The sequence below is a fragment of the Myodes glareolus genome, chromosome 2 (assembly GCF_982192425.1).
Source record: "Myodes glareolus chromosome 2, mMyoGla1.1, whole genome shotgun sequence".
Taxonomy (NCBI): Eukaryota; Metazoa; Chordata; class Mammalia; order Rodentia; family Cricetidae; genus Myodes; species Myodes glareolus.
In genome coordinates, this window is record NC_142027.1 from 65,661,590 (window position 1) to 65,793,676 (window position 132,087).

The 132,087-nt window shown below is 47.1% G+C and overlaps 1 protein-coding gene and 1 pseudogene across 3 annotated transcripts; both read left to right on the forward strand.

The window, feature by feature from the left end:
- Positions 1 to 8,521: 8,521 nt before the first annotated feature.
- Pdia5 (protein disulfide isomerase family A member 5) lies at positions 8,522 to 97,328 on the forward strand. Of its 3 annotated transcripts, none has more exons than XM_087901101.1 (17): positions 8,522 to 8,665; positions 31,348 to 31,474; positions 33,749 to 33,836; positions 42,361 to 42,444; positions 42,743 to 42,788; positions 46,449 to 46,541; positions 48,332 to 48,392; positions 52,907 to 52,974; positions 61,556 to 61,647; positions 61,733 to 61,804; positions 69,494 to 69,630; positions 81,944 to 82,014; positions 82,489 to 82,649; positions 86,756 to 86,886; positions 90,960 to 91,030; positions 96,708 to 96,842; positions 97,103 to 97,328. In XM_087901101.1, the coding sequence occupies exons 1-17, from the start codon at positions 8,630 to 8,632 to the stop codon at positions 97,181 to 97,183; spliced, it is 1,554 nt and encodes a 517-aa protein (XP_087757227.1). In that variant the 5' UTR covers positions 8,522 to 8,629; the 3' UTR covers positions 97,184 to 97,328. The 3 variants fall into 3 exon arrangements, with proteins under 3 accessions (XP_087757227.1, XP_087757225.1, XP_087757226.1); XM_087901099.1 differs by lacking the exon at positions 8,522 to 8,665 and adding an exon at positions 19,939 to 19,995; XM_087901100.1 differs by lacking the exon at positions 8,522 to 8,665 and adding an exon at positions 25,132 to 25,199.
- A 9,969-nt stretch (positions 97,329 to 107,297) lies between these two features.
- LOC125413263 (U1 spliceosomal RNA) lies at positions 107,298 to 107,451 on the forward strand (annotated as a pseudogene).
- Positions 107,452 to 132,087: the final 24,636 nt, after the last annotated feature.

Below are 132,087 nucleotides of genomic sequence, written 5' to 3' on the forward strand. Positions count from 1 at the left end.
GTCTGATGGCCGAGTCCTTTAATGAACAAACTTTCAATTCTGCCATAGCCTAATGCCTCTTAAATTGTCTGAACTTTTAACTTCATATCTAAGAAATCATTGCTGGGCTGGAGAAAGGGTGCAGAGGTTAGGCACACCGGCTGCTGTTCTTGAGGTCCTGAGTTCAATTCCCATCAACCTTACGGTGGCTTACAACCACCCTAATGAGATCTAGTGCCCTCTTCTGTCATGCAGGCTGTGTAATAATAAATAAATCTTCTTAAAAAATCATTGCTAAATTCAATGCTATGAAGCTTTCCCTTATGTTTTCTTAAAATTACATCATTAATAATCATTAATATCTAGTGTGTGTGGTGTGTGTGTGCGCACACGCACACGTGTGCTTGCTTTTCTTGGGTACATGGACATGCACATGTGCCACAGTGATGTGGGAAGAAGGTTCTCTCCTTCAACTATATGAGTCTCAGGAACTGAACGCAGGTGGTCTAGCTTGGTGGCAAGCTCCCTCACTTGCCTTGCTGGCCTTTATTTAGGCTTTGATCCATTTTGATTTAGTCTTCATTGGTGCTATAAAATATGGCTTCAATCCCATTCATTTGCACAGATACTCAATTTTCACAATTCTAACTGTTGAAAAGGTTCCTCTCCATTTTCAGCAGCCATTTCTAAGTGCACAGTTCAGCTGGCATTAGCAATATCCACGTGGTTGGGCAATCATCAGCACTAGTCATCTCTAGAGGGTTTCGTCATCCAGTCATGGTGATTAGCATGATTGTTGGCACAATGCAGAGTCACCCGGGAAGGGCGTTTCAGTGAGGAGTTGTCTAGCTTTGGCTGGCCTGAGGGCATGCCTCTGAAGGATTTTCTTTATTGAGGTGGGAACCTCCGCCCAGAATATTGGTGGCGCTGTTTCGTGAACTGCCTGGAAAAGAGTGAACTGAGTGCTGTCAGACACTCCGATCCATCGCCCTCTGCGCTTGACTGTGGCTGTAATATGACCGGTACTTTCCAGCTCTGAATTGTAATGTAACCTGAACTGTAAACCCAATGTACATTTTCTCTCTTAAATTTCTTTCGTCAAGAGCATTCCATCACAGCATTTGGGAAAGAAACAGAGACAGACTTGCTGTGAAGTTGTGTTATCTAGAGGTATGACATAGCCTTTGTGACTTGAAATCACAGCACCTATGGTTACCAGCAGGAGACACTCACAATATGGGTCCAATAAACATTCCATGGTAGAAGTGTGTGTGTGTGTGTGTGTGTGTGTGTGTGTGTGTGTGTGTGTGTGTGTGTGGCAGGAGGGAGGGACTGGTCAGCAGATCCACACCTCAGATTGCAGCCACCTGCAGCCCTGGCTGCATACAATTCTGCTCCAGCTGCATTTGATTTTGGAGAATATACCCTAGAATATATAGAAGGTGGAGGGCTGACTGGGTACGGGATTAAAGTGATGCAGCCCTTTTGAATCATTATGCCTGCTGGATAAGGCTTTTGCTGATGTAGCTGAGTAACACCCTTCCCATAAGTAATCCCCTCACCAAAAACAAAAAACTAAGCCCAAAGCCTCATTGTTCCTTAATCTGTGGCTGAAATTGTTTCTCTGGTCTGTCCTTGGTGCCATATCTGGAGTGAATAAGTGATTGTTCACATTGTCCTGGGAAAAGTAACACAATGCTCATTTGGAAACTCCATATGAATTAAACAAATCCCCATTGGTCCTTCTCTCCAGCCCCTGGAACACACCGATGTACTTTCTGTCTCTGTGACTCTATCGCTGTCTTTGTTCTTAAGGACCATGGTCTATATGAAAGTTGTGGGATTATAGAGAGGGAAACTGAGTCCTGGGCTGGTAAGATATAAGGCAATGGGGAGAGAGGGTCTGCTATCAGTCAGCCGAGGCAGATGTGAGGGATGAGGTCAAAGCCTGGCAAGGCAGCCCCTGGAAATGTGGGCCCTATGCAGTGTCAAACAGCCTAATTTCTTTTATTGGCTCTCTCACCCAAGCCTAGATGTTACCAAAAGATTTCTTAGCTGTTTCTCTTTTGAGACTTGGAGTCTTTTTATATTTCTGTATTCAGAGCTAAGTTTTCCTACCTCTCCATTTCATTCCTCCTTTTTTCTTTCAAATTGTGAACTTTATTGAAATACAGTGTTTGTTCAGTATACTCCGTAAATGTGTGTGGTGCATTTTCACAGTATGAGCACGCCCATGCATCTAAATTCAGAGAGCGAAGAGAATTTTCCAGTATCCCAAGGGATCCCTTTCAGTGATTCCTCATGTTCTTCCACTAAAAGTCTGTTCCTTTTGGCTTCTGGATCTTTTATATATGGAAGCAAGCAGAACACATTCCTTTGTGCCTGGAAAATATTTCTCCCTGAATCTCCCCCCAGCCACTTTTTTTTTTTTTTGAGTCAATTCCCATCATGCTGATCATCACAAAATGGTCACTATGTTGGTCCACATGCCAGCTGACTGGATGGAGGGAGTTGGCTACATGAACGTAAGGAGAGGTCAAATTCACAACCCAGAACAGGATAGGAGTTTCTCTAACTGGGCCCCAAGGGGCTGGTGCTAAAAAACGGATGGCTCCCATTGCAGGCCCTAATGGAGGAGGGATGCACTTGCCCCATGCTCCCCTCCGAACATTTCAAGGAGAAGGAAGCTTAGAATTTCTAAACATTCCCGGAAGAGTCATAAATCACATTTTAGCTTGTTTCAATTGCAGAATGAAATGGTCTGTTTTCTTGGAGATTTTTATTCTTTCTTTTCAGTCTCTTGCCCTCTGGTTACCTGGCTCTCAGCTCCCAGACACAGGGCTGGCTGGTTGCCTTCCTTCCTTTCTCCCTCTTATCCTCCTTCCCTTTGTGTGACTTTATTCCTGGGGAGACATATATTAATGTGTACTCATTCCAGATAGATAATTGACAACAAACCAAAGTCATGATACTGTCAGAGGTTAACTTGGTGAACTAATGAGTTTATTGGGCTTACTTATAGGAATGTGGGATCACTTACAGACAGTTGCATCTCATTGGAAGCCCACCCCAGCGTGGGTGAGGATTCATGAAAGTTGGAACTTTCTGTACAACTTACAGGTAACTTCACAGACTGTAGCTCAGCTGTCTTCACTGTTTATGTGACTTTAGTGAAAGAGGGACCTTGTAAAACTGCTAAGTTTTAGGGACTTATTAATATTTCTGAGTTTACTTCCTGAGTCTCTCTCTCTCTCTCTCTCTCTCTCTCTCTCTCTCCCTCTCTCTCTCTCCCCCTCTCTCTCTCTCGAGACAGGGGTTCTCTGTAGTTTTGGAGCCTGTCCTGGAACTCACTCTGTAGACCAGGCTGAGTTTGAACTCACAGAGATCTGTCTGTCTCTGTCTCCTGAGTGCTGGGATTAAAGGCGTGCACCATCCAGCCTACTTCCTGAGTCTTAAAAGGTCACCCTTTAGAACTTTCTGAGTCTTGGTGAGCTCTCCCCAGAGGGTGATAAGTTCCAGTTTATATAACAGTTTATATAATGCTCCTGTCCTCCCCCTTTCACTTTATTCCTCCTCTTTCTTAGCTCTGACAATTGAGTTTCAAGGCTTCATAGACCAGGAACTTGATGTAGTCTTAGAAGACATTTAAGTTACAAGGAGTCCTGATGATTAGAAGACTCACCAAGCCTTTCCTTGCTTAGACTTTTCAAATGTCACTGTACAATTGCTACTATAACAGCCCAGGTAATTAATTCAGCTCAATTAATAAATGACTTTCTATGTAATAAGTCAGCAGGCAACCATCATTTAATCACCGTATCTCCCACTCCCACAACGCTTCCTCCTACTTCCCCCTCTGCTCCTCCCACTTGCTCTTTCCCCATCTTCATAGAGCTCCCTTGCCTGTTGAATTTCAGGTTAACACTAAGTATTACCTTGGGTCTTCTTGCTTCCCCTCAGCATCAAAGTTAGTCTGGCTGTTGTGTTGGTTCCCTAGAGCTCCCATAACGGAGCCCCCAGACTAGGACGGCTTAGAAGTCGACACATTCAAGGTCAAGGTGCTGACAGGGTTGGGCTCTTCTGAGCGTCTCTATCCCTAGCAATGCTATCTTCTCTCAGTATCGTCACACGGACTTTTCTCTGAGTGTATTTGTGTCCTAACTGCTTCTTTTTCATGGGCAGAGACTACCTCAATAACCTCATTTAGCCTTTATTAATTATTTCTTTAAATTCTCCAAAGGCAGTTACATTTTGGGGTATTGAGATAGGACTCAACATATGATTTGGAGAGGGGACACATTTCAGCCCATGATAGTACTAAGAATAAAGTTGCAGCAAACACTTTAAAGTATAGTTGGTATATACACATGAGATTGATGATTAATTTTTTTTTGACAGAGTTTTATTCATCGTCTCAAACTCACTATATAGCCATGGATGACCTTGAACTTCTGATCCTCCTGCCTCCACCTGAGGGCTGTGATTATAGGTGTCTGCTGCCACGGTCAGTTTCCTGTGATGCTGGGGATCAAAACCCAAAGCTTGTTACATACTAGGGAATCACTATAATAACTGAGCTATGGTCCCAGACCTGATGGTCAATCTTGAATAGCAATTTGATTGACTTGAGAAACACCCAGAAGTTTAGTGGTCTAGTTTCATTTCCGTTGCTGCAATAAATTGCCAGAAAGCAACACAGGTGAGGAAAGGGATTATCTGGTTTATGGTAGTTTGAATGTAATCGGCTCCCATAAACTCATGGGGAGTGGCACTCTTAGGAGGCGTGACTTTGGTGGAGTGGGTACAGCCTTGCTGGAGAAAGCGTGTCACTGTGGGAGTGGGCTTTAAGGGTTCCTAGGCTCAGGATACAACCCAGTGTCTGAGTTGACTTCCTAATGTGTTCAAGATGTAGGACTCTCAGCTACTACTCCAGCATCATGTCTGCCTGCATGCCGCCATGCTCCCTGTCAAGATGACAATGGACTGAACCTCTGAAACTGTAAGTGAGCCACCCTCAATTAAATGTTTTCTTTATAAGAGTTGCCATGGTCACGGTGTCTCTTCACAGCATCTTCACAGCAATAGAAAGCCTAATAGCTTAAATTCCAGGTTACAGTCCATCATTGAGGGAAGTCAAGACAGAAACCTGAAGTTAATCCTGGTTGCTATTCCACATCGCGTTACCTCTGATGCAGGAAATAAACTCCTTCCCCTCCAAGTTGCTTTAGATCACAGTGTTTACCACAGTGCTAAGAACCCTAAGACAAGAACCATCTGCCTAAGGAATGGTGTCTTCAGTGGGCTGGGTCTTCCTATGCTAATTAACAATGAAGACAGTCTCCCACAGACATGCCCAGTGGCTGATGTAATCTAGGGAACTCAATAAAGCTACTTAATTGTAGCTTGTGATAAGTTGATAGCGAGAGCTAACTGGGTAGTGAGTAAAGCCCTCTTGGAGGTACATCTGTGAGGATGCTTCTAGAGATGGTTAAGTAAGGGGGTCTGGGAGAGACCCACTTTGAATGCAGGCCTCACAGTTCCATAGACCGAGCACCCAGATTGAGTAGGGGGAAAAGAAGCAAGCCAGGTGACTTGGGCATCTCTGGTTCTGCTTCCTGCTTCTCCGTCCCCGTCCCTGTGTCCCCCCCCCCCCCGCCTCCTCTCCCCACCAGAAACACCACACCAACACAAGTAATCCCTTCCTCAAGACACTCCTCCTGTGGGGCTTTTTGTCACAAGGACACAACATTAACACCGGGAGGGGTTGGTTTTTCTCACAAGCTTCATTTTGCTGATGGGAAATAGACTCACTGAGAAGAGCTGCATGGCTCACCTTCCCAGATGTGGGTCGTGAGCTCAAAGTTGCCTTGCCAAGTGTGTTGAGGAAGCCGTGTTCCCCACCTGTTGTAGAAATTTCTGAAGTTCCTCCAGGTGACTTCATAGGACTATTCACCCAGGAAACACAGGAAACACCCATGGTTCAGCCTGTCTCAGGTTCTGGAAGTGGGATGGTAAACAGGAAGGGAAATTTATATTCCTGGTGGATCAACACACAACAAATACAACTAAATACAGCTGCCCCTCGGTATCCTCAGGGATTGGTTCCTAGAGCATCGCCAGGGTCCTCACAGACAATGAGCTACAGGATTGTTTAAGTGTCTTATGTAAAACAGCTTCGTATTTGCACATAACCTGTGTGTACCTCTCGTCCATTCACATCGTCTCCACATTACTTATGATATCTAATGCAATGTAAATGCTATGTAAATAGATGCTTCACTATGAGGGAACAATAACAAGAAATAACTGATCCTATGAGGGGTCAGTATCGTTGGAGGTCTTTGTACAGACTGTTCTAAAACCACACTCGGTTGAATTTATGGATGTAAAACCTGTGGCTAGAGACAGAATGAAAAGGCAGACTGTGGTCAGTGAAGGCCAAGCAGGGACAGAGAGCTAGGGAATTAGGGGCTCAGGGATGGGAGGATGAAATTGCCTTTTACGGTTTCCTGTAAATGGGGACACAGGAGAGCTCCTGGAGGATTAGACTGTGCCAGTCAAACAAAGGCCTGGAAAGAACGGGAAGTAGGAGCTGCTCAGGGGATGGGTCCCAGGAATGAGTGACAGAAGAGGAACCAGCCAGAGAGAGATGAGGATCTGGATGAGGTCCAGAGGGCAGACACAGGACTGCAGGTCCTAGAGAGGTTTGTTACTCTAAGGCAGTGGTTCTCAACCGGAGGGTCGAGACCCTTTGTGGGGAGGTCAAATGACCCTTCCACGGGGGTGGCTTATTAGGTATCCTGAATTTCAGATATTTATGTTACAATTCAAAACACTAGCAAAATTACCACTATGAAGTAGCAACTAAAATAATTTTATGGTTGAGGGTCACCACAGTGTGAGGAACTGTATTAATGGGGCACAGCATTAAGAAGGTTGGGAACCACTGTTCTAAGGGCACCAGGAAACCACTGAATAGGTTTAGGGAAATAACTCGCAAGACCCAAGTGACATTACCACATGGGTCATTAGGAATAGCAAGCACACACCAGAGACTGCTGCTACCCTTGCCTGGGTGGAACACACCAGTGACAGCAGGGGGTGGCAAAATGCCTATAGTTTGGAGGTAGAATAGACAGGACACAGCAAGGAATTAGATGGGTCTCTTGGGAAGGGGGGAAGCAAGGGTGACTTCTAGATGTGGCCTTGAACCTCTAGAGAGCAGGCAAAATTTATGCAGAGGTCGTCTCCCAAGTCCTGACTGTGGACTTCCACCGTCCATCTGCATCCTCAGACAGAGTGGGTGTCCAGCAAACATTCCTAAATGAACAGCAAGCTGATGACATGCAGGGCAAAGTGGATTTAAAAGAGGACTGGTTTTTTACATTAAAAATTTATTTTATGTGTATGGGTGCTTTGCCTACATCTGTCTATGGGTACTACATGCATGCCTAGTGTCCTTGGAGGTCAGAAGAGGGCATCAGAGCAGCTGGAACTCAGGATACAGATGCTTGTGAGTTGCTGTGCAGATGCTGGGAACCAAACCCTAGTATATAAGAGCAGAAAGAGGTCTTAACCACAGAGCCATCTCTCCAGCTCCCATTTTACATTTTTTTCAGGTAACTAACATTCACTGGCCATTTTAAAGCACACAGTTTGGTGACATTTATCGCGTTCACAATGGTGAACAGCTTCCCCCTCTAAATTCCCTGAATCCATGAAATAGTCACTTTCTATTTCTTCCTTTCCTGAGCTCAACCAATAATCTGCCCACACTCTGTATCTTTTACAAACTTTGGGTATTTCATATGAATGTAACCATACAGTATGTATCTTTTTTAAAAATCAGCATCATAGTTTGGTATTCGTTCAAATGGTGACACTTCTTTTTATTGGCTGAATAGTATTCTTTTGTGCCGGCAGATATCACACTTTCTCCATTGAGGTTATTTGGGTTGTTCCTACCTTTTGACTAATGTAAACAGCATTGTTGGGAGCAGTGGTGTGTGCAAGTACTGGTTGAGTACCCGTTTCAATTCTTTTGAGTTTATGCCTAAGGAGTAAGTGAATCATATGGTAATCTATGCTTAACTTTTTAGGGATCTCTAAATTGTTTCCAGACCTCTCAATACAATTTTGCCAAGGGAAATAAAAAAGAGGAAAGTCGGAGTCTGGGAAGCATAGGGCTTACCTTATCCTCCACAGGCCACGCTAGACTTTACAATTAGTTATCTACAGTCAAACGACTGAAATTCTCTGAGTTGTCTCCTAATCCTTAGAGTGGGTAAACTAATTTCTGTGGGTAGAGTGACTTGTTGGTTCTGAAGCTCCGGGCACAGAGCAAGGTCCCCAAGTGAACCACTGCCCCTACTCCTCACCCTCCCCAGCCCTGATTCCCCGCTGCTGCTGCTGCTCCGTGTTGGCAGAGCAAAGTCCAATGCAAAGGAGTCCGTCTCAGTGGTTCGTGAACTACAACTCCCAGCAGGCACCTCTCCGGGCCGCCTCTCCCAGCCTAGTGCGCAGGCTTTGGCAGACGTGGCACCGGGAACTCGGAGGCGGGGAGCGGCTGCGAAGTGGCGATTGCTGTTGGCCGCCGTGGAGCTGGCGGGCGTGCGCGGGAGCCGGGCGCAGACGGCAGGAGGCGGCGGGGATGGCGCGGGCGTGGGGGCTGCTACTGGCGATCGGGGTGAGGCTACGGGTCGGCGACATGTGCGCTCAGCGTGGCCGTGGGCGCGCGCGGTCCGGGGCGGTTGGGGGCGTGCGCACCGGGTGGCAGCGGGGTCCTGGTCCTCTGCGCCCCGCCCGGGCCGGGCTGGGTGATCCCTTGCTCGGGGTTCGCGGTCCAGCACAACTTTGCGGGGGCGCAGGTCCGGGACGCCCTCGGCCAAGGCAGAATCCCCCGGGCGGCGCCTGCACCTGTGTGAGTGCAGAGTGGAGGATGCCTTCCACCTGTGCAGCAGGAAACCTTGCTCATGGGTTGAACCCAGGGAGAAAGGGCGCGTAGCGGGCTGGGTGGGGTCGCCACCTCCAGGAGTTCTGCTCCCACACTCAAGTGTCGCCGGCTCCAGCTCTGGCCACTTTCGAGCAGTGTGACGCCGCGGATCTTTAAACGTGTCTGCGTTTCTTCCACGAGCTGGGAACAGTAAAGATACCCGCTAACGAGGTTGTCAGATGGGTTGGCTGAGGAGTCGGAGGAACAAGCTCCGTAGACTGCAAAATGATACCGGAGTGATACAGGAGTGGAGGAGGGGGTGGACCGGGGTGCAGACTGTGGGGATGGGAGACTTTCCAGGGCATCCCCCGGAGAAGTGGGGATGGGTGTGCCTCTGGGGCTGAGGTGTGGTTGTGACTGTGATAGGATGTTGTGGCCTTCTTCCACATCTCTCCCATAACTTCTTGTCTCCCGGTGTTGGGTCCATTCTCGTCACTCCCACTACCATTGCCACCAGTTCCGGAAGACTTCCTGCTCCTGTCACTCCACTGTTTTCCCTTTGGGTGTGGCAAGGATACTGAGCAGATTGGGGGGTGGGGGGAGAGGGGTGAGTGGCCTGAAACACTTTCTCTTCCCGGGGTCCTGGCCTTTTGGGGTTCACCAGTAAGGCGTAGCCTCGAGTTTTCTCTTGTGTGGAAGTAGGTGGCGAAGGAAGCTCCTTGTGCCCTGCTCCGTGTCCTCCCTCCAGGAGAGACCCTGTAAGGGTGGTGCTGCTGGTGGTGTTGCTTGATGTTTGCCATCAGTTTCCTGGAGCCAGTAGGTCTGACTCCCATCAGGATGTCAGTCCTTGAACTCTGAGGGAGGAGCGGTCTGCTTTCTTCCCTTTTCCATCCCTCCAGTAAAACCAAGGGCTTAGGAGTCTGAACTTTTACTCTGTAAACATTTATCAACCACGGTGTTTGCCACCGACCTGAGTTTTGGGTGGAGAGCAAACTACACTTTGTGCCCTCTGTCAGATGTTGCCTGTGGCTGAACAGCAGTCAATCCGGGAGCAAATAAAGATAGAAGGACGAGAGCAGTTAAGAGCTAATGCCCTTACTGCTGCTGGTTGCCTGTCACGGGAGAGCCATACATTATCTTTGAGGGAGCGTCCCTGTGGCCTTCCTGAGGTGGGCGGGAGCAGAGTGCAGGAATAATGTGTTGTAGATACTCCTAGGTAGAGGTCTGCAGGTACTTCCCCACAGGCCATGTTGAAGAGAGCTGAAGTTTCCTCAAAGCACTGGCAGCTGGGAGTCCTAAACAAAGCATTTTATGTCTTTTCCCTTAAGCAAGTGTGAGGTAGAGGGATGAGAGCCTGGAATCGGCAGGCAGCAGTCAGCGATAAGGGACTACTAGTTGGGCCTCTGTAAGTTTAAAAGCTATGTGGATCTGATAAGGGACTCCCAGGTCCCTAGGAGCTCTTTGGGTTCTTTGTTCACTCTGTAGTGACTGAAGGCCCCTGGGTGTGGCCCAAGGGATATGAAAAAGTACTTACTGGATCTGATGACACAGGCTTGGAATCCCAGCTACTTAGGAGGTTGAGGCAGGGGGATCAAAAGCCCTGTTTGGACTACAGAGTAAGTTTAAGGGCAGCCTGGGCAGACTTTGTCTCAAATGGGGAGAATTGGGGGGGGTATAACTCAGTGACAGAATGCCTGCCTAGCATGTGCTAGATTCAGTTCTTAATACCGTATAAAATAAAAAAAAAATTCAGTATCCTTGGCATATATGGCCTTACTGTTCCAGTTTTTGACTGTCTGTGGTGAGTAAGACGGACGGTGGGTCTGAAGACACAGCTCAGAGGGTAGAGTGCTTGCTTTGCAAACGCGAAGCCCTGGGTTTGATCCCAGCATCACATAAATTGGGTGTGGTGTAAAGCCAGGCAGCTGGGCCAGGACGTCAAGGTCATCTTCAGAATTTCAGGCCAGCCACCATGTACTAAAAAAGGTGAGCATTGTATAAAATGTATTTTGAGAGACCACATTCACTTTTTATCACAGTATAAGAATAACTACTGTATTTCATTAGTTATTTTAAATCTCTGCCTAATTTATAAATTAAACTTGATCCCAGGTAAGGGTGTATGAGAAAAGTCTATATGTTCTACACAATCTGCAATTTCCAGCGTCCACTGGAGGTTTTGGAGCCACCCCTCTCAAATAAGGGAAACCATGATGGGAAGGGTTAACAGAGATTTGTGTTCAGAGCTGTGCACAGACCACATCTTTTTATAAATGCAAAATACGGAAGTAAATTAATTACTCAGTAATTGTGGCATGGTGTAAAACCTTCAGGCCTCTTTCAGACTTTGGAAAGTAGTGTTTCTTTGTTAGTTTGGCATCTGTAACAAATACTGCATAGACTGGGTCCTTATAATGACAAATCTGTCGCTGTTTCAGATGCCCGGGTGACTGATGCCAGGACTCAGGCAGGTTCTAGGGCAGATTCTCTTCCAGGCTGCTGACCGCGGATTTCTTGTATCCTGTGTGACAGGGGGGGAGGATCCAAGAGCTTTCTGGGTCCCCTTTAAAAGCACTGATCCTATTCATGGATATTTAATCTTTCAGCCTTGATAACCTTCCCAAGGCTGCAACTCTTCCTACCTGACACAGTGTGTGTGTGTGTGTGGTGGGGGTTAGGATTTTGACATATGACCTTTAGGCTACACCAAACATTCAGTCCATTGCGACAGTTGTAAAGAATATGCTTACTACAAGTAGTGCTTGTTGATCAGATATGCTAAGATGTGGATGAAGACCATCTAAAGAGGAAAAATGCTCGTGTGTAAAAACCAAGATACAGAACTAGACTTCAGAGTGGATGAAGTTACAGATGAAAAAACTACCAGAATATTGTAAGACTGGTTGTTCTAGAAAGTGATATAGTAGGTGACTTTTGCTTACATCTTTGATTGTTATTTTTTATGTTTTCTAATATGTATATATATATATATATATATATATATATATATATATATATATATGATCAGAAAAGTGTTTAAAAATTCACAGGTTTTCTTGGCAGCCATTTTTAGTCTTCTAGAACAGTTCCCGGTGGCACCTGGACAAGTGAGCCCCAGAAGCTCCCGGACTACAGAGAGCAGGACCCCTTGACCTGTCAGCCTGCTTTCCTGCTGTCCAAATGGTGCTTCCTGCCCAGCCCAGCCTTCCCTGAGGGCCGCATGCTTTGTTATAAAGTGTCTGGGCAGTCACAGGATGAGAACTGTCCTGTCAGGGCTTAGTAGCTGCCTCCAAGTCTGATGGTTCTCAAATGTCAGGCCAAGGACTCTGCTGGACTGTGGTGGAATTTTCAATAGTGTACAAACAAATTCCAAAGATAATGGCAGTGAAAGGATTTTAAAAAAAAAATGAATCCAAATATTTCCAGTTAAAAACTTGCCTATGAGCTAAGTGGTGGGTAGCACATGCCTTTGATTTAAGTGTTCTGGAGGCAGAGGCAGGTGGATCTCTGAGTTCAAAGGCTAGCCTGGTCTATAGAGTGAGTTCTAGGACAGCCAGGGCTACACAGAGAAATCCTGTCTCAAAAAACTAAACTAAGTAAGTAAGTAAATGAATAAATAAATCTTGCCTGAGGCTTTGGCTGTGGCTCAGTGGCAAAGTAGTTCTTAGAATTTGGGAGGCCCAGGGTTCACGCCCCAGCAACACACACATGTACTTTTTTCATGTCTGTTATTTATTTATTTATTTATTGAGACAAGATTTTTCTGTAGCTTTGGAGCCTGTCCTGGAACTAGCTCTTGTAGACCAGACTGGCCTCAAACCCATAGAGATCCACCTGTCTCTGCTCCCGAGTGCTGGGATTAAAGGCATGTGCCATCACTGCCCAACTCATGTCTGTATTTTAGATGTGATGTTTTGTGTCTTTGAAACTGAACCCAGTGATAGTATATTGATTTTTCACATCAAAAAGCCCAATCTTGATAAAATTTATATAAAAATAGATAATACATATATTTACAAATATTTTTTTAAAAGTCCATGAGCTCGTGACGTTTGCTCTTTACTTTGTAGTGCTGGGAATTGAACCTTGAGCCCCATGCATGTTAGACAAAGCACTCTACCTGTGAACTACACCCCCGCCCCCCCAGCCTTCAGCAGAAACAAGAGAAGAGCCAGGTCTGCTGAATTATGAATTGCGTTCCTCCCATTTCCCCTTCTCCAGCTTGCTTGTGGTGCCTTTGCCCCTGCAGTGACTGGAGAGCTCAGAGCCCAGGAGACAGAAGGTGCAGATTCAGAAGGCACATGCACCCCGTGGCCTCTCCTGCAGAGCTTTTGAGGTACACTCAGGCGGGTTGTCTTTTTCTCTGGCACCGTTGTATATTTAATAGGCCTTTGTGGGCTGGCCTGGGGACCTAATTGCCATTGATAATGCTCCTTGGAGCTTAGAGTGCACTGTTCCTACAGAAATAAACACATTACCGAGGAAGTCTTAAAACAGATGTGTGGGGTACTTAGGTGGAGTTATGGTTGAGTTCCACATGGATGCCAAGTGCTGACAGCTGGGGACTCAGCCAGTGGGCACTGAGTGACCAGAAAAGGCCCCAGGAAGCATTTCACAGGGAGGGTGGCTTCCAGGCTCTGTGGCTGTTGGGATCCTTGCCTGACTGATGTGTGGTGGGCGCTTATCCCGGGCCCTGGCATATGGGTGATGGAGGAGCATTTGGTGGAAAGAGTGAATGCTGCAGACAGGGAAAGAAACCTCCCAAGACTGAGATGTGAGCAAGACAGGAGAGGGGTCCAGCTGGTGGAAAGTGGAACCAAGAGTCTGGTGGTGGGGAATAAGAATGGAAAAGTGGAAATGTCTGCCAAGCCCGGGACTGGATTCTGTAGGCCACAGAAAGACAGACGAAAGTGGTCTCTTTAACAACACGTAGACAGTGGATAGAGGGGAAACGCTGAGTTGCTTCGCCCAGAACACTTCCTTCTTGCTTTCCTCCTTGTTATCTTTTCAGGTCAAGTGTGATGTGTTGGAAAGAAAGCGGCTTTCAGCCAGCTGATGCTCTGTAACTGCATGGCCTTGGGCCCCATCTTCACTTGTTTATAAAATGGTAATAGTATCCATTATGCTGGGCAGAAGCAATGTGAGAAGCCTGCTGCACAGTGCTCAGCATCAGCGGGAGCCTCAGCATCAGCGGGAGCCTCAGCATCAGTGGGAACCTCAACATCAGCGGGAGCCTCGGTATCGCAGCAAACTGTTGAATACTAGGTGTAGGACATTCGTAGAGCATAGGTCATATGCATTGGTGAGCAGGGGATCATGTGATACGGGTGCCACGTGGTGTGGGACCTGTGCTGCTGGGGTTCTCCCTCAGGGCTTCTTGGTACTTACCCTAGCCTTCTCCCTCTTTTGCTTTACACCTGGGGATTGGTTGGTGCCTACAAAGAGGCTGAGGGGTTAAATCTTCCCCTTCTTTCTGAAAGTCGATCCTCTCTTGGGGCAGAGACACACCAACCAGACCACATTAATCCCTAGAGGGTTTCACCCCAGCTTTGCGGTTTTGTTCTGCAGGGCTGTTCTGTGTGGTTGATTTCGCAACTAAGTACCCAGGTTAGAAACAGCTGCAAGGAGAGGGTAAGTTCCTTTAGGCTGTGTAAACTGCCCAGACCTCTTGCTGCTATATTTTGGGCCCCTCATAGCCTCGCTTGCTGTTCCTCTGTGGTGTCCTGGTCTGTCCCTTCTTTTGGTCCTGTCTTGCAGCATGCTTCCACTAAGTCTGACTGTTTTAGTGAGTGGATTTGTGACAGATCTTACATGCCTGTAGAGGTACATAGGGTTGACCCGCTTGATCCGTGTGCCCTTCCTTCAGGGTGGCGTTAGGTTCTGTGCTAATGTGGTGAGCTAAGCTGGTTCAATACTGTGACCCCAGAGAGGGAGGAGGACCCCAGAGAGGGATGGATCTATGGTCTAAGGTGGGGAGGAGCGCTGTTTTGTAAGAATGGAGGGTGCCTGGATCAGGCGGTGGAGGCGCAGCGGCTGCCCTGAATGTCTAAGCAGCCGAGCTGGCCTTGTTTTCTGCAGTGGCTGTACCACTTGTCCTGTAGCTTACTGCTGCTGCAGCCCGGGAGGAGCCACTGGCTAGGTACCAGCTGGCTTCCTCCTCTCCAAGTAGCTCGGTTTGCATCCCCTTTGGCCACCCTCTGCCACATGCCAGCCTTCCAGCACTTTTTGCTAGCCATTAGCTGTGCAGTTGTGCACTGGGGGGGCTAATGACACTCAGATGGTGTGAGGTTAGAATAGCCTTTTTATATCTTTTTTATTCTCAGAGTCACACTGAGGCCCCAGTTGTATGTGCCGTTTTCAGCTCATTAGAGCTTTCTGGAACAGGGATGGAGCTACCTCTCCTCCAAAGAGTGCCGCCATTCTGCTAGCCCGTCAGCGTCCTGTTTGTCAGCAGATCCTTTAGTCCTTGTTTGTAGTGCTCACAAGGTCCAGGGTGAGAGCAATGAGCTAGGGTTCAAATGTACAAGGTGACTCAGAATCCTTACCCAGAGGGAACGAACCTCCATTGTTAGACCAAGTAGGCAAGGGTCCCTAGGGATGTCCTTTTTTCAAAGGGTCCCATCTTGCTGTTTCCTGGGCAGAATATTGTATGTGTCCATTGAGGAAATGGACCAGCGCCTGCATCCTAAGGGTGTGACAGGAGTTTGGCCATTCAACAGTCACTTCTCTTTTAGAATGGTTATTTCCTTGAAAACTTTTATGAGCTGGGTCCTGTGCTCAGACATTTGAGCTGTACTGATAAATCAGACCAGTGCCACCCTTCCTCCAGTGGCCAAGTCAAATATTAGTGATGTCATTCAGATAGGAGCTGCTGGAAAAGGAAGCAAGAGAACACTTACGATCCCTCCCTCGATGCAGGGCATTGAGGAAAGACTTCCCCGAGACTCCAGGGGTCCTGTTTGTAATCCAGAGTGCCTGGGACTAGAAGGGAAAGCAGAAGTGCCACACATGCTGAGTAAGATGGCCATAACTTATTGGTCATAGATTTGCTGGGCTGCTGAGTTGTGGGAGATCTGGATGGCAGGTTTGAGAGTTTCCATTGTTTAGAGTGGTGGTCCTGTCCTAAACAGCACACGAGGCTATCTGCTTCAGGAGCAAGAAAAGGTGATTTTTGTGGAGTTGGTGACTGTAGTCACTACGGTCATGTGCCACCTCCATTCATAAGTTGAAGAAAGCATTAGTGCATTTACAAGTACGCCGATGTTAACAAAAAATAAGCATGAACCTCTTCTCCACCCAGATTCACAGACTCTCGTACACTGTATCCAATAACGTGTGGGAGGCAGGAGGTTCAAACATTGCTCCAGGATACCAGGGGCTAGAGGTATGATGTAGTCCCTGTATATATAGAGGCACAATGCATAAACAAAGCCCTGGGTTCCATCCTCTTTGCCATGAACAGGCTCCGATTCATAGGTACAGATACATAAAAAAGATTATCCAACGTTTGAACATAAAAAAATGGTTTGTGAACCTTAATTTTTTTCTCTTTTATACTTTTTTAAAAATTCTCATTGTATTTTGTGTGGGTGTTTTGCCTGCATATATCTGAGCACCATGTGCAAAGCCGGAAGAAAGCATTGGCTCCTCTGGACCAGGAATTACAGACAGGTGTGAGCTACCACATGGCTGCTGGGAATTGAACCTTGGTCCTCTGAAAGAGCAGCCAGTGCTCTTAGCCACCAATCTGTGAACTTTTTTTTTTTTTTAACTGTGTAAGAAGTCCCTCTGGAAGCCATCTGCGGGAGAGAGCTCTGTTTATTCTTCAGGACCCATGTTCTGGATTGGAGAGGCTGCAAACGATCTGGCTGTGAATGGGAAGAGAAACCCAGTTGTTCCTGGTTTCTAATTTGGTCTTAAGTATATTACTTTCTAATAACCTCTTTTAAAAATATTTGTTTTTGAGCTTCCCTCCTTATATTCTCTTTTGACCTGGCTTTGTTATTTTAGTGGATCCAATATGGGTTTGTATGGGAATTAGGTTTTCTAACAATTGCCTGGTCCTTGAACCCACAGTAAGAGCTATTGCTGAGTATGCAAATGTGACTCACATCTCAGTTGTCAACTTGACACATCTGGGAAGAAGGAACCACAGTCAAAGAATCTCCTTCATCAGGCTGGCCTGTGGGCATGTAGGGGTGGGGGCACCTTCTTGGTTGCTAATCGATTGAGGAAGGCCCCCACTCACTGTGGGCATGTTGGGGTGGGCAGGCACCTTCTTGGTTGCTAATCGATTGAGGAAGGCCCCACTCACTGTGGGCAGCCCCGTCCCTAGGCAGATGGGTCTGGGCTGTATAAAAGAAGGAGCTGAATGTGAGCTTGGGAGCCAGCCAGTAAAGCAGCATTCTTCTGGTTTCTACATTTTAAGCTCCTGCCCTGCTTGAGTTCCTGCTCAGACTTCTCTCCATGAGGAACCGTGAACTGAAAGTGTAAGATGAAGCGTAAACCCTTTCCTCCCCACATTGTGTTTGGTCAGAGTGTTTTCATCACAGGACCAGAAGGCACACCAGGACAGCGGGGAATGAGTGTGTCGCCCAGAACAGAGTAGCCAAGGCTGGAGACATTAGCAGTGTCCTTCTACAGAGAGAGGTGGACAAAGGGACTGAGTGAGCTCAGAGAGGCCTCGGTGTATATACAGCGGGGGAGAGGATGGCGGGAGAGTTAGGAGACCGGAGGACCACAGAGGCCTAAGGGGCTGTGAGAACCTGATACCCACAGGGTTTGTTGGGTAGGGGACATTGTTGAGCCATCTCAGTGACAGGGACCACATTTCAGAGGGATGAGGACTGGACAGGGAAGTGATGGAAAGTTCTGACTGAATGGGGAGGGGAGTGACATGGGCGTCCTGAGAGAGTGGTTTTGAAAGATGCGTCAGTGGCAGCCTCTCCAGTCAGGCTGTGGCTCTGTGGCTAAAATCTGCTTTAAGAGAAGGTGCTGATTTCTCCAGCAAAGGTTTGGCCAATAAACTTGAACAGTATATCATATATATATATATATATATATATATATATATATATATGTTCATATATATATATGAATATATGCATAAAAAACCAGATTTCTGGGCTGTCAAGACCCGTAAAACAACTGTCTTTAAGAGTAAGGCCCAAAAGTTTGGGTTTATAGGAAGCTAACTGTTGTGGTACTGCTGTGTGTAGCACGTGCCTTTATTCCTAGCTCTCAGGAGGCCCTGGCAAGAGGCAGACAGATCTTTGTGTGTGTTTGTAGTCAGCTTGGTCTACAAAGGGAGTTCCAGGCCAGCCAGAGCTGTGCCACCGGTGAGACCTTGTCTCAAAAAGGGCGGACAAGTGGGATTCAGCTACAAAAATGCTTGAGTCCGTTTCTTGTGGCTGTGACAAAATCCCTGAGGTAATTCGCTTAAGAGAAAGAACGGCTTATTTCCCCTCAGGGTTTCCTGGGTTTGAGTCCATGCTCTCTGGCTCCCATTGCTTGCGGCAGCACCATCTGTACAGGGACAGCCTGTGGAAAAGGCCTGTATACCTTGTGGCAAATGTGGAGCAGAGACAGGAAGGAGCCCGAGTCCCGGTATTCTCTGACTTTGCAATAATATACCGCAGTTGGGAAGGAAGCTTTGTACACTTGGACCTTTGGGGAACATTCCAAATCCAAACTATAGCAGGGAGTGTTAATTTGTGTGGCAGATAGTCGTTTGGCAGGCAAGGTTACTGCTCTCCGCTGACTGGTGTAGCCTGCCATTCTGCCACTGTCTTGAGTTGTACTGCCAGTGTCCTGCCGTGCAACTTGGCCCGAGCACATGAAGTTTTCAATATTCTGTGAAGGACTTCTAGGGAATTGCAGGCATGCAGGTTAGCGGAAGAAGATGGATCAGGCTGTCATGGCTCCTTTCGGTCCGTCACACTCAGTGGCTAGAAGGGAAAGTGAACTTGCTGACCTCCTGGCTCTTTTCCTTAGAGCTTTAGGGAACGGGAGAGAGCGCCAGAGAAGTCTGTGGCCGTGCTCCCATGGCCAGGTGTAGAGAATACGGGAGCTTTGTTCACACCCTGGGCAGACTCTGCACACGCCCTCTCAGGCTTGGCCTGAGGTGAGTCTTTTAACTGAGGCTTTGAGCCTCAGTTTTCATGCCCAGGGCAGTGGCTTACAGCCAGAACACGTGCTCGCCTTTTGGGGGGCATGGTGGAGGTACTGAGGGTTGAACCCAGGGCCTCACACAGGCTAGACGTAGAGTGCTCTGTCACCCAACACAGACTGCAGATATGTTTCTCCGAATGCTTAGTCTCGCCACCTCTCAGACGCTCTGATCTTCCTGTTTCATGTCATTTGAAAAAGATGCTTGATTGATTTCATGACTGCTGCTGAGTGGAGACTGGAAGGCTGGAAAGGTGGCTTTAGACTTGGTGTCAGAGGACAGAATATGTGGTAATGCATGTGAAAACATGGCTGTGGGCTGTGGGCCGGGGGCACCTGAGTTGCTTTTTTTCTTATCAATTAGTGAAGCTTTGAGGCATGATTGGGTTTCCAGAGTGGGACTTCACCTCCTCCTCCCCTGCTTCTCCTCTCCATGCACCCCCCCCCTCCCAATTCAGTGTATTCTACCAGTTCATCCTCGTTAGCAGGCCTGGCACGCTGGGCTGGCAGTCACCCAAAGCCCTCTTGGCCCTAGAAGAGGTTTTCCGAACCATTAAAAGCCTCAGGGACGTACGTCTTGGTTAAATGCACCGCAGTTGCAATTTCAGGCTAAGCAAACCTGTTTTTCTAGGCTCCTGGATCAATTGTCCTGCCCCTGACTTGTCCCTTGTTGACAGGCACACTTGTGCTGTGTGGAAAACAGGGAGAAACTGTGCTGTGCTGTCCTTCGTAAGGAGTGATTTCTCCAAGGAGGCAAAACAGGCTGAGAATTCTTAGCAGAGATGATGGGATCAGGTGTGTTTTGGATTTCAGGGTTTTTTTTTAATGTTTTCATATACATAATGAGATCTTGGAGATGGATTCCATGTCTGAAGATGATTTCCCTTTCAAATGCATCCTGTATGTGTCACCTGAAGGTAATTTTATGGATTTTTTTCTTTTGTTTTCCCTTTTTTTTTTTTTTTTTTTTAGCATACCTACATTTGCACTGGGGCACATCAGGTGTCATCGGGTGAGGGACTGTTCACTTATCACGTTGATACTCGGAAAGTTTTGTGTTTGGATCCAGGCACGGTGGCACGGATCTGTAACCCCAGTGCTTGGGAGGCTGATTAAGGAGGATCAAGACAAGCCTGTGCTATGTAGACCTTGTTTCAGATTGTCAGCTTCCAGATGGCCAACCTGTTTGAGAACATAGCTAGCTTTTTGTGTGCACAGGACAAGGAGTAACTGACTACCTTTGTTCCACTCCGTGTGCTAGGGTCCTTCGAACTTGTGTCTGAACCAGAGATCACTTACTTGCTGTGTAACCCTGAGCAAACCTTAGTGCTGGGAACCCCCTAAAGGCCCACATAGAGGTCAGAAGAGACCTTGGGCTCCCTGGAACTGGAGTTGAAGATGGTTATGAGCCCCACTCTGTGAGTGCTGGGAATCGAACCTGGGTCTTCTGCAAGAGCAGCAAGGGCTCTTAACTAGCCATCTCTTTAGCTCTTATCTCACCGTTGTCTCTGCTTCCCTCCACACCCCCCACCCCCGCCCTGCCTGTGCTTGTGTTGTTGCCCCCTCCCCCATTCGGGGACTCTTGACACTTAACCCTGCTGGATAAACAATGACATCAGAAATTGGTGGTGTGATCCCCAAACTTACTCTATGGTTCGACCTTCCTTCCTGGTTTAAGAGCAGTGCTCTGCCGTGCGGTTGAAGACAGATGCTTATGATTCGTCCTTTGAAGGAGCATAAGTTATTTATTTAAAAATTCGGGTTATTTTGTATACCTGCCTCATCAAACCCATGTTATAAGAATTTGTTAGATATTGCCGGGCGATGGTGGTACACGCTTTTAATCCCAGCACTCGGGAAGCAGAGGCAGGTAGGTCTCTGTGACTTCAAGGCCGGCTTGTTCTACAGAGAGAGTTTCAGGACAAGCACCAAAGCCACACAGAGAAACCCTGTCCCAAAAAACCAAAATAAATAAATAAATAAATAAATAGATTAAATAAAATAAAAAGAAAGAGAAAAGAAAGAAAAAGACTTTTCTAGGTATGTGTTACATGCAGGATATTTTTCAATTTTTCTTTTTCTTCATGGTGACTGTGAATTGAACCCAGGGCCTTGTGCATGCTGGGCAAGTGTTCCACCACAGAGCCACACATCCCCAGTCCAGTGTTTTTCAAATTCTATATACGAGTTCCTGTAAAGGAAACAAACAAACCCCAAAACTGAAAACAAAAACCAACCAACCTCCCCACAAATGTAACAAAATAGAACACCTGTGGTTCCTGAAGTGGTGGAACAGCCAGCCAGTAGTGCAGGGGCAGGAAGGAAGGGCAGGTGAGCGCTGGCTGTGTGTGGAAACGCTGGTATTGCCATAGCAGAGCAGGCTGGGCCAGAAGGCCTTTGAGCCATCTCTTAGAGCCGTCTGTTTTTCCTTTCTTTTACTGGGCAGGTTGATTCCATTTATTTATTTATTTTGCTGGTGGCTAGGGCTTCTTTCTGCAGTGCTGGGGATTGAATTCAGGGCTCACATATTAAGTAGATTCTTTACCACTGAACTACATTCACAGCCTCAGCCAGTGTTTGTTGCTTTTGTTTGGTATGTGCACGAGTGTGTGTGTGTGTGTGTGTGTCTGTGTGTGTGTGTCTGTATGTGTTAGAATGTGTATACTCATGTGTGTGTGGGTGTGAATGCATGTGTATGGCAGCCAGAGGTTGGTGTTGAGTGTCTTTCTCAGTATATCTTGTATATTGAGGTAGGGTCTTGCCTGAACCCAGAGCTCACTGATTGGCTAGTCTGTCTAGCCATCTTACTCCTGGGATCAAATCTCTCCTCCAGAATGCTGGGGTTATAGACAGCTGCACATCTGCCTGGCGTTTCCACGGGAGCTGGGGACCTGAACTCCTGTCTCCACCCTTGCTCAAGTGTTTTGCCATTGAGTGATTTCCCTCACCCCCAGCATGAACCTTCCTGTTTTTCTGTCTCTCAAGTGGAAGTAGTGCCAGCCGTACAGGAGAGCTGCATGAAAAATGAATATAGTGGGTTTTTTCTCCTAGGCCCTCTATTCGATCCCATTTAGACTCTTCCCCTACATGGACAGAGTATATATTATGATGTTCCTTGCTCCCTAAATGCTTCAGAGCAGTCATGTGACCCAGCGGTGTTTCAGTCCTGTTGAGCTACGTTTCCCAGAATTAACTAGTTCCTGTCATTAAGCAATGCATGACTGTATTTCCTAAAACACAGGAATATTATCTCACCTAACACAATGCAATGATCAAAGTCAGGAAATGAGAGCGGATGGCCCTTAGTGGCCACTGGGGAACAGGTCCAAGAACCTTGCTGTTATGTAACTCCACGAGTGTTCAGAGTCCTTAGAATAGCGCAGGGTTTCACACGTATGTAATCCTTCTGTGTTTGTAATCCCTCTGAGTCATCTCTGGCTTACGATGCCTGCTCGGTGTATGCTGCATTATGATACGTGAACATCAAGCTGCTGCTGGGGCTGTGGCGAGAACAATCGCCATGAGTCGGTACAGGTCAGTTCTCGGGAATGCTTTCAATTTGAAGTTGATGGAATCTGCAGGTGTGTCAGCTGCAGGTTTGTAGGGCCAACTCCAGGGCCCAGGCTCGACCCAGCGTGCCCAATTGTCCTTTAGCTCTCTTTGTCCTAGGGTGACTTCTCACTTGTTTTTTTATGACCTTGGCATTTTTTTTTGAAGCATTTTGTACAGCTTGAGATTTTTATTTGTTCATTTGTTTTTAAGTTTTAAAATAACTTTTAAAATTACATTTATTTATTTGGTGTGTGTGTGTGCATATATGTGCATGTGTGCATGAATGCTTGTGTATGTGCCATGCGTGCTTGTTGGGGTGAGAGGAAAACTCATGACAGTTTATTCTCTTCTTCCTCCATGTGCTGAATATTGGACTTGGATCATCAGGCTTGGCAGCAAACTCCTTTACCCACTGAACCATCTTGCTGACCCTGTTTTTTTCTTCTGTTTCGACAGGATCTTGCTGTGCTGTCTAACTCCCGTTAAACCTCCTGCTTTAGCCTCCTGAGTGGTGGGATTACAGAAGTGAGCCAGCATCCCCAAGCTACAGTTTGAGTGCTGGTGTTTCCATTCAGCATGTGATAGCAGGGGGGGCCATGGTCTCACTTTGCCCCATCCCTGGTGCTGTTAATGCTGCTCCTTTGCTTAACTCAGGAACTTCCACGTCTCGCCACTGTAAAGTTGAACTTCTTCACTGGGAGACTCTTTGAGAGGTCTTTCCATAATGTAGCCAAACGGTGGTCATTTTTTTTTTCTTTAAAAATTGAAATCAAACTTTCTTGCTATGTTGAACTATAAAATAGAGAAAGAGGCATGCAGTTGTGCAGGGGCAGTCGTAGGTGCCTTTTGTTCCCTGCCGGTCTTTTCTGAGCATCATTTTGTTTGCTTATAGCTGTGGTCATGCCATGAGTGTTTCGTTTATTTTATTTATTTTAACTTAACCTCTAGGCCAATGTTTTTGCTTTGTCCCTTCATTCCTCTGTGCCATTGTGTGCAGCCATTCCCCTACTGTGGGGTGTTTGGGTTGTTTGCCTGGACTTGACTCTGGTTGTTGGGGCTGTGTGAGTCATGTCTGTGCCAGAAAGCTCGCTCATCCCCTCAGGACAGCTCCTCAGAAGTGGATCCACCGAGTCAAAGGGCACAAACACTCTCAAGAGACCCGCTACCTCATGCCAAGCAGCTTGCCAGAAAAATTGGATGTGTTAGGCTCCTGCCAGCCCCGAAACAGTCAGGTTCTATATTTTAAGGCTGGGCTAATGGCGTCCCAGTCTTTTTCTCTCTCTTTCAACTGTGGCCCACCAGCAAAGGGTTGTGTGATTAATATCCTGTGTTGTGAGTTATGAAAGCAGGGTACTTATTTCCAAAAATAAATCACAGTGCCAGGGAGTGCATTACTTTTCTCAGGCGGCACAGCGTTCAGCATCAGACTGAGCTCTGATGTCACGTGTCTCGGGAAGATGCTTCAGAACGAGGGGCGACCTGAGATCACGGGTGAAGACTTGGGGTGTTTAACCTGGGGTCTCTAGAGGGGATGATGGGCTTCAGCATGTGATGGTTGTAGCTAACCCGGGAGGGGAGGAGCTCAAACCTCCCATGATTGGCATTGTTCAGGGTGACACAGGCAGGCCAGGGGACGTGGACTTCCCAGAGGGTGTTCGTGTGGTGAGATCCCACAGTCGTCTTCTGTCTCACCCATCTTGTCTGGACCCTTATAAGGGATGAGCTGGCCTCCTGAAGAGTAAAGGGCCAGAGGGGGGAACTGGAGAGGTCCCAGCTGGTAGTTACCTTTGAAGGGTGCTGACCTGATCAGAAACGCCCAGTGAAGGTGCCAGTGGTCAGGAAAGGCACAATATGTGAATCCCTCTACAGTCCCTCTCCTGCCTTCCTCAGAAGCTGTCCGTCTGAAGTGGGGTGCAAGGTCTGGTATTTCAGGTGCCTTCTTGTTGAAGCTGCTGTTTGATTGGGTACTCAGACCTATGTGTGTGCTTATCAGAAGGTCTAGATTGGTAGGACCTCAAGAAGACCATTTATTCCGCTCGTGTTGAAGTCTGGAGAGGGATAGCCCTCTGTTGTATGAGGGAACCTTCTCGGCAAGGCTGTTAGAGTTCCAGCCACCTTATATAACTGCGGCTGGCTGATTTAAGATGACTCCTTCCAAGGCAGGCATAGTGGTGTGTGAGTTCGAGGCTGGCCAGAGCCTGATCGACGTAGAGAGACGCTGTCTCAAAGCAAACGCCTCCTGTCAGATACCTGCTAAGGGTTGTTTTTAATAGTTACCACATAACTTAATCTTACATTCCACAGTCTGGGGTTTAACCAGGTGGTCCTGTTTGGTGCCAGGGAGTCTTTGAGACGAGGCTTTCATTGCAGTGACCACAGCACAAGGAAGCCAGCCACTTCTTCAGAAGGCAGTTTTGCCTCTAGGTAGTCACAGTATTAGGTGTATCTAATGCTACCATTGGAAAGAACTTTGGAAAAAGCTTTAACCCCTTCCGTTTGCAGAGATAGAAGCAGACTTTGAAGAGCGGTGACCTCTGTGCCCATGGTCACTCAGCCAGTAACTGACAAGGTCGGTACCAGCTTGACTTTGTGACTCCTGCTGCTCCCAGATCTGGGCCCTGAGTGCTCCCAGATCTGGGCCCTGAGTGCTCCCAGATCTGGGCCCTGAGTGCTCCCAGATCTGGGCCCTGAGTGCTCAGCCAGCCCGTTCGTCCGACATCCAGTTAAAACCCTTGTCTGTTTTTACCCCTCAGTCCCTTTACCACCAGGTTCTTCAGTGTCTAGACTTCCAGAGTCTGACATTTCAAAGCTATTTTGAGCAAAATGTGGGTTAAACTAAATTAAGCTGCTTTCTTCACGGCTCCCAACACAAGAAGGGACTCTTCACTCAGGTGACAGAGGAAAAAGGCTTGGGTCCCACCTCCATCCTTCCTCCTAAATGTTAAACTTCGGTCCCCAGATCTTCCTTCCTTCTTCTGCAAGCCACTTTTACATAATAGACTGTCTCTGGCTCTGGGACTTGCGGAGCATAGTGAGCCTGCAGTGACAGCCGCTACCAGCTGCAGGGAATGGGGAGAATGCTGGCACGTGCCCTGGAGACAGCATTGTTTTTTTAAGGTGGCGGAGGGGGTGTGATGGCACGAGGACTCTTGTCCCTGGTTATTTTCCAGGTGTGTAGGACGGTGGCACTGCCGGATGGCTCAGTGGAGTGAAAGGGGTTTTGTGTGTGCTGTAGGAGTTGACACTAGGCAGGGCAAAGTGGAAAGGGAGTTTTGGCATCTCACACACAGGCCCTGCTGGGAACAAGTCAAGGGTGACCACATCATGTAGAATGTCTCTACCCTTGGTCCCAAGAACCCTGGTCAGTCCTGTGATCCCCTGGACTTGAAGGAAGCAGAGTGTCAGACCAAACTTCTGCTCAGCCATCCTGGCCCTTAGTTCTGTTGCTGGGAAGTGGCCTCTTTTCTCTGTGACTGGTTAGGCCAGGATCCTGAGGGGTGAAAGGGGCTCCCACTCAGGGCAGGTGTAATGAGCAAGATGAAGCCCTGGCCCTGCAGCTCGTCTATTTCCTGTCCTTGGTCACTTAACTGTTGGTCCTCCTCCCTCATCTGCAGAAGGACACAAGTACCCACCGGCTGGGTTTACCCTGTCGGTAAACTAGTCACCACGCACACCAACCTGGCAGGGTTCTAAACGTGCTGTGTGACCTTTGCAGTAGGTCACTGTGCAGATGGCAAAAGACGCCAGGTTTTCTGGTGCTGAATGTGCGTACGTGTGCATGCCTTCCTGCCTGGACCTGTGACTCTGCCTGATTGCAGACGAGGCCTCCGGGAGGAAGAGGTGGTCCCCGGTGTCTGTTGCCCTTGCTCATTAATAGTACTCAGCGGCAATTAGCAGTTGTTATGCGCTTCTGTCTGCCAAGTATCGCATTAGGTTCATGTCCCCCTCCTCCCTCATTTAATCTCGAGCCAAGCCACCAGGTGAGCATGGATATTATCCTCTCAACTTCTAGGTCAAGAGATGACACTCAGAGGTCTAGCAACAAGCCTGGGGTCTTGTAAATGGTGGCAACTGGATTCGTGCCATGTCTGTCTGACCCCAGAGTCACCGCTCTTTCCAGGGTGTCTGAAAGTGGCAGAGGGAGCGGGGGTGGGGTGGAGGACAAGCCTAGGAACGGATGGACTGTGTGGCGGGAGATAAGCAGCCGCGTAGATGGGAGAGCCACTCGGAGATGTAGCAGATGGAGAAGGGATTCGGTCCCTTGCAGTTGTCCCAGCTATGCTAGGATGAGGTATTAGAGGGGCCTGAAGAAAGCCTTGCATTCTGGTGAAGGGGATTGGTGGTGGTAGAAGGGGACCGGTCACTGGGATAGGGTGCTTCTCTGGTGGGATGGGGTGATACTTTTCTGGTACAAGAAGAATCTGGCAGTGGAGGGGAGGCTCCTCTGTAGTAGAAAAGGGAAACACTGATCTCTACCAGGAAATCCTTTGGGGTCTCAGCCCAGTAGGAGATGGGCAGAGTGAGTGGTGAGTGCTATTCGAGAATGCTTGGCTGCCAGTGTGAAGGCCCACCAAGCATAGGAACTATGTCAGGACTGGCTGGGAAGCAACTGGCTTTGGGGGCACTCCAATGCCACCTTTTCCTCCCTGGGGCACAGCAGAGGAGCTGATAATCTGTGGGCCATTAAAGCTGTGATTGTGGCTGTAGATACTGTTGTCAGGCGTGCTTGTGGGTTGTGATTGGTCTGCTGTTGGCTCTGGGCAAGGCAGTGCAGACTCACTCCAGCTTCTGGTCAAGGAAAGGAAGGAGCCTGCTGGAAATGTTAATGGAGGGAGCAGAGGAGAAAATGGAATGTTCAGGCAGGGCTCACGGGGTGGGGAGGGGTCTTTCCTCCTGGCTGCTTCTGTAGGTGCCTATGAGGGTGAAGTCTTGGGACTCACACAGGCCTTTTATCCCTTTCTCCTTAGTAGTCTTGGCTTTGGCCTCACTATTGTCTGGCCATTCTGATTGGGTTTCCTATCTCTTTTAGGCTCTCAAATCCCGCCTCTTGGCAAAGTCCACATCTTCTGTGCTCACAGACCCCTGAAGGCTCCCTGTCTGCTGTGGGGACCCTCTAACCTGTTTGCTGACTCTTGCTACCCAGCTCCTGCACTGGGTGTAATTGCTCAGTACCCTGGTTTGTAGTCTCACCCCCCCCCCCCCAATGCTCCCAGATGTCGCCAGCAGCCTTTCCCCACACAGCCCTGCCTGCCTATCTGCCTCACCCGGGGGCTGCTCTTTTAACTCTGCCCTTCTTCCTGGGCTGGGCTCCTCCTTGTCCCTTCTCTGGCTCCAGACCATGGAGACTTCAGTTGCTTCACGGCTCATCCTCTAGTTTGGAGGACATGTGTTGCTCATGGGTGCTTTTTCACATGTCTGTTGGCTACAACCCCAGAAATCCTAGCCCACTGCCATCTTCTTCAGTCCAAGAAAGAAGCTGCCTTCTACTGCTGGTCCATCTCCCGTGTTGGGCTGCGTTCCATCCTTGGAGGTGGAGCATCCCGTTTAGACTTTTATTCCCTCCCCACTTGCTATGAGTAGTCGTTGGAGGTGGCTGCATGGACTTTTTTCTCTTACCTGGTCAGTCACCCAGCTGGTCACCCTGTCCTGCCAATCCTAAGGTTCCAAGTAGATGAGTCTATCGTCTCTCCTCACACTCTTTCTGACCACTGTCAAGTTCTAGGCCTGCAGGGAACCAACTGCCTTCATCAGTCTCATCCTGGACACCCATTGTGCTGGGGTCTCCCTGGATTTCATGGCCCTTTCTGGGCCTCTTACCTCTTAAAGCCACCAAGGACTCACTTTGTGACATGTTCTCTGAGGGTTGGTGTCAGTAGGATGTCATGTTTATTAAGCTTTATAAAGAGCAGTTAGGGCATCTTGCTCTCCAGAGCTCTTAATCTTAAGTAGGGGTGAGGACCCAGTAAGACTGACTAGGCAAGACAGACCCTTCACAGGGACTTCTGTGTAGCCTTGTGTAAGGGAGGCCCCGTGCCAGCCCTAGTTTCTCCTTGTGTGATGGATTTTGGGCAAAGTCAATTTGTTCAGGATATTTCCAGAGAAGCTTAGTGCTACTGTGTCAGTAAACATTGGGCCATAGGCTTTAGTGGGTAGCTGGAAAGTGGTGTGTTTATTATCAGGTGGTTCTTGGTTGCATGACCTAAGGGACTGTTTGGATTTATATAAAGGAAGCCAGGGTTTGTGGGAGATTCGGATTCCTACGGTTTCAACGATGGGCACTGTGTTCCTGAGGCTAGTAGCACTTTGGCTGCCTGGCAGGTGCAAGCCAGCCTAGAGTAGTTGATCTAGGGGTGAGGGTACCAAGTCACTGTCTAGTTGTTGCCTCATTTGTTGTTGCGTGCACTGAACCGTGCACTTGCAGTGTTCAGGGCATAAGCCCCCGTGGAGCAGTGGGGTGACGCGCGGCGGTCAGCCGTGAAGGACGGTTCCTGTGAGCTTTGAAGATGGTCTGTACAAATCACTGGGTCCTCAGGCTGTCAAGAAACCTGACTCCTGGGAAGTTTTACTCTGGGGAGAAGGAACCCCGATTCTGGTGGCAGATTCCATTAGAAATCGCTAGGGTATTGGGCACGTTTCTCTCTTCCCTCTGTTGAGCTGGCCATGAGTGTTATGTTAGCAAATGCTCTTTAGGGTGTCTTAGGATTTGTAAAGCGTATTCGAGAAGTTATCCCATCTGTCAGAGCCATGCCACCAGGGAGGCATTCATTATTACCCCTGTGACACAAGCGAGTCACAGAGCCTCTGAAAGGGTGAATGCTGTTGCTGGGCACCTCAGCTTTTGCGGGGCAAAGCATAGACACAGCTCAAGACATTGGGCTATGAGGAGGAGATGGTGTGACTGGCGTGGGACACATCAGAAATTTAGATGACTTGTTTGTATGTTCCTGGAAGATATTCAAACTCCTCTCCGTGTGGAAGAGGATAGCTTGTGGTCTCCAGTTGCCTCTGCATCCATGGTTTTGCTCCATGACCTCCATCCTTGTTGCTGGTTGCTTTGAAGCTTGTCGTAGTCAGTGTTCAGGAAAAATTAAATGTTTTCCTTTATAAAAGTTGCTGTAAAGAGACACCATGACCACTGATCAGCAAACAACAGGAAGAGAATGAGACACTGAGTCTGACTTGAACTTCTGACACCTTAAGGTTTGCCCCCAGTGACACAATTCCTCCAGCAAGACCACCCCTACTCCAACAAGACCATATCTCCTATTCCCTGTTAAGTAGTGTCATTCCCTAATGACCAAGCATTTAAACATATAAATCTATGGGGGCTATCCCTTTGCAAACCACCACACCTGCTGATGGGGGCCTGGGCCCACTACTCACTATCAGCATGGAAACTCCTTTTGCCTCTCTCTGGTGCTGGGACCTTAGTTTCCTAGTTTTTGTGACACTCATCCTTCCTTCCTTCCTTTTTTTTCCTTTTTTTTTCTTTTTGTCTTGGAAGAGCATGTATTCCCACGACTTTCTGAGAAAGAGTGTGCTGATGGTACACTTCGCACATCTGAGATATCTTCAGCTGGTGTGAATAACTCTATGATTGGCAGGTCGTGTGGCTGGGTGCACAGTGATGCTCTTCTGAGAACTCTGGAGGCAGTGCTTTCCCATCTATGCAGTGAGCAGTCACTTGCCTCTGGTCTGTCATGAATGAGCTGCTGACTATGTAGTTGGACTTCCTTGTTGAACTTTCTTTGGACTGCCAGCCCCCAAATAATGACATGGAGATTTATTATTAGTTATGACAACTTGGCCTTTAGCTTAGGCTTGTTTCCAACTGGCTCTTATAGCTCAAATTAACCTGTTTCTAGTAATCTATGTTCTACCAGGTGGCTCTTTACCTCCATTCTGTATGTCCAACTCCCTCCATATGTCTCTGGTATCTCCCTCTTCTCTTCCCAGAGTTCCTGTCTCTGCCTGGAAGTCCCACCTATTCCCTCCTGACTAGTGATTGGACGTTCAGCTTTTTATTAAACCAATCACAGCAATTCATCTTCACACAGTGTACAAATATCCCACAACAAGCAGGCTTTAGCCTCTGGTCTTTCATGGGTGGGGCTGCTGTTTGTAGGTTCTCCTTTTGTCAGTGTTATTCAGGAAGTATTCAGTTCCTGTAAACAGGCCTGGGGAATCTGTTTGGCAATTCCTCCTTTCTCCTATTTTCCCACCACCCGACTCTACTTTCAGTCCTGTCTTCATCATGCCCACAGGGGCACCTGGCTCCTCAGGTTCCCAGGAGCTTGGGGATACTTGGCTTGTTCTATTGGCAAGGTTTCTGTTTGGCTGAGTGAGAAAGTCTTCACCTTGTGCCCATTCTTTTCATCCTGGATGTGAGAGAGCATGCTTCCCTGGGTTTTCTAGGAGGGATGGAGTGTGCCCTTGCATGCAATCGTTGTCTCTCTAAGAGTTCTTGTTAATGGGTGACACTATATTGTGTATGTATACATTCCAGATAGCCTCACCAGTGTACATAGAGGGCATGGGTGAGGTGGGGGCTGCAGTGGGCCAAGTGGGATCTCTGGAGGTAAAGAGGCAGGTGTGGTGCTCTGGGAGGGGCTGCTTGGCTCCATCCTCCAGCAAGAACATGTGTTTGGGATGGATCATCCGTGGCCACCGTGAACGGGCCAGAAGCTGGACTCATGGTCTTGGGTGTTTGTTTCTAGGTTGTCCTGCCAGCCTGGCTGTCCTCCACAAAGGTCTCTTCGCTCATTGAGAGGATCTCCGACCCTAAGGACTTGAAGAAACTTCTCAGGACCCGCAATAATGTGCTGGTGCTTTACTCAAAATCTGGTGAGTGACCCTTCCAGACGGTGGGGGGCTCACCTACCAGGGTGACGTGGGACGGGGAGGGAGAGGACCAGAGGGACATTAGTATTCTTAACTTCCTTTGGAGGCTACTAGGGCACTGGGTTACTTTTGCACTCTGGGGGTCATTTCAGTTCCTTTTTCTGAGCTTCCTGGGAGAAGGCGGCTCTGGGGCCCCTACCTCGCCCAGCAGAGGACCGCATGAGTCCTGGATGAACACCTTGACTCCCCACCGGCCACAGGTCCAGCCCTGCTAGGGCAGGCTTCATGGAAGCTGTTGATTAACTACCAGGCTGTCCTGTTGCCAGCTGAACTGGTCCCAGGCCTGCGGACATTTACCTGTGCCAGTAGTCCTGGTCTTGCCTGACTCCCGGTGTTCGGTTGTGGGGTGAGATACAAAACTGACTTTGGAGTGGATGCCTAAGTTCAGGTCCAGAAACCTGTGGGCGGGAGCAGCCACCTGCCTCTCCTCTGACCTTGGGCTGGTAAGGGTACAATGGACAGTTTGCTTGGCTCTTGGCAGTGACTTTGGGGAAGGACAAGTGACTGGCTGTCGTTGTGGTTCCAGCAGAGTTAAGTGTTTTTGCTGCTCCTGAGGATGCCAAGTTTTCTGTGTCCAGGAGAACAGCAGCCAGGGACTAGGCCAGTTCTGGGCACAGATCCCCTTGGCAGCTCATCTTCTACATTCATTGGCACTCTGGGCTGATGGATGATTTGGCCGTGTGTCCCTCTTGAAGGCTGTGCCCTCTGAGCATTCACGACATATGGCTGCTCTTGCCACTTGCTGCTTCTGAAGGTCTGGATGTACTTTCACCAAGTTTCCTGTTGGGAACCCAATGTGTGAGCCTGTTTTTTCTGTGAGTAGGGAAACTGAGGCCAAGGGAAACTTGCTTCTCGTGAAGTTTGGGCTTGGGGTAACTCCCTTGTAAACTCCTAAGTCTTCTCTGGGGCAGGTGCTGTTATTGGGACCATTTATGAGACTGTTCGTTTGCTCCTTTGACACAAAGGAGGCAGTGCAGATTGTCAGATAGAATCCTATTTGCTTTTATTTTTATTTTTGGTTTTCCAAGGCAGGATTTCTCTGTGTAACAGCTCTGGCTGTCCTGGAACTCATTTTGTGGACCAGGCTGGCCTCGAACTCACAGAGATCCAACTGCTCTGCCTCCCAAGTGCTCAGGTCAAAGGTGTGCGCCACCACTGCCCCACTTGTTTCCCATTTATAAATGAGGTCATCAGAGATAAGAGGACATGACATTTGAGTCCAGCCATTCCTGGTGGTGGAACTGGTCCCCTGTGTCATCTCTGCGCCTCACCTCTTCAGATGGAGGATGGGACCAAGTGAGTTATCTCTGCAATGTTGGGGCTTTGGAGTCAGCACAGATCTGAGACAGAAGTTCTCCAGAGTGGGAAGTGGGGATCAGTGAGGTCTGCCATGGAGTCAGGATCTAGCCATTGCTTTGTCCCTTACCTGACTCTGCCTTTGTTCAGTTCATCGAAAGTACAAGCCCCAGTGTGCTGGGGGTAGGGCCTGGGCAATGACTTCACCTCCTGCATCTTGCCCATGCTTACCGCTCCAGACTCTGTCCTCCAGTGGGTTTTCTGAGCACTTAGGAACTGGATTTCTTCCCTTCCTCCTCCCATCCTTCCAAGCAGCTCTCCCCTCCAGGTGGCAGGGTACTTCTTATTGTTCTTCCACTTCATCCATACCCTCTCTTCGCCCCAGTGGTGAGCACAGAGGAACAATGGCTTCCCTGCTTCAGTGATTTGCTGCCTCCTGCTGCCCTGGCTGGGGTTTCCTGGGAATGACTCCTCTCAACGACTCCGAGCATGTTTCTTAAGCGATGCTTATTGTCCGCCTCCGTGAAAGGCTTCGGCATGCTTTGTGTTCACAAACAGCTCCCATTTCCACCCTGGAAGAGCAGCTCCTCAGAGGCACATAATTCAGATATCATTTCTGCTTGGCTTTGGGTTTATCATGGGGTTCTGGGCAGGAGAAGGCAGAAGATTGCTCTTTGTCAGGCTCTGCCTGATGGGCTCTTTGAGACACTTACATTCATGGGATCATAAGGAGGAGGTAACTAAGAGTCTGCCAGGTTAGACACCGACAGAGTTGAAATCCAGAAACTTGTCCACAGGACCCTGCTGTCCAACGGTATTACCTGGAAGCTCCCACATACTCGGAAATTGTCACCCAGACCCCACCCTGCCTGTGGTCCAGAGCCCTTGGACTCATATGTTTCATCTTTCATTTTTTTTCAGAGGCAGCAGCCGAAAGTCATCTCAAGCTACTGTCCACTGTGGCCCAGGCAGTGAAAGGACAAGGCACCATCTGCTGGGTGGACTGTGGGTATGTACTGGGGACCCAGGGCCCACTGGCCGGGGGCTCTGGTGGCCGGGGTGCAAGGGAGAGCATGAGGGAGAGATCCTTGAGGTGACACGGGGGGTCACTTGTTCCTTACGGAGGGAAGGTTTGGCTCCCCGCCCCTGTCTTCCCATTCCCTGCCCCCTTCTCTCATTTTCCTGGCGCCTTCTCTTATGTCCTGTGTCTTACTTATTTATCATCTCAGAGGGCGGTAGGCAGAGGGCATCTTCCCTACTGGAAGAGAGGAGCCTTGATTCCAGGCAGGGCCACTCTCTTGACTGGTGATAGGTCTGCAGCAGCAGACATGAGCTTTGCCCCCAATCCAGTCCCTTCTCACTCCTACAGCACAAACAGTGTCGTCAGCTGGCCACTGGACTAGACTGCCTGGGCCTGAGGCTGGCTCCGGGCTGTGCAGGTTAAGTGAGTTTGTGGGCCTGACACCTGAGTCCTAAATGACAGATGGAAGTGGAGTGTTGGTACACACTGATTTGTAAGCTGCAGAGGAAATAGCACAGGAGAGTCATGTATTGAGGCATGTGCGTGGATGCATGTGTCTAGCTTCATGCCTCTAGATCCATGCTGACCCTGGCTGAGCAGAAACGACTGCTCACTGGGTGGCCACTGAGGTCTTAGCCACTGGCTAACTGTAGTTTACAGTTGGGTTGACAGTACTCCCATCTTTCAGGTGTTTCTGTCACCTCCATTTTACCAGCAGTGCTCTGTGTAACCGGGCAAATGACAAAATCTATCAGAGGAGACAGGACATTTTGGAATTTCCGTATCTGAAGATGACAGCAGTTCTGCCAAGCTGCTGGAGCATCCTTCAGAGGATCACGGGTGCCAGGAGTGAGCAGAAGGGCTTCGACGTAGCGGCTCTTCCCTCCAGGTTTACCCATCGGCTATTACCAAGCACTTACTCTGTGCTCTGAGGGCTCCCAGATAAATAGTCGTGCCTTCCAGGAGCTCAGTGTGTGAGGAAGGAGCAGGCACACACGCCAGGGCAGATGCTGCCGTGTGAGGCGTGCTCTAAACAGGCTCCAGATCCAAGAAAGGCAGTGTACACGGCCTGGAGAGGTCAAGAAAACTTTGCAGAGGCAGTGAAGTTCCAGGAGGGGGACGAAGACCTGAGATGGCCCTGCACTGCTCGTGCCCTGGCTTTTCCTGCCTGAGCTCCCTGCGGCTTAGTTCCTAAGCACTGCCCGTGAGGATGAGCAAACTGCTTTCAGAGGAGCTATAGAACCTCCAGAGCAGGATACCTGAGCTAGTGGGGCCTGGGGTCAACGGGTAAAGGGAGATTAGATTAGGGATTAGGACTAAATTACAGTCTTAATGTCTGGGGCTAGCGCCAGTGGGAGAATCCTGTGACGATAATATGCTAGAATTAAACTCTAGGTGGAGGTAGGTTAGAGCTTTGAAGAGGCACCTTGTTCAAGAGGCAGGACTGGTCCAATAGTGCCTCTCGGTTTATCAGATTTATCCTTGTAAGAGGAAGTACAATCTCAAACGTTAAAGAGCTTTAGTGTAGTTTAGCCAAGTAGGTGGATTTGGCTCTGGGTTTAGGATTAGAGGCAAAATACCGCTGACTGGCTTCTGGTCCCTGTAAGCCACGCTGAGTGATAGGTCTCAGGGACCACAAAGAGATCCCAAGAGATGAGCTGGCGTCTGCCCTCTCATTCCTCTTCCTAGTCTTCAGAACTTATCCTGTGAACCCTAAAGGCACTTAACCATGGGGACTCCATGGCATTCTAGAAATCAGCTTAGTCTCACATGCAGCCTGTCTGTGTCCCTGAACCTGGGGATAGGAGTGTGTGGAGTGGCTTTCTGGTATTGTCTGCGGAGGAAGGAGGAAGTGGCCTGGAACCAGTGTTGCTCTTTTCACCTCCTGCCAGGAAGCAGCAGATGGTCAGCTAGCCACCACGCAGTAAGCTCTGCTCAGGTTCCATCTCAGTCTCCCCAACTAGACTACTTCCTGCCATGCCGTCAGTAAATGGCAGCCAGAATGGGGGTGCTGTGGCTTTGCTGGGGTAACCAGGAGGGTCAGCAATGACCAGACCACTGAGCTTTTCCTCTTTAAAGGGAACGGGGAAAGAGAAGATGCTGCTATGGTGTTGGGACATCTTTGTAGGTGTGTGGAGTGACAGACACAGTCTGGGACATAGGAGGACTCCAGGCTGGAGGACCGGGCACTCCAGTTCCTAACCCTGTGACCGAGGGGAGCCATTTTAACCTAAGTCTGTTTCCTTATCTGCAAAACGTGAAAAAGCTTCATGTTCTGCCTTTTCCCAGTTTCTGTGGTGAGGAAGAGATAAGTGAAAGTTCTAGAATTGAAACATGGTTTAAATGTGAGGTGCTGTTCTGTTACCATCATTTCTCACCTAGCTGGATGTGGGCACTTTGAGTTTGAACTGTGGAACGTTTGGCTAAGCACCCCGCTTTCTGGACTGCAGTCTGACATGTGTGACCTGAGCAGCAGGACCTTCCAGATTGCGCCCGTCCCTAAATGATCTGCTTCAGAGAATTCCCAAAGCTGCCAGCCTGCTGTTCTTAACTGTCTGGTGGGCATGTGCCTTCCAGTGCTAGAGCCTGGTTTGTGGGACCTCCTCACAGTCTGGGGTCTCCTCTCCTCCCTGCCATGCTCCTTTCTCTTCCTTTGCAGTTTCCTCTCAGAGAGGAGCCAAGTCTCTGCTACTGCAATTCGTTGGTCTTCTTTTCTCCTTCCCAAAGATGTCTCTTTAAGTTTTCTTTGGTTTTCTGGCTCTTTCCCTGTCTTTTCCATATGTACACCTGCTGAACCTCATGTGTCTGTCTATTGACCTCTTCCCCGAGTCCCTGGCTATCACTTGAGCACATGGATTCTGTCTTCGGATGTTCTAATTCTCCTTTCTCCCACTCTCCTCCAGCTCCGACCTCTACAGTTGCTTGGTAGACTCGGGGTGGCTATTCACTGGGCCACGTGTGATGGCGTTGGTAGCTCCCTGGTGTGGCACTGAGATGGGTCTGGTGTGGTACTGCCATCTAGAAGGTTGAACTGGAGCCAGCAACAGACACCAGGCCTGGTACACTAGTTCTGTGCGCAGACCCTCCCCTCAGCTGCTGTGTGCTTGCTTTCCCTGGAGTGCAAGGCCACTGCCTAGCCATATTCCCTTCCTTCCCTTTTCCCATCTGCTTGATTTCCCTGAAGCAGTAATGGCTCCCCAGATGCAAGATTAGGGGCCTGCCAGGGCAGGTGTAATGTATTTTGAAGTCTTATGTTTTCTTCGAAGAATTAATTTGAATTTTGCATTTCCTCCTAAGCAAGGCAAATGTTACTTCCCATGGGAGAAAATAGATTCCCATAAGAAGCATCATGCTTGTTCTGTGGCTTTAGATATCTTCTGGCATATGGCATGCATTTGAGGAATAAGTTCCAACTGAGAAGCAAAGCCTTAGCCCAGTGGTTCTCAACCTTCCTAACGCAGTGGCCCTTTAATACAGCTCCTTATGCTGGGGTGACCCCAACTGTAAAATTATTTCCACTGCTACTTCATGACTATATTTTGCAACCGTTCTGGATTATAATGTAAATATCTGATATGAGACCCCTGTGAAAGGGTCATTCAGCCCCCAAAGGGGTTGCGACCTGCAGGTTGAGAACTGCTGCCGTAGATAGTCCCTGGTCTGGACAGGTAGGTGGAGAAGGGGCCTTTTCCACCAGAGAGGAGAGGCCACAGGCCTCTTTCCAGGTCCTTACTGCAATATCCAACACATACCTCATGTCCTACTTCAGAGGTAGGCCCCAAGAGACTAGCCAACCGGGCCTCGTTCTGCTAGCATCCCTTCAGGGGTTTAAGGTTTAACTTCTCCAGGGCTGCTCTCCAGCTGTCTCCTCTTCGTACCCTCCAGCCACACTCTGTCTTTGTTTGGCACCGAGCAGTCACTCTCATCCTGTCCTGTGTTTTACAGCTCAGGTTTCCCTGAAGGTCCTACCCGCTGGTGGTGGAGCCAGGTCTGGAACCATTATGCCAGCTGGCCGAGAAGCCGTCTCCTAGGACAGGCTCAGGCCGCAGGTTTGAAAAGACCCTGTAGCTCCTCCTCTTAGCCTCCGGCATCTTCTCCGGTAGTGGATCTGACTCCTCAGAGTTTAAGCACCCTGTACCCTGCAGCAGCCTAGACTGGCAACCTCGCCCCCACTTGTACCTGTCTCTTGGGGTACGGGGTATGGGGTGTGCAGAGGCCTCCGAGATCTTTCCCTCCTCGTTCTTTCTAGCGAAGGTGGAGGGGCGGATAAAGTAGAGAGAGGGTGGTGTATGGCCTTGCCGCCTCCCTGCAGACTGGTGTGTGGTTCCTGCCAGCCGAGGAGAGCCTGGCTCTCTGGGACTTCTGGCAAAGCTCATTTCTCTGCCTTTGTCTCCCTTTCCCCTAGAGCCTCAGTCACAAGCTGCAGGAGGGAGGGAGGCAGTGGATCAATTAATTGTTCTTAATCTCTCAACTCAGATCCTTTTAAGTGCTAAGGAGCATGGGTAATTTTCTTCCCTTCCTGAACTCTAAGGACTTTGACTGTCTGAGCTGCACAATCAGTACCCGTGCACGTGCATACTTAGACACTCTAAGAGACAGGATTGTTGAGAGAGAGGGCAGAGAGCTAAGGGAGCCCCCTCGGGATTTGTCACCTGGCAGGATTCCTGGTGCCCAGGAAGCCAGAAATTCAGGACCTTGTCCTAGCAGCTCCAAGACGGCATCTTACATTCATCTCTCATTCCGCTAATTCACCCGTCCAGTCAAGTTACTGTTTGAATGCCACTGTGTGCCAGCTGCTCTGTGACCCTAAGGAGCAGCTGTGAATGAAGGCATGGCCTTGATTTCAGGGGGCAAGCTTTTCTGATGGGACGGAGCAGGCAGAGACAAGTGGAGAGAGACGGGGGAGAAGGGAGGTTGGGAGAGATTTGATAGGAAGGGAGCCGCGTCTTGTTCCATCTTTGTGACAGAGTGTGTCGGAGGCAGGGGACAGTTGAGGACCTTAGGCAGTGTCATATAACTTGAGGAAGAGGGTTATATAGTCTGCAACAAGGAAGCCTGGGATAGAGATGGGCGAATTCCATCCCTGCAAGCTGGGCTAGGCCGCAGGACCACCCCAAGAAAGAGACTGGGTGTTCCTGTGTTTCCGGTTCCAGGTACCACCACCCACATTGCTTAGCGTGGGACCTGAGGCTTCATCTCTGGGACTCTCCCATGGCCTATGTTTTGGCTGCCAGACTGGACGGGGCCTGGGGAGGTCACATGGCAGCCAAAGCTAAGTTCCTGCACCGATTGTTGTTGCTCTTGATGATGGGAAGGTGATCAGAGGATTTGCTGAACAGAGCAGAACACAGCAGGGTGGGTGAAGAAAATGTCAGGGTTGGTCGTAAATACCCTGAGCATAGCCCTCTCTCCAGGTCCTTAACTTAGGACCGGGAAGGGGGCCTGCCTCGTTGGCTGCTGTTTGGCACACAGGCCTCTGCAGTTCAGCTTCACAATAGACGCCCCAAAGGTGGGGTTAAACCCAGACCAAGACAGCTGCTGTCAGAAGAGCCTTGTATGTGGCCTGCTCCAGGCTTTAGGGTGAGAGGGTTTGGGCTAGATGCTGTACATTGCCTTCTGATGCCTTCTTTCAGCCTGTCCAGCTCACCTCTTTGTCCCAAACCCAGCTCATTTCTCTTAACACCCTGTTTCCTATCCTTTGCCATCTTCTGTCCCCCTGTGATGTCGCTGCTCCCTGCCCTTCCTCTCTGTGTTCCTCATATCGTCTAGAGTCTCCACTGTTGGCTGCAGTTGGTTGTTTTTTACTCTTTGGCTCTTTACTCTTTTGGGGGCCTGCCACCCAGCTCCCAAATAAATCACACACAGAGGCTTATTACTTATAATGCCCGACCTTAGCTTGGCTTGTTTATAGCCAGCTCTTCTTATCCCGGCTTCCTTTTGCCGCTGGGCTTTTCCCTTTTCTTGCTCCTGTAATCTGACTTTCACTCTTACTCTGACTGGCTGGGTGGCTGGCCCCTGCTTTTCTCGCTCCTTGCTCTTTTGCCCCTAGGTCTTCCTTTTCCCAGATTCTTCCTTCTGTTTATTCTCTCTGCCGGCCAGGTCCACTTTTCCTTTCTCCTGCCTCGCTATTGGTCGTTCAGCTCTTTATTAGATCATCAGGTATTTTAGGCAGGCAAAGTAACACAGCTTCAGAGAGGTAAACAAATGCAACATAAAAGTGCAACACATCTTTGCATCGTTAAATAAACGCTCCACAGCTTAAACAAATGTAACATATCTCAAAATAATATCCCACAGCAGTTCATAGTTCAGTGACTAGAAGAGGTAATGGCCACAAAGGTTGCCAAACATCTGGGACTATAGAGAGAGGGATGCTGGAGGCCTGGGTGAGGAGGGGCATGGTGCCATCTCCATCCACCTGCACCCTCATCCAGATGACCTTCCTTCCGTCATTTTTTTTCTTTTTTTCCTCTCTTTCTTCTTTCCTTCCTTTCTTCCTTCCTTCCTTTCTTTCTTTCTTTTTTTTTTTTTTTTGGTTTTTCAAGACAGGGTTCCTCTGTGTAGCCCTGGCTGTCCTGGAACTCACTCTTTAGACCACGCTGGCCTCAAACTCAGAAGTCCTGCCTCTGCTTTCTGAGTGCTGGGATTAATGTCGTGTGCCGCCACCACCCAGCCAGACATGTTTTCTCCCCCCACCCCCTGTCGCCCCCCCCCCTTTTTTTGTTGTTGTTGTTGTTTTCCGAGACAGGGTTTCTCTATGTAACAGCCCTAACTGTCCTGGAACTAGCTTCTGTAGACCAGGCTGGCCTTGAACTCACAGAGATAGAGATCCATCTGCGTCTGCCTCCCCCAAGTGCTATGATTAAAGGCATGTACCACCGCCGCCTGACTCCAGACATGTTTTCTTAACCTGAAAATCTCTCTCTTACATTGGTGCCTGCAGTTTTGTTTGTCTGCTGATGGTATTGCTTGGAGAATTGAGCTGGGGGGCTGAATGAGCCCATCTGCTCTGGAGCCCCAGCCCAGCTGTGTGACGCTGGCATCTGTATGTGGAGTGAGGTGTGCAGACAGGTGTGGGGGGAGGTAACTTCCCACAGGCGGCTGCCATACCCGGCAGCACAGTTTCCCTGGAGACTGCTGCTGTGTGGCCAGGTATCCATGGAGTGGCTGTCTGATGGCCAGAATGTTCTCACCGATTCCATTCAGACCTGGAGACCTGATCCTTACAGGACAGCCAGGATGCTGGGTCGGTGGAACAGCTGGTTCCTGGGTTCAGAGTGCAGAGGTAACAGTGAGAGTGGGGAGTCTCTAGGAGACTGAGACAGGGAGACGAGGAAGAAGGACCTGTGCAGACCAGTACTCTCACTAGGTTCCATAGCACAGTGGTTCTCAACCTGTGGGTCACGACCCCTTTGGTGTCAAATGATCCTTTCACAGGGGTTGCGTATCAAATATTTACAAATGATTCAAAATGGTAGCAAAATTACGATTATGAAGTATCACTGGAAACAATCATATGGTTGGGGGTAGAGGGGGTCACCACAGCATGAAGAAGTGTATTAAAGGGCTGTAGCATTGGGAAGGTTGAGAACCACTGTCAACAGCACATAGCAGGTGCCCAGAAGTGGTGAGGGTACATTTGCTCAAGTTCCCAAGAGTAGTTGTATAGGGGGTATGGACTAGGGCCTTTGTGTTTCTTATGAGTTCCTGGGTAATGCTGGTGTAAGCATCACACTTGGTTTTATTGGCCCCTCTGGAAGGATACCACAGTTAGATCAGGTCCTACACGGGTGCTTCCTGAACAGTGATGGGGTGCCCGACGGACAGGCTGTGCGTACCAGGAGGATTCCTAGTATATTCGCCAACAAGGGAGAGAGAGCTTTCTCTAACCAAAGCGCTGCTCTTCTTCCTGGCTCTTTAACAAATCCCAGCTCTTCTCCAACATGGCAGGGCATTTTCTTTTCCCAGACAGATGGCCTGTAGCAGGTGGCACACGTTCAGAGCCTCAGAAGCAGAATCTCGCTGTGGCACCACTTCCCCAGATTCTGAAGCAGAAGGCCAGGCTGTTTTAAACTTCCCCAGGTGGCAGGCCATGTTGTAAGGCGTTCACTTCCCCACCCCCTATAGTCTTGAACTCCTGGACTCAAGCGATTCTCCTGCTTCAGCTTCCTGAGCAACTGGGCCTATGGTCCCTGGCTTCAGGTTTGTATGTATTACTATAGTGAGCTCCCCGCCCCCTCACTTTCCCAGTGCTTCACTTCTCCCGACTGGACTCACCCCTGAGGTCTCTTCAGGCAGCACATGCTCTCTGTTCCTGCCCGTCCCTCCCCTGACCACTGCGGAGTACACACCCTGTCACCTACTCTCCAGGTCCCTCAGAGCCACCGTCTTCATCTGCACCTGAGAATTCTAGGTCACCTGCCTTGTTTCTTAGATCTCCAGCAGATTCTGCTGTCAACACCTATGTGACGACTCCAGGTAACAAATGGTGCCCGACATTTCTGTCTTTCAGTGACGCAGAAAGTAGAAAATTGTGCAAGAAGATGAAAGTTGACCTCAGCCCAAAGGACAAGAAGATTGAATTATTCCATTACCAGTAAGTAACCCTGTGCATTCCCAATTTCAGAGTAAGTGCTGCTGAGAGTTTTATTGGTAGTCTCAATGAATACCAGATTTCAGTTAGATTTAGTTTATCTCAGAATGGTTTTTCCTCTGTATTTACCATTATTTATAAGAAAGAAAGACAGGAGGAAAGAGACAGACAGATAGACAGACACATGCACGTGCGTGCACGAGCACACACACACACACACACACACGCGCACACACACAGTTCTGAGCAGTGTCTGTTAGCTGAAGCATATTAAAGATAACGCCTTTTCCTTATTCGACAGGGATGGTGCATTTCACATGGAATATGACCGAGCTGTGACGCTGAAGGTGAATTTGCCTCCCTCCCTCTCAGTGGGGTGGAGCCTGAATGGACACCAGAAGCTTGGCAGGTCTCCCTGAAAGGAGAAAGGGCAGGTTGCACAAGGGCCCCTCCTAACTACCTGAGGGTCCTTATCATTAATTTTGATGTCAGCAGAGGATCGAGCCAGGTTTATAGCTCTTGACACAGGGGACACCTGGGCCTTGTCAGTGAATGCCTACTACTCATCTATTGAGGCAGGTGATATCGTGACTCCCTCTCCAGAGATCACAGTCTCCTTTTGCTCTGGCTTCAAAACCACCTCCTCATCAGTGAGGGTACACACAGGGGCTATCTGTAGACTAGGGGCATGAACTGCCTGGTGTTTGGGTAAGCATGGTAAGCGTTGGGGCAGATCGGCAGCTTCAAGCTGATGTAACTTGTCCAGGTGAGATGTAGATATCACCAGGTGTCCCTGCTACTGTCCAATCTATAAGTAGGTGGAAAGCCTACTTATAGAGATAAGTGCAGTCCTGAGCCTGCAGGTGCCGCCTGGCTTTCACAGAGGAGCTGCCTTTCCGCCGCCCTCAGCTCTCCAGCTTAAGTGTCTTCTGCCTCATGCCAGCATCACACTTCTGGTCCAGGGTCGTCACCTGCCTTGGCCATGTATTTCATCCAGTTCTAACCTGAGCTGAACTCAGGCAAGGTTCATCTCTGAGCACCTGTATTTCCCCCTGTTCCATTTATTTGCTTTTACCACACAGGAGAATACGCCTAGGGCCTCATGTCGGCTCGGCAGGTGCTCTAACACTGTGTTACACCCTCCGCCCTGTCTCTCTTTCTCCATCCCTTTCCAGTTTCTGTCTGTTCAGCTGTGTGTCTAGCTGTCAGTGCTCAGCTCCCTTTGCTCTTCTCACAGGTCATTCCTTATTTACCCAAACCTCTGTGTTGAAGTTGCTACAGATGTACCCTCCATGGCCCTGGTTCTTGGCATTCCTAATGTTAAACCCTTAATACAATTCCTCATGGTGTGATGACCCCCAACCATAAAATTATTTTTGTTGCTACTTTGTAGCTGTAACTTTGCTACTCTAATGAATGGTGATGTAAATGTCTGGTACACAGGATATCTGATATGTGACCCCCAAAGGGATCACGACCCACAGGTTCTGCTCTATGGGCTCTCTGCCCATTTCTAGGCTCTCTTAGATTTATTTCCAACTAGAGTTGCTTGGCCTTCCCTGTTCTGTGTTGTGACATCGACTAATGTCCTTGGAGAGAGAACACATGTTCCCCGGGAGCAAAATGTGATTGGGAAGCAGGATGGGTGAATTGTTTACACATCGATGAAAAAATGGCTGGTTTGTGATTGGACCTCTGGAAGGTCTGCCCTGGAGTCATTGAGCAGCAATGGTGCTGCCCAGAAAGAACTCTGTGTCAGGGAGGCAGCCAGAAGCCCAGGGACAGGCTGGTGAAGGGGGCGGTGTGGTCTCTTGTCACACTCCTGTATGTATCCCTTTCTGCATCAGACAATTGGTCAGGATGAGCAGGGTCAAAGGCTGTGGTTCCAGAAGGGGTAGCCACAGTAATAGGATCTCCAGACTCAGAGGGTCAAGAGAGAGTAGGGCAGAGGAAGGCATAACATTTCTCCTGGCTATCTGGATTTTGAGCATCCAGCTAATGATGCTCCAGGAACTGAGTGGGCTCCCAGGTGCGGATTCCCATGATGTCTCGTTAAAAGTTGGAAAGAACCCGTGGGTGGTGTTGAGCTTTAGTTAAATGAAAATGACGCCCACACAAACAGCAGGATTCTAACATGACTGTTTTAATTGTTTCCTTTTTATTTTGTTTGTTTTTGTTTTCTCTTTATTCTGGGTAGAGGTGAGATGAGCAGGTTGTGGGAACGCTGAAGCTCAACTCATGCTGAGTCTGGAAACAGGACTCCCCCCAAGCCCCCTGAAGCAGTAACTGCAGACCAATCCTATGTTCCTGATCCCCCTGACTACTGAATTAGGGACCAAATAGTGTGTGTGCACATAGCAAGGTGGTCCAGACTTTCCAAATTAGAGTCTTAATTTTGTGGGCTCTAGATTGAGAACACCCATACTAGGTATTTGTGGAATAGCAGGCAGGTGGGCACCCACTAGCATCTGTTTCCTGTGTTAGATGGGATGCTGCCTCTGTGGCTGTGGTAAGTATAGGCTTCGGAAAGGCACCGCCTGTGCCCTTTGACTTATGTTGTCCTGATGAAGTGTTGACAAGCGATCAAGGAAGGGTAGATCTAACTCTTGCAAAATGTCTGTCCTTCCCTTGCTAGGAGGGACTTCACTATTCCATTTGGGCAGACAGGCAGTGCTATCGGAAAGAGACCTTCTAAAAGCATGGCTCGTTGTCCCGTAGGAGCCCCTCCCACATAGGAGGATCCAGAAACAATAGATACCACCAAGGTCCTCTGCTCAGTGCATAACCTCATTAAGTGCTGTTTCCCCTTCTCCCCTCAGCCTTCTTTCTTTCTTTCCTTTCTCTCACCCTCCTCCCCAGCCCTCAGCTTGACATTTGCTTGCTGACACTTGATAAAATTGACTGAAATAAGAAATATTTTTTTTAAATGTGTATGAGTATTTTGCTTGCGTGTCCTATGTGTGCACCACGTGCAGGTCGTGCCTGTGGAGGTCAGAGAAAGGTGCTGGATTCCCTGGAACTGGAGTTATAGAGGGTTAGCATCATGTGGTTGCTGGAAATCAAACCTGAGTCCTCTGGAAGAGCAGCCAGTGTTTTAATTAATGAGCCAGCTCTCCAGCTCCCCAAAATAAGCAATCTTGCTTTCTCAAATAGGGACTCTGAAGATCCTTGTGTGTTGACCCAGGATGGTTGTCCCCCTCAGCTGCGAGTGGGCTAGGAGAAGGCTGAGACACCTTTCCTGGTTCTCACCCACCTTGAACTTCTTCCTAGACTGAGATGTCATTTCTGTCTACAGCAGTGAAGTGTTATAGGTGGTGTAGGATGGAGAGCAACTGGACATTGTCTTTCTCTGATTGGAGCCAACTCTTTACCCAAAATGCCCAGCCTCGTTGCCCTGGTCCAGAGGATCCAGGGAAAGAAGTGCCCCCAGCCTGTAGCAGGCCATTGGGGTGGGCAGTCTGGCTTGGTGCTTCCCAGCCCTGGCCCCACTGACTCACACGCCAGGCTCGAAGGCTCTATCAGCGGTGTAGAACGCGAACTCCCCAGCAGGCGATAAGTGCTGCGGTTACATGCCTAGAAGTTGACAGGAGAGGGGCTTAGGGATGTGGAAGGATGTGTTTCGCAGCAGCCTGGAGGCCTTTGTTCAGCTGAGCAGAAAGGCTTCCTGGGGGAAGATTTGTAGTTGAAGCCCTGGAGTGTCTCTAGCTGAAGAAGCCTGCTTGTTGTCTCAAGGTGCAAGGTAGAGATGCATGTCCACGTCAGCTGACCAGTGGTGCCATGTGATTGAAAAGACCTGGGGGACGTGCTGGGAATAAATCCTGGTCACTTAGTGGTGATACCCATGGACAAGAAATATTTCCCCCTCCCAGCCAGTGCCACCTGCAGCCCCAAGACTGGCACTTGGTGTGCCTGGATATTTAGACAGGTAGCAGAGTAGGTTTCTGGGTCTGCCACCTCCCCCATTTCCTGACTAAAGTCCTTGTTTCTTTTCCTTTTTCTCCCCTCAGTCCATAGTGGCCTTTCTGAAGGACCCCAAGGGTCCCCCGCTGTGGGAAGAAGATCCTGAAGCCAAAGATGTTGTCCACATTGACAGTGAAAAGGTAATCTATTCTCTCTGCTTCTGTCATCTCCAGTTAGGGCCAAATATCTGTGGGAAGGTTGTTAGCATCAAGATGTAATCATGTTTTAAGCTCTAACCCCCCCCCCCCCAGAAAAAATTTCAAAACTTAGATGAAACTGTGAAGGAGAGCTCGCTCATGTACTTGCCTGATAGATAACAAGAGCCAGTGACCAGAACTCCCCAGAGCCGCCGCAGCCTTCCTCAGGTATTTCTACAGAGACGGCCGTCTACCTGATACTGACTGCATCTCATTACTGAGCTCGAATACCTGACTGACTTCATCTTCATTCACCTTTGAAAGCTGCTCTTTATGGCTTTGGTTCCCCAGCTTGCAGACTCAGCATCTAACCGCTCTCAAACGCCATGATTTTTACTCCCAGCGTTGAGACTCAAGCCCAGGGCCTGGGTGCTGAACAGACTTCCTCCCTCTGAGCTATATCTCTCTGATACCACAGTTATAATAACCCTCTTTGGTTGTTTTTGAGGTAAACGTCCGATTACAATTGAGAACGTAAATAAGGGTTAGCTTTTTTCAGGGTTTTTTACGGAGCGTTTTAGATTCCCACAAAAATTACAATCTTGTTTTATCTAGCTGAAAAAAGTCTAAGTAATACACATTCCCTGTTAAATATTTAGAAAGTACAGCTTATGCATAAAAGAAAACCACAAATCACCCTGTCTCTTCATTGAGAGATGGCCCGCTACTGATATTTGTGGAGGCTTCCAGGCTTTTAAGGTAATGCATATATAAATATTTTTACTCAGAGGCACATCATTGCATTTGTATGCTGTTCTATAACTGCCCCCCCCAGTTTAACATGCACATCTTACTGTGACATTAACTGTTCCACCCGCTCTTCAATGCTGCGGTTGTGTCCCATCGTGCGGGGCCTGCCATCATTTATTTACTCCGTGCCATGTTGCTGTCAGAAAGCTGCGTTTGGAAATTTTCTCTTATTTTCCTTATTATTCAAAAAGAAAAGGCCTCTAATTTTCTTCTGAGAAAGCTGGTTAGAGGAACTTACTGTAATCAAAATATACTCTGCGGTGGTGCTTCTCCGCAGCCCTCAGCGGGCTGGCTTCCCTCCTCCTCCATTGGCTCTCACTCTGACCAGTCGTCAGAGCATTGTTTCCCTTTTTCTAGTGGCCACGTTTATTTAACAGGTCATTTTATATCAGCTAATAATGTGCCAGGCAGTGATCTAACTGTCCAGATGATCTGTTTATGCCGCCCTGGATTGTCCCGCGGGGCACTGCGGGTCTGTGGACCCATGGTGGTAGACCTGAAGCCAGAGAAGAGATTAGCCAGTGTGGACTCATCGTCCAGTACTTCAGTCAGCAGATCCCTGGGGTCACAAAGAACAGTCAGGAAAACTGCTACCTTCACTGAGAGACAGTCGCTTGTAAAATCACGTGGAGGGCTGGCCTTTTTAGTAGTCTCGTAGGAAAATGGCTCCTTGATGTCTTTGGGTTTTATAGGTAGAACTGAAAGTTAGTAGCTGATTCCGGCTTTGTCACCTCGCCCAGTGACTTGGGAGAACCATTTGTCCCCTCAGACCCCGTGTTTCCTTCTCTCTGATGGCAGAGTTGTCTGGAATAGGGCAGCCCAAGGTTCTTCCAGTTCCTGTTGGGCTGTGACTGAGTCCCATGTGAATTCTGAAGCATTCACCCCCATGCCTCCTATCACTGCGTTCTGGGGCAAAGGTGGCCAAAAGCTCCCATGTTGTTTCCTTGTGTGTGACCTCCTGGGGTTTTCTCTTTATGCCTTAGGACTTCAGACGGCTCCTGAAGAAAGAAGAGAAGCCTCTCCTCATGATGTTTTACGCTCCCTGTAAGTGAATGCTCCTCGGGCCACAGTCCTTTCACACTGCAGGTGATGGGCAGCCAGGGCTGCCTGGGGCCCCGTCTCTCTACATTCATGCCTTCCCCTTGGCTGTTCTGCCTGGCTCCCATCTTCCTGCTGTCCTCTCCCTCTCTCCAGTCGAATTGGCAGCCTCCTGCCCTGTCCACCCTGGACTCCGGGGTGTCTCCTCTAGTTAGTTGTGCGTCCTCCTGCCTCTGGCCCTGGCGTTTGCAGGGCGTGCCCCCCACTTGTGTGCTTGCTGTAGCACTGCTGCTGCCTACCAGCCCCTGGACTTGCCGCTCCTCCCCACCCCGAGCCCGGGGTGTGCACCTCCGCGACACCAGCTCCCTCAACACTGCTGGTGTCAGCTGGCAGGACCAGGGGACCAGGGTGGGGCGAAGTGGGACCTGGGGATTTGGGTTCCATAGCTGTATGAAGCCTGAGGCTATGGGAAATGGCAGAAGGACAGTTGAGGTGGCAGCGGGAATACCCAGATCTGATGCCAGCTGGCTCCCAGTGAGCTAGATGAGCTTGGCCAAGTACTCCACCTCTCTGGGCTCAGTTTCCACACTTTTCAGAGAACAGACTTCGCCACCTTTTAACTGCATTTCACAGACTTGAAAAGATTTCACTTCACCGCCCTGCAGTGTAACTCTATGTAAATTACATGTAAATAAGCTGCTCTGTGTCACAAAACCATACGTACCCTCACCACGTGCTATGTCCTGTACTAGATGATTACTGTATTCTATCTTATTGGAAAACTGTTTGCTGTGCCTGCTGCTTCATAAGCCTCTGATATGGATCAGCAGACTGTGGCCCCGTGGCTCACTGTTTTTGTAATAAAGTTTTATTGGAACTCTGCTATGTACATTGATATAGTATCTTTGGCTGCTGGGCAGCCAATTAAGTACTAGTAGCAGAGATAGAATCCATTCTAACCACTGCTGCAGTCTCATAGTCCCAACTCAGCACAGTTGGAACCTGTTAAGGCTCTGAACTCTGACCCTGGGACTACACATACCCTTCGAGAAACCAGAGGGGTTTGTCAGTTGTGGGAGGAGGTTGTGCCCAGGAGTATGCATGGTGGGGTGACTGGCACAGTCTGTGTCACCAGGCTTCTGTTGACTCTTAAAAGCCTGTCTTACTTCACCTTTCTGGAAGCTTCTTGCCTAGAGGCCCTTCCCCTGTTCCCTGTGCTTTGGTGTACACCTTGGGCCACATGCCCCTTTGGGATTCTGGTAGCTTTGCCTGATTGAGCCTGTAGTTTGTTCATGACAACAGTTCTTGCCCAGCCTCCTTGCTTCAGAGGTGTTGGTGACTGCAGGAGGAGCCCAGTTGCCCCATGGCTGAAGTTTCACCACGGTTCACTCTAGTAACGCTCACAAGCTGGTCGCAGCGGTTTTTTCCCTTTGTGGAGGACCTTATTAGACATTCGGTTGTCCAGAAATCACCCTCCTTGGCACCGGGAGGAGCGGGTCTCTTTTGATTTGTCTCAACCTCAGGACTCAGCACACTGATGAAACGAAGCTGTGGAACTCTGTGTGTGTGTGTGTGTGTGTGTGTGTGTGTGTGTGTGTGAGGCAGTACATTCGGGAGGCAGGGCCAGGTTACTAGCCTAGCCACTCAAGGTTCCCTGGAACGCCATCAGTCATGTTAAAAGCGCGTCCGCTAGCACTTGCAGCCTGATGTTCGTGCCGCCTGCCCCACCCACTCCCAGGCTTCCTGGCCGCGGGCCTGTGCTGCTCATGGCTGCAGAGATTGTCTTTTGTTAATAGAAAGCTGAGACTGGAGGAGTGGGGGCCTCAAAGGTGTCACAGATCATATTAGTGGTGGGAAGGGAGGAAGAAAACTGACTCGCTAAGTTCATCTTCCCGTGGAGAGTCGGATTGGACAGTGGCCAAGGTCCCAGAGACTCCGGGTCTTTTTGTGATGTGTGCATGTGTGTGTTTAGTGAAAGAAACTCTGGTTTTTAGTATGCCTCAACCAACCCAGCTGCTGTGGCCCCACTCCTGGGATTCACAGCCATCCCCTAACCCGACAATCTGTCAGGACTCTGATCTTATGATTGCTTATAGATGAATAAACCCAGAGACAGTGGGAGCCTTAGCTGTGACGAGGCATCTGGGTCCCCAGGCCCTGCTGCTCTCTTAGTAAATGTTTGTTCACTGAATTAATGAGAAAATAAAAAGACTGTCTGCTCGGGCTTTGGGGCTGCGAGAGTGATAATTAATCTTACCTCTTTTCCTACCTCGCAGTTGAATCCCCCAAAGAGGAGCTTACATGGGAAGCGTGGCACCAGCTCTATTTTGTAGTTAGGTTGGAAATGGGGTTAGTCTGCGGTTTACTGTCCTTTCTCACTCCCCCAGGACCTTCTCTATGGAGAGCGGTTGGCCCTTGCTCCTGGGACAGCTGGGGAATGCATTTGCCGCAGGCTACAGAGAGGCCGCACCTGAGGGGACAGGGGGCCGGTTGCTCCTGAGGGATGGCTGGGCTGGTGGGCAAGCACACTTCCTGGCTGAGAAAGGCAGTGAAGTGCAAGAGAAGCACCATGTGTCCTCCTTCCTTTCCTCCTGGAATGGTGTGGCATTCCCTTCCTCCTGTGAAAGTACTTCTCCCGCTGCGGATGAGGAGCTGACTCATACCCTGTGAGCTGAAATGCGTCCCGGCCATCCAGTGACTCCCCCTGTCTTGGTAGCTCTGCACAGAACCCATGGGGGCAGGCACTGTCTTCACAGATGGGGACACTGAGATTCACATAGCCTATAGAGTCCCATAACCCTCAAGGACACTGAACTTCACCTGCCCACCATCCCCTATCCCTCAAGGGTCAAGGGTAGACAGATGCAGATGGGGAGCTTAGTCCCTGAGTGTAGCATCTCTGCTCTGCAGTCTGCTGTTTTCCCTGCCATGGTCTTGGCTTGTGTATTTCCCCTAGAGCACTGCCCTGTTTCCGTTCTCCTCGGGGAGTTCCCATAGTGAGGGCAGTGTCATCTTCCCAGCTTTTCTGCCACTGCTAGTGCCCAGGCCAGGGTGACTGCCAGCAAAAGAGAGCCACTTGACTTTCCAGGACAGGTGCTGCACCCTTTCACCAGCTCAGGGTTGGTAGCGTGTGGTAGAGGTGTGTGTCTGGTAGAGGTGTGCGTCTGGATACCCATCTGTCAGGCAGGAATGTTGGGGAGAAGGCTGTAGGGCATTGGTGATGGTCTGTGTCACAGTTTCCTGTATCTGTCTCTCCTAGTAGACTTGTTACCAGGAAGGGTTGGGTAGTTCCAGGAAGAGGACAAATGAACACACGGACACACACACACAAACACACACACACACACACACACACATTCATTCACACTCACACACTCCATGCCTCTTTCTGCCCTTGGAAGGTGAGAAGCCCCTCCCACCTGGATTCTTTGCTCAGAGCCTTTCAGGGCGTGAGTATGTCAGCTTGCCACTGATTGAAGCATGGCTTGCTCCTTGAGATGAGAACCCAGCTGACATGTAGTTCTAGGCAGCCCTGGATACTTTGACCCTCAGATACGCCTCTCAAGGCTTTCTTTGCAGCAGAGACGCTGTCAGAAACGGTAACAGCTTGGCATGTTACAATTCCTCATGACTGAGCGAGCTGGACCTCGTGCCCAGGGGGGTCAGCGCAGAAATATGGCCTCTTCTGATTAGGTGTAGATGAAGGGGCAGGTTTATGTCAGGTTTGCTCCGAAGTAATAATGGATGTTTGTCACAAGTATACCAATGCCGATGGCACCCCAAGAGAGGAACATGACTGTTCAGACCACAGAAACCTGATTGGGCAGAGCCACTGGCTCCTGTGCAGGGCTGGGAAGGCTGGGGGTCTGTTTTCCTCCTTTTGCCAGAAGGAGAGACAGCCCAGAAAGGAGTTAATCTGGCCAAGGCCACCAGCGGGCAAAGAGTAGCGCCGAACTCCTCAGTCCTGGCCCAGTGCGCTTCCCACCTGCGAGAGCCAGCACCTTGCATGCCGAATGCCTCCAGTTTATTGCTTAATTATGCTTGTAAATGGAAGAGAGAAGAGGCCTGAAAATCCCCAAAGTCATTGTACTCATAGTCACACATTTCCCTTTCTAGTGGCATTTGACTCTTTCATTTGCCATCCCTGACTGGGTAAGGAGGGCAGCTTTTAACTGTGCGTGTAGGAGGCTGCTCTCGACATCTGTCCTGCCTCCCCATGTTGCTATGGAGCAGGCCAGCCACGCTGGAACACTGTGGGCTTTGCTGTCTCTTTGGCACCTTCGCTTATCCCATCCGAGATCCATGGAGGAACTAATGTGCCTGGAAATTCTTTGGCAGCCAGGCCTTTGCCTCCTGTATTTTGGGTTTCACAGGGCCTAAGTCAGCCCTGCGCTTTCTCATGTGTGAGGGGATGGTGTAGATGTTTGTGGGTGGCTGCTGGCCTGCTGTGGGGGTTGGGAGGGGAGCACCGGACCAGTCATCACTCTAACTAGGTTTGGTTTCTCTTCTGCCTCTAACAGGGTGCAGCATGTGTAAGAGGATCATGCCACATTTTCAGAAGGCTGCCACCCAAGTGCGAGGCCACTTTGTAAGTACGGCCTGGGGGCCAGCAGGACTAGTGGTTCTGACTTGGCTGGGATGGGCTAGAGAGTGTAGGTTCTGAACTCTGAGGCTGCCAGTCCCCACTGCCCAGGTTGCTTCCAAGATGAGACCTGTTCTCTGAAGGGGGAGAACTAACTGCAGTGTTTGCAGGGCAGGGGTGATTGGTACCTGTCAATGGCCAGTGATAACACATTGAGGAGACAGCAAACCAGGGCCAGGGAGCCAGGGCAGCGCATCTGAAGTCTAGTGTTTTGGATATTGGGGTCTGCCTTAACAAGGGTTTCTATTTCTGTGAAGAGACACTGTGACCATGGCAACTATTATAAAGGAAAACATTTAATTGGTGCTGGCTTACAGTTTAGAAGTTTAGTCCATCATCATCATAGCGAGAAGCGTGGAGGCATGCAGGTAGTCATGATGCTGGAGAAGAAGCTGAGAGCTCTATGTCTTGAACTGCAGGCAGCAGAAGGCTGTGTGCTATGTATGTGCTTGAGCATGTATGACCTCAAAGCCCACCCCCACAGTGATACTCTTCCTCCCTCAAGGCTACACCTACCCCAACAAGGCCACACCTACTCCAAAAGGCCACACTTACTAATAATGCCACCCCTCCTATTTAGACCACCACAGGTTCCAAAGTGGATTAGCAGTTGCTGGGAGGGAAAGGGGTTGGTGGTACTAGGGGTACACTGGAAACTCAGAGCAGGTTCCCCCAAATCACGCTTGCCCTGCATCTTTGGGCTCTGTGTTAGGGGGTGGGGAGGGGAGCAGAGCAGACCCAGACAGGAGAGCTGCAGAACCAAGACTGTAGATAATCCCCAAAAGAAGAAAGGAAAACATGTAGGGAGGTAGAGAGGAGTCTAGTGGGATCTAGAAACCTACTTTTAGGGGACACGATGAAGAGAAACCATCAGGGAAGCATTTTTATTTTATTATTTTATGTGTTGATCCCAGTTCTTCCCTCACCAGCTCCCACCACCCCATCCCCCATCTGCTCCTCAGAGAGGGTGTGACCTCCTATGCTGAGGCCTGACCAAGGCCCTTCCCCCTGTGTCTAGGCTGAACAAGGTATCTCTCCATAGGAAATGGACTCCAAAAAGCTAGTTCATGTACTAGGGATAGATCTTGGATGCACTGCCCATGGCCCCATAAACTACCCAATCCACCCACTGCCTCCTACATTCAGGGGGTCTAGTTTGGTTTTATGCAGGTTCTGCAGCTGTCAGTCCGGAATTGGTGAACTAGTGAGAAACCAGTCGTTCCTGTGGGTTTCCCCATCATGGTCTTGACCCCCTTGCTCATATTATCGCTCCTCCCTCTCTTTGACTAGACTCTGGGAGCTCAGCCTAGTGGTTACTTGTTGTATGGAGGCCATTTGTTTGTTCCTGGCTGCCCAGAACTGAAATAATCACACAGAAACTGTATTAATTACAACACTGCTTGGCCTATTAGCTTATGCATATTTCTAGCTCATTCTTATCTCTTAAATTAACCCATTTCTATTATTTTATATTTTACCACAAAGTTTGTGGCCTACCGGCAAGGTTCCAGCTGGCAGCTTGCATCTTTCTCCTCTGGCAGCTCCATGCCGTTTCTTGACTCTGCCTTTTTTCTCACAGCATTCAGTTTAGTCCCCCCCACCCAGCCTTGCTCTATTCTGCCATATCACAGGCCAATGCAGATTCTTTATTCATTAACCAATAAAGGCAACATATATACAGAAGGATTTGCTACATCAGTTACTTGTGGGTCTCTGCATCTGGGGAAGCAGTTCTTTAGAGAAGCCAGAACAAGCAGCGTGGTACAGCAATATACTGAGGCAGACGCTCGAGAGGAGGAGCTGGGCTGAAGTCCACCTCAGAGGGCTACCTGTCTCCTGCCTGCCCTGTGCTGGGCTGAGGTCCACCGTGGAGGGCTGCCTGCAGTCTGCCTGCCTGCCCTCTGCCCTGATAAGAGCTGTCTTCTGTGCCATAGATCTGTCAGTTCCTTAGGCTGAGTTAGAAGCACACTTGTTATGCCTACCACCTCAGCTACATATTAACGTACAGATGTGAGTGTGTTTACATTGTTGCGAAACAGATCTCCAGGTCAGCTAGCTCACTGTGAGTTTCCCCTTTGCTCCCTGCCCCTAGCCTTGGTCTATGCCTTTCTGTTTCCTGTTTCTGTGATTTTGAGGTTAGATCCCTCATTATAGTGGAATCATGTAACTGGCTTATTTTGCTTCGCATGTTGTCCTCTATGTCCACTCATGCTGTAGCATGTGAGACAATGTTCTTTTTTTCTTTTAAAGCTGTATAATATGCACACATGTGCACACACACCCCTGCCACTTCTCTATTTATCTTTCCGGACATTTGAGTTGCTCCTAGCCCTTGGCTGTTACGAAAGAGGCTGTGAATGTGGGTGAGCAGATGTCTCGTTGAGTTCCTGCTTTGACTGCTTTTCTGGTATGTTTGTCCATTTCTGCGCTTACCCATAAGTAGCAGAAGCGTTTTTGGTGGCAACAGAAAAGCATCTGCTGCTTTCAGGAGCGTGGAAAAATCCATACACCACTCACAGAAGGCTTTATCACAGGAGCCATCTCACTGAGTCTGGCCCACGTCCCATCATGGGAGATCTGAAGCCTTGAAGCAGCATCACCATCTTTATGGATCAAATTAAGTAGGGATTAGTTCAAAGTCAACATAAGCGGCATCACGTAGACGGGGAATAGCCCGCTGCAAGGTTGGCTTACAGGAACCAGTGTGTTCTCTGCTGACCTCATTCCCGGGCAACATCAGGGTCCTGCCTGCTTCTCACCAGTGAATTTTTAGTAGTTTGCCTGAAGACGTTTGGCCTCGAGGTGCATATACATCACTCTGGGGAAATTTCACTGCTCATTTTTGGGGCCTCAAAAGATACCATATTTTAAGATTATTTAGCCTGAAGAAAAGACTTAATTACCCACCATGTCCTCCTTGCCTGTGCCCGTGTACACTTCGAAACTACTCAGCTCGACTTCCAAACTCTATAGAACTGTCAAGTAACTCAAGCCTCAAATCAGAATACAAATGACCCCAGCCAGCCCCAGCCATATGCGCTTTCTGGACCATTCTCTGCCATTGTCACACTGTCCACCTCACTGTTCCCCCAGAGTCCTGCCACCCTGCCACAGACACAGGACCAGGCACAGGGCCACCCACCTTTGCTTTTGTGTCTTATCACTTTACAATTTCATGCACTCATGATCTGTATCCTTCCTGGGAGCAGCTGCTGCATTCAAGTCAAGTGTGTTTCTTCAGCATGGGCATAGAAGGTACCCAGTCCGTGTTGACAGATGGGGAGCTTGGAGTGTATCACTCCTGGGTTAGAATGACAATCCCCCCTCATATAGGAATCCAGAGTGTTAGTTATTGAGCTCAGATACACAGTGAGAAGGAGGTTTGTAGGGCAGGACTATGCCCTTGGCCAAGGACTTATCCCGGGATGTTTCATGAAGTAGCTCTGAAGCATACTTGTGTTCAGAGAACCTGCTCTTCCTTTCTGGGCCTAATCTAGAGATCTAAAAGTTGCCCTTTCTGGTTCCACCAGTGACATTCTAGAAAAGCCAGGAAGCTTGCCCTTGAATTAAACAGCACAGTGAAAGCCAAGTGTGAGTTACCTCCACCCAGGGCATCTGTGTCTGTAAACTCACATTTTTCCTGGCTTGAGGTTTGCTTCGTTCCATTTCCACTTCAGTTTCTTAGGAAAGCGGCTTTTGTAATGGTCTGTACTTTCACTGGATCCCTGGTTTCTGGTCTGGGACTCAGTGTGCACTGGTACCTTCCCAGAAACCAGGAACAGGACGGAAGGATTGGACAACCCAGAGGTGTTGATTGCTTTCTGTTTTTGCACACAGAGCACAGCAGGGTTGACACGGACTCTTTTCCTCAGGCATCAGAAGCTTGCCCTCCCCTCTGCTAAAACCCAGCTTGCCTAGAGCAGCCAGCCTCCTCTTCATCATTGTCATCTTTGAGGCTTCTTTTTTGCAAGGGTCAGAAGTTGTCTTCTGCTCCGGAACGTGGGAGGTGTTCAACCTAATGATGTCATACAGGAAGTCAGGTCAAGCCAGGGATATGTGGCCTTTGCCATTTTCCAAACTCAAATCTGCCCCATTGGCACTGACACTGGCCAGTGGTGAGTCATGGGCATCTGTCCTCCCTGCTGCTAGCTAATTGGCATCCTCATCCACAGCCAAGCTGCTCCCGGGGTCAGCAGCATTAGAAAGAGCTGTGCCTCCATGTGCCTTCCTGGCCTTGGCCTCATCCACACTGGGCCTTTGAACATCGCCAGTCTCTTGTTAGCCTCAGCCACGATTGGACAGAGTGGATGTAAAACGAAGTGCGATGGTCCTGGTAAAAGGTCCTGATGACCTTTACAGACTTGTAAAGGTCAGGCTTGGTGCTGGTGCTCACTTACTGCCCAGCCAGGAGTTCTTGAGCAAGGTGCTGAGCCTTGGATCCTCCATTGCTCTAGCTATGAAATGGGGATGATGATGATGGCCCTCTGGGTTGTGAGGCGCAAATGTGTAAGCTATGGCGCACTGCCCTCCACCTCCTGACTACCTCTGAGTCCCTTCATCAGGTTCACTAGAGGGAGGTGCCTCCGAAGCCTGCATTCTCTCTGTAGTACAGAACATGCCTGGCACTGTGCTTTCTTTGTCCTGCCATAGTCCACCCCTTCATGACCTCGGTGCCCCTGCTTCTGCCCAAGCTCATTTCCTAAGCTCCAGTACCACATATCTGATAGCTTACACACTGCAGTCAGGATTTCCCCCTCTTATTATTAACACAGTGTTTAAAAACAGCTTCCTGCCATGTGGCGGACTGTTCCCTCCACCTGCAGACTTCTTCAAGCCCCTTACTGAGCTGCCTGGATCCTCAGCAGTGTGTCCTGCATCTTGACAAACACCTCTTTTCATATTCACTCTCTTGTGTACATCCGCCATCTTGTCTACATCCCCATCTTGTCTACATCCCCCAGCTTGTCTACATCCCCCATCTTGCCTACATCCCCCAGCTTGCCTACATCCCCCAGCTTGCCTACATCCCCCAGCTTGTCTACATCCCCCATCTTGTCTACATCCCCCAGCTTGTCTACATCCCCCATCTTGTCTACATCCCCTATCTTGCCTACATCCCCCAGCTTGTCTACATCCCCCATCTTACTATATCCCCCATCTTGTCTACATCCCCCATCTTGTCTACATCCCCCAGCTTGTCTACATCCCCCATCTTGCCTACGTCCACCATCTTGTCTACATCCACCAGCTTGTCTATATCCACAATTCTGGACCATGTTCTGCTTGGCCACATGGGTATTTGTTGGAGACTTCTCACTTGTTCCCTGACCTACAACTCTCCTTGACAACCTGCCCTATCCTGTGCATACACCTTGTGTGTTCCAGAACTCTGCATCTGTGAATTCAGCCAACAGTGAATCTAAGATATTTAGGGGAAGCTGCTTCTATATTGAACATGTGCAGACTGAGTTTATCCCTTCAGCCATAACTATCATAGCTATTTAGTGTCTACATTGTCTTCTGTTTGGGGATAATGTGAGGTGATTTGGAGCATATGAGAAAGTTTCTGTAGAGTATATGCAAATACTACCTCATTTCATAGAAGAGATGAGAATCCCAGGATTTCAGTGTCCTGGTGTTTTCCCCAATTCCAGTGGATACTAGAGAATGACTGTACTTCAAAGAAACGCTGTTGGATAGTAATATTTTCTTTGACCTCAGTAGTTTTCTACCGTGCCTGAATGGAGTCCCAAATGCATTGACAACTAGACTCTTTTCCAAAGTGACTTGGCTAACTTGCTTATAGCCTTCTGTCTTCCAATTCTATGTATTTCATACTCCAGCTAGAGTAGACACACACCCATTTTGGAGGGAGTGGGAGGACACATGCTCTTCCTGCTGTAGTCCTTGTTTCATTTCTCTTCCTGAATGTCTTGTCAGTCTGACCCTGCTTGGAGCATCAGCTTATGAACTCTCCCCACTGTGCAGCATCCATGACCCTTCCTGACAAGGGTTAAATGTGAAGAAGTGCCTGTTGGGCATCTATTTCTAAAAGTTGCTCAAAAAAATACATATCTCGCTGGATGTAGGAGCACACACCTTTAATCCAAGGCCTGGGGAGTCAGAGGCAGGAGAATCTTTGCGTGCAAGGCCAGTCTGATTGCAGGACATAGTTGCAGGACAGCCAGAGCTACATAGCAAAACCCTGTCTTAAAATGTACACACACATACGCACACTCACACACACACATCATACTTTTCACTAACCAGTCATTGTCCCCCAAGTGGCCCAGAAGTGCTACAGAATAAGCACACCCAAGTATAGGTGTTTTGAAAAGGTTATTCTGGAGATAAGAGATTTTGGTTTTTGCCTAAATAGATGAATGAGTCTTTAGTGGTTGCCACATGGTAGGGAATAGGCTAGGCATCTTCAGCAGGGGGACCAGAATGCCCAAAGTGAGGGACCAGAAGCAAAGACAACGTATGCTTTAGAAATGTGAGCAGATTATCAACCTTGTAGTATTAACAAGAATACCCAATTTATCTTGAGTTTAAACAGATTTTACTTGTGTTATCACTTAAACATCAAAGCACATGAGTTGCTGCAGATGAGGAACTGAGGGACAAGAGGGGTGGTTGAGTCTTGTCAAAGGAAATGCATTTGCTAGGTGGGGAGCTGGACAGCAGGCCAGGTGCCTGTTTGGAGCTCAGAGTGCATACTTTACAGGTGGTAGTAGTGGGGGAGGAAGATGAGGAAGATGATACACACCAAGGTGTCTGAGAAGCAGACCTGCCAATTTCCTTCCTGTGCAGAAGTCTTAGACTGTCTCCTTCCTTGCTTAAAAAAAATGAAAAGAAAAGAAAGCAGGGGAAAAAAATCTAGGCCCTAGCAGGTGTACAATTAAGAGATTTGTAAGAAAGAAGGATTCAGAATTGAGACAGAGACCATATGGGCTAAGTACAGAGTTGGATTTCCGCCTGTATTCAGCAGGATTGTAAAATTTAGTGCAGAGAAGGGATGTGATGAGAGAAGAGGGTGTGTGCAATTCATCTTGCGGCCAATGTGCACTGACGTGAGGGAGATCAATTAGACAGGAGAAAAGAACCTCCAGGTAGACAGATATTACTGGAATAGACAGAATCATCCTGGGGACTGAGCAGCGTGGCTTCTAGTCAGTTCTGTTTCAGGCTTATTCCCCCATATTCTTCACAACATCCTAAAATGGGATGGGGAAACCCTGTTGATTTAGCAAGCCTGTGGTATGTGTCTCTTGTTTGCCAGGTACTGCTCCAGGTATTTAAAACAATTGGAAAGGTGCTTCTGGGCTGAAGGGGCTGACGGCACAGGCAACACATCAGGACCATTGGGGCTTATCGGAAAGCAGGACCCTGAGTTTACAGAGCACCCGTTTTGGGTTTAAAGTCTTTGACCTAGGTTGTCTCATTCTGTTCTCGTAAGAGGCCTGCAGTAGTCACATCACCTACACCTTCCAAATAAGAAGCCTCGGGGAGGGTGACTTTGCAAAGACCACACAGCTCATAGGTGGATACAGATGCCCATCAGAGTCACTGTGTTCCATATTCTCTTTCTTCGTGTCCATCTCTGTTAGAATCTAGTGTTGAGCTTCCTGTGTTGTCTCTTACGTTCTCCCCTTCACTTCTGTGTTCACTTCTGTGAGCATGAACAGCCGTCCTGTGCTGACATTCAACCACATTCTCCCATGAGAACAGACTCCAAGTTGTAGCACCTAATCCAGCCCCGTGGGAGAAGGGCCCACGGAAGGAAGGCCCATCTCAGGAGACAGTGCATTCCGGGTGGTTCTTAGGGTTTAGCCACACAGCAGTGACATATAGCTGCTCATGTTCCAGTTCCTGGGTGTGGATCATGGAGGCCTCAGAACTAGAACACTGTCAGACTTTTATAATTACAGTCAAACCAGATTGAGTGTGAGGGTCACTAGCAGGAAGAAATAGAGAGGTCCCATGGTAAGGTCAGGCATGGAGAGAAGTTAAGCAAGCCTGTGGATACCTCATCTCTCATGCACTGTAAGAACCATGGTCTCCTTAGCCACGCATGAGACATGGAGTGCGAAACGACTGTATCAAGCCCGGTGGGCAACCTGAGGACAGGACATGAGATGTCCAAGGCCCTTACACAGATGCTCAGTGTGTCCCACCACTGTTCCCGCCACTTAGAAAGATGAGCCCTGCTTGACCACATTGTGTGCTTTGGTGGCTGTGGCCTTGATCCAGGCCCTCTTAAGCCCAGCCCTCAGAGCCCTGTTTTTGTTCCAAATGCTCCGTCTTGTGGAACAGCTGTCTGGAGGGCGGCCCTGGAACTCAGATGTCTGGCTTTCCCAAAGCTCTCTATTGTTGTCTGGGCTGGTTCAGACAGCCTTGTTCCCCTGGTTACACACCAGCTCGCAAGACTTTGTCCCGAGCGAGCGTCTCCTTCCAGTAGGACACCTGGCCAGGCCAGGCATGGGTAGGTGCAGACAGAGGACCAGTGTCTTCTCCGTCCTCTCAGGTGCTGGCTGGGATGAACATCTACCCCTCAGAGTTTGAAGCCATCAAGGAAGAGTACAATGTGCGCGGCTACCCTACCATCTGCTATTTCGAGTAAGTCTCCTGATTCCTTCTAGAGTACAATGCCCCCCCCCCATGGCATTGGTGTCCCTAGCTGAGCCAGTTTGTCATTTCACAGGAAAGGCCGGTTTCTGTTCCAGTATGAGAACTACGGGTCCACGGCTGAGGACATCGTAGAGTGGCTGAAGAAGTAAGTCAGGGGCACTTGTGTCTGGGTTCATCAGGGTTTGGGGGCCTCTGCTGTGCTAAGGGCAGCTGCTCACTCACAGGGCTGTGCTGGAAAGAGGTCAAGGGAGGGAAAAGATGATCACACTGCCTGTGTGGCTGGTCCCCCCCCCCCCCGTGCAGATCTGTGATGGGGGCTGCAGGAGCTATGAGGATTTGCTGAGCTGTTGGCCTGTCTAGACTTGGCCCCTTCCTCTCTTTCTTCATGGCGTGGAGGTGGGGAGAGGCTATGTAAGCTGTCAGCTCTGTTGGCGTAGTCAAGGGTTTTCTGAAATCTTCCCATGCAGATTGAAACCCTCCCCCCCCCCACATACACACACACACACACACACACACACACACACACACACACACGACTATGATGGATAGAAGTATTTCTCACCCAGGATATCATGTTTTGAGGGAGTTCTATAGAGGTCTCTCTCTCTGAAAATAGGACTGTCACTTGAGTGCTTATTTAAAAAAACAACACTGTATTAGACGCTGCGAAGCTGTTCTGGAACATCCTAATACCTTCTTCCACACACTGTCTCTCCCTCTCCCCCTCCCCCCCCCCCTCCCCCTCCCCCTCACACACACACACACACACACACACACACTCGCAACCCTGCTCGATGGCAACCTTCAATCCCTGCTTTATAATATGAGTAGATTTCCGGACATCAGATTGCACAGATCTGCAGGCCCCGTCCCTCATCTTAGCCAACATGAACCAGGCCAACCGCTGCGTCTTGTCCATCATCCAACTGAACATTCTACTCTTCCTAAGCTAAGCCTAGCCTTGCCAGAGCCCTCACGGAGCTCAGTGTTTCTCCTGGAGCCCCCAGGCCATCCCTTCCCCAGTACCCACCCCGCTCTCACGTGTGGTCATTTGTGCTTACATCGAGAATTAGGAGCTACCGATGGGGCCTTCTGCTTTGTGGCCAACTCCATTGTAAGCACCTGATAGAGTTTCTCATCCAGTACTCACAGTAGCACTGGCGGGAAGGTGTTTTTATTCTTGTTTCGTGGTTGAGTTAATGTTAACAGAGGTCGAGGGACAGAGTAACTTGCCCAAGACTGTAGAACTGATGATAGGTAGCGAGACCGCTGACCCTATTTTCCAGGAGGCTCCCTGGAGTCCCAGTCAGAGTTCAGCGTAGGCCCTCAGCCTCACCCTTCCCCGGTCGCCAACTCATTAATATATATTGGTATCTTTACTTTAGGGACCCCAAGTGCAAACCCTAGGGTTAAAGAATTAGTTATCTGAAGATATAGAGGTTCAGGATGTGACTTTTCAGAAATTGTGGTAAGAATGGATTTTGTATTAAAAAAACAAAACTCTAAGGAACACACTGATGGATTTTTGAATGTTGAAGCCCTGTCTCCCTAACTCCCAGGAGCCCAGGATATGAAACACCAGTCCACCTGTGTTTGCATAGAGATGCGTGTGTGTGTATATATATATATATTGGAAGCATTCCCACATCTCTGTCCCCATTGGCTACCTCGTTTTCAGACCCTGCCTGGGAAGGCTATTCCCTATTACTGTATGTTCACTGTCTTAACCCAGGCCTTCACTCCCGTTTCCCTTTTTCATTTGATAATAAGCGTGTACTCTGCTCCAGTCTGACATATCTCAGTCCGCTTTGGGAAAAGGTTTCAACAAATAGCAATCTCGTTTGTCACCAGAGCATAAAATCTGCCTGCGTCCCTCCCCCTTCTTCAACCCTTTCTCATTTCAGAACACCCTCATCTCTTTCTAGAAGGATAGGGTTTTGTCTGGGGCGGGGGATGGGGATGGGGAGATGTGATTAAGGTGGCCGGCTGTCCGTCGACATGGGGTTTGCTTGGTGGAGATTGTGATGGGTGGCTGTCTCCACTGGAGCCCGCCTCTCCCCTGCTGGCCTGATCTGCTGAAGCACAAGGCTGCCTGCTATGGAACACTGTCCTGGCCATGCATGCCAGGTCTTCCCACCTTTTTCCTCATCTCCTCCGAGTCAGAAGGAGCCCCTGCCGTCAGCCTAGTACATCTGTAGTCTCCAAGATGAGAGAGGAGCTGGGAGCCGCCCAGAAGGAGAACTTGGGCTCCCTGCAGCCACACTCTAGGCAGATGTGAGCACTCAGGGTTGGGGCACATTGCTGTGCTTCCCCCTCCCCCGTCAAAGTAGGAATAGATAAGTCTTACCTCTTACAGGCTGTCCAGTGAACTGCCTGACTTCATGCCTTAGCAGGAGTTAGCCGGGTCACCATGCTGTCAACTACCTTAAATTTTAAAGTATTTTTCTGAATTTATGGATTTTCAAGTAAGATGTTTCTTGTAGAAAACCTTTTAAAGTATGAGAAAAAACACTTCTGTACCCTTTTACCCAGAGACAGTCATGTGAATTTCCTTCCAGATTTTCCATCGTGCACAGCCACCTCTGTGTGTGGTTTCTCCTTGTGTTGTGTATTTTAAGTCTTTACCACTTTTTCCAATCTTAGTGGGCACTCAAGGACGTCACCTTACCACTGCCCTGGCTCTGAGCTGTTCTCCGGGGTCTCTGTAAGCCAGGTGTGAGGACTGGGGTGCACTCATCCTGGCCATTTCTCCCAGTGATGTATAAGGCCCCAGAGAAAACCTGCCCTTCTTAGAACCCGCCCCAGAGAAAACCTGCCCTTCCTAGAACCCAGTCCTGGTGTCTGAGCACACTCAGGCTCTGGAATAGACAAACATCATAGTAGCTGTACCCCCTTGTGGTTCTAGGGGCCTTGTCACCTCTGCTGTGCTGGGGTGACAAACAAGTAGAGGGGTAAGTAAACAGCAGTCCGTTTTGGCCTCGCTGCCCACTTCTGCCTGTCTCTCTGAACCAGAGGTAAACTGAATTAACAGATGCCGAGTGTTCTTGCCCCCTACTGCTCTGCTTGCCTTTCTCTGTTGTGGCTCACATATCTCCCTGAGATGAGCTTATGGGTGACCTTTCCCATCCTAGAGCCCAGGACAGGTACTCCATCTGGTCTACAGAGCACATGGAAGCAGCCAGAGGCCTGGAAGTGTACTGAGGAGTCAGTAAGCACACCCTAGCAATTACCCACAGCGTCCTTTACCTCGATGCTTTTTTTTTTAACCATGTATATATGTAAGAGTGTGGTGTATATGTGCGTCTGTCTGTGCGTGTTAGAGTGTGCAGGTTCACATGGACATGCACCCATGCAGAGGCCAGAGGAGATGTTGAGTGTCTTGATCTATCACTCTCTGCTTTATTCCCTTGCATCTAGAGCTAGGCTGGCAGCTTGCAAGCCCAGGTGACCTTCCTGTGTCCGCCTTCCACAGTACTGGGGTTAGATACAGGAGACCATGCCTGACTTTTTATATGGGCTCTGGGGATTTGGACCCAGGTCTTCATCCTTGCATGGTAAAGACTTTTATCCAGTGAACTATTGCCCCATCACTTTGCTTCTTTTTGAGTTCAAGGTAGGCAAGATTATCTAGAAATGTCTGGTTAATCCTTGTACATTAACAGAGCATCCCCTGCCCATTGTGTGCCTGTCAGTGAGAACCTGAGAAGTAGCCATAAAAAGGCCAGCGAGTAGTCCATTGTCTAAATTTTTTTTTAATTCTTCTCTCACATTACATCCCGACCGCAGTTTCCCATCCTCCTCTCCTCCTAATCCCTCCCTCCCAATTCCCCTCTCCCCCAGATTCACTTCTTCCTCTGTTTTCCTCCAGAAAAGGACAGGTCTCCCAGGGATACCAACCAAACATGGCATGTCAGGTTGCAATAAGACTAGACACCTCCCCTTGTATTAGGGCTGTACAGAGCAACCCAGTAAAGAGGGGAAAGGTCCCAAAAGCAGGCAGAAGAGCCAGAGAGACCCCCACTCCCGCTCTTAGGAGCCCCTCTAGAACACCAAGCACACAACCATATGTGCAGAGGGCCCAGCTCCATGCAGGCTCCCTGATTGTTGGTTCACTCTCTGTGAGCCTTATGAGCCTAGGTTAGTTATTCTGTGGGTTTTCTCATGGTGTCCTTGACCTAATGTTTGGCTGTGGGTCTCTGCATCTGTTCCCTTCACATGTTCAGCAGGTGTTTTAAGTTGAAGTTGCTTACCTGGGCTCTTGCGACTAAAGGCAAAGGTCAAAGGTCTAGGTGCCTTTATCCCCTGGTTCTGTTGTGTGCCGAGGATAGACTTAAGCATGCTCACTTCTTCTCTGGAGCCTCTCCTGGTTGGCATTAGTTCTCCTCAGAGATACAGAAATTAAAGTATTGGTTCTCTTTTCCGAGCAGTCTGAAATGCCACTTTTAATTTTTTTACTTGTTTCTTCTGAGTTTTTGAGACAGGGTCTCGCTATGTAATTGACCAGGTTGGCCTGGAACACACAGACATCTGCTTGCCTCTGTGTCCTTAAGCCAGGTTTCTCCACTCATTACTCAGTGAGCTTACATTAGTTGCCTGGTGTGTGTTGGCTGCAAGAGATAGAAGGGCAAGAGGGAGCCCCAGTCTGCAGAGGGCTAGCTGCGTGGGTGACAGACAGAGAAAAGCACTGTCCAGAGCTCTGTGCACAGCCTTCTGCTTGCTCCCTTTTCAGCCCCTGCTCCTACAGCTGTGCCCCTCCTGCAGCACTCTCTAGAAGGTAATCCCCCTGTTGTCTGTGGCATGGGTTTGCAGTGACACCGCCTATTTCCAGCCCAGCTGCAGCCCTGCTTCAAGGGTGTGGCTCCTGTAGCCATGGTGAATTTTTTTCTTGCTCCTGAAATTGTGCTGACTTCTTCTCCCACTTTGTCTGTCCGGTTGTTTTCATTTCAGTGGGTTTAGGGTAGTCTCTAAACTGGAAGCTTCTCGGGCTCCTTCTTAATACTCTGCCAGGACTTAGCTTTCGCATCTATGTTGGTGCTCTTGCTGAGTTCTTAATTTACTTTGATTTTTGTTATTGTTGTTGTTTTGTTTTTCAAGTCAGGGTTTCTCTGTGTCGACCAGGCTGGCCTTGAACTTGACATTCACCTGCCTCTGCCATCCCCGCTTACCCCCAGTGCTGGGATTAAAGGCATGTTCCATCACTGCACAGCTTACTTTGATTTTTAATAGACAACATTCATATTAATTTTTTAATGATTTAAGGTACTTTAGTATGCATTGAAAAGCCTTACTTTTGCTTTTTCTCCCTTCCTTTTCTCCCTGCCACATCCTAGAGGTATCAACTTCAACTCATTTCTTGTATGGTCGCAAACTCTTTTTCATAGCAGACACAAACAAGAGAATTTATCTGCTTTCTTATACAAGAGCTGGTAAATTATAGATTGCTGTGTGCGTCTCCAGAAGTTTGTCCATGCTGCTGTGTAAAGAATACGCATTGTTCGTCAGTGCTCAGCCCTCCTCTAATAGAGATGGTTCATGGTGTGCCCAGCCTGTCCCTACTGATGCCTACTGACTGACCCCTAGTCTCTGCCTGGCAAATCACCTGCTATAGATACCTTTTAAAAATTAACCTTGTCATCATTATTATCATTATTATTTTGAAATAGAATCTCACTATGGAAACTTGGCTGGCCGGGAGCTTGCTGTGTAGACCAGGCTGGCCTCGAATTCATAATGATCTGCCTGCCTCTGCTGGGGTTAAAGGTGTGTGCTACCGCATCCAGCTGCGTTAGACATAACTGTGAGGATGAATTCTCTGATGTGATTGATGGTGTGAAAGGTTAGTGGCTTGAGCCCAAATATAAGAAGTTAGATTTCATGGAACTAGTGTCTGGCCGGTGATTCCTCAAAGCTTGAATGTGCCACCGGTACCATCTTGTTATAGAATATAGGGATCACATCCTGTGTCCCAAATCAGGTCCGACCTCCCATCCTCAATAAGCCAATTAAAGAGTTGGAAAGCAACTGGGTATAGTGGCACACGCCTTTAATCCCAGCTGTTGGGAGGCAGAGGCAGGTAGAGCTCTGTGAATTTGAGGCCAACCTGGTCTACATAGCGAATTCCAGGACAGCCAGATCTACATAGTGAGATCCTGTCTTGAAGAAAATGAAAATGAATAAATAGGTGGAAAGAAGGAAAGGGAAGTATTTGTTTTCAGTGGGATCCCATTGGGAAGAGGGACAAAGGGATCCAGCAAACCCCCAAGTCCATCTTTGGGTCTTGATGTTAGATATCCGGATGTTTGAGTAGAGAGCTGTTCTAGTCAAGGTGTGGTCCCGCTCACTTTTGACCCATCATTATGAACTTCAGTCTCCATTGTAGAACTGTGTGAGATCTCTTTTGGGGAGACCAGTTCCCCCTCTAGCTGGTACCCTTTCCTTTGCAGCGTGAGATTCCAGAGAAGTTCTTGTTTCTTTGGGACATTGTTTAAGTCTGATAGACTGAGAGACTCATGTGTTTCTTTAGAAATCGTCAGTCCTGTCAGGCCTGTTACAGCCTGGCACTGGTAAGCAGGGGCCAAAGGCTTTGCCACTTTCTGTTTCTCCAACTGTTGTGGTCCCTGCAACACCAGACCAGTGAGACTGAGGCCACCAGGGCAGCTCAGTCCACAAAGCCAACATGGGCTCATAGGCTCTGAACCCAGCTTTGCTTCTGTGGGGTTGGGAGACAGCAAGTCCTGCTGTGTGACCTGCTTTGCTCCTCTTCAACCCGGTCTTCTGGAATTCGAAACTGTAAGTGCTGTAGGCACCTACTGGTGGGGAACAGTGGTTGTCTCCAGCCCAGCCCGACTGCTGGAACTCCGAAATGGTCCCTGCTGGAAGCACCTACTGGTGGGGAACAGTGGTTGTCTCCAGCCCAGCCCGACTGCTGGAACTCCGAAATGGTCCCTGCTGGAAGCACCTACTGGTGGGGGGAACAGTGGTTGTCCCTTTCACATTTGTTATCCAAAGGGTTTTTTCAAAGCTGCAGTTAAGGTGTTTTGGCAAAGGTGCTTGGCAGTAAAGCAGCAGGGATCTTATGTCACCAGGCATCTCCTCCTGGGCAGGAAGTGGATAGCTGGGAATCTTCTCTTCATATAGCTCCAGGGCCTACAGTCACCAGCCTGTGGTTCTCCACGGAGGAAACAGGCTCTTGAAAGATCAGGCAGCCACTGGGGTTTGCAGCTGGCGAGTGATGGAGTAGACAAGGGCTCTGGGCGTCAGCCATGTCTGTTCTTAACCTCTGGAAGGATTAGTAAAGTGTCAAAGATTCTGACAAGGCGTATACTACCAACCTGGTTTTCCTCAGGCTCAATGGTCATCTCTGCCCCCTTCACAGCTTCTTTCTGCTCAGCTGGGTTTGTTTTTTTCCCATCCTCTGGCCTCACACCTTCTTCCTCCTATGCCCTGCCAGTGGGTGGCACAGAGCAGGACATCCAGCTTCCCCAGAGGGCATTCTGCACCATTGCTCTTTGTCCTTGCTGGAAGTTTGCAAGCCCTGAAAAGGCTAGCAAGCCCTCCAGTTGCTGGGGAAAGTGAGATTTCCTGAGCTGTCTTAGAAAGTTGTAGCAAACAGCCGCCATGTGCTCTGGTGTCAGCTAAGTACCTCTCTGTGACTTTGAGGGGCAGGTGGCGATGGGCAGGGCAGTCCCTTTCAGTCCAGGACTCTTCCTTCAGGTCCAGTTTCCAGTGTATAAAAGGCCTTGTGTGGGAGCTTTGTGTCCAGGGGGCTGGATTTTGTACGGGCTGTTCAGGCCCCAGGGCTTTCTCTGAGCTCTGCCTGTTTTTGGTCTTCCAGTCCACAGCCGCCACAGCCCCAGGTCCCCGAGACTCCCTGGGCAGATGAGGGCGGCTCCGTTTATCACCTGACCGATGAAGACTTTGACCAGTTTGTGAAGGAACACTCCTCTGTCCTCGTCATGTTCCATGCCCCATGTGAGTGGAACTCCGCTGCCCCTCCCTCCCCCTTCCTCAGAGTAGGACACCACCTCGGGACTCTTTGGATGGGGACATAATGGGAACTGGCATGGTGCCAATCCTCAGCTCACGCGCCTGCCTTGGGTCTCCATCGGAACTGCATAAAAGTCCTGATCAGGCCGCACGTGTTCCTCAGCAGAACTCAGTGGAGCTCCATCCCCTAGAGGCCTGAGCATCCTCCAAGCCAGTAAGGGCTGAGGAGTCAGACTGGGTTCTGGCAAGGCAGTCCTGGTCCTCCTTACTGAGGGTGGGAACCATGTGGAGAGAGGGCCTGCCCTTGCTCGGTAGCTGGGCAGGCAGGGAGGCCAGCATCTAGAGTGCCACCTGCGGTTTCACTGCATTCAGTCTCAGCCCGAGATGACCACAGAGAATCACAGTCCCTGGTGCTCTCGAGAGTGACAGGAAGGCAGATTGCATCTTTCTGAGCCCGTGTCCTCTCTGCACCGTGGAGAACAGAAGGTTGATTAGGCGCCTTCAGGAGGAGAGGGCTGTCCTGGAAAAGAGAGCAATGTCACGTGAAAGCAAAAGATGGCGGCCCTGCGTGGAGCTGCCAGGGGCTGCTGGGAAGGGTCCCAGTTGGTAATGAGCTAACCGGCCTGGGACAAGCTATGCACTTGTGAGGTCTTCTCTTCTCATAGCTTCCTGCCACCAGTTTGGCCCAGTGATTAGAGTGAAAAATTACAGAGAAGAAAAGAAAATGGCAGGAATTCTGTGCTTTACAAATGCGTACCAGGACTGCAGTGTCACGATGTGTGAGAGGGAGAGAGGGTGTTGAGCCAGAGACACACTCCCAGAGGAGGAGGATGCACCGCTGATTAATCCTGTCAGCACAAGGTCCTCATGCTGACAGAGTGGCTTCAGAAGGGTCATCTTCCATCTTACCCACAGTGCCACTGAGTGGATGTGATTAGCTCCGCCTTGCAGATAAGATTGTCACAGATTGTTCACTGTGCTACTTTCTGTCTCTGGTGACCAGTGGGGAGTGGGAGGGGCGTGGGGGAGCAAGGTCTAGCTTGACCCCTCTTAGGGAGCCGCTACTATGAATTTCCCTAACTTTGTTTTTTTCTTAAAAGTGCTAAATTCTTGGGAATCCAGAGGGAAAGCATTTCCTGTGGTTTTGTTTCTAGTTCTAGAAAACAAAGAGTTCAAGAACATTTTTTCCCCCAGAGACCCTTTAGACTTGGAATTAAGACCTGCTGATTAAGGACAGTGTCAGAGGGGCAAAGCAAGATGGCATACATCTGTGATTCCAGCCCTGGGGGTGGGAGAACCACTGAGTTTGGACCAGCCAAGGCTACAGAGTGAGAACTTAGCTCAAAAACAAGACAAAGAAGATTAATGACAGGGCCTGTGAGGTGTGGTGTTCTCCAGGCAGGGCAGACAGAGGATGTCCTTAGTTATGGGTGTCCCCAAGGTTAGTGAGACCTTAGAGACACCCACTGCCTGGGCCGCAGGCAGCACCGTACCACCCCCACCCACCTCCAAGCTAAAGCACACTTTCCTAGTCTGTCTCACAGTTGTGGATGGAAGCAAGTCTTGCAGGAAGTTATTACGCTGGATTCAGAGCTGAAGTCACCCTGCTTGCATCCCCTTCCCAGCTGTAGAGGCGGATGCTGGCGGATACTGGAAGATGCCCCAGCATGTCCTCCTTCTGTCTGTCTGTCTGTCTGTCTGCCTGTGGGCCAGCACATATGTTTAGCCCACGTGTGTTTATCACTGCAGAGTGAGGGGTGCAAGCAACAGCATGAGGTTTACCTCTGGATGAACTGCCTGCTAATGTCGCCATAGATGGCATGGCCCCTTTCCTTGCCGGGAACTGTGCCTTTCAGCCTCGGGAGGACTGAAGTCTCATGGTGTCAAGGGGAGCCAGAACTCATGGTGGGATCCACGTGGAGCACTCTTAGGAGCTTGGATTGTGCTTCAAAGCCAGAGTGCTCTGCAAACCCTGTCTGGAAGCTGGAGGCCTGGAGAGCAAGAGCGGGTGAATCCTGAAAGTCCTTATGTTTCAGGTGTCAGTCCCAGGCCATGTAGAGAGCGACTGAGAAGCAGACCCCACCCCCGCAAAGATTAAGGGAAGGGAAGTTGGAAGCTGTCAGCATAGCAAGGCTTGACTCTGCTACAGATTGCTGACTGCACTTCACTTGGTTCCTGGGCGGGGTTACTGGATTAGAGAGCGAGCTTGCCTTTCTTTTTAGGGAGACAGTCAACAGGTGAATTGCTGGGAGAGCAGGACAGGATGGCGCCACCTGGGGGAAGCATCCTCTTCCTGCCTTGTCTGGAGAGTGCATACTTAAATGTAATCAGTGACTAAAAAACAGGTGATGAGCATCAAGGCTGACCTTCAGAGTTGCAAGGTTTATAACCGAGTAAAGAAGTTCGCCAGCTGAAAGAGCCGACTTCTTCCTAAGATGCTTCAAACAGCCCAACAGGCCGAAGGAGTGGGGCTTAAGCTAGAAAAATAAACAAACCTGTTTTTAATGACTTTCAGCAGTCTTGTAGATGAGTAATATAGGAACACTGGGGAAAGGAGGTTCAGCCTATCCCAGCTGACTCCTGTGAGACCCCCTGGCTTTCTTTGCAGAGTTCTTTTCTGTACATGCACTAAGTGCTAAGACAGTGATCGATCCTGTCCCTTTGAACAGCCTGGGAAAGAAGGCGTTCACCGTTCCTCCTGACCTGTGCCTACCCAGGCAGGAGCTTTGTAGGTTGCAGAGGAACCTCACATGTTTGGTGCCTGTAGCTTCCTCAGGGTACCTATGGGCGTAGTCCTGGGCTTCCAGAGGGAGAGGCATGCGGGTCCTGCTTACTTTATTGTTAATCTCACCAGTTGAGACTAAGACCACTACCACAGTTGAAAGCCAAGTGTGAAACAAGCTTTAATCAAATACTGGCCAGGTGGATGGATCTGTTCAGGTTCCCAGGAAATGGCCCAGCATCACATGTGGCAGGGGCTTAAGAAGGAAAACCCATAATTCCTACATAAACCATTCCATTTCCCATCAGGCCCCGTCAGGGACAAGCACACTCCGGACCTATTTCCTGCCTGTGTGCCTCCCACTCACATGTGCAGATGGGTCAAACAAACTTGTTTGGGGGAATGAAAACTTGTGGCTTGTCTCTCACAAACAATAGTCTCCAACATTCCAGGAACTCTCTGTCCTTGGGCAAGGGACTCGCAGATCAGAGGCATTTTTGTTTCATGGATCTCTTAAGGCATGGTAACTAAAACTTAAAATGTAACTTTGGCTCTCACAGTCTGATTTCAATCCTCTGTGGTCAGGCTGACCTTGAAACCTCTGTTGGTCCCCAGCTTCTTCACCTTCTTTTTGCCTCGGCTTGCCCATGGCTTTCCTTCCCGGTAAGCCATACAGACTCTGCTACAGCTGATGCCGGGGAGGTCACTGGGTGGCTGAGTATGGCAGCATCTATTGAGACCCTCTGCATAGACTAGCTCAGTCACCTGGTTTACAGCCAGGCTTGTCCCCTGGGTCCTGCTCTCCAGGAGGTAGGCTGGGCCCCCTGGGGAGTAGAGTGCAAATGTAAGCAAAGGGCTGAGAAGAGGCTATGTGCACACAGGTTGCATTGTGTGGCAGAACCTAGATTTGCAGCCCTAGAATGTCCTCTGCTCCTCTATTGGCTCAGTCTCGCATCTGACCTCCCTGGGCCTCCATGAGGAACTTGGCGTGAATGCTGCATCATGGAAGAAAGAGATCGTAGTTCTAAGCTATGTAAGAATACAGTATAAATAGACAGAAGCCCCTCTCCCAGGCACACCGTCTACCCCAGGGTTGGGCACTACTAAAGCCAGCATCTCTATTTCTTCTCCTCCTCCTCTTCTCCCTCCTGCTCCTATATTAGTGTGAGTAGGGGCATTCTTATTAATTTTATCCATTTCCTAGGATTTGACTTATTTCACTTACCAGTAGGTTCTGATGTTGTCATGTAGATATAAGTGTTGACATATAAATCTAACCACTGCCTAGGGTGTTATAATTTGGATACGCCATAAATTTTAAACAAATCCCATATTGATAGACATTTGTCCTCATCTTTTCACTACTCAAACAGTACAGGAAACATTTCTAGACATATATTGGGACCCATGTCTAAATATTTAGGATTAATTGCCAAAGCGAAGTTGTGTGCCATAGATGGACTCATTGTTTTGAAACTTCTCTAGGGAACACCCAGAAATTTTCTGTGTGTGACAGAGTCAGTACCTTGGCAACTGTGGTGTTATGGTTTGTGGTGGCTTGAATGAGAATTGTCCTCTGTGGGCCCAGAACTGGTCAGCATGGTTCCTAGTTGGTAGGTTTAGGAGGTGTGGCCTTCCAGAGGAAGTCTGTCACTGGAGGTGGGACTTTGAGGTTTTAAAAGCCACCATTCCCAGTTTGCTCTTTGTTTCCTGCTTGTGGTTTGAAAGCTGAGCTTTGTGCTGTGTGAGCTGCCATGCCTGTTGTCCCCCTTCCTCACCTTGATGGTGAAGGACTCTGACCGTCTGGAACCACAAACCCACATAAACCCTTCCTTCTGTAAGTTGCCTTGGTTGTGGTGTTTTATCACAGCAATAGGGAAGGAGCGAGGACCTGGACTGAGCCTGAAACAACCTCATGTTTCGAGTGCTCCTTCCCCAACCGATGACCGTTTGGCAAAGGCTGTGGAGGTTTAGAAGGATGGGGTGTAGCAGGCATAAACAAGCCATTGAGGGTGAGCTTTTAAAAGTTACCATTGGTCCTTCATTCTGGCCTCCTGGTCCATCAAGGCGTGAACGGCCTCCTTCCCACATTCCCACTGCCATCTGTGAAGTGGCTCTGCCGCGCCTTCCCTGCCACAGTGGGCCAAAATTCTTGAAAACCATGACCCAAAAGAAATCTTGCGTCCCTTAGGTGGTTTCCTGTTACAAACTGAGGTCATTGCTGCAGAGGTGACAGATTCTTACACCCACTGTCAGCCTTTGCTTGCCTGCAGCTTTCCTAACACTGAAGAAGCGAAGCATCCTTTGGGGCAGTGACCTGCCTTGTCAGCCAGCTTTCCGTCGCTGGAAACGCTCCCGAGAAAGCCAGGTGAAAATGAGGGGAGACTTATTTTTGGCCCACGGTTTCAGTGGTGATGCTCCAGTCACTTGACCCTGTCGCCTTTGGGCCTTTGCCATAGCAGATCATCATGGCAGGGTGCCCATAGGGGAGGAGGCCAAGGCGGTCAGAGAAAGAAAGAGACTGTACCCTTAAAGGGAACAGTGGAAACCTCCAGAAGTGTCTTCACCTCCCAACACCACCACCAGCTGGACACGTGAGCTTTAGGGAGGGCGCTGAAGAGCCACACCAGTTCTCCGTGAAAGCCACCTGACCATACCCTTTGCTCGCTGCTTCTCCCTGGGCTGTCATTTTCCTTTTACCCAGAGCTCTGTCATTATGGGTATTGGTCTCTGGCTGTCCAGGTGTCTCCTCCTATATCCCTGGTGCTCTCTCTTAGTCTGTAGCTTGCTTTAACTTTGTGGGTGCATCTCCTTGTACAAAGCTTTATGTTTTTGTAGCCACACTGTAGTCTTTACCGAGTAATTGCTACAGTCAGGTGTTAATTCTAGACACGTAGTACTTCGTTTCACCTTTACCACAAACCCTGTGTCATTATTCCAGTTTTATAAAAAACAAAGAGGACACCTGCAGGCCAGCGAACTTGCCCAAGGTCATATGGCCAAACCAGTGCAGTCGGGGTTGAAATTAACCTAGGCAGTCAGGGAAGCTGCACCTCAGCACTGAGCGATTCTGCATGCCAGACTTTCCCATCATCAGCTTGTGTTTTGCTAAGAGCTCCACCCCAGAACATGGCAACACTGTCTCGTCTTTCTTGTAACGTTTGTTTTTCATTTAATTCTCTTCTAAACTTCTTATTTTATTTTATTTTTGGCCTAGTGAAAGGACTTTACCTCCGCTTTTTTAAACCTATGCATTGGTTTCCTGTACATTGTCTCCTTGATATTTTCTTATGTTACTAAAAACACCTTTGTGTGCATGCTTTTGCCGGCCACATGTTGTTCTATCATATAATGGAGCTGCAAATTGCTTAACCAGTGATATAATGTTGAGACTTTGAGTTGTTTACTGAATTTCCCATTATAAGTCACACTGCTGAGAACACTTCCTTGCATAAATATTTATCCACATGTCAGATTATTTCCTCAGGATTGAAACCTGCAAATAAAATTTTAAAAGCTTGTTATCTGCATTTTACAATAACATAAAAGATAGGGAGACCTCTGCAGGATGAAGGGCTGTGCTGAATAGATGGGTCGATCAAGGTGTGAGTCATTCCCAAGGGGTCAACAGGTCAGCTCTGACCATTGCCGGTACCCAAACATCAGCTGTTCTACTAGCCTTAGTAGGACACCCTCTGAACTGAGCTACCAAGCGAGGGTTTTGCAGATGAATTTGACCTCCTGGAGAATTCTGCTTTCAGCATCCAGGAAAGCCCGTGGCTAGTTTATAATACAGTTGTCAGTAGAGGTGAGTTCAGTATAATCCAAAGGAAAGTCTGAGGGCTTTGGGGTGACAGAAGGCCAACACCCCTGGAACCAGGGGAGACTGGGATAGAGATGTTCGTGCTAGACCTCTGTAAATCACAGAGTTAGCAGCTAGCGCACTTACACCCGTGATTTAAAAAAAAACAAAAAAAAACAAAAAACCTGACAAGGAAGTGAAGTTTGGCCATAAAACTTAATGGCCTGTCAAATTACAGTGCAGACACTAATGCAGCAGGCCAGAGCCCTGCTCCCCACATCTAACGCTCCTGACTGTCCTGCAGCTCACACAGCCAGGGACACCCAGAAGGCAAGGCACAGGAACTGGGCCTTGGGGCAGCACAGACGCTGTATACCACCCCAGCTCCTCCAAGTAGATGCTGTTCAGGAGGAAGACATTGCTCAGCCAGACCTTTCCCTTTATCTGGGCCCGCATGGGCCTCTCATCATAAACTCTGTCTGAAGAAGTTCAGCGCCTAGCTTTGATACCTCTTTCAAAAAGCAGAAGGAAAGATGCTAGAATAGTAAATCTTAGTGATTTCTAGTGAGCACTGCCATGGCTTCGAGATAACACTAGACCAGTACCTAGAAGACTGGCGATTTCTCCAGACAGTTGCCAAGACTGGGAAGGGCAGGGGAAGTGCCCTCTGGTAGTAGGGAGAGAATGTGTGTGCACAGTGAGTACCTTGACCACAAACTTTGCAAAGGAAGGGGCCTTTAGTCACGTTAGCAATGATTTGTGCCCCTGTTGATAAAACATTTCATCTGGTTAAGCCTTTTGTGTTAGTTTTCTGTCATCGTGCCAAAATTCCTGAGATAATCAACTTTAATAATTGAGGAACACCGTGTGTTGGCTCACGGTTCAGAAGTTTCTGTCCATGATCCGTTGGCCCCATTACTTTTAGGCTGTGGTGAGGCAGAACATGGTGGCTGGAACGTGTAGTGGAGGAGGTGACTTTCCTCATGGTTGCCTGGGAAACAAAGAGGAAGAAGAACCGGCTGAAGTCCATTGTCACTTTTGAGGGCACAGCGCCAGAGATCTAGCTTCTAACTTCCTCATGTTAGACCCCACGTCTTCAAGGTTTTCCAACTTCGTAACAGTGCCACAAACTGGGGCCTTCGCCTTTGGGGGACACTTATCCCAGCTATGACACTTTGGTACATAGGTATAAGCCTGAAAAGTGCAAAAAGCATTCTGCTTGACATTAGAGTCGATCAGATGGACAGACGAGCTCCTGCCTGTATGAACCGACTGTCCAGCTGAGGAGACAGGACCCAGATAAACAGCCGGCTCAAGGCACATTGAATAAAATTAGGGGAGGATGCCGACTGTCAGAAGGGAGAGCAATAGGGTCGGAGGGGGTAAGATCAGAATTCGAGAAGAAGGGGTTACCCATAAACTGGGATGGGGTAGGGGTGTAGTATTTGAGGTGGGGCAGGAGCACATCCAAGAATCCTGAGGTAGACGGAAGCTTGACGGGATGGGGGAGAGGCTGCATCGTGAAGGACGGGAGGAAGTGAGCTGAGCCGGGGCTGCCGGGCAGGTGGGAGCCAGATGGCATTGGCTGGCGGTGATAATAAGGAGCTTAGATTTCAGTCTGCCACCTGTGGCAGAAAGCCCTTGGAAAGTTTTAAGCAAGGGGGATGTGATATGATTTATATTGTGAAAAGAGACCCTGGCTGCTCATAAATATCAGGAGATAGCACTGATCCGTCACAAGGCAACCAAAAATTAAATGCCGTGGGAATATCTGAATAAGAAGCATTTTATGACTGGAAGAAGAACAACTCCATCAGCGGATCTGAGACGAGCTGGAAAGACTCAGAGCGGGGCCCAAGCCAGAGGGGACCACAAGGGTGGCCTGGAGGGGTGCTTATCCACCAGGGCGGGGCTGAGATGATGATAAGACCCCAAGGGGACTTAGCATTTCCTCTCCTAGAACCACAAGCTCCGACTGTAAAATGGACCCTCTGATCTCTGTCATGTGTCTCGTGGGGCTGCTGGGATTGATTTAAATGGTTGTGTACAGAAAACAAACTCCTCCTTCCTCGGCCCTGAGAGACGAGGCTGGGAGTACAGGAGAGCCGTGTACGTGAGCAGAAGAATCTAGAGGTTTTTAGCCATCTTCATGCCCAGCACAGACACAGTGGCTGATCACAGCCCCTCTGCCCAGTGAGCCAATTCTCAGTCTCTGTGCCCGCCTCTGGCCCTCTGTTGATAGAAGCTGGCAGGTGGTAGAGAGCCCATTTTCCACCCCAGCAGGGCAGTGGCATCAAAGGACAGGAACCTGATAACGGCATGAAGGTAGCGCAAGGTGAATTCCCTCACCCTCAAGGATCCTGCCGCACCGGCTAGGACATTGAGAAAGAAGCTGTAATTTTCCATTAGTAGGCTTTCCCGTTTTCCATCCACCGACCTCAGTTGCAATCCCACTGTCCAGGCCCTACCGGCAGCGCCACCCACAGCACATTCAGGGGACAGAGTGTTGGGGAACCTTCTTCTGAGCCAGCTTGTTTCGGGGCTCTGCGGCTGTCACTCCTTACCTTCTCTCTAGGCTGGGCTGGATTCTGGGGTGAGAAACCCAGCCCCCAACAACAGGAGTGTCTCTGGACTCGCTTTTCTCCAAGACTTCTTGAACAGCCTGAATTCACTGTCTGTTGAGAGGAGGTTGGCCTCGGGCCAGAGAATGGGGTGAACGTTGAGGAGAGCATAAGAGGCACGCGGCTGGAGTTAGCCCTGTGAGGCTCCTGTAAGCACCGCGGAATTTCTCCATTCTGACCGACCATAAACCTCAAAGTAGCTCTTCCTCTCTTTTTAGTTCAAGCAGATGCTTTTAAATCACAGTCTATTTCACGCTAAGTCAGTGGAACTTCCCACAGAGTATCCTCCTCTGCTCCTAACGTATCTTGTAGAATGGAAGGTGACCTGAGTCCAGATATCGGTAGGGCCCTCCACCTTGCTCCACCCACCTCTTATGGGAAAGGGACCACTTCACCCTCCTGTTTAGGACACAAGTTTGCAGGGCCCGGGATCCCTTAGAAGTTACTCATGAATTTGGGAGTCGATGCATCATGAGGAAGAAGAACTTGTAGTAGAGTTATTAGCACCCAAGACTCAACCTTTGAGGCCACCTCTCCTGTCTCCTACTGCTGAAACAGCTATCCGGGAAGAGAGGCTAGCTTGGAGTCCCCAGCTGATGGCAGGCTGCACGTGTCTACCTGGGGAAGGAGCAGAGTCAGGAATATAGCTCTGCCTACTCCGTGTGCCTCAACTGTGCTCTGTCAGAGGAGCTTTTGGGGTCCTTCTTGGGGATCTGCTTGTAATCCGAAGGCACAGATGTTTGTGTGTGAAAAGGAACCAACCAACTTTCACACACCATAAAAAAATAAGAAAAGAAAAAAAAGACAGATGGTTTATAATGATGCTAAAATGTTTATTTCTGGAAAGTATGTTTTTATAATTCAAAATAAGGATGACTTTGACACTTCTCCAGTTGATGGGGCTCTCGTCAGATGAGGCCCAGTAGAGTCAGATGACCCCTACCCTGTCCAGAAGCAGCCCTGGGGACCAGAACTCAGTGTCACAGAGGAACCTTTGGGGGCAATTTCTGGGCAAGTGGTCTTCCTTGCCTTGCAGCAGAACTCTGCCCTCCTGAGTGGGGCCTGGGGATATCTGTCCTGAGGCTGTCCTTCCTCTGGAGTTTGGGTCCTTGTGTCCCTGTCGCTTATTTATTTGGTACGTGTTCCCCGATGATCTTCCCAAGCCCCTGGTCACTCCCGTTCTTCTCAGATTAACTAGGCCTTTTCTTCTTGTTGCTGTCCAGTAACTACTTACTATGTCAATTAAATAAATGACGGTCACTTTGCTTCGTGTGGAGGCACAGTGTAGAACATTCCCGGGTCCTGCCTTGGAGGACTTGGACTCCGAGACTAGAGTCCAGCAGTGTGCAGTTGAACACACAGCATAGAGGAAGGAGCCATAGGGATTCTCTTCCTCTGGTCCATCTCCTCAAAGCATCCTGTGAACACTAAACTGTCTCACAGGCCTTGCTCCTCTCCAGCCAGGAAGAGCCCGATGCCTGAAACGTTTCTCTTCCCTGTTGGTTTAACCCACCCGGAGGGCAAGCCCCCTAAATGGAAGTCGCAGGGTCCCTATTTCCTCTTTTTGCCTGTTGGTTGGGTACTTTGGATCCTCCAGGTTTGTGATAGCTCTGCCAGAAGGCGATCTGGGAAGAGCCAGCACATTGGCACAAATGGCAGCTATTGCCTGAACTGGACTGGGTCAGCATCACTTTCCTGCAGTGAGTCCGGTCCCCAGTGCTCCGCATAGGAGCGTGGAGCTTAGCTAGGATTCTATCAGGAAGCGGAATGGCCACCCTGCAGCCACTCGTCCCTCCCCAGGGACAGGGTGACAGTGGGTTGAAGAAGACAAGAGTGAGATGGACAGGGTCTTCTGTCCTGGAGCCGGGCTGTGTGGTGCTGTGGAGGACCCAGACAACCTATCCTAGGCAAGACTACCATGGAGGTAGGAAAGTCAGTTGAGGTGCTCAGGTGGCTTCCGCGAAGGGAAGATGTGGGAGGTCTCCTGATAATAGTGACTTTCTGTCTTCCTTTCTTTCTGTCTTTATTTTTCCTAACAGCCAGAATCCATCACAATTAGCACACCCCCCCCAAGAAGGCTGTCATTTCTCATCAGGTTCCGAGCCTCGTTTCTGTCAGGTTCCCATGCAGCTGGGCTCCCTTTGAGAGCATCCTGCAGCTGTTGAGGCCTCACACCACTCAGCCTTGTTAGCATCCAAAGCCAGAATCCTCTCTTTCAATGAAAATGGAAGAGTTCTCTTATCCCTAATGTTACCCACAAAGTGACTGGGGTTTTGTTGTTGTTTTTGCTATTGTTTGGGTTTTTTTAATGTCTTTAATTTTTGGCATTTATTTATTTGTGTATGTGCGTGCATGTATGTATGCATATGTGTGTACTAGAGCATACACATGCTATGTGGAGGTCAAAGGAAAGCTTATAGAGGTTAGTTCTCTTCTGCTCCCATGTGGGGCCTAGGGATCCAACTGAAGTCATCAGTCAGTCCTGGTGGCAGTGTCTTTCCCCACTGAACCCTCTCACTGTCTCCTGTTTGCTTTGTAATATAGCAAATTCTGTTTTTCATGATATCGTGTGCTTATAAGGCAAGGGCAGAGCAGGCTCTATGCCAAGGAACGCCATTAGTTTGGACATAAGTAGGTCCTGTGCCTGTGCTTTCTCCTATTGGAATTCAAAACTTCACATTCCCAATGTTTTTGCTTCTGTGACTTCGTATTCCCGCCCTGCAGTCCAGAGAAGATGATTAGCAAATGTGGCACAGTGCCAGGCCTGTGCCATCTCAGCAGGGCTCCCGCCGGACTGCTGGGGGCTGCAGCACACCCCTGACTGTGCTTGTCTGGTCATTCTCAGGCAGCCATCCACCACCGTCATGGTGCTTCAGTTTCTCAACGTATAAACAGTGACCGTGTCAATTCCTGCCTCGCAGGACTCACGTAAGGGATGTGCAGCAGCCCTACTCCAGGGCCAGCTCCCCGGGACTGGATATGCAGTGCGTGGGACATTTATATGGTTGTTTACGCAGCGTTCATTGTTGTCTCTCAGTGCCCAGATTCCTGAAGTGATGCCAACCAGTCTCAGGGCCGGGGGGGGGGGGGGGCAGCATGGGGACACTAGGGCCTCCATGCCACAAAACTACCCTCCCTGCACTCTCTCCACAGGGTGTGGACACTGTAAGAAAATGAAGCCGGAGTTTGAGAGTGCCGCTGAAGTCCTCCATGCAGATGCTGATGTAAGCTTCCTTTCCTGAGTCCTCGCCGCTCCCCCTGAAGAGTCACCGGCTCCTAGAGCTATTGTGATTTTCTATAAGCCCCAAAGTGGCTCTCCGTGTCCCCTAGTAAATACATTCTGTTGAGGCAGGTGGGGCCCCTCCCAGGTACAGAACAGAGCAGACAGCGTATGAGACCATGTTCCTATAGCTGACTATTTCCCTCTGTTCTCTGGACCTTGACCATTGGGAGAAGGCCCTATTCTGCCCAGCATGGTTGGTGAGGCAGACTCAGAAGCCTAATCTTAGCCCATCGCTAAGAAGAGAGGGATGTGCCAGGGTTTAATTGGTCCCTGTGGTATATAGGCGCAGAGATCCAGGCACCACCGTTAGATCGTGGCCAGGCCTGGGGGAGGGTCGGGCCGGCCCCTGGGCTCCTCTTTCCAGCAGCACCACTTCTGAGGCTGTAATGCATGGTTGGCCTTTCCCCCATCCCAGAGCTCTGGTGTCCTTGCAGCTGTCGATGCCACCGTCAACGAGGCCCTGGCAGGAAGATTTCACATCTCCGCGTTCCCTACACTGAAGTATTTCAAGAACGGCGAGCAGCAGGCTGTACCCACACTCAGGACAAAGAAGAAGTTTATTGAGTGGATGCAGAAGTAAGTGTTTTGGCTTTGATAGTGTGACCTAGCTAACTAGCTGCCAGGCCCTGGAGACTCGAGGAAGAGAAGTTGTCTTAGCTGTGAAGAGAGACCATGACCATAAAGGAAAACATTTAATTGGGGCTGGCTTGCAGTTTCAGAGGTTTAGTCCATTATCATCATGGTGGGGAGCGTGACACCGTGCAGGCAGACATGGTGCTGGAGAGGTAGCTGCGAGTTGTGCATCTGGATCAGCAGGAAGAGAGGAGACACTGGGACCCCGACTTAAGCATCTGAAACCTAAAGCCCACCCCCAATGACATAGTTCCTCCAACAAGGCCACAGGTCCTAATCCTATCAAATAATGCCACTCCCTATGAGCCTATGGGGGCTGTTTTCATTCAAACCACCACAGAAGTGAACTTTAAGAAGCCCCATCCTTGAATTGGGGCCCAAGGAGCCAGGAGATTTGACTCCCTCAATCTAAAGTCACCGTGCTGTGCGGGTCCAAAGGCAACAGTTGCCATTCTAGATGGTTCCATTGGCTTCAGTGTTTGCCTTCACTGCCCCAGGGTTCATCATCTATGAATACAGGAAGGGCACACCTGCTTGTCATCACAGAACTGAACTCATTTTGCCCCAGGTTTATCGATAGTCAGCTGGATGTCTTAGACTGCCCTCAGCTTCCAGGAGTCAGGATTCCGCACAAAGATTTCTCTGAGCCCCCAGGCTGTGTGTTAGTTTTCTCGACTCCCATAACAAAGCGTGAGCATCTAGTTGGCATAATGTCAGAGGTTTATTGGTTTTTAGCTTTCTGGAAGCCAGAAGTGGCAATTCAAGATGTTGGTGGGGTTGGTTATTTGGAGGCCTTTCCTGGGCTCTAGGTATCTGTTGCTGTGATAAAATATCTCAACAAGAGCAGCTTTGCGGGAGAAAGAGTTTGTTTAGCTTTTCATCCCAGTCCCTCACTGTAGGAAGGTCAAGGTAAGATCTTGAAGCATTGGGATGTATCTCACTCACAGTAAAGAACAGAGAATTCAGGCATGCCTCCCTTCCTCTGCTTTGTACAGTCTAGGGCCCAACACCAAGGAATAGTGCTGACGTGGGTCCTCCCACATCCACCAGAGTGATCAGGACAATCCCACAGACACACCCACAGGCCAGCCTGATAGACTGTCCCTTGTTGAGACTCTTCCCAGGTGATTCTGTGTTGTGACAAGTTGACAAAGCTCATCATGGTAGTGGCCATGTCTTCACATATGTCTTTCCTTCTGTGTGTGGCACTGTGACCTCACCTCCACATACAAGACCACCAGTCCCACTGTATGAAGGACCCATTGTAGTGACTTCATCTTAGTACCTCCAGATACGGTTACCATCTGGGGTCCTGGGGCATAAGGACTTCTATGTGTGAATCTGCAGGACACAACGTAGCCCATTCCACTTGCAAATACAGACAGCCTGAGAGGTTCTGCCATAGCTGACCCAAAGACCCAGAGGAATTTGAGCCTCAGTTCTCAGTATTCCCTTCTGTGAGTGGAGGAGGTTGGCCTGTGACGTTGATGCCCCAGCCTGGAGAAGCCTCCAGCCATGCTAGAGAAACAATAGCTATTATCACAACAGCGTTGCCACAGCCTGGCCCTGCCTGCTGCTGCTGCACACCAGTGTCCATACACAATTATAATTTTTGAGGCTGTGTCCTCATTTCAGCAAAAGGAGGGAAACGAAAGTGAAAGAAGCCATATCCTGGCCTTCACAGAGGTAATGATGCCCGTGTGTAAGGCAAGACTCCAAAGTCCCAGAGCAACAAGGAAGGCAGACAGAATGGCAGCAGCTAGATCGGGGTCCTTTTCTTACAGCATCGCTCCTCGAACCTGGATGTGCGTTCAGTACACACCAGGTGTGGCAAGTATCTGCAGAGACATGCAGATTCTGAAACTCGTGTTCCTGAGCGTGGACACAGTGGCCATGAGTGGGTCTCCCTGCCATGGCGTTTGGAGAAACCCCGGTGTATGTACTAGGAGTGAAGATGGTATGAGGCCCAGGAGATGCCTCTTGCAAGGGAAAGGAAGTGGCCAGGTTCCACCCTCAGCTGCTCCCATTTTTATCTGCTCCCCAAAAGGAGCCTGAGTAGCCACGCCTCCACTCTCGAGGGTTCTAAGAGAGACAAAGTGTTCCGTTTCCCCTCTGGTTTCTGAAGCAGGGGACTTACCCTGCCTGCTGTCTCAGTCTCACTAGGAAGGCGGTGTCCGCACCTGGTAGGTAAGGGTTCTGCTCCTGAACCAAATCCCAGCCATGTTTAATTGTGCCTCTCTTCATCCATAAATCCTCCCGAGGCCAGAATTTTTATTCCTGTTTCATTGAGAAGACATTTAAGTTCAGAGAGGTTAGGATCACCACCCAGAGACAAGCAATAGCTCTTTGAGGCATTTAGAAGAGAGCGTTCTGGTGTTGGACAGCAGAGGAGTCTGGGATGAAAGGTGGAGGTCTCATTCAGAAGCAGGGCAAGAAGACAGCACCAGGCAAGGTGCATGATACTTACTTACCCTGCTGGGTGGCCAAGCCCTGGGTTGCTGAGATGTGTCCACAAGCGAAACATCATTCAGGGAGCGGGCAAGCAGAAAAGACAAGTTGGTACTGTCAACCATGTGGCCATATGTTTTTTCTCTCCAGTCCCTCTGCCTCCCCCAGTTCTCCATGCTGGCAAGGCACCCCTGTGCTGGTGACAAGACCCAACCCTTCCCTTTTCTTTATGCTTAAAGAAAAATCACATGTCCCAAGTCTGGGTGGGTTTGAGGTCACAGTGGGGCATCCGGCTGGAGGCAGGCTCAGAGGAGAGAGAAAGTTCATGGTTACCACAGCCGCAGAAGCCACTGAAGAGCCTCACATAAGGTCTCGTGAGAATTGCAGAGGCTTGGAGTAGAACTGGAGGAAGAGAAAGCCATGGGAGACATGGGACACTGAAGTTAGGAAGTGCTATTAGAAGGTTTGTGAAAAGTGACAGATCACAGAGGCCCCACGGTTCTCTGAACTGAATTCTAGGTTGACGGTACAGGGTTGTGGAAGTGTAGCAGGAGGGGGAGTATATGGCTGCTTGGTATAGCCTTCCTTGCCAAGAGACACGGGGTTGCAAAGAGGGGACACAAGGATGGCAGAGGCTTCTGAAAGACCTGGGAGCTGGATGTGTTGGCATTTGACTGTTACCCCAGCACTTAGAGTGCTAAGTCCAGAAAATTACAAGTTCTAGGCCAGCTGCATGACAAGATGTTGTCTCTAAAATAAATAAACAAATCAGACTCAGCATTAGTCAGCTTTCCCTTACTGTACCGAATACCTGAGATGATTGACTTCAAAGAGAAAAGTTTGTTTTGCCTCAGTTTGGTTAGTGTCCTTTTATGGTTACTTGGTAGTGATCTTAGACAGACCTCCCACGACATCCCACCTTGGTTTCCGCTACCTCCCAACAGTGCCACTCTGAAAACACAGAGGATTTTGGGGGACAGATCCGAACTACAGCAGGCTTTATCCTGTGTGAGGCAGGATGGGATGGGAGACCAGTGGGCAATCAGAAACTAGAAGTCAGTTAACATGTATCCAGTGCCTGCGGTTTCTTAGCACTCCTAGCTTCTCTAGGCTGGGCCAAGCAGGAGCTTCACATACACTCCCTGTGTCGCTTCTACCCCAGGTACCACTGCCCCATGTAACAGAAAAGCAAATGGAGACTCAGGTTTGGTCACATTCTGTAAAGTCACAGGTCTTGCAAGTAATCTGGATTGGAGCCCAGGCCTCCCTCACTGCTTGGCTGGCACTCTCTCTGCCAGAACAAACACTTCAAAGAAGATGATGGAAGGAGCCAGGGAGCCAGGTGGAGGAGGTTCTGTGTCTTCTGAAGGCATGGTGACCCACACCTGGAGGGGGTGCCAGGTTCAAATGGGCCCAGGTCTCCCACCTCTTCATAGATGGTGCAGATTTGTTGGTGTTGAAGCCAGTGTTTTAAAATGAAATCCCAGAAGAAACGCAAAGTTGTTTATTCGTTTGTGTTCCACAGTGGCTGGGTGTGGGGTGGGGTTTGCGCCTGCCTGTCAGCCGTTCCTCATGCCTGCCCTTCCCCCCAACTTCCACAGCCCTGAGGCTCCCCCACCTCCAGAGCCCACGTGGGAAGAGCAACAGACAAGTGTGTTACATCTGATGGGGGATAACTTCCGGGATACCCTGAAGAAGAAGAAGCACACTTTGGTCATGTTCTACGCGCCTTGTGAGTAGCTTGTGTCCGTGAGGAGGGAGGAGAGAGGGCTTGGCGCCACCACATCAGAAAGAGCGCCTACCCCAGATACCAGTGCAGCTCCTGGTCAACCCTGAAACTGTGTGCCTGAAGCAGGACTCCCATCTCCACACAGGCTGAGAAGGCCTGAAAACTTCATTGCTTCCTTCTGTCAGCCCCCATCAGGTTTTTGTCTTCACTGGGGAGGTCTTTCTCTGCTCAGGCTCACAGACTCTGTGGTGGGAACCAGCTTCCTAGGTCTCCCAGAGTCTCTGGATTTTTCTGTCAGCCGTTCTTTTTTTTTTTTTTTAAAAAAAAAAAAAAGATTTATTTTTTTTATTTTATGTGCATTGGTGTTTTGCTTACATGTATGTCTGTGTGAAGGCATAGGGTCTCCAGAACTGAAGTAACAGTAAGCTGCCATGTGGGTGCTGGGAATTGAACCTAGGTCATCTGGAAGAGCAGCCGGTGCTCTTAACCACTGAGCCATCTCTCGAACCCCAGTCTCCAGGTTTTTCAATGCTGCCTGTGCTCCCCTATTTGTGCCCCCTCCCACTGAAGACACACCACACACACCATACACACGTACTCAATTCCTCCCTCCTTCTCCTCTGCTCCTGTTCTTTCTCCTGGTACTGACCTTGTCTTCAGAGCCTTAGGACTCCCACTGACCTTTTGTAAAGGCTTTGATCTATTCTTGAGTCTGACACCATAGTACAGGGAAGGCAGATTCACCTGCAAGCCCCATGATTCTCATTTTAATCCGAGTACAAGTTGAGGAAGTGACATGTCTGCTAACAGGGGTGTTTGTGACCTCGGGTTCTCGTGCATTCCCGTTTTGAGGTTGTTAATTGACACTTAGAGGGAAAGCGTCTTAGCGTGTCCCACTCTTCTCCTGCCCTTCTCTCTCTCCCCCAGGTTACAGCTCAGCTTAATGGAGTGAGGATAATAAAAGTCTCTGTCTACAGGGAAGCTAGGCACTCAGTCTAGTCGTAAACCCACTCAGTTGTGGCAGGCCCTCCTGTTTGCTCTGCTCCCGACCCCACTGTTCAGTGTCAGTAGCCTGCAATGGCTCTTATAGTCACTGTCACTGTCTCTGTCTGAGAGGCCCTCGTCGATCATGGCTTCAGACCCCATCCCTCCAGCAGCCAGCACACCCGGGCATCCTCCCTCCCCTTCAACCTTGACCTCTTCTCTGGTTTGCTCTCAAAGGCCCTTACTGAGTTCCTCAAAGACCTTGCCTGCTCCTTCAGAGCAGAAGAGGTTGGAGGGCCGAGACCGGGATTTTTATGACTTGCTCTAGGCTTTGTGGCAAGTCCATGGCAGGCTCTTCCTGCAGCCCAGGCAGCTCTGTCTTTTGCCACAGGCACAGTTCATCAAGAGTGATCTCTGTGAGCAGCCAGTAAGACAACAGACAGCTCAGTGACCAGCCACCAAGTAAACTTCACATAGACTAGACACAGTGCTTCCCCAGAAATGCCCCCTCTCTGAGGGACCCTCCGGGAGACTCAAAGTTCTTATTGGCTTCTAGAGGTTTCTGTGTCCCCAGGGATCCTCCCATGCTAGCCAATTGAGACTAGTCTGCCTCCCTTCTCCAGTCTGCACCCTGGATATAAAGGAAGGAGCCTTATCCTTGCCTGGCCTCAGGGGTTCCCAGTCTTCTCTGAGAGAAGTCTTCCATGCCAGTTCATGGCCACAGCAGTGCCGTGGAATGATTCTGCTGCTGCTGAAGGTCTTAGTCCTTAGAGCTCCCATCTTCTACTAGTTTCCTGTCTTCGGATCTTGCCCCAGCATTCCCCGGAGCTACATTGCAGGGAGAGGGAGCTGTGCGGAATCTTAATGACAAGTCTGTCTTTCTGTGCGTTGTGATGGTAATATACGTACAATATACTTACTTGTAAGCTACACACACACACACACACACACACACACACGTTTATATATAAAGACTCTAAATACTGCAGAAATGCCAAGTACCAGATAAAATTTTCAAGTAAGAAGGCTGGCCTATCCCATCCGGCCTCCCTGCCACTGCCCTCCTCCCCCAGGTCTGCCTCCCCAGGCCTCTCTTTACTCCCCGCTTCTCTTTATGCCCACACCATCCCGCGTGATCTGCTCATGGGAACTGCCCTTCCTGGACCGACTCAGCTCATTCTCTAGTCCCCTGGCTTTGCCTCTGTCCTCCATTTCAGGAGGCCTAATGGGTTTCCTACTTTATAGAAGTGATGCTTTTTTTTTCTCCCCCAAATTAGAAGAAGCCATGGCACACTCTGGTCCCCCTCTACCTCTTAGACACATCCCATGCACTTTCTGGCCCAGCCACCCCACCAGTTATTCATCTGCCGTGCACTCTTTAGCTAATGAGAAAATGAGATGCGAGAAGCCATGCATCTGAGGCCTTGATATTTTAAAATCGATGGCGTAGGAACTCGCGCTAGACTGACAGTTGGCTTTTATGCTTTCAATAAGTGGAGGTTAAAAAGGGAAAATTAATAATGAAACCGGATTGTGAGACCTGGGGTAGATTATTTTCAGCCCACCCTGTAAGCGTGCTATTAGTAGGCCTATGCCCTTCACAGGGCCTGTGGCTGCCCACGAGATGAGTCTACCAATAGACTGTGCTCTTTAAATGTTTTGCAATTATGTAATATCACTCCTCTGTACTATGGCATTTGCATGAATTTGACTCTGTGTCTCTGTTAGGCCAAATTAATGGTGTTACTTAGAATTGCCATTTTAGGTAGCTGAGAAGTCATCTGTCCGTTAGCTGCCACATGGGCTCATTTATTCCGAATTAACCCATTGTCATCCCGGGTCTCTCTTCTGTTCCTGCATCAGATGTTGGGAAATCCCCGAGTCTGTCCTCCCTCATCCCCCCTCTATTCTGGGGACAGCTGGCTGCTCCCCAAGTCTGGCCATATGGGTGGTCCCACCCATCTCAGGAACCAACTCAAATGCTAAACTCAGATTAAATTTGTAGCTCAGCCTTAATTTAGTTTCACAAAAACCCTTTGAAATGCCAGTCGTTATTATCTCATTCTCAAGAGGAGAAAGCAGAAGAGCAGAGCCATTTTCATTCCCACAGAGTCCGCTCTGTCCACCTCCCGAAGTGGAGCGCACAGGCCTTTGTCAGGAAGCTGACGCTGGACCCAGGTCTCCCAGCAGGCCTGTGGCCCCTCCCACTGGTGTCCATCGGAATTGATTACTGCCACAGTCAGGGTCAGAGCTGTCTATCCATGGCAGTTCTGTTCACTCATATCTGCCGAATGAATGTGAGAAAGGGCGGGTTTGGGTTCTTATCCATTCACCCAGTGTGGCCTGTGGCTTCCCCAGCTTCCATGACCAGAGCAGAAAATGGCTCACAGATAAGTTCCTGTACTACTATCCAGCAGGCGGGCTCAGAGTGATGATAGGCAAGGAACAACCATAAGTGGAATGCACAGCCCTTGCTCCACTCCCTGGGCCTCTGCCCTGGGGCGAGAACTGGGGAGCTGATGATGCAGTAGCCCCTCTTCCTTCCAGCCTCACTCGAGTGTGTCCACTGTTGCCTTCAAGATTAAGATTGTAGAAAGGGGCAGAGGGTGTTGAAGGGGAGGAGGCTATTAGTAATGCCAGGAGCCTTGGAAACTTGGCAGAGTTGCTGCCTCCGACCCCATCTTTCCAGTGCCACTTCCTCAGGAGAGGTGACCCGCCATCATCGTAAGGGCAAGAGAGCAGCATGGTAGACTTGAGGGGTCCTGAGCACACGCGGTCCTCTCCAAGTCCCTCTGCACTGTGGCTCCAGCTCCAGGGGTCTCCAGGGCAGTCTCTGCAGACCTCCTGTTAGGCCAGATGGCAGGTGACGAATTCCAAGACAGGAGTGTCCCCAGACTCAATGGCATTGACTCCTGCAAAGCCCCATGCCCACCGACAAGATATGGGAGACATTTGAATGTCAAGGTTAACAAATGAACCCTGACAGGGTGAGTAGGATGTGGGGCTCCGGGAAAGGACTATCCGGAGTTCCAGAGTGGCCCCAGCTCTGCCAATCTTAAGACATGTGTGACACTCTGTCCCTTCTCGCCCAGGGTGCCCACACTGTAAGAAGGCCATCCCTCACTTCACTGCCACAGCTGATGCCTTCAAAGATGACCGCAAGGTAAGGGTACCCCCCCCCCACTCTCGTTCCGTCCCCAATTTGCCTTGCACTGATTCCTACACCTGCTCTGCTGATTACATTCCCTGACCTTGTGTGCGGTTCCGCCCAGACCTGCGAGCGGGGTCATTCTCAGAAGCAGGACATCCTTTCTCTTCGCCAGGCAGACAGAATGGATTTCTGCTGCAAAACCAACTGGAGGTATAAACCGAAGCCTAGCAGCCCTTCTGTGGAAGAGGGGGTGTAAAAGGAGCCATGTGTTCATTTTTCTTTAGTGCTCAAACATTTTTACAGTAGGATCGTAGTCATGCGTTACTTAGATAATTAAAAATACAAATAAGAACCCCCACAAAAGTCAAATGGAGGAGGCTGCAGTGGGGGAGAACCAGACCGTGCCGGAGGATCCTCGTCCTGCCTGAGCTAAAGGCTCCTGCAACTACCAGCTGACGGAGCATAAAATTAACAAACTGGAGCTGCAGAGTGGATTAAGGAGTGGGTGCCAGGCCTGTTCCTGCAGCAGGGAACAGAGCCACCACTGGCAAGGGTGGCTATGTGGCCCCTGAAGCAGGGATAGACCCCAGAATTCAGGAAATCCTCTCAACCTCCAGTCCTCAAGTTCCTTTCTCCTAGGTTTTTGTTGTTTATTGGGGGCAGGGTTGAAGGCTGAACTCTTGCTAGGCAAGCAATCTCCCACTGAACTATATCCCCAGCCCTTGATGTCTCTTCTCATCTTATCCATCTGGGGACTGGTAGAGATGGTTGCAAGGATGGTTCCCAGCCCTTAGACTCAGTCACACCAGGCCTCGCTGGGTTTATATGGGGACTTACACACACACACACACGCTGGACCCAGAGTCATGGCGCTGCTGTGACGGCTCCCCATTTCTGTGTAAAATCCTTCAGCTGCTCCAGGCACAGGCTAAGCAGATTTCCCACAATAAATAGGCTGATCCAGAAGAGCAGGTGACGCAGCACAGGTGAGCAGACAGCTCACTGTCCTGGGGATGGTGAGGGTTTGGCCAAGGCAAATGGAAGGTAGGCCTGCAGGTCCCTTCAGGATGATGGAGGCGGAGATACAGGGGCTAGGACACCTCGGTGCACCCTGAGGGGGCAGCAGAGAAAGTGGGGTGAGAACAGTCTAGGAAGACAGGCCGAGAGCAGGCACATGTCTGGGGAGTGAGGTCCTGAAGGACAAGATTCCTACTTAGACTTTGGGACCCTTTCCTGTATTCAGAGTCTGACTGTTTCCCATAAACCCTGTCTGTGTCCATGAGGTTCCCCCTCACTCTTCCAGGAGGGAGTATAAGGACCTCTCATCCCTTTCTTCTTCTTTTTTTTTCTCCCCCCCCCCTTTTTGCATACCACTTAACCTAGTGGTTGCTTCTGCACTGAGAGCTCCAATGATGTCCACCATAGCATGCCTGCCTACCTCGACACCGTACTAGATGTCACTCCAAGTCATGATCATTGTTGCTCCAAGTCCATCCCCTGTGCCAGAGTACTGAGGGCTCCAGGCGAATTGGAGAATGAGTAAAGTCGGTGGCCTCCCTACCCTGAGGCTGCCCAGGTGTCTGTATGCGCTAAGAGATCCTCGAAGGGATTCTGAGCCCTCTCTGATGCCCGGAGCTTAAACTGGCTCTTCTGGTACATACGGTGTAGTGGGCAGGGTTGGGGGAGTTCTGCTAAGGGACCAAGGTGACCAGAAAAGACTTGCAGTATGGCCCACGTTGCCATGACATCTGTTTTTCTATTCGACCACTGCTAGGGCCTTCTGAAGCTAGGCCCGTCCGGTCCACATAGGCCACCTAGAGCCGGCCTCTGTCCTCCCCATTCACTCTGGTGTACAAGTCCCATTTCCTGCATCTCTCCTCAGTACTGATCATCTTTGCCTCATCATCTGACAGAGGCTAGCCCTTCTCTGGGTTCACAGCCTCACCCTACTCCTTCTGCCCCTCCTTCCAACCTCCTTCATTCCATGCCTCAGTTTGTCTCTCTGAGAGGCTGACTCACCTGAGGTTTCTAGCATACTCAGCAGCAATGATAACAGCTCCCAGAGTCGGCGTGTGGCCTGGGAACTAAGGTGCCCGTTCTGTGCCTGCCTAAAGCAGGGTGCCATACTTTAACCCTCAGATGGAAGGCTATGGAGCATGCTTCCAGAAATTGGTGACTTATACAAGCTGGCCCTTACGCTGGGCATACACTGGTGTTTGGGGACCATTGGCTCATCCCATTTGCTTTTATTTTGGAGGGACTGTGGCCTAGAAAGGAGCTATGTCCTTTGCGCAAGGATGCCCTTCGGGCTATTGCTAGCCAGAGCTGGGTCTCCTGACTCCCTGTTCTCCCTCACACCCTTGCTGCCACCTCTCAGCTGGAATTGTATTTTGCTTCCCACCCAACAGCCAGTCTCCGTTCCTTCCCCAATCAATATGCAGTTGGGTTTTCACTTCCATTTTCATAGCCAAAGTCAATATTAGCTCCTGCAGAGATTTATTTTACTGAATCAATAAAGCTGTGTGAGGCAGCTCATGTTTTAGCCAGGGAGCCTAAATCCCCTCCCGGGAGCTTAGTTGGGGACCTTATCAGTTGACACGCTGGTGGAGAAGGGCTGCAGACCGTGAGTGTTGGAATAGATGGTATTTTTGAATGGCCCAGAGGACAGGGACCCATGGTGGTAGGCAGGTGGACCAGAGCAGAGGCTAGGGACTGCTGAACTGGCTGGGAGGGGCTCACCTCTCACTGTGCTTTAAAGTATGCCCAGTTTGGGCATGGGGGTAGGGCCAGTGAAAGTGTGAAGGTCATTCCAAGGGAGGTCACACGGCTGCTGGAGCCCGGCTCTGACTGGCACATGTCACCACTCTGACCTGGACACTAGTGAGCACTCCTGTCCATCTGGAGTGAAAGCTCCTTAGCACAGGAACCGCAATTGTTCTAGAACTCCCGAAAGTCTTGCTGCTTTAGACCCCCGTGAATGCTGACTAAATGGCAGAATGCTAATGAGAATGATGGAGGCTTTTATCCCCTGATCAGCAAGGAGTCATGTGGTCCTCGCAGAAGCTTGATGGATTAGCTATTACTGTAGTCCTCATTTTACTGGTATGGAGTCTAAAGTCCACGAGGGGTCGAATGGGAGCCCCGAAACAAGCTCCTTTGCTGGGAAGGAGCCGCATCAGAATCTGAACACAAACACTGCCAGTCGGTGTTTCCTGAAAGCCGGCCCTGTGCTGGCTGGGACTCCTGTGAGGGGCGTGTATTTGGGAGGGAGGAGATCTCAGGAAGTACCACAGAAGGTTGAGAACGTGAGATGGAAGGGGAAGAAGCCACAGGAGGGATGACATGGGCAGATGACTGTGGGTGGCTGAGTCTCTGTCCCTTGGGAGACCTCCTAGGACGTGAGCCACAGAGTTGCTCAAGGTCCTTGAAGCCAGGGTCCTGTCCTTGACCCCTTACTCTTTATTACCCTTAGTTCTGCAAGTTGAGGGCTTGGTGGAGTTGTTAGGTCAGACTTTAGGTACCGGGACAAATCCTTGACTGAGGATTCTTCAGGACACGATCACAGAGCCCAGGAATCCATGGTAGCTACAGGCTAACAAGGCTAGAGGCTGTAGATGCGTTGAATGCAGGTGACCAGTGGAGATCACAAGTAGGTCCTAATGGGGCAGGAGTTGAGGCAGGTAAGATGGGAGCTCTGAGAACAGGGTCTTTTTGAAGAATGCCAGCCACACTTGTCTTCTATAGACACCGAGCATGGATTCCATTTGTAGCTAAAAGCCACATTCCGAGTTCGTGTCCGACAGCTAGGGTGAAGGATTCACAAGTATACATTTTTAATTTAGCAGATTTATAAAACCATACACTACATCTCCAACAGCTCCAGGGCATGTATACAAATTGAATTCATAATTTAAAGTGGATGCAGGGAGTGCAGCGGCCCAGAGCAGTGTTCATCAAACCCTGAGCGGAGAAGCGGTGGCCCCTGGGCCAGGGCTGGCTGCTGCGGGCCCTGTGCTGCTGGCCATGTGGAGCTGGACGTGCTTGTCCTGGAGAAGAACACCCTGCACTTGGGTGACCACAGAAGCATCTGCCTCTTGTTTCTAAATAATTCAGAACACAATTTAGAAAACAAGCGGAGTTCTCAGGAACCCACTGCGGCCAGATGCTGGCCTAAGCGAATTGAGCTCATTGTGGGTGCTGGTGAAGGGTAGGGTTAACCTCCCAGAAGGAGACAGATGCTCGCCCGCTCAGCCAGTCGCTGCCTGTGGGAACGCAGGGCAAGTACCATCCAATCTTTTGATGTTTATAGAGGAGCTTGAAGCCAAGTTTTTATATTAAATCTTCTGGCTCCTTCCACATTGGCAGCTAATTCAAATTTATTTTCTTTTTAAGTTCTATGTGGGCCAAATAGAACGGGCCTGAGAGCCAGCTATGGATTGTGTTCAGTGAGTTTGCAAACTTCGCTGCAAAAGTCTTGTTGCCTAAAACAATCAGGCTGACGATGCAAAGGGAAGCCTGAGGTAAGGGAGCGCAGGGTGGTGCTCTAGAGGCAGGTGAGCAATTCTGTACCCTCCTGCTTACTTTAGCTGTCAATTCAGAGGGCAGTAGCCACTTGCCTAGGCACATAGTCAGTGACCAGTAGCCATGACCGCTGTGGCCCACAGAGCTGTTTTCCATGGAAAGAGACCCCTGCCTGGTGTGATGAGCCAGCAGGCAGAACTGTGAACCGTGGTTTATCAACAGTCTTTGAACCGTCTCAGAGATGTCAGCAGAGCAGACAGCAGGCTCTAAAATGATCTCGTTTGTTACATAGCAGGTGCTTAGTGGCTGGACTTTGTCAAGGTCACCTGTGTGCATCTGATCACACACACACACACACACACACACACACACACAGCATCTGGAACTGCTTGGCCCATAAGATGAAGACTCGCTTGCCATCCAAGCCTGCCATTCCGCTTTCCAGAGATGTTGCTTTGTGTATCGCCTCTAGCTGATTCTGTCTCCTCCTTCTCCAGTGTGTGGCCTTGAGCAAAATAAACTCCGCCCCACCCAACATACACACAACTTCTATTCTATACTCTCTTACTTTGAAAGGAAAATAAGGAAAAGATGCCTGGCACATGCAGCTTGCTAGGTGGACAAGAAGAGGCCAGAGTCCGCTTGAAGAACTTTCTTACCACAACCCAATTCCCATAGTGAGACTGAACTCCATAACAGTTCCGGGATGTATCCCCTTGGCATTCTCCATCCTTAGGACTTGGCTTGGATGGTGAATGTTGCAGAGTGCCTTTGGTCCGCTGACACACTGGGCCACCCCCACGATAGGTCAGATCACACAAGGTTGAGAATGTTCCTTATCTGATGTCCTACCCAGGCACTCGGCTCCTGGCAGGGGCAGTGTATGGGTGTGGGGTCGACACTTGCTAACCACTGGTCATGTGGTGCTGACAGGCCTCATTTGAATCCTCTCAGTCTTTGTGACATCCTGATGACTTCAGTTTGGTCATGATCCGAGGAAATTAAGGTACCAAGTGGCTAGTTAACTTTCCATGAGTCTTAATGTGCCAGCAAGAAGATTTACCCTTAGAAAACCGGGCAGCGACAGTGTCTTCTCAGTCCAGCGCTGCCCCTGGCAGACATGGCGACTGGAGACATCCCTGCTGACCCTCCCCGCCTCACCCCTTAGATTGCCTGTGCTGCTGTGGACTGTGTCAAGGACGGGAATCAGGACCTGTGCCAGCAGGAGGCCGTGAAGGCCTACCCCACTTTCCACTACTACCACTACGGGAAACTTGTAGAAAAGTACGAAAGTGATCGCACGGTGAGTGAAGTGGCCCCAGAAGTAGCCACTGCAGAGGGCGGGGAAGGGAGGTGGACAGGAGCCCCAGCCGTCAGCTAGGACACCCATGCTTACAGTATGGGACACATCTTCACCCTGCTGGGAACCTGTGGGTTATGTCACAGCCAACAGTGCCTCCTGGTGGATCTGCCCAGGAGTTGGTGGGGGTAGAGAGGGCAGGAAGGTGTGCATCGCTCAGGAGTTTAAGTCTGTCTTTTTTTTTCTCCCTTCCTACCCTGCAGGAATTGGGATTCACTAGTTTCATCCGAACCCTCAGGGAGGGAGACCTCAAGAGACTAGAGAAGAGGAGGGAGGAGCTGTAACCCGCCTCCTCCAAGAGAGCCCTTCCTTTACACTGTGAATGATGCCTATTTTGTTCTTTCTGAATTTCCATGTGTTCTGAAGACAAAGTTTTTTATAGTCACTTACGACCTTTTGTACAATTTTGAAATAAAATTAAACCATTTATTCAGTGGTAGAGCTTATTTTTCACAGGGCCTGTACTAACAGGATCATGTGAGATGGAGACCTGTTCTCTACCCTCCCTGAGAGGCGGGGTCCATCCAGCACCACCTGCATTAAGGTCCTGGGAGGTGGTGAGGATATGGGGTCCCAGTCCCATCAGCCACTAGAGAGCAAACAGCGAGACCACAAGGCACTGGCGGCAGCCTGCTCCACAATGAGAACAAATACACTACTTTGCTATTTTTTCCTTTGCTGCCAGTGCTTTTGGTGTCGTGTATAAAAAACATTGTCAGATTTCGTGTCTTCCCCCATATGTGTTCATCTGAGTTCCATAGTTTTAATCTTTAGAGGGTGTTGTCCATTTTTAGTTAATTTTTGCATGTCCTGAAAGCATCCTGCTTTATTTTGCTTGTGGATAATGCAGTTTTTCCAGGACCCTTTGTTGAAAATATCAAAGTTTTCAGGTGGCCCTGACAGCCCAGTTGAAAACCACTTGGCTGTATACGTGGGCTTTCTTTTCTGTTCCTTTCCCCCATATGCTGTCTTTATGCCAGTGCTTCCCTGTCTCCCTGTAGTTTTGTAAACTTTGAAGTCACAAGGCCTTCGCCTTTATTCTTCCTAGGATGGTTGTGGTTGTTGGGGCTACTTTGGAATTCTGTGCCGATTGCCATTTACCATGGGTGTGGATTTGCATAACCCACTACTATCAAAGTACGAACTGAGTTTGTCCTCTGCCAAAATGTCTCAAAATGTCTCTCTCTGCTGCTACTTCTCCCCCTAAAACTATGGCAGCCACTAGCCTGTTTTCCATCTGTAATGTTATCACTTGGAGAATATTACATGACTGAAATCATATACTATGTAATAATCAAGATTGCCCTTTATCATTCTGCATAGTGTCCTTGAGATCCACCAAAGTTGTTGTATAAATAGTTTAGTCTTTTTACTTTTTTTTTTTTTTGGGCCAAGCAACATTCTATTTGAACCATCTTCCTCTTAAGGAATTGTTGTGGGAACCCTTTCCCCCAGAGAGATGTAAACAAGAGTCTGCCCCTTCTTTAAAGGGTACCCATGACAAACCAAAATACTACTCTGCCAAAGTCCAACCTTGGGAACCAGTGAGTGTGTTGGGCTCCTTACAGAGCTCAGTGAGGAGTGGCAAGAGCATGGTGACTCCAAAGCCCCCACATCACAGGAAAGCCTCCAGCATGGGTGATGGCATCTCATAGCTGCATAGATGTAGCCGCCTCCCCATTAACTTCCGTTAGTGTCACCTACACTGTATACTCTAGCACTTCTCTGGACCATGAGGCCACGGAGATTGGGTAGAATTTTATATACTTGGTAGGGAAGTGCGGGAGAGAGCAGCCAGAATCTCAGGTGACCCTCCCTACCTCCTCCTTTCATGAGGGAACCTCAGCAGTCCACAGACCCTATCTTGAGCATTATCGGATTAGACATTGGCGTTTTGCATGCTGTGATCAAGAGTCATAAACAGTAGCCTAGTACTCCATGAGAGGGCCTCCATCAAGCTTCTTAGGCATTGTTGCTATCTCATCTCACATAAAGGGTAAGTACAGTATAATAAGAATAAGGTGTATTGAGAGAGTAGCAGAACCAGTCAAATAACTTATTATAGTATGTTGCTATGACTACTTTATTCTTAGTCCCATATTATACCTAATTTGTAAATTAAATTTTCCTAACTGTGTTGGCTATTCTTGGTTGTCAACTGTCTACTTCTGGAATTAACTAAAACCCAAATTACTGGATATGCCCGTGAAGGATATTTTTCTTAGTTCAATCACCCACTTTTAATCTGGATCTTTGAGGTAGAAAGATAAACCTTTAATCCAGATCGCTTGAGGTGGGAAGATCCACCTTTAATATGGACCACACCTACTGGCAACCCATATAAAGGACATGGCAGAAGGAAGTTTGGTCTTTGCCTTCATCTCTAGTGCTTGCTAGCAAGTTCATTCCTTTACTGGCATTAGAGCCTACTTCTTAAGGGTTTTGACATATACTGAAGACCAGCTGAGACATCCAGCCTCGTGAGTTGAACTACTACTGGATTCTTGGACATTCTATTCATAGATAACCATTGTTGGGTTAACCTGTAAGTCATTCCAATAAGTTCCTTTCATACACACGTGTGAGTGCACACACACACACACACACACACACACACGTGCACACGTGTGCGTAGAGAGAGAGATTCATTCTATAAGTTCTGTTACTCCAGAGAACCCTGACTAATACACTCAGGTATGTATGTAGGAAACAAATATGTAATATTCTGTATCAGATATTCACAGCACATATGTAAGATTCTGTATCATATTCAGGACACACATATCTATACATATATATGGGTATGTCCTGAATACCTGATACGTATGTGTGTGAATGTATACACATATAAAAAATATCTCTAGTTATTACCAAATGTAGAACCATGTATCTATGTATACTATATATACTATAATAATGCAGAACCATATGTGTATATATGTTCTGAATTATTTTATATATATATGAGATTCTGTATCTGGTAGTAACTGGAGATCTTACAGCATATACCCTGTGCATAGCTTTATATTATTCCTCCTCCTTGTTAAACACAGGGTCCTGGACATGAGAACATACATGGGACCTAGTCCACACAGAAATAGGATCATGACTATTCTATATTTTATATTTCAGTTAATCTCATATAAGACTATAGGCTCCCTGTCAGCAAAACCTATCAAAAATCTTTGGGCACTGTTTATCAAAGATAAGTCTTTGATAGTTCATTTTCCTGGAATATATTTCTTTAATTGAGTTTTCAAAGTAATGCATGTATTATAAGAAACCTTGAAAAGTACAGAAAAGCATAAAAAATTTTAAGCCATGCATAGCCCCAGTATTCATCAATAGCTATTGAATGTGTTTTGTTGTAGATCAGGTGACTATTTGCTGGTGAGCATTTTCTAGCCATTATAAGATCTTTAGTGGCATCCCTGGATGTCAGCAGATTCTCTGTGGGTAAATATTTACTTGCAAATTCATGCCACTGGCCCTGTGTTACAGTATTTTTTCAGTCATATATAATACTGGGAAGGACATTCCTGGTTGTGTTACTTTACACATTTTCAGAAGGAACTTTCTCAATTAAACCTTATTTGTAAGGTTTATAATCAATCATCTTGTGAGTTTTTATACAAATAGAAATATGTCTATTTGTATCCCTAGTATGTGAAATTTCCTCTCTTTCTAAATACATTAAATTTAGAAATTACAAGCTTTTTTAAAAAAAAATCTTAGCAAGCTTTATTTGGTATATAATTATAAGGCACAATTTAAAATTTTATTTTATATGTGGGAGTGTTTTTTATTCACGTGTGCTGTTTGTTCACCACTTGCTTGCCTGGTGGAGGCAGAAGCCAGAATAAGGTATTAAATTTCCTGGAACTGGAATTATATACAGTTGTGAACCTTCATGTGGGTGCTAGGGATTTCACCTGGGTCTGGTGTGGGAGGTCCTTCTGTATATGTGTTGTTTTTATTGGTTAATGAATTAAGAAGCTGCTTGACCTGTGCTAAGGCAGAGTAGAGCTAGGATGGGGGTGGGGAACTAAACTGAATGCTGGGAGAAAGAAGGTGGAGTCAAGAAAAACCATGTAGCCCTTCCTGAGACAGATGCCAGAGACTGATGGGAAACAGATGCCAAATGCTGGACAGAACTTTACCCGGTAAGTCACAGTCATGTGGTGATACACAGATTAATAGAAATGAGTTAGCCAAACATATAAGAGCTAGCTAGCAATACACTTAAGTGATTGGCCAAGCAGTGATTTAAATAATATAGTTTCTGAGTGGTTATTTTGAGTTTGGGCGGCCAGGACAAACAAGCAGCATCATACAACATGGGTCCTCTGAAAGAACAGTCAGTCAGTACTCTTAACTGCTGAGCCCACTCCACTTACATTTTATCTTGTTTCCCATCTTTATTTTAGCCTACCAAAATGTTTCAAACTCTGTGTGCACCATCCTTTTCTTTTGACTGAAAAGGTCACTTTCCGTCACAAAGTTAAAAGACACATTTTGAAGGACTTCCTCACCCTTGAGGGTCATATCTTGAACTTTTGTCACCGGACACAAGTCTGGCTGCTCACATGATGGTCCAATAAACTCACGACACAAACTCTTGAGACAAGCTGATTAAACCAGGTTCTCAACAACGTGGACTTTGAACAAGAGTTCTCCAACTTCCATTAAACCAGCTTCATTAATCGAATGATTTATGTGGGCAGTGGATGGAGTGTCCCAGACACATGGGTGCCTTCTCACAGTTAGTGGGATAGCTGTAACCTGACAGATGCCTTCTAGTGGGATGAGGCACATTTGGCCTGAACTGCACGGTCACTGTATGCTCCCCACTTCTGCAAAACTCAAATATCAAGAACAAAGGACATTATTTCCTGGACCATTCTTGTTAATAACTCATGTGCAAACATGCAGTCCCAGGTTAGAGAACAACCCTTCCATCTCGTCTCTGCCCACAGATGTTCATGCCCTTCTATCTCAAGCGCTAAGTCCTTGACATTAAAGGAATGGAAGGAAGGGATGCCAACAGCATTGGCAATATCATATTAGATACCAATAGCAGCAGCAGTTAGAAACTCCAGGAGCTAGAAGCTCCCTAGTCACAGAAATGCTTTTTGTGGCTTAATTTCCTGGAGAGAGAGAGTGGCTAACCAACTTTATTCATCTCCCAGGTGTGTGGTTCTTGGTCCTGGGTGTCATTTTACCAAGTATATGGAAGGTGTGTCTGGGCTATTTGCAAAGACTGTGACATTCTCTGTAAGAGACTAGTGAGATATGCCATATCTTAGGAGATTGCCTGGACCCAACCAAGGTTACTGAACATTGAGTGTTTATATATATGGGAGCAAGGCTAGAAAAATACTTAGAAATAAAAAATCAAGAGGGAGACATTTTCTCTAAATTTGGAGCATAATTCTCTAAAACCCTAGAAATACTTTATGATGAAGCAATTATATTGTTTATGATCTATTGTCACTCTTAACTCGCCTGAAAACTGTTTCTAAAGGACGTTCAATAGGATGCTCTAGAAAGCCATTCAGATTATCAGCGCAAGACAGGATCCATGCAGCGCCAAAGATCTCAGCCATAAGACTCAAAAGTAGCGAAACAAGTGATGCTAAGTCCATCTCTATTTGTCTGGATCAGCAAACGAGCATCCTGCTAGCGTTTTGCATGCCGCCACATCCTTCGGTGTTCAGCCTAGCATCCGGGCTGGGAGTCTGCCAAGCAAACATCTCCTCTAACAGAATGTTAGGACTCAGCGGGACCCACACTTTAATTCTTGTCATCTCCTGACTGCCTTCCCATCATCTACTTTCTGCAGAAATTGGTCTGGTTTCAAAATTTTTTAAGTTAAGGAATAAACTAGTGTGTGGTCGCACACTTGGGGCTTATCTGAAGGCAAGCAGACATTTTATTTTCAAAACTGTCTGACTTGTTGGGAAATAAAAGAGGTGTTAGAAGAAGGGAAATTATTGATAATGATAGCTTACAGAATAGGGCTCCTGAAACCAAGCTTCCAGGGTGGGGAGGGGCAGGGCAGGTTTCTGGCATGTACTGAAGATACCGGGATCTGGAATATAACATTTTATTATGCACATATTCAGCCCAGCTTCCATCCCCCTTCCTGCTTTTACATGTACCTAGGAGGACCTCCAGATTCTAAACTTTCTTAGAGCTCTGTGGTATGTGGGCAAGACTGGATTTCTGGTTGGCAGATCTGGTGACTGATTATCCATCCACTCAACTCTTTGGTGAACTTCATCTCTTGGTCCCACTTACAGCAAGTCTGTCAGTTTATATAGTTTGTGTAGGTGGTCCTTCTATCTATGTGTTGCTTGTATTGGTTAATTAATAAAGAAGACTGCTTTGGGCCCTTGATAGGGCAGAACTTAGGTGGGTGGAGAAGATAGAACTGAATTCTGGGAGGAAGAAAGCAGAGTCAGAGAAACCATGGATCTTCCGCCTGAGACGGACACTGGTTAGAACCTTTCCTGGTAAGCCACTGCCACGTGGCAATATACAAATTAATAGAAATGGGTTAAATCAAGATGTGAGAGTTAGCCATTAAGTGGATAGAGCTAATGGGCCAAGCAGTGATTTAATTAATACAATTTCTATGTGGTTATTTCAGGGATAAGCTAGCCGTGCGGCTGGGAAGAACAAGCAGGCCTCTCCCTACAACAGATAGTGATTCCTGAGGCCTGAAGCAATACAGTTTAGGAACCCTTTAAAGAAAAGTGACATACTTCTGGCATGGTGGTGTGTAATCTCAGTACTCAGGAGGTCAAGGCTGGAAGACTTCCATATGTATGAGCATATAGTGAGTACCAAGCCAGCTAGGGCTACAAAATAAGACTATCTCCCAAAAGAAGAAGAAAAGAGCAGGAAAATGATGAGGAAGAGGAGGAGAAGGAAGAGGGAAGATAAAAAAATCAGAAATAACACAAGTATAAATATAAATTTAGAAGGAAAAAACTTGTATGTTAAACACAACACTGACATGTACCTCTAGCAACACAAATGCCAGAAAAAAATAATGCAGTGCTTTTGTGTAGAATTATTTTTCATTGGGGGCTCCCTCTGCCAATCTACCCACACAAAAGAGCTAGCACCCTCTGTGTCCATCTCCATTCCTTTCCTGCTTTATCCAAAGGGTGTGGTATCAGTATCTACTGATCCTATTTGTTTGCTCTTAATCTTTCTCCCCACTAAACTATAAGATTTAGAGGACAAAGACCTTTCTGTCCAGTTTGTTATTTTGCCCTCAAACTCAATGTGGTAAATATCTTACTCCATCACTGTGGGTAGAGAATTGATTCCAAGAGCCATCCCCACCCATAGCGAATACCAAAGTCTTCAGATATTCCAATCACTCACATGAAGGGGCATAGTGTTTGCATTTGGCCTGCCTGCATATTAAACCACCTCCAGATTGCTTATAATACCTACTGCTGTATAAATGCTGAACTCACCACTGAACAAACAATGGCCAAAAGAGTTTATACATGTTCACCACAGGCACAAATTTTTATTTATTTATTTATTTATCATGTATACAATATTCTGTCTGTGTGTCTGCCTGCAGGCCAGAAGAGGGCATCAGATCTTATTTCAGATGGTTGTGAGCCACCATGTGGTTGCTGGGAATTGAACTCAGGACCTTTGGAAGAGCAGGCAGTGCTCTTAACCGCTGAGCCATCTCTCCAGCCCAACAAATTTTTAAAAAATATTTGAGTTCTTGATTCCTTGAGTCCATGGATGTGCAGCCTGAAGACAATGAAGACTTTCTGTACTCAAAGAATGTTATTTCACAAAGTACGTGTAGCCAATGCTCTACCATTTCTTTCGAGTTTTTACTTGTCTCTATTTTTAAAAAATCTCTGTGTGTACTTGTGTGTGTGTGTGTGTGTGTGTGTGTGTGTACATGTGCATGCATGCATGCAGTCCCACACATGCTGTGACATGGCGGTAGGGTCAAATGACAACTCACAAGAATCATTTCTCTTCCTTCCATCATGTAAATTCCCGAGATTAGATCAGGTCACCAAACCTGATGGCAAGCATCTTCATCCACTGAGCCATCTCACCAGCCCAACTTTGTGTTTCTAAAAAAAAGTCATATTCAGGACTAGAAAGTTGGCTCAGTGGTTAAGAACACTGGCTGCTCTTCTAGAGGCCCTGAGTTCAAGTCCCAGCACCCACAAGGTGGCTCACAACCATCTATAGTGGGATCCGATGCCCTCTTCTGGCACAAGGTGTCCAGGTAGATAGAGCACTCATATGCATACAATAAATAAATTCTTTTTTAAAAGTCATATTCACGGTAGAAACTATGGCTCAGCATTAGAACATTTGAGAGAGAAAGGAGGGAGGACCAGAAATCTATTGAAACTTTTTAAAGTGATTGTCTTGAAATGATAAAACAACGAGTGACTTCTTTCTAATTTTCTCGATACTCCAGTCGACATAGGTTACTTTGATAATGCAAGAAAATGAAAATAAGAAATGTTATTAAAAAGACAAGATTTCCTGAGTAAATTGGGAGCATGGGGACCATGGGAGAGGGTAGAAGGAGAGGGGAGAGAAAGGGAGGAGAACAAAGAAAAATGTATAGCTCAATAAAATTAATAAAAAAAATAAATGTTATAATGAAAAGTACACTAGGGTTGAGAAAAATAAGTAGTTGGCAATGTTCAGAGGGACAGGAAAAGATTGGAGGGTACCAAGAGGAGGGATCAGTTACCTTAGTTACTGTTCTTGTTACCATGGCCAAACACCTGACAAGAACCAATGTGAAGAAGAAAGGGCTTACAGTTTGAGAGGATACAGTCCACCGAGGCATAAAGAGAGAGAGAGAGAGAGAGAGAGAGAGAGGGGGGGGGGCACGAATCACAGGGAAGGAAGAATGTAACAATGGAGGAGAATTAAGCTGAAAAAGTAAGATGGACTCGCCCTCATATTTGTCCAAATAGGTGCCCACCTGCAGAGCCCTCTAAGTGCTAGAATATTCCATTGTGAGGAGGCCAAGGGAAGTGTGGGGTGGTCACACTTATACTAGATATTGCTATGTGCTTCTGTTATGTTCCTTTCCAAAGGAATGAAGAAAATCTATATTCTGGAATTTCCCTAAATGCTTTCTTAATTCTAGTTTTTTTTCCAAATCAGCCATCTGAATAGGGATATTCATGACTTGACTTAATTGTGCATCAATTCCATGGATTGATGATTGACCACAACTGAAAATAACAGGACACATTCTTGTGGTCTCAGAGGACTACCTGGCTAATGGAATAATAATGATAATTAGGCTGTGGTGAATCTACCTTCTCACTATGAAATAGAATGCCAAATAGGAGTAGTTAGTATTCATTGAAAGCAGCATGCACATAATCAGATAAAAGAAAAGTACTTAATGAAGGCCCGGAACGCTTAGTGAAAAGTCCTCTAGCATTTATATTTGTAGGACAATAAAATAAAAATGTGAGTTAGTTTTAAAATTCATAGCTTATCTAAAGGAACACCCCAAGAGTTACTGCCTACATATAAAATTACTTCAGAGAACTGCAGACCGTATTATAAAATGGAATGCATTCAAAGCTCCTTTTTATTAGAATATACATTGACATATGAAAGTGCTTTTAATTAGAGATAATTAGAATAATAGTCTATATTTAAAATAATTACATACCGAAAGATGAATATAAAATGATGAGAACTTGGCTGTAAAATGTTAACATGAACAATATCAAGGCATAATAGTACCTTGTCTTCATGAACATGCCTTTTGCTAATCTGTCTTTTCACCTCACCTGCCCTTCTTTTGTCTACAGTGGAAGAAATTCTCCCTTCCCCGATAGGCCTTGGTTTAGCAGGTACAGAAAAAAATTATTGGAGTTATATCTCTATGGCAAAGTCACAAACATAAATTCTATGTTGAAATGAAACTTTGAAGAAATGGATCCCCTGAAATATTAATGCTTAGCTATAGATAGCTACATATTTAATGTATGACAAGTCTGAGTGATTCTCACAATAATAGTTAAAAGGAAAGAAAGCTACAAGGTCCAGCTAAGAAGAGATGCCTTAAATGTGATCTAAGTAGTGATAAAATGAAATACAGATTAAAACATAAGAATTGTTCTCAATCAAGTTAGTAAGGTTTTTGTTGTTGTTTTGTTTGTTTGTTTGTTTGTTTTGAGACAAAATAAGATTTCTCTGTGTAGCCCTGGCTGTCCTGGCCAAACTGTTGGCCAGGCTGGCCTTGGATTTAGAGATCTGCCTACCTCTGCCTGCTGAGAGCTGGGATTAAAGATGTGCACCACCGTTGCCTGGATAGCAAGGTATTTTCAAAATGAGGATAATCAAAATATTTCCATCATACTTTTCTGGCAGGGGAGACATCATGATCATTAAGGTAGCTTTCTCAGGGCAAGGCTCACCCATTGCACACGGGATGTGCTGAGCTCTATGGTTTTTCCAAATAAGGGAAACTGGACTGCATATTCTGTGGCATGGGGGACTACATTCCTCATCTTCTCTGAATAAGAAATCATCAGCAATATCATATTAAAACAATGCAGACATTTTGAAAAGTAAGTTGGCAGTGTAGGTTAGGAGGCACAAAGAAGTTCGTAATTTTAATTTAGCAATATAATTGAAGAAAAGAAATATTGTCAAATAAGAAAACAACTGCAATTAAGAAAAAATTCATCTATGCTTTATTCATAATAGAGGAAAGCCGAGGACCCTGAAAAAATCCAACTATTTAAGTAGAAGTATGCTATAATACATTCATTTGATATATTCTGCGGTTGGTATAAATGGAGAAAAACACAGGATGTCCTACAGTGGGTAAAGCTGTAACAATATAATTTTTTAAAATGTTTTCATTTTGTGTGTGGGTGTTTTGCCTTGCATACGTTTGTCTGTGCACCACATGCATGCAGTGTCCTAAGAGGCCAAAAGAGGGCGTCATATCCCTTGGGACTGAAGTTGCAGACAGTGTGAGACACTGTGTGGGTGCTAGGAGTTGAAGCCTGGTCTTCTGCAAGAGCAGTCAGGACAACAACAACAAAATAATGCCGTATCTATTATTGTAATTCTTCAAAGACAGACTTTTTTTTTAAGTACTAGAAGAAAATACATGAAAAAGATAATGATGACATTTAGGGTAATGAGCATGGGAGCTTTGTCCTTTTTCTCTACTGTCTACATTTTGTAATGTAACTATTTTGCTTTTAAAATGAAAATATAATCTATTTGGGGGCTAGAGTATTTGTTTGAAGTTTTGTTGTTTTTTTATTTTTAGTTGTTTTTTTTAATCAGTGCAAATTTTAAAAAACTGCATATATGTCTGTGCATCATGTGTGTACCTGGTGGCCACAGAGGTCAGGAAAGGGAGTCAGATGCTCTGAAGTGGTGAGTTCGTTCAACTGGTCATGAGCCTCTCACTGGGTTCTGGGAACTAAACCAGACTCCTCTAAATGAGCAGTCATTGCTCTCAACTGCTGAGCCATCTCTGAAGTTCTCTCTGTCTTGGAGGTTTATTAGGCAATTTTTCTTTGCATTCTTTTCTAATGTTGCCAAGTCTCAGAAGGCTGAAAAAAAAACAGACAATTTAAAGTAAAAATTGGGAGAAAATTTTTAGGTAAGATGTTGTCTGTGATGAACTGATACGAAAAACTGAAATACTAATTGTTTTATAAGATTTTAATGTCTTTAAAGCATGCTGTTGAAGATAAGGCTTGGCCTTTCTGAGACATGAGTCTAAAAGCATAAGAATCAAAGACAAAAACATGATGACCTGAACTGCATCACAATTGAAACCTTTTATGCTTCAAAGGAAACCAAAAAAATGAAGAGCTGACCTACAGAGTGGGTGAAAATACTTGTCAGCCAGAAGACAGATACTGACTTGTATCCAGAATACACACACACACACACACACACACACACACACACACATCTCAACAATAAAAAGCTCAATTTTACTTATTCATCTATGTATTTATTGGTTGTTGGGACTTTGTTGTTTTGTTGAGACAAGGTCTCTTTACATAGCCTTGACTGGGCTGGAACTCCTTATGTAGACCAATCTGGCCTGGAAATCATAGAGATCGTCCTTCCTCCAGAGGGCTGAATAAAAGGTATATACCTCCACACTGACCCGATATTTAAAACAAATGTGTTTAAACGTTTCCTCAAAGGTATACAAATGGCAGACGATCCCATGAAATACTCAGGGAGGTACAAAGCAGAACAGTGAGACAGCACTCGTTCCCCTCGGACCAAATGGCAGGCATCAGCTAGAGTTACAAGAATAGAGAGATGTCAGAACCGCACACATCACTGGCACAAATGTCACCAGAACCCAACTGCCTTGGAAAACAGACTGGAGGTTCTTCAACAAGTTAAACATACAATTATGATATGAGTCAGCATGCATTTCTGGGAGAATGAAAACATATGTCCACCCCAAAATATATACACAAATGGTTACATTCTCAGTCCCATAGCAGAAAACACCCCAATGTCCATCAACAAAAGAACGGCTGACAAAATGTTCTATCCATATAAGGAGAATATTGTGTGGACTGGAGTCTTCATGCATGCACTGAAAGCATGCTGAGTTTATGAAACTGGTCACAAATACCACGCTCTGTGTGACTTCTCTATGCAAGATGTTGAGAACATAAAAGTCTATAGAGACAGAACATAGGTGAAGTTACCTAGAGCCAGAAGTCAGAGGGTAATGTCTGGCCAAGGGGCTGTTTGGAGGGAATAACAGAAATAGTCTAGCATTATTTGGACAAGTTTTTTGTTTGTTTTAGTTCTTGTTGTCACTTTGTTTGTGGGTATGACCTGTGATTGAACCCAGTCTCATTTGTTTGTTTGCTTGCTTGCTTGTTTTCTATGTCACTCTGGCTGTCCTGGAACTCACTGTGTAGACCAGGGTGGCTGTGGACTCACAGAGATCCACCTGAACTACTCTAGAGTGCTGGAATTAAAGGTGTGCACCACTCCTCCCAGTTGGAACCCACTGCCTTATGCATGCTAAACACATGATCTACCATTGAGCTACACCCCCAGATGGCATTCCAAAATTGATTACAGTGATGGTTATGAAATTCTACAAAGGTATCAAAAATCACTGAATGTCTTAAATGGGTGAATTATACAGTAAAATTATATTTTACTAAAGCATTTTTTAAAAAATGATACCTATATTTTGACCCAACTATAAGAAAGAAGAAAAAGGAGGGGTGGCTAGGTGTTATAACACACCCTTATAAATCCAGACACGTGGGAGACTGAGGAAAGAGGATTGCTCTGAGTTCAGACCACCATGGGCTATATCGTGAGCAACAGCTCAGCTGTGATTGTGTAAGAAGATCCCGCCTCGATGAGACAACAGCAGCTGGCCAGATGGCTAAGTGTTAAGAATGCCTGCTGCAAGTCTTGGAGAGAGCAGGGATACAAGGAATACCTAAACATAATAAAGGCAATGTGCAGCAGGCCTGTAGCCAATATCAATTACATGGAGAGAAACTCAAAGCAATTCTACTAAAACCAGCAGCAAGGCAAGGCTGTCCACTCTTTCCATATCTATTCAATATAACACTTGGAAATCAGTAACCCTCCTATATACAAATGACAAACAGACTGAGGAAGACAACTGGGAAACAACACCAATCACAATCGCCACAAATAATATAAAATATCTTGGTGTAACTCTAACCAAGCAAGTGAAAGTTGCCATTTTGTCATATTAACAGTGTCCTTTGCTTTACGGAAGCTTTTCAGCTTCATTAAGTCTCATTTATTAATTGTCGATCTCAGAGCCTGAGCTATCAATATTCTGTTTAGGAAGTTGTCTTCTGTGCAAATACCTTCAAAGCTATTCCCCACTTTCTCTTCAGTATATCTGGGTTTATGTTGAGGTCTTTGATCCACTTGGACTTGAGTTTTGTGCAGGGTGATTAAATATGAATCTATATTTATGGAGTCAATAGGAAATTTGCAGGCAAATTGATGGAACTAGAAAAAAACCACCATGAGCAAGGCTACCCAGACCCAGAAAGACAAACATGGTATGTACTCACTTATAGGTGGATATCAACTGTTAAGTAAAGAATAATCACACTGCAATCCACAGACCCAGAGAGGCTAAGTAACAAGGAGGGCTCAGGGGCAGGGGGACACATGAATCTCCCTGGGAAGGGGAAATAGAATAGATTTTTTGAGTGGACTGAGGGCAGTTGGGAATGGAAACAGGAGGGATAAGGTGGAGGAGGGAGGGGTTGAGGGAGAGAGCACAGAGAGAAATGACGGGAATGGAGGGACATTTGGGGGGCGTGGAAAACTAGTACAGTGGAAATCACCTGGAACCTATGAGGGTGACCCTAGCTAGGACTCCTAGTAATGGGGGATGTGAAGCTGAACCATCTTCTGAACAGGCTAGGCTCCTGGCCGTGCGACTGGGACACCGATCCAGTCACAAAACGCTCTACCTACAACATATCCTACCTGCAAGATATGTTGGAGCAATGGTGACTCTGAACTTGTAAGAGTGGCCAATGACTGATCTAACTTGAGGCCCTTGCCATGAAAGGGAGCCCATGCCAGACACTGCCTGGTTGGCCAGGAACCTGGAGCTGGAGGACCCAGGGACCTAGAACAGAACCAAACACGACTGTAAAACGACAACTAATAATAATAAAACAAATATATTTTAAAAGTCAATGAAACGACTCCTAATGATATTCTGATATACTCATAGATTGGTGCCTAGCCCAGTTTTCATCAAAGAGGCTTCCTCCAGCAGCTGTTGGGAGCAGATGCAGAGAACCATAATCAAACATCAGGCAGAGCTTGGGAAACATCACAGAAGAAGGGAAGGAAGGAGTGTAGGAGACAGAGGGATCGAGGACACTAGGAGAACATGGCCCACAGAATCAACTAAGCAGGGCTCATAGGGGCTCACAGAGACTAAAGTGGCAATCATGGAGTTTTGCGTGAATCTTTACTAGGTTCTCTGTATATATGTTGTGAATATTTAGCTTGGGGCTTTTGTGGGACTCCTAACAGTGGTGATGGTGGTGGTGGTAGGAGACTGGGAGGAGGGAAGCGGGGGAAATGGCCATAGGGATGTAGTGTATAAGAGAAGAAAAAGAAGGCTTGCTGCCCTTGCAGAGGACCTGAATTCAGTTCTCAGCATCCACATGGGGTGACTCAGGGGGTCTGACACCCTCTTCTGGTCTCTGCAGGCACCCCAACATACATGCACAGGTGTTCATACTCACACATAGGCACTCATAGACTTAATTAAAATTTTTAAATTATATCTTTAAAAAACAAAAACAATAAAGGAAGATTGCTAGCAGCTGTTTGAAGAACTCAGCATATAATAATAAAATAATTGTAAGTACTTTAAAAAGGATTTGTTTATTTTTATTTACTTATATGGGTGTTTTGCCTGCATGTCTGTGCACCATATGTGTGTGGTGCCCTCAGAGGTCAGAAGAAGACATTGGACTGGAGTTAGAGAATATTGTCAGCCTCCAAGTGGGTTCTGAAACTGACTGCGCTCTCTAGAACAGCCAGTTCTCTTAACCACCGAGCCATCTCTTCAGCCACTCCCTCATAGCTTCTTCACGATAATGAAATAATCATTTTCTCCTGTGTATGTCAACCAGCGCTTATAAATGTCATTCGAAAGCCAGTGAGGCAGAGCAACGCGGCCCTGAGGAAACTCGGTAGTACGCATACCCAGGAGCACACAGACCTAAGAGTGTGCAGATCTGGGAGCACACAGATCCCAGGCACGATCCTCCATCCAAGCTGCTGGTAACTTTTAACTGAAACTCCATGGGCATTCCTATGACCTCTGTGCCTTAATTTCTTTTCCTGCACAAAGAACATCATGATGATTCCTCCAAAATGGGTTGTTCTGAGCATCAGTTGAGTCTGTGAAAGTGTGGAGCGCAGGACAGGGCAGAGAGTAACTCTGCATGCAGACTACCCAGTGGATGTCCTGACAGTCGTGGGACTAGACCAGAAGTGGGTGGGAAGTAGTGGTGCAAGCTGTAGTCCAAGCACCAGGAGGCAGAGGGAGGCCAATCTCCGTGCACTGGAGGTCAGCCTGGTCTACACAGCAAGACTGTATACACAGTGTGTTCATCTACACCGCACATTCTAGGACAGCCAGGGCTGTATTGGGAAATCCTGTCACAAAAGGAGCCGAAGCGTAGAAATAAAGGATCTACAGTGCAAGAAAGGCTGTGCGCCATTCTCCTCCCAGCCCGCAGTATGGTTGCAAGGCCATGCGTCTACAAGTCGGTCGATTGGAAACGAGATGAGCAGGGTGGACACCTCCCAACTCCCAGTTTTTTTTTTTTGCAGAAAATGTTGGATGAAGCATCTCTTTAGTTTTTAGTTCTGACTCTTTTTCTCTATGAGCTCTGTGGAGGCCAGTAAGGAAAGCACTTCTTCCTGTTTTGCTGCTATTTGTGGTTACTTTCTTTTGCTCTATGTCTTCTTTTTAAAATTCCACCAAAAGTGAATTAGCAAATTTAGATTCTTTTCTTTTTGAGACAGGGTCTCTCTACTTAGTTCTGACTGTCCTGGAACTTATTCCGTTGATCAGGCTGGCCTTGAACTCAGAGATCTGTCTATGTCTGTCTCTGAGTGCTGGGATTAAAGGTGTGTACCACTACATTATTGAAAATATTTGGGGTTCAAAAATTATATGTAAGATATAAAACAAGTGACTTTAATGGAATTTAAAGTTTATCATCAACAAGACTGTCCTATTAGAAACATCAAACACTCTACAATTTTACTGGGCTCTTATTACAATAACTAGAGAAAAATTAGGATAGATCGTTGTTCTTATTTTTTTTAATTAACCTTTATTTTTATTTTATGTGTATGGGTGTTTTCCTGAATATATACCTCTGCACCATGTGCATGCAATGCCTGTGAAGGACAGAAACATTGGAACTTCTGGGACTGGAGTTACAGACAGTTGTGAGCCACCCTGTGGGTGCTGGGAATCAAGCCCAGGTCTTTTGGTAGAATAACCAGCATTCTTAACCGCTGAGCCATCTCTTCAGCCCCTCATGCACTTTACTAAGCCTATATTTTCTGCTAAGATCAAACTGAAAGTCAAGATTATTCCTTTGAATGGCTTGCATTGTGTGCCTATCAACCAATGGTCACATGTTCGAGGGAGATTCCCTGCCACACACACAACAGGTTAAGGAGCACTGTTTGAGGTAGCACTATTTCTCCTGGCCAAAATACTCAGCCACAGAAGAAAACAAGTGCAGGAGAATTTGAATGAATCAGAGTCACACACATTGATAAGAAAATACTTGCAAGTTTTCAAATTAAAAAGTAGCTGAAAGTACATGGCTGTTTATATAAAGCCCACATTTCCAGAACAATGCAGTCATTTTGGCTGCACACGTGAACAGAAAAAGAAAAACACAGGGGCTGACATGAGGATGAGAAACATGGAACCAAGGAAAACAGTGGCTTGAGAGGTGGAAGGGGATAGACACACACTCACTGTGGTTTATACTATCTTAGTGCCTTTCAAACATTATTTCACATTTCAGAAATTGTTTTTAGAGAAAAACTTTAGAAGCATATAATTAGCCTTGTCATTCTACTCTTTGTAAATCTCTTTAAGTTATAAACTAGCACATTTTAGTGTAAGTCCTGCATGTGCAATGCTTTCTCTCTCTTTTGTCCCTGTATTTTACTACCAAAATGAACAGAAGGGAAGCTGGAAAAAGGTGTGATATTATTTCAGAAGTAGTGAACTGAGGCGTTCTCTGCTGAGAGCCAGAACATGAAATGAATTAGGTTTGCTTCAGTCTGGAGTATTAATTGGATTTAATTATTTATGAGCTCAGTATCATAACGGTCCATGATCCTTAAAAGAACTAATCACATTTCAAAGGGCACCGAAAACCATATAAATGCAATAAAGTCTCATAGTCTATTCATCCTGAGGTCCTATGGAAAAGGGATCTACTTAATACCCCAGACACTAACCTGGGCTTTGACATCAGGTGCTGTACAATGTCATTTAACACCTACAGAGAAACAGCAAAGATTACACACATACTACAACCCAACACATATTTATAAAGATACGTGCCCATTAGCTTGGAAAACATGAGTGAATAGCCACAAATAAAATATATATAAATATTTTTATATAATATATAAAGAAAGAGGGGGACTTCCTGTGCACTAATAATGACAATCAGCTATGAATTAAAGAATACAACTAATTCTCAGCACTCAAATGTTTGTTTCTTTTCCAAGATGACATTGTCCTACGACTTTAAGGTCAAAGTTCCCTTCTTCCCAGAGAATGGGAACATGGTGTGATTTGTGTCACACCCTACAGCCCTAAGGAGGCTTCAGAAGCCAGAGCTAATTAGACCAGCACTAGTAAGAAATAAGTCACCCACAGTAAGATAATTTTTTCTTCTTCCAGGACTGCTTCCTGCATGTTTTATCTCCTTAGTCATTGCCCATAGGACTCTGGAAAGTCATAAAAATATGTAGACAAGGACTGATATAGAGATGAATACTTTACACTGGTATGGATTTTGGTCTATTGATACAAATTTAAGGTCAATTTTTTTGGTATGGATTTCTGCTCTTTTTTAAGGTATTGTGTTTGTGCAGCTCATCTAAAAATGTAATGTATAGTTACAAATACAAATTAATAGTCATTTATAACAGTCAAACTTTTAGTCATGTTAGGTTTTCTAGATGTACAGAGAAATATTTCAGATGGATAGGTAGTCTTAAAATCTTTCAAAGATGTATAGAATATGGCATTTAAAATGCTTTAAGAACTTGGACCATTTTTGTCAGTGAGACATGCTTGCTTATGGCAGTACCAATTACTTCAGAAGGTTGATGGGCAGTTCTTTGCCCAAAGGCCAGTTTTACCAGAAAGAAAACAAGCTCCAAGTAGAGTGTTTTCAGTGCTTAACATTCTCTTGGGAATAGATCGTTGCTGCCAGGAGCAATCGTGTCTCACATCAACAGAACTCTAAGTTATTTAAATGCCATAATCTATAGTTCTTTTTTTATTTAGACAGAAAAGGGGAGGTGATGTGGGATTCCATCTGTATGGTTAATAAAGAATCTGCTTTGGGTCTGCGGCAGTACAGAATAGAGCAAGGTGGGAATTCCAAGCAGAGATAGGGGAGAAAAGAGGGCAGTGTCAGGGAGACACCATGTATCTGCCAAAGATGACAGACACCCCAGAACCTTACCGTTAAACCACAAACCTCGTGGTAAAACATAAAATAATAGGAATGGGTTAATTTAATATGTAAGAGTTAGTTAATAAGAAGCCTAAGCTATTGGCCAAGCAGTGTTGTAATTAATATAGTTTCTTTGATATTATTTGGGTCTTGGCAGCTGGAAAATGAACAAGCAGTCTCTGCTGACAGACTGAGAGCCCAGTTTCATTTCTAGTGTTGTAGAAAGGGCCTGTATCAAGGGTATCACTCCCCTATGACACTAGGATAGATCCAGTGAAAGACAAGATCTCTATAGCTCTAACTGGACTGGAACTCCATATGTGTGTTGGGGCTGTGGACCCAGCCCCCGAATTTCCTGTAAACAACTTATTATGCTTGCAACTGCTCTGAGCAAAACATCTTGTTTTCCTGTGTTTGCAGCTACTCTGAGCATGAAACCCTCAGGAGTTCCTAATGGCAGGACAGTGGTTTCTGGTAGGTTTGACTAGAGCATGGCTATCACTTAAGTGGGTAAACAATAAAGTTGGTATTCTTGTTTCAAGGGTGACCCATGTCTCTGTCTGTGTGTCTTTGTGTGTTTAAATCTCCAGGCCCTTGTCCTGCTTACTAGCGGTCTTGTAGTGCAGGCACAGCACTACAGGTGTAGTACCGTAGTACACGTAGTACTACAGATGGTACCCTTGTGGATCAAGTTAGCCTCGGACTCACATAATCTGTCTCCCTCTGTGTCCTGAGTATTGGCATTAAAGGCATGTGCCACTACATCTAGCTATGAAAGCTTGACATCATGTTCATTCTCTTTGCTTGATGTACCAAGAATATAAAACGGTATTCTTTACTTTCCCCCAAATGTACGACCTCGGTAGAATCTTAGGGAAACACTGCAAACTCAAACTTCACAAAATGAGTTACCAGTACTTTTCAGAAGTATCAAGACTTTGCAGAGAGTGGTGGCTCATGTCTTAATCCCAGCACTTCAGAGGCAGATGTGGGCAGATCTCTATGTGTTTGAGGGCAATCTGGTCTACAGAACAAGTTCCAGGCTGTCCAGGATTACATAGTAATACCCTGCCTCAAAAAAGATAAGATCATGAAAAGCACGAAAAGGTTGAGACAATGACTCAAATAGAAAGAAAATAAGCACACATGATAACCGAAGACTTATTTAGAACCCTGGATTGAATCCCTAGAGTAGTGGTTCTCAATCTGTGGGTCTCGACCCCGTTGGGGTTGAACAACCTTTTTACATTGGAAAACACAGATGCTTACATTATGATCCATAACAGTAGCAAAATTACAGTTATGAAATATCAACAAAAACAGTTTTAGGGTTGTAGAAGACTACTCATTCATTTCCTGATCACCAAGACACAAATAATCACATAGAAACTATATTAATTACAACACTGTTTGACCAATGACTCTAGCATAATTCTAGATAGTTCTTACATCTTAAATTAACTCATTCCTATCAATCTGGGTATCATCACAAGACTGTGGCAGGGTTCCTAAGGTTCTGGCATGTCCTTCCATTTCAGTAGCTACATGTCATCTCCCTGAGTCCACCTACTCTCTCTATATATCTCTGTTCAGATTTGCTGCCTGGCTTTATTCTGCCCTACCATAGGCCAGACAGCTTTATTCATCAACCAATAAAGCAACACATATACAGAAAGATATGTTCTGTCTTGTAGTAGTAGGGTTTATCTGTTGCTTTCTTCTGTGTCCTGCAGAATGTCTGGCAGTTTCCTCTGTGAAGCAGGAACCCTGAAGTACCATCCCATCTTTTGGAAAGTTTAGCAGTCACTTTTCTGTGGGTCCTGCATGTCCAGCTCATACAGCATGCTATTAAGCAGTCCAGACAAGAGCAGTTTCTTACCCAAATGTCTCCTTGAAGGCAAATTCCACAACAAGTTTTTCAATGCCCACCAAACTCTCTGAAGTAATTGGTGCTGCTAGAAGCACCAATGTCTCACTGTCAAAAAAAAAAACCCTCTAAGTTCTTAAAACATTTTTAAATGCCGTATTCTGTAGGTCTTTGAACACTTTGAAGAATACATCTCTGTATATCTAGAAAATCTAACCAACATAATTATGTTTGACTATTATAGATGGCTATATATTAATCTGTAATTTAAAATTATATATAATATTTTTAAATGAGCTTCATAAACACAATACCTTAAATAAGGGAATATATATATATATATATATACCTTAAATTTGTTTAATATACCTTAAATTTGTTTCAATAGACCAAGATCCATACCAATGCCAAGTATTCATCTCTATATCATATACTCCTCTAAATGAAAACAAACATTTATAAACAATCATTTTGGGAATTTGGGCATTGTGTTCTCCAAACTACTTCCTGCTATTTGTTAGGTGAAGTATTTTTAGGGGTTCATGAAGACTTTTCAGGGGTCTTGTTCTGTCTAACCACATTAGCCTGAAGGGAATCCACAGGTTCTCTCATCTTCCGTGGAAACAAAAGCAGAACCTCTGTTCCAAAACAGCATAAACTTAGTCCCAAATACTGAAGTCAAGATACCTTTAAATATATATGTTAGTTTAGCTTAGCAGCCCTCAGAATCAAATGTCTCTCAACAGTCAAAAAATTCAAATAAAACACAATAAAATATAAAATCCAGACTCTCTGTGTATATTCCATCTTTGCATGGCTTGTATTTCTTTACTCCTTTAATCTATGACTGTCTATACTCTTTTGTATTACTTTTACTGACTCTTTAAAGACTGTTTTATGTTTTAAAATTTTATTTCTTTTATTTATATATTTTTATTTATTTTTTATAACTGTCTATACTCTTCTTCTTCTCTCTCCTAAGTTCATTTTTTAAACACACTGTCGTCTTCTTTAGAGGTCTTTTATGTCCGAATCTGTCCTGTTGTCTATCTATAATCATTTTCTGACCAGGAGTGCCTTATTTTTTAAAGCTAAGTAGGCATGTCTAGGACTAAGGCCGCTTTGCCTTTTGTCTCCACCCAGTCCAATATGGTGGAGGTATATTCACTACCAGCTCTGCGAGCTGTGCTCACCACCCAAACACCAGAACACAATGGTTCTATGGTGCCATTAAGCAAGTTGTATCATTCCACTCACAAATCCCAAGTGCTCTGTAGCAAGTCCTCTCAAAAAGATCTGAGCCATTCGTGCTGGCGTGAACCAGGAAGCTGGCCCTTAAAGAAGCCGCACATTTGTTGCTGCTAACACTGAGTCAGGAAGCCTTCTCTTAATTGGCTCACAGCCAGCAAACAGAGCACACCTGAGAAAATGCTGTTACCAAGAATCTGTGCTTAGCTCTGTTCTGTTTCTAGAATTCCTTCCCAAGCTCTCCCAGGTTTTATGTGGATGTAGTTGCCCTTCATTGGTGCACCATTTTGTAGACAGAGGTTTCTCATTGTTTTCCCAGCCACCCAGACCCAAATAATCACAGAACCTATAGTAATTTACATCACTGTTTGTCCAATAACTCTAGCATATTCCTAGCTCACTCTCACATCTTAAATTAACCCGTTTCTATCAATCTGTGTATTGTTATGAGGCTGTGGCCTACCGGTAAGGTTCCTAAGGTTCTGGTATGTCCTTTTCTTTTGACAGCTACATGGCGTCTCCCTGACTCTGCCTACTCTCTCTATATATTTCTCTGTTCAGATTTGCCACCTGACTTTATTCTACCCTGCTATAGGCCGAAGCAGCTTTATTCATTAACCAATGAAACAACACATATACAGAAGGACATCCCACATCAGGTGGTCACCACAATTAAAGGATCACACCATTAGGAAGGTTGAGAATCACTGCCCTAGAGGGTATTAGTCCAAATAAAATGTTTAAGCTTGTAGTGTTCCAATGGTAACATTCAGGTCCTGATTATTGGAGAGCAGTTATATAAAACAGTAGTATAGGTAGCTGGTGAAGATTACATATTTAGAGTTATTTTGTGACCCTGAATGAATTCTATAATTACTTTAAAATAAAATATGCTTTAAAATCTGGGCTTGATGCCCCTTGAAACAATCCATTATCAATCACTGGTTCATTTACTGTGCTGTGATTGGCTGTCTGTGCTTTTCATGCAGTCTCTAGACAGTTGTGGTTTTTCATTTCAATTGTATTTTCAGGACTTGGTGTGATGCTCGTCTTTATTATTCTCCACTAAGCCCTGAATTCTGCTGTGGTTATGGTTACGTCATCCCTTTCATCATAAAAGTGACTCATTTGTGCGTCTCTTCCTCCATTTGCTCCTTTGGTAAGGACTGTGAGAGTTTTGTCTTGTCCAAGGAATCTGCTTTGGCTTGGGCATTCATCTCACTGTTTTCTACTTTTGACAATCACTAATGTTCATTTTTTCTTCTTTCTCTCTGTGCCTGTTCTATTACTTTTTTCAGTTCTTAGACTGAATTATTTGCTCATTCATTGGGTATCTTTTTTATTTCCTAATGTGGGCAGTCATAATGAGACAATTGTTTCATCTAGTTTCACTTGGCTACATCAAGCAAGTTTCAGAATGTAGAATTTTCATTATGCAATTTTAAGGGTTATTATTTTTTTGTCATAGTCTAACCTTTCGACCTACAGATTATTATGCTTGCCTTTTTATTTTGAGTACATGAAACCTTCTCTTATTTTGCTGTAATTGATCCTAATTTCATTGTATAAAAACATGGATCCTCTTGTGGTCTGCATGGTGTCCTTGCCATTTGCCACAAGATTCACAGTACAATTTTAGTACGTGCCACCCATTTCCTCCTCTTCTCTCTCCTCCTGCGAAGAGTTATTGCCCGAAATAAGTAAAAGATCCTAAGCAGACTGCATGACTGAGTGACTGTCCTGCGGCTCCATCCTTGGCACACCCACGCCACATCTTTCCACAACTTTATGTACTGACGGAGAGTACTAAAGCACACCCCTTAGCTTGATTTGCGATTCTGTTCACCATCTCCAGACAAATTGCAGCCAATAAAAGTTTTCAAATTAGCATCTCCTCTCTGGCACTTGCAGATACCAGTGACATTTGTGTGCAGACAGAGGTTATGGAGATTTGTGATTTGCTGGAGAATACAGGTCCAGAATCAGTACTTATTATTGCTGGTGTTAAAGCATGACAAGTAATCTCCTGGCTAATTTATACATGCCCACTACCTGAAACACTGAGCTAAGCTGGAATCTAAAGGCAAGGTCAGGAAGGTTACTCTAAAATGGAATCCAATGATATTTAATACACACAGGAAGGGAGTTTTTATAACTATTCTACTTTGTAATGTTGAGTGTTGTTGTCTGTGAGACTGAGTTGTTAGGAGAAATGACCCTAACTCAGACAGACTGAAGAACAAACCATAGGTGGTAGTAGGTTATCCATTTATCCATCACTAACTGTGTGGTCAAGGTTCTCCAATGAGACAGAGTCGCGTTCTCTCTCTCTCTCTCTCTCTCTCTCTCTCTCTCTCTCTCTCTTTCTCTCTCTCTCTCTCTTACTCACACACACACACACACACACACACACACACAGAGAGAGAGAGACAGAGAGAGAGACAGACAGAGAGAGAGAGAATATTATCTTAATGAATTGGTACATAAGATTAGGGGTCAGCCTTTATTCAATTCAAGCTTGAATTGAATTGAAAGCTTTTCTCAGAATCTACCACTTTAAATATTAATCTCATTCACATTTGGCCATCTCTTTGGGCATGGTGGCTCGGCCAAGTTAGTACACACACTAAATCTTCACCCAGCCCTAGGCGAGAAGAGGCTGATTAGCTGTTGCATTAGTCTCTGCTAGAGAGGGAGAAGTGGCTTGATGCTGGGTTCCGTGTCTGTCCTTTCTTGGTTTTGGGGCAGTGTAAACTCTCGCAACCTCAGATTCTGTTTTCAACTAAATAAAGGAGTTTGAGAATTAGATGATATAATATAAATGTAAGGCTCCCTTTGTAACTACTGAATAATTATTTCCTTCTACTTTCAGACAGAGGGGTCCGGAAGCTTCTGTTTTATTTGAATCAAACTTCCTATGAGATGGTCCAACCCTTGGCTCACAAAGTGACATTCTGCTTACAAATCCCATTACCCATGTAAGAGGCATAGGAATTCCCACTGGAAAGGATCCATCTATTGTTTGTGAATGTGACTGTATCCCTATTCATAAATCAGTGTCTGAGTTAGAAATTATTAATAAAAAAAGAAGTCAACACTCCCTAAAAGAGAGTTTGTTATCAAGATTGGAAGTGGTGACAGGGAAATCTCATAAAGACCTAATTGTGGGAAATAACCTATCTGCACCGGACACCACAAAGCGAGCTACCTGTTTCTGTCACTCCTTGAGAAATCACAATCACACTCCTTTCTCTTGACTTTCATTTGCTGGATTCTAAATAGCCCACCCTTTATAACCTGGGCCACACACAGCATTGTAGAGACTTTCTGGCCTACTCTATAGCTACACAAACTTGGCATTTTACTAAACTCCTTTTCACTCCTTTGACTCTTTTTAAGTGTGTGTGTGTGTGTGTGTGTGTGTGTGTGTGTGTGTGTGTGTGTGTGTTTGTACATGTATGCACACGTGCGCTGATACTTTTGGGAGTCAGAAGAGGGTATCAGACCTCATAGAACTGGAGTTACAGGTGGATGTGAGCCACCTGATATGGGTGCTCACATAAGGACCAGAAACCGTTCTTAACTTCTAAGCCAGTGATTCTCAACATGTGGGGTGTGACCCTTTGAGGTCACATTACATATGATCCATAACAGTAACAAAGTGACAGCTATGAAGCAACAATGAAACGACTGTGGTTGGGAGTCACCACAATATGAGGAAGTGTATCAAAGGGTCGCAGCGTTAGGAAGGCTGAGAGCCAAATCCCTCCTGTCCCTCTCTTTTAAAAACCATACTTTATTTTATGGATAGCAATACAGATATAATACATGTTGAATAACATTATGATAGAATGACTGATTCTTTGAAACAGTCTCAGTGGGTAGCTCTGGATGGCCTGAATCTCACTATGTAGAACAGGTTGGCCTGTCATGCTCCTGCCTCTGGCTACGGCTGAGATTCCAGGCATGAACTACTAACACATGGCTTCTTAGGTCAAATTATGAATAGATGGTGAATGGTTGGTGACCAGTTCCTCGAGTCAGGTGGTCTAATCTGCTGTGGCTAAGTGGAAATGAACCGCATCCTTAATGGACCAATGCCTGGGAATATAAATCAAACATTTAAACTTACAGGCAAAGTGGGTAAAGCAGGCTAAGTCAACTATAGCCTAGTTTCTAGTATGCTTGCTTGGTTGGGTCAAATCAGTGCAACTCAGAGAACTGTCTGACTTCTGCTTCTGTGTCCCTCCCACCTCAAAAGCCCCCAAATTGATCCTGATATTCAGCAAGTCTTCAGATACACAAAGATAGCTTCTCATCAAGAGATGGCAATAATCCCACATACCTTTCTGTTTCTTTACTTCTTGAGGGTCCTCTATTGTCATTGGGTTAGTCAGTGGAGACCTGTTTGCTTTCTAGTATGGTCTGAACATTTCTTATGGTCTTGCTCTTTGTATCTACAGCCTCTCTATGACTGTGTCTTTCTTGGACCTTGGCTCCCCATTCTTCCACAGAAATGTGTCTGTATTCACGTTTCCCCCAGCCTACCTGCATCCCTCTGGCAGGATCCTGCTCTACAATATTTCATTCTTGCGTGAACCAATTCAGAACATTGGTTTTGAACTTGTAAAGCTGAAAAACAGCTACAGGAATAGCTGAGCATGTAAGTCATGAAGTACCCTGTGAGGACAGACCTGAAACAACTGGTCTACCTACTCCTTCACAGCCACACTTTGCTCTCCCTATCTGAAGCTCCCACATCCACACATTCAAAAACTGTGTTTGCGCTGCTGAATGTAGCCCAGCTTTCATTCCCTAAAGAGTACCTGCAACAACTATTTACCTAGCATTTACATTATATTGGGTGTTACAAATACTCTGGAGGTGATGTAAAAGAAGCCAGAAGATTTCCAGTCGTTTCCATGAAACAGGTCATTTTATTGACCTCATCCTCAGATTTTGGTATCCAGGAACATTCTGGAATTGATCTGCCACAGACTCACTGCAGGGTAAGTGTATAGGAGAGTCAGATCATGGAGAAAACACGAGCGCTTTCAGGGCTGGGTTTGAGTCCTGGCTCTTCCATATATTAGCTGTGGGGAGCTCGACCAAATTTTCTGAGGCTTAGTCCTACAAAACAAAGTAATTATTATACTTAAGGCACAGAGCTGCTAAGAAAACTGTACCAGTGCAAAAGCAACTAGCTTGTAGTATTAATGCTTATTCTTAAAGATAATTTTAACAGTATTAATATTTTCCAGCCCCTAGGGGGAAAAAAGGAGATTTTGGTGTGCCAGGCAATCAACTCATCCTTTCTGAGAAAAAGGCTTTTGTCTCCACTCCATCCGTCCTCCAAGGTCATTGTCGCATGGGGGTGGTGAAGAAATGATGGCTATATTTATAGCAGCTAAGGAAAGCATATTTGGGATTTGGAGAACTTCCCCCACCTCAAACCCTCTCCTGTAATAAAAGTTTAAAGTCTTTCCCTGCAGCCTGCCTTATTTTTTTCTTAAAGTACAGCAGCAATGTCACATTGCAGGTTTTCTCTCTGCACAAATGCCACTGTATTAAAATATATTTCTCACTGAATTTTGGTTGAAGGGAAAATTATTTCTAGGTCATTTTTCCTCTAGCCAAGAAGTATACAATAATTAAAGCCTTATTTGTAAATATTCGGAACAAGAAATAACTTATAGACAAAGTACAATCAGTTCCCTCTTTCATGAACTTACATATTTATGTGTTTGAATAAAACCTATGAATACTAACTGGCTCTTTATTCCAGTAAATGAGACTGTGGTGGGGAGTGAACCGAAGGAGGTGAAGTGCGGGGCATATAATTGAAAAATAAGATGGAGCGGTGAACTTTAGATGCATGTCTACTGCTGGCTCATTTTGTGGCTAACTAACAACAAGACTTTGTGCTCTGATGCCTCACCTGGGAAATTATGGCAATAGGATTCTCTGGGAAGTATGGTGTGAGCTTCTGTTTTTAAAACATGAGCGAACATCAACGTGTCTTTGGGATTTTTAAATCTAAATAGGTAAATATCAAAACAACAGTCTAAGAAATTAGAATAAATCTATTTTATCCTTTGTTAACAGAACTTGTAATATCTGAAAACAAGCGTGTGTGTGTGTGTGTGTGTGTTTGAGAGAGAGGGGGGAGGGAGGGAGGAGGGAGAAAGAGAGAGAGAGAGAGAAAGAGAGAGAGAGAGAGATCTTGGTAAATTACTCATGCCTGGCTAGTCTAGGCATGCCTTGAACTCATGGTCCTCCTACCTCAAATTCTCAAGTAGCTAGAATTGCAAACCTGCACCACCAGGCTCAGCCTAAAGAAGCTATTTTAAATCTTGGGTTTCTTCAGATTAATAGTACTTGCAATCCTTAGTGTTAACTGTTAAGTTGGCAGAATTTAGAATCACCCAGGAGACAGGCGTCTTGGCCTGACTTCAGGGAAATATCTTAGTTTTGTTAATGGAGGTAGGGAGAGCCGCCCACAGAAGGTGGCATCATTCAAGGACGAGGTTCTGGACTGGATGAAGGTGAGGAGGGAGCTGAGTACTGGGGTTTGCTCTGTAGTGACTGCAGATGGGTTGTGACCGGTTCCACTGAACCTGGAGCTGTGAGCTGGATGAACCCTTTCTCCCAGAGCTTCGGACAGGAAAACAGGGAAACAGGAGAAGAACATATATAGTACTCTGCAGTGCCTGGGCAAAGGGATGGGGCAAGAGGTATGGTATAAAATGGGAAACACATCTGTCCAATAGACATACTTTAAAATTACCAACCTCATTTATCATGTAAGAACTACAGTTGGGGCACATTGGATAGGGGTATGCTGGGGATCGAACCCAGGGCCTAATATCTGTTAGGCAAGTACTCTAATTGGTTAGGTGTGTGGAGGAGATTAAAAGCCTGATAACAGGCATCTAAGCTGATGAGGGTGGGGAAATGAGAATAATATAATGACAGTGAAATCAGCATAGGAGTTTTTAGAGCAAATGGTGTGATTTTAAATTTTAACTCTACATACCCTTAGACCAGTGGTTCTCAACCTTCCTTGTGCTGTGATCCCTTAATACAGTTCCTCATGTCGTGGTGACCCCCAGCTGTAAAATTATTTTCATTGCTACTTCATAACTGTAATTTTGCTACTGTTATGAATCATAATGTAAATATCTGTATTTTCTGATGATCTTAGCGACCCCTATGAAAGGGTTGTTGAACCCACCAGGGGTCATGACCCACAGGTTGGGAATCACAGCTTTAGTCTAAAAACAACTGCCAAGCCAAAAAGCTGCCCTAGCTAAATACATTGATCAAAGAGCATCTGTGTTGTTTAGAACGGCGTGAGGAAGAACCTAAACGTATATTAATAGAAATGATGGAATAACTTACGGATCATCTGTGTCACCATCTGCCACTGTTAAGAAGAATGAAACAAACCCCATGCTGACAGATGGGGTAGAAAGGACTGTTTCTTACGAAGTATTGTTAAGAGAAGTCGTAGGATAATAGGTGGAATTGGATCTCCTGTTCCAAAAACGCTGGGTATGGAAAAATACTCACTAAACCAGTAAGAGGAAAATTGCAAGAGCTGAGAGATGGCTTTTCTGTTTTGACTTTATATGCTTCTACATTATAATTTTTTATAGCAATCCCAAATAGCTCCTGTTGTTAACACAGCATGTAATTTTATAGAGACAGGCTTTTACAACTCTGTCTTTCTCACCCCACCCCACCCCCCCACTGCATTAGGCCAACTTTTTTCATTTAGGTTCTCAGTTCTCTTCTGGGGAGTTTTTGTGTTTGCCTGTGCATGTGACTGCACATGAACATGTAACTGAGTGTATAGGGAGCCTTTCTCTGTCCTGCCAGCCAGCTCCCCCACCCCCCCCAAAAATGACACATAGACTTCTTATTAATTATGAAAGCTCAACTAATAACTTAGGTTTGTTTCTAACTAGCTCTTATAACTTAAATTAACCCATTTCTGTTAATTTCTGAGTTGCCACGTGGCTCAGGACTTGTGAGCCTCATCTCCTACATACCGTGTTTCCTTTGGGTCTCCTCCCGACTCTGCCCTTCTTCCCAGCATCCTCTGTGCCTGGAAATCTTGCCTAGCTATTGGCAGTTTCACTCTTTATTAAATCAATCAGAGTGATATACCCTCACAGGGCACTAAAAGATTTTTCAATAACAGCATGTGTGTGGAGGCCAGAGCTCAATATTGTGTCTTCCTCCGTGTCTCTCCACCTTATTTTTTGATGCAGGGTTCTCACTGAACCTGGACCTTGTGTTGGTCTGAAGTCCAACTACCAGGAGGAGTATCCCCAAGAGACCATCTCTACCACAGCTGATGCAAAAGCATGAGGATTTTATTAATTCTGTCATGACAGGGTCTTTCAGCATTCAAGAAGCCAGAAAGACCCCGAATAGCTGGTATAGGCTCCTTTTAAAGCAAAAAGCCACATAAACGAGGGGGGAGGGTGTCTGGAGGTTGTTCTTCAACTATTATGATTGGCTTATTCAAAAGGGCTATTACCAATAATTTGCTGGAGAGCAGTTGCCAGATCAGATGAGGTAAGAGGAAACATTTGAGGGTTACTTTGCCCCTTTCCCAGGGACTGAGTCAAAGCATCTGTGGACTTCTGTGAGTTATCTTGTCCCAATTTCAGGAACAAAGTTCTATTTGGAGAACACTCACAAGGACTCAGGGCGATGGAAAGTTCCCAACATTTTAGTACGTGCATGTATAGTTGTTAGATTCCTGGGGTGGGGGGAAGCACTAAGGCACTGAGACTGAGAGGGCTCAGCTTAAAGTTCTACACTTGTCTACTCAGCAACGTCACTTGTCCATAAGTTCCCAGGATCCACCTGTCTCTGCCCTACAAGAGCTGGGGTTTCAGAGTACTCTGCCACACTGGGCTTTTATGTGGGGGTTAGAGTTGCACTCTCACATCCTCATGCCTGTGTGACAGGCATCTTATTTACAGAGCCATCTCCTCTTGGAAGACATTTTTATATAGAAAACTTTGCTGCTAATAATAAAAGAATATTTGTTGTCAAAAGTTTGCAAAATATGGGGGGAATCAATGGAAATTAAAACATGAATCGCTCTCTAGAAATAAACTGACACATACTTTGCCATATTCTCTCCAGTCTTTTCTCTTAAAAATGTAAAATGTTGGGAAAGGTCCACAGAGTGCTGTGACCTTATGGAGGTGGTTCGCAGTCCTTCTGAAGCTGCAACCTCTTCGTGCAGTTCCTCATGGTGCCATGACCCAACCATAAAATTGTTTTGTTGCTACTTCATACCTGTAATTCTGCTACAGGTATTAATTGTAATGTAAATATATGTTAAGAAGGATATCTGACCTGCAACTCCTGTGAAAGGGTCCAGGGTCTGTCTGATTCCAAAGGGGTTGTGACCCACTTGGGAATCGCCACGTTAGGGGTTCATTTACGTAGTGTCTGCCACTTCCTGCTTTTGGAGGTCCTGCTCTGTTCTTACACAGGCTGTGTCTGTCACAGGCCTGGTGGGGATAGGCTTTTCGTCTTCTGCCAATTGGTTTCTTTTATGTTAATCTTGTTACTTTTAGACCATCTTTTTATGGAAAAAGTTTGTTGTTGTTGTTGTTGTTGTTGTTGTTTTCTATCAAAGGTTTTTAAACTCTAAAGGGCCCCTATTATCTGGATCTCTTCCTCCTTCCCACGGATTAGCCAATAACATCCAATTGTGAAGTCTGGCTCCCACCAAATGGATAAGACACAGTCACCACCCGTGTTTAGGGATGAAAGACAGGGGCCATGTTGGCTGAGTGTGTGCGCAAGCTCAGTTTGGGTTTGGTTTGCCTTTTTGCAAAATGAAATGATCTTGCTGAGTTACTTTTGCTTTGTTTGTGAGCTTGCTCTGTGCAATCACCAAGACTGTTAATCCTCCTTTCTCTGCCCGACTCTCATACCTCAAAGAGCCTGACAAATAATATCTCATTGGTCAGTCATTAGTTATGCTGAGATTGCTCCCAAGGTGCTATGGTGCCCTTTGAACTGTGCAGGTGGGACTCCCTTTAGGGACTGGATGGTCATCAGTACAGTGTTTTGTCCATCTACCACTCTCCTAATGAACTTACCACTGATGGTTAGTTTCTGTCTAAAGCAGTGTTTTCATTTGGCACAGAAATGATGATTTTTCCCATTCTATATTTCCTGATATGGTACATACCGTTGTTCTAGTAAGTACAGCTGTCCCTTCCCACCTGGGAAGGCTTGTTTATTCTGAAACACAACTTCCACTGGAAAGGAAGGATATTTAATTTTCCTTTAATTCTCATTAAATATTTGTTGGTCACTTAAAGTTCAGTTGTAAAACTCTCTCCAGGTCCCTTGTCTACTGCAATGAAAGTGTTCTCTATTCTTTTATTGACATGTTGGCATTTCTTGTCACATTTCACATCTGTTCCCTTAGTTTGTGGTCTAAATTTTATTTGAGCTTATCTTTTTTCTTTTTCTTTTTCAAGACAGGGTTTCTCTGTATAATAGTTCTGGCTGTCCTGGAACTTGCTTTGAGACCAGCCTGGCCTAGAATTCACAGAGATTCACCTGTCTCTGCCTCTCAAGTGCTTGGTTTAAAGTCATGCAGCACCACTGCCCGGTTTGTTTTGTTGTTTTGGTTTTTTTTTAAGTAAACATGTTTTATACTTTTATTTACTCTGAGGTATTATCTTATTTTTAAGAGATTTTTTTTCATTTCATTCATGCCCCTTCTTTGTCCAAAGTCAATCCTTCTTTATTTTCTTATAGCTGCTTTATAATTGTTTAATGGTTGAATTTTTCTACAGTTATAGAACATGCTTATTTTTAAGTTGATTTATTTTACTTTATGTGTACCCGTGTTTTGCCTGCATTTCTGTATGCATGCCTCATGTGTTCCTGTTGGATTCCCTGGAACTAGGCTTACAGATGGTTGTAAGTCACCATGTAGTGGTGGGAATTGAACCTCAGCCCTTCTGTGTTAAGCCATCTTATCAGGTCTCTTCCTCTTTATTTTTCTTTTTATTTTTAACTTAAAAATTTTGGGTGACCACTGTCCTTATTCCCTGGAGCAAGAGTAAGATTTGCAGAAGTAAGAGAGTGGGAAAAGTCCAGAGGCAAAAGGTAAATGGGATAATACATAAGTTAAGAAAAGCTGGCAAGGAACAAGCCAAACTAAGCCGGATGTTTATAACTAAGAATAAGCTGCCATGAGAAACTTTTTGGGGACTGCCATGAGAAATTTTTTGGGTTCCCCAAAAGAGTCAAAAGAGTTAAAAAAAATCTTTTTATTACTACTACTACTACTACTACTACTACTACTACTACTATTACTACTACTACTACTACTACATGGCACTATTAGGAGGTGTGGCCTTGTTGGAGGAAGTGTGTCACTGTGGGGATGGGCTTTGAGGCCTCTTGCTCCAACTTCACTTAGTGTGACAGTCAGTCGACTTCTTGTTGCCTGCAAGATGCAGCACTCCTAGCTCCAGCACCATGTCTGCCTACACACCATCATGCTCTCTGCCATGATAATGAGCTGAACCTCTGAAAGTGTAAGTGAGACCCCTCAATTAAATGTTTTCTTCCGAAGCGTTGCTGTGATCATGGCATCTCTTCCCAGCAATAGAAAACTCTGAGACAGGTTCCATCCTCAAAACCTAACCTAACCTCTATTACCTCCCAAAGATACAGTCTCCACCTGCCCTCACAGGGGGATCAGAACTTCAGATAGTGAATCTGGAGGTTGTAGACTTTCAAGTCAGACGATTCTTCAGAGTGTACCACCTGTGTTAGCTGTAGTCCATCTTGCTACCTCCCCTTTGGAAGAGAGGGCCACTTCATTCCCAGAGAAGTGAGTTGAAGCACCTCCCGGAGTTGACTGTGATATTTATGGTGTTTGCCCCCTTTGCTGATTTGTAAACATTGCAACTGTTATTTAAGGAAATGTTCACACCGTCTAAGAACTGAGCTGCGAAAGGTTGATTGTCCTCTGGGATGTCCCCATCATCTGATGTCATTTCCTTACTTTTTGACACACAATGACCTAGACTCACATGGTCCTTTCTCTGCCCTAGCCCTGAGAGTATGGCACCACCTCCAATTTCTGTTAGTTTTTTATTTATTTATTTTATTTTTAACCGAAGGTGGCATTTTTTTTAAAAAAAAAAAAAACAAACAAACTTATTTTTAATTCTTTTTTCTAACACAAGAGACCCGGCTATTTTTCCCGTGTGTGTACTCATTTGCTTAGTCCTAGAAAATACAGAGAAGAGTTCCAGAATTTCTAATTAGAATTCAGTAATTATAAGCCTTTTCATTTTCCCTTTGAGGTATAATGAAAAAACAATGAACTGGGAAGAAAATCTCTACGCTATGGGCTGGTGAGATGACTCGGTGGGCAAAGGTGTTGGACATCAAAACTGAATTCAATCCCAAGGACCCACATGGTGGAAGGAGAAGACCAACTCCTCTAAGTTTTCGCTGTGGCACACACTCACACACAATACAATTGAAATTTTTTTAAAAAAGAAAATCAATGGGCCATTCAATACCCCTTAAAAGATTCATATACTTGCATTATCCCAAACCCCTGGCAGGGAATGTACCTTTCATACATGTTTCTTTTTTTTTATTAAAAATTTCCACCTCCTCCCCTCCTCCCACTTCCCTCTCCTCCCTTCACCCCTTTCCTTTCCCCTCCTTCTCCAGGCCA

Bases quoted from the DNA above. Each gene is read 5' to 3' on its own strand.
- Pdia5 (XM_087901099.1), top strand. From the start codon at position 19,954: ATGATTTCCCTTTCAAATGCATCCTGTATGTGTCACCTGAAG. The intron at 61,648-61,732 runs GTAAGTCTCCTG...GTCATTTCACAG, and splicing joins CCTACCATCTGCTATTTCGA to GAAAGGCCGGTTTCTGTTCC. The intron at 69,631-81,943 runs GTGAGTGGAACT...CTCTCTCCACAG, and splicing joins CGTCATGTTCCATGCCCCAT to GGTGTGGACACTGTAAGAAA.